This window comes from Molossus molossus, unplaced genomic scaffold, assembly GCF_014108415.1.
Source record: "Molossus molossus isolate mMolMol1 unplaced genomic scaffold, mMolMol1.p scaffold_m16_p_9, whole genome shotgun sequence".
Taxonomy (NCBI): domain Eukaryota; kingdom Metazoa; phylum Chordata; class Mammalia; order Chiroptera; family Molossidae; genus Molossus; species Molossus molossus.
In genome coordinates this window covers 10,674,666-10,796,561 of record NW_023425403.1, presented here as the reverse complement: position 1 = coordinate 10,796,561, position 121,896 = coordinate 10,674,666, and the positions used below count along the sequence as shown (strand labels likewise).

Genomic DNA, 121,896 nt, shown 5'->3' with positions numbered 1-121,896 from the left:
AACAGTCAGACTTTCAGTATATTTGTTTGGCATTTGGTAGTTACGTATTTTAGCCCCACACTCAGTTTGTAGGTTACTTGGAATAATACTAAGAGCTAAAATGCGTCGAGTTGCTAGGTGCCAGGCACTGTTCCTAGCGTTTTGCACAGAGGACCCATTGAATGCTTGCAGGCCTTCAAGCCAAATGCAACCCTGTCCCATGTTGCAGGTGAGGAAATCGAAGCATGCAAATGGTCTGGTCAGTGTTGTGCCAGACAGAGCTGGAGCCGGCAGCCTGGCTGTGGCCGCTGAGCTCTCCACCTCAGCCTTTGGCAGGGAACTTCTGAGAGCGTGGCACTGATTGCTTCTTGGTGCCAGCAGTTCTGCCTAAGCTTCGGTACAGGTGGTTTTGAGTCCTGTCTGAAGGTTTTTCTTCATCCTGGCAGGGCTGAGACCCCCCCCTTCATGGACTTTTTAGTCCAGTTTTATGGATTATCAAAAGTTAAATATGGTTGCTCTCTGTGATGTTTGTGATCCCAGATCCATTAAGGACCAAAACTTGGGTAGGATCCGCTGCTCTGTTTTAGGAGGAGAATAGGTGTAAAGCTGGGTGGCAAACACATGCAGGTTCACGAGCTCCCGTGATGTTCTCGGGGTCGTCCGCTGCGGAGGTAGCGATGGGCAGGGATTGCGGAGGTGCCGGGCAGGCTACCCTGCGTCCTTGACTTGGTTCTCATTTCATTCTCGCGAAACCCTGATGGGCACTGGACACCTGGGCAGGCGGTCAAGGGGGGCCCCAAACAGAGCCCTATCAGGCATGCTTGATATTTGAATGGCAGTTAAAGAAGGAGCTGGCGACGAGAGTTGAGAACTTCCTCCCATGGAGAAAGGTGGGAAACCAAGACTGATCTCCCTGAAGCCAAGAGAGGCAAGTGCTCGAGAAGAGGAGGGGTCAGTCATGTCACAGGTGAAAGTGGAATCAGGTGGGGACAGCAATGGCGGCTGGGTGCAGCCGTGGTGGCCACAGTGCCCCGGCAGAGGAGGGAGACCAGAGCTGTGTGGACCAGCGGAGGCGTGAACTGGGGAGTCGAGAGAAGGGTGGACAGCTCTTTTTTGAAGTTTTAGCATGAAAGAAAGTAGATGAAAGGATGGTACCTGGAGAAAGTTGGGTTGTTGAGAGGGTTGCTTTTGTTTGCTGGTGGTGCCAGTTTTTAAGACAGGAGATAGTAGGTACCAGAGCATAAGGATGAGCCCATGAGAATGGTGGGGGGCGGCGGGGAGAGGGTGCAGGAAAGGGGAAAACTGATGTCTTGAGGGGATGGGAGGGTTGAAATCCCAGGCAGGTGCAGAGTCCACCATCGGGCGCTCCTTCCTCCATCAGTGTGGGGGGACGTAGAGAATGAGGGGCCATGTGAGTAGAGATGTAAGGAGACCATGGGACTGGTGGAAGCATTAGGGAGCCTTGCCTTTCCCCCACGGAAGTATAGGTTCCTGTCATGCACGAGGAAGTGGAGCCTGAGAGCTCAGCTCCGGGTTCCTGGTAAGCGCAGGCTCTGACTCCAGGGCCTCTCCGCGCCCGGGGCGCTGTTGGCGTCCCTTCCTCTCCAAGGTGCGGTGCCTCCTGCCCTGAGCCCGCTGAACGACCACTCACGGAGGCAGGTGCATTCTCTTCATTAGCCAGTTCTCAGGGGCAGCCAAACCCTCCACCGTTTAAGTCACGTCACAAGGTGGAGGACAGTAGGTGCTTCAGACCCTGGATTTCCTTTGTGTGTCTTCATCCAGATCTCCAGCGCTTGTTTTTCATGCCAGCAGGTCCCCAGTTGCTGGGTGCAGCAGGTGGCCTGAGGGCAGAAGGCCTGGCAGCCCCTTGAGAGGTGAAGGTGGTGGGTCTGCTGGAGGAGCAGACTGGAGCGCCGCTCCCATCCCTCAGCCCCCAGCCCCCCCATGTTTCTGCGGAAAGTGGTTGGACACAGAGTCTCACCACGGGGGACACTCCTGAGGTTTCCAGGACAGGGCAGACCCCCCCCCCATCCCCGTCTGCTTCAGTGCTCAGGTTAGCTGGCCTGCAGCTCAGCCCCAGGAGGGACCCATGCCCCACCCAGCTTCCTCTCCCCGTGTCCTGGAGCAGATGCCCACATCTGTGTCCGTGTGGAACTCACTTCTTCACTCAACACGGGTACTTGGAAAATTGACCCTGTTACCCACTATCTGCATATTTAGCATAAAAAGAAATTCCGATTTTCCCTTCTGCCTTTTAACCCCATTGCCCCGAGTTGCTGGGATGGGGGTTCTCGCTGGGCGCGTTCTGCATCCAGCCCTGTTTGCAGGCACAGAGGGATTCTGTTCTTGGCTGGAAATGGGCGGGGCGGGTTTCTTTCACAAACCTATTGTACACACACATTATTAGCCACTCTCTTGTTGAGACTGGTAAATGGGGGTGGTGGTATTTTGGCTGTCAGATTTCTCTAACAGAAATGGCCCTTGCTAACCATTAAGGCTGCTGCATTTCCCCCAAGAACTCTGGTCTGGCTTCCTGCTTTGTATGTGGCTTGTTCGGATTGAAGGGTGAGTCAGGGAAGTGCCAGTGGTGCCCAGCTGCAGGGGTGCTTAGGCACCCAGATCGTGCAGGACACCCGTGAAGTGCAGGTGAAACCGGTTCGCTCACATTCTGCGTCAGGTGACATGTGCAGATGCAGAGGGACTCTTGTCTTTGAGAGCCTTGCTTTCCCACACCCCTGATACTGCCTCCCTCCACCCTGTCAACAGCCCTGCCCCGCCTGGCTGAGCTGTCACTGGGCCCTGACTGGGGGGAAGTTCCCGGGCTGCCCAGCGGGCTTCAGCGACCACAGCTTGCTTGAGTCTTTCTCCTGCCCTCTAGGAACTGTCCACTGCCTTCTGTCCCTTAGTCCTAAGGCCCTATCAGGGTGCAGGCCGTCTCTTGCTGGAACAACTGCACCAGTCTCTTAATTGACCTCCTTGTCTCCTACATTTGTTTCTATTAACTCACTCACTTTTCTTTCTTTCTTTATATGTTTTTATTGATTTTTTAGAGAGAGAGGAGGGGAGAGAGAGAGAAACACTGATGTGAGAGAGATACATTGACCAGCTGCCTCCTGCACGCCCCCTACTGGGGATCGAGCCTGCAACCCAGGCATATGACCTGACCAGGAATTGAACCAGGACCTCTCAGTCCATGGGATGATGCTCAGTCCACTGAGCCACACCTGCTGGGCCAACTCACTCACGTTCCCCCTGCTCTGTAGCAAGAACAATTTTTCTAAGTCCCAAGCCTTGTCTTGTGATACCCAGCTAATCATTCAGAAGTGTCCTCGTGCTCTCAAGTCCAAACCACTAATGTACTTAGAGGAGGGCTTCTCAAACTTATTGTGCCTCCCATCCACCCCAGGGGTCTTAAAATTTGGATTCTGATTCAGTAATTCTGGAACTGGGTCTGAAATGCTGCATTTCCAGTAAGCTTCCAGGTGACGCTGATGCTGCGAGGAACTGGAGGGTCCCTGTTTCTCTCCTAGCCTCATCTTCTGCTGTGTCCCCAACTCTGCTCTAGCCACACTGAGCTTCTAGCTCCCAGAATGCTCCCCGCGCACGCTCACTGCTGGGACTTTGTGCATGCTTTCTCCCAGGAGTACTCTCTTTCCCTGGCCCGGCTGGCTCCTGTTCCTTCATCTGTTATATGATAGATGTCACTTCTAGGAAGTTCTCTGATCCTCCCAGCCCAGGAAACAAAGTGCCCTGGCAGTGGTGTGAGGTGGAGGGGCAGGGTGGTAACAACCTTTCTAGGCTGTGACAAGTTCAAAGGGGAGAGTGCATGAGCCTATGAAGTACAGAGCAGCAGCTGGAGAATGGGGGGGGGGAGCTCTTGCTTCCTAGAGAAGGTTCTAGCAAGGTTTTCTGTGCCACCTGGGGTTAGGGAGGGAAACCTGTCTGACCTGAGCTTGTCTGAAGGGTCCATGTCTGATAGTCCCCCCACTACTCAGTTCTCAGCTGAGCAGAATCACTGAAGTAAGGACAGTAGTTGCCCGGAATTCCGAACAATGTCAGCTTCTCAGCTGTCGGTGTTCTCAGGTGACCCCAAAGTAGTGTCAGAGTGAGCAAGATCATTAGAAGGATGAAAACTTTTTCAGAAAGTTCTTTTCGGCCACAGCTTAAAGTGAGAATCATGGAGACTCATTTCTACTACAGCAATCTTATTCCAGGCCCCCTTCCTTCCTTATTTTCTTAAGAAAACATTTTTTTTTGGAGGGGGGTGCTGTCCTTTCATTGTATTTACTCTACTCATTTGAGTTATGAAATTACTTCCTACGCAGGATGGAAGTCAGCTATTCCTTGGCTAGAGAACTCCTGAATTGTGTTAGAATGTTCCTGCCAATGTCCCTGCACCAGCCTCTCAGCCCTGCAGGGAGCTGGGAATGGAATCTGAGACATGTGACTGCATCAGATGCGGTGCTCAGACCTATTTAGCCATGTGATCTCAGCTTGGGTAGGAGCAGTGCCAGTTCGGTCTGGAAAAAGGAGAACGTTCGTTACAGAATAAATAAGTTTAGCAGTTGCTTAGAGCCAGGGAGCTGACGGAAAGCATGTGACACAGGAAGGCATCTCATGTCACTGCCATTTGCTACAGTGGAAAAACTTTTCTGCCCTTCAACTTTAACAGACACCAAGCAAGACATCCTTTCGGAATTGTATTCCCTCCTTTCTTAAAGGGAAAACCCAAGTGCAGGTCTCCTTCTTCCTTGTCTCACCCTTGCCTGCCTGGGACGCTCTGAGTGTGTTTTGCTGCGTCATAATTACAGATGTTGAGCAGTTGGTCTGTTTAAAACAGATAACAACTTAGTTTCTTCCTGATGAAAACTGCCAATAATCTGTTGGTGCTGTAGAAAGTTAAAAAGGAAAGTTGGAAAACCTGAGAACTATTTTCTTTTTCACATGAGAAAGTCATCCTCTTTTGCTTAAGGGAAACTTACAGGCATGGGTTTGATAAATTAGGGAAGAGGAGGGACAAGAAGGGAAATTAGTTGAGCAAGGGCATTTAAGACATCTAATCTTATTAACTTGAACTGACTTTGAATTAATATTTACACTGTCTGTAAATGAGTAGCTCTGGTCTCCAAACACACGTTCAAATCTCCTGTCCCGTTCTTTATCTGCCCTCTAGTGGACACATGCCGAACAAAAACGCCAACAGAATAGCTGACTAGAAAGAACAGAGGCGCCTAAGAAATGATAAGCCCTTCTGTCTATCTAAGGGCCTCTGTAATCTTGACCTTTTCACTACAGTCCTGTAAGATAAATAAAAATATTCTCATTTATGTTCTTCTTTAAACATCAAACTAATAATTTCAAAATATGGAACTAACAGGTACATTAACCCACTCCACAGGGAAGCTATAATTCCACAAGGAAGGGTTTAGGCTCAATCATTCAGTTTATCCCAAGAATCTAAGTTGGCTTGTAGTTCTTTATATTCTGTATTTGTATTATAAAAAGAAAAGGATTTTTTCATTTTCCAAACATGGAAGTTCAACATGAAGTTAGCACATAATTTAAGCATCCCCTATGTAGATGTCCTCCAGCGTCCTGCAGTCACCTGTTTTCCACTATCTCTGAGCTCCCTCTGTGGTTGCTCACATTGCTTGAGGTGCCCCCCGGGGTCGGGAGCCTACCGCCTCCACTCCTGTGCTTCCAACACCCATCCCGACCACTCTCCCTCACTCTTCACAACCCCCAGAAATATGCCCATGTGAAGCTGAGTGTGGTGGATTAGTTTGGGGGGAAGCCATGGCCAACCTCATATTTTACGATGGTGCCTGTGTAGTGCTGCATTCTTTCCACCACCGTTAACCTTTTATAAATGTTTGCTGGGAGGCATCGATGTGGAGGGTACTTAAGTTCTGTAGGATATAGACATATATCTTATATGTGTATATTAATAAATAATGTATAATATTTTTATGTATACATTAGGAAGCGATTTATTTTATATATATGATAGATATATATCTCCTATTGGTTCTGTTTCTTGGAGAACCCTGACTAATACAGGTAGGCATGTCACCAAAGCTGGTCCAAGTAGAGTAAATCTTAGGCCTTTTCCTGGGATGCTGGAACATAGCTGCTCTTTTTCTCTGAATGGTGGAATTTAGACATGTGACTTAGAATGGCTGTCAGGTGCAAGCTGACATAAATACAGAATCCTAAGATCTAGTGCAGGCGCCTCCACTTACTACCTATGGGACTGCTCCTTAGTTTTCTCGTGTGTATAGGAGGATTATAGTACTGAACACAAAGGGTTATTGAAAGGATTAAATGCCCTAATAGAGACTAAGCACTTAGAACAATAACTGGATCATAGTAAATGCTCAACAAATTCAGATGATGATGATGATGATGATGATGATGATAGAAACTAGCCTAAGGAAAAGGCTGGCATACAGGAAGGGCAAGAAAATGGATTCAGAGCCCTGGTGGCATCACAAACCACCGGATCAAACTGAACTTGACATTTGGATATTTTATGTACAAAGAGCTAGCATTCTGCAATAAGATAGATGTCTTGAATGACCCATTCACGAAAGCTCATTTAGTCCAACTTAATGAAGCCTATGTCCTTTGTGTGCTCACGGAAACCCTGGCAGCACATACTAAGGCCGTATTTCCAGATCAGACCCTGTTGGTTTGAGCAGACAAGGCAAGAACAAGAACCCTGGCTGACTTTTTCTGCATGGCTCCAGTCTTGCTGCTGGTGACCCATCTTGCTCTCTCTGATGCAACAAGGCAAAACAGACCTCTTTTTGTCTTTTCAGACCCACAAGCACAAAAGGTTTGACTACAACCTTTCCCAGAAAAATGAAGCTGCCTATCTACTCTCTTAGGGGTGACAACCTTCATGCTCCAGGAACTCATCAGTGGGGAACTACCGTCAATGCTTCAAAGGTGATTTACTCTCCTATTCATTTGCCCCTGTGATTCTTGGATGGGATGAACAGGCATTTCGCTGAAGAAGAATCAGGAAGGACCTATAAACAATGAAAAGATGACCAACTCAAGGGAAATGCAAATTAAAAAGAATAGAATACTTTCATTCACTAGTTAGGTAAAAATTTGAAAGTCTTAAAAATTCTAAGTATCAACAAGTATATGGAGCTAAGAGGACTTTTATATACTGCTGATGAGGGTATAAATTGTAGTCTACAAAACAATGTGTAAAAATTGGCATTATCATGTATAGCTGAAAATGCCTTTAAATGATGAGGTGATACTATTACTACTGAGTATCCCCTAGAGAAACTCTTAGAGATGTATCCTGCAACACACAAGAATGTTTAGTGCTGCTCTATGGTAATGACAAAAAAGCTGAAAACAACTGCTGCATCCATACCCAGGAGAACAGATAAATAAAATGTATATTTACACTATAGTGCATTCCAAAGAATGAAAATGAATGAACTACAACTTCGTGCATCAATGTGGGTAAATCATAGCTTTGAGTAAGAAAGAGCACTTGTGGAATACATACCAAATATTTATAGGAAGTTTAATAACACAATTAAAACATTATTTAGGGCTATACCAAGCTTGGGAACGATACAGATTTATTTCCTAATCCAGTGGTGAGTATGTGGGCTCTTTTTTTTTTTTTTATGTTTACATTATGTTAGATTCTTCTGTGTGCATGAAATAATGTTAATAATTCTATTGTGGTAAAATACACATAACATAAAAGTTTAGCATTTTAACCACTTAACTGTACAATTCAGGCACTACCTAAGCACACTCATTCACACTGTTACATAGCCACCCATTGCCATCCATCTCCAGAATGTTTTCATCACCCCAAACTGTGGGTTTAACGTCAAATCCAAGAAATCATTGCTAAATCCAGTGTCGGGAAGGTTTTCTGCTAAAAGTTTCATAATTTTAGCTCTTAGGTTTAAGCCGCTGACCCATTTGAATTATTTTTATTAATGGTGTGGTGACGGTCCAGCATCATTGATGAATGAAGAAATACACCAAATTCTTGTCATTGGTTAAGGGCAGCGGACTAGATCAAACCCTGCCTACCGGGCATTGCACGACACCAGGCAACTGCGCACGCGCCTCCGCAGCAGGAGCCTCCACTCTGGGTTTGGATCCGCCTCTTTGTTCCGACGCTCCAGCACTGGGTCCTCCATACCCCGGCTTTGGAGCCTTGAAAATTGGCGCAGGGCGAGGGTAGGAGGGAAAGATCGGCAAATCTTCGGTGTCAGGATCCGAGAGCAACTAGTTGTAAGACGCGGACTCCAGCTCCACTTTTGTATTACACCAAGCCGCGTTTTCCCTCGCGCTCTAGGACGGGGCGGAGCCCTGGGACCGCCGGTAAACAAAACCCGGGGCGGGGCGTGATACGTGCGCGTGCGCTCCTCCTGATTGGCTCTTGGAGCAGCGCGGGGGTTGGCGGGAGATTTGAGGGCTCCGGGTTTGGAGAGCAGTCGCGGCCGGCATGGCCTCTCCGTGGTGGGTGCGGCCCCTGCGAGGCGCCAGGTAAGTTTGCGGTCCTGGGGCGGGGGGGACGCGCGCGCGCTCCGCAGACCGGGTTTTTCTTATTCCGGTCCTGCCTTGGTTTGTGCTTCCGAGGCGTCCTGGCTGGGCCACCCCGTTAGTTCCTCGTTGTCACTGAGGTCCTAGGTTTTCCCGTCTGTAAACTGGGAATAATAATCCCAGCCTCATAGGATTACCGGGAGCCTTAGAGGCCTTGTAGTTTAAACCGCCCGGCGCGCAGGGAACATTGTTAGCTAGTGTCAGCATTACTTTGTGCGGGAGAGTGTAGTCCAACGTAAACTCAGGTCGATTGAAACAAAATATCTAATAAATGCTAAGAAGCTGCTTCTTGCTAGACATTTTATTTTTGCGACGTTTACTCTGCTTAGTAGTCCGTGTTTTTCTTTCCAAATCCTTGCTGCTGTTGTAACTCAAACCACGGACCTTAAAGCTGAACCAAATCTCCGCGGGGTGGGGGGACCACAAAGCTGCCCCTTATTATTCTTTTATTTTTATTTTTATTTTTTGTTACAGATGTTTCTCCTTTTTTTTCCCCATTGACACCCTCCTCACCATCTCCCCCACCCCATCCCCGGCTTTGTTGTCCATGTCCATCGGTTATGCGTACATGCATGTAAGTTCTGTGGTTTATCTCTTGCCTCCCTCCACCACCCCCTCTTCTGAGGGTTGTCAGTCTGTACCCTCCTTCCACATATCTGGGTCTACCGTATTCCTCAGTCTGTTATGTTCATTATATTCCACAAATAAGTGATATCATGTGGTATTTGTCTTTCTCTGCTTAGCTTGTTTTGCTTAGGATAATACTCTCCAGGTCCCTCCATGTCGTCTCAAAGGATAAGAGATCTTTCTTTCTCACAGCTGCATAGTACTCCATTGTGTATATGTACCATAGCTTTTTTATCCATTCGTCTACTGATGGACACTCGGGCTGTTTCCAGGGTCACATGGCAATTCAATTTTTAATTTTTTGAAGTAACACCATAGTGTTTTCCATAGTGGCTGCACCAGTCTGCATTCCCACCAGCAGTGTACTAGAGTCCCCTTTTCTCCACACCCTCGCCAACACTTGTTGTTTGATGATTTGTTGATGGCGGCCATTCTGACAGGTGTGAGGTGATACCTCATTGTTGTTTTAATTTGCATCTCTCTGATGATGTTGAGCATTTCTTCATATGTCTTTTGGCCATTTGTATGTCCTGTTTGGAGAGGTGTCTATTCAGCTCCTCTGCCCATTTTTTAATTGTATTCTTTATATTCCTTTTGTTGAGTTGTATGAGCACTCTATATATTTTGGAAATTAACCCCTTATCTGATGTATCATTGGCAGTGATGCTCTCCCATACAGTGGGTTGCCTTTCTATTCTGGTGGTTGTTTCTTTTGCTGTGCAAAAGCTTTTTAGTTTGATGTAGTCCCATGTGTTCATTTTTTCCTTTGTTTCTGTTGCCTTAGGTGATGTATCAGTGAAAATTCTGCTGTGTATGATATCTGAAATTTTGTTGCCTACAGTTTCTTCTAGGATTTTTATGGATTCACGGGTCACATTTAAGTCTTTTATCCATTTTGAGTTTATTTTTGTGTATGGTGTAAGTTGATGGTCGTTTCATTTTTTTGCATGTAGCTGTCCAATTTTCCCAACACCATTTATTAAAGAGGCTGTCTTTACTCCACTGTATGCTCTTGCCTCCTTTGTCAAATATTAATTGAGCATATTGCCTTGGGTCCATTTCTGGGTTCTCTGTTCTGTTCCACTGGTCTATATGCCTGTTCTTGTGCCAGTACCAGGCTGTTTTGATTACAGTAGCTTTGTAGTATAACCTGATATCTGGTATTGTAATACTTTGTCCTTCTTTTTCAAGATTGCTGTGGCTATTCGGGGTCTGTTTTGGTACCATATGAACTTTTGAAGTATTTGTTCTAGTTCTGTGAAATATGTCATTGGTATTTTGATGGGGATTGCATTGAATCTATAGATTGCTTTGGGTAATATGGACATTTTAATGATGTTAATTCTTCCAATCCATGAACAAGGTATGTTTATATCTTCTTCTATTTCTTTTTTCAATGTCCTGTAGTTTTCTGCAAATAGGTCCTTTACTTCGTTGGTTAAGTTTATCCCTGGGTATCTTAATTTTTTTGACACATGGTAAATGGGACTGTTTTTTAAGTTTCTCTTTTTGTGAGTTCATCATTGGTGTATGAGAATGCCGTCGATTTCTTGATGTTAATTTTGTATCCTGCTACTTTGCCAAATTCATTTATTAAGTCTAGTAGATTTTTGATGGAGTCTTTAGGGTTTTCTATGTATAATATCATGTCATCTGCAAATAATGACAGTCTCACTTCCTCCTTTCCCATTTGGATCCCTTTTATTTTTACTTCATGTCTGATTGCTGTGGCTAAGACTTCCAGTACTATGTTAAATAAGAGTGGCAAAAATGGGCATCCCTGTCTTGTTCCTGTTCTTAGGAGAAATGCTTTTAATTTCTGCCCATTGAGTGTGATGTTGGCTGTAGGTCTTTCATATATGGCCTTTAGTATGTCGAGATATGATCCCTCTGTTGCCACATTGCTGAGCGTTTTTATCAGAAATGGATGCTGGATTTTGTCAAATGCTTTTTCAGCATCTATGGGTATGATCATGTGGTTTTTATTCATTTTATTTATGTGGTGTATCATATTTATTGATTTGCGAATATTGTACCAGCCTTGCATCCTTGGGATGAATCCCACTTGGTCGTGGTGAATACTTTTTTTGATGTTTTGGTGGATCCCATTTGCTAGTATTTTGTTCAGGATTTTGGTGTCTATGTTCATCAGGGATATTGGCCTGTAGTTTTCTTTCTTTGTAGTGTCTTTTTCTGGCTTTGGAATTAGAATTATGCTGGCCTCATAAAACGCGTTTGGAAGTGTTCCTTCTTCTTGAATTTCTTGAAATAGTTTGAGGAGAATGGGTATTAGTTCTTTTTTGAATTTTCAGTAAATCTCCCCCAGGAAGCCATCCGGGCCTGGGCTTTTGTTTGCTGGGAGAGTCTTGATTACATCTTCAATTTCCTTAATTGTTATTGGTCTGTTCAAGTTTACTGTCTCTTCCCGATCCAGTTTTGGGAGACTATGTATTTCTAGAAATTTGTCCATTTTGCTTAGATTGTCAAATTTGTTGCTATATAATTGTTCATAGTAGTTGTTAACGATCTTTTGTATTTCTGTGGTGTCAGTTGTTACTTCTCTTTCATTTCTGATTTTGTATATTTGGGTTCTCTATCTTTGTTTCTTGGTGAGTCTAGCTAAGGGTCCATCAATCTTGTTTATCTTTTCAAAAATAGCAGCTCTTTGTTTCATTGATCCTTTGAATTGTTTTTTTGGTCTCTATGTCATTTATTTCTGCTCTGATCATGACTGTTTCTTTCCTTCTACTTGCTCTGGGGTTTTCTTTTTGTTTGCTTTCTAGTTCTTTAAGTTGTGCGGTTAGATAGTCTATTAGAAATTTTTCTTGTTTCTTGAGGTAGGCCTGTAGTGCTATGAACTTCCCTCTCAGAACTGCTTTCACTGCATCCCATAGATTTTATGTTGTTGTGTGTTCATTTTCATTGGTTTCCAGGAAGTTTTTAATTTCTTCCTTGATCTCCTCGGTAACCCATTCATTGTTTAATAACATGCTATTTAGCCTCCGTGTGTTCAAATGTCTTTGCATGTTCTTGTTGCAATTGATTTCTAGTTTCATGCCATTGTAATCTGAGAAGATGCTTGATATGATTTCAGTCTTCTTGAACTTGTAGAGACTTAGTTTGTGCCCTAACATGTGGTCTATCTTTGAGAATGTCCCATGTGCACTTGAGAAGAATGTGAATTCTGCAGTTTTGGGGTGTAAATCTCTGTAGATATCTCTTAGATCCATTAGGTCTAGTGCTTCATTTAGAGTCTGTTTCATTGCTAATTTTTTGTCTAGAGGATCTATCCAGTGAAGTCAGCGGGGTGTTGAAGTCCCCTGCTATGATTGTATTGCTGTCGATTTCTCCTTTGAAGTCCTCCAAAAGATTTTTAATATATGTTGGTGCTCTTCTATTGGGTACATATATGTTTATCAAGGTTATATCTTCCTGTTGGATAGATCCTTTCAATATTATGTAGTGGCCTTCTCTGTCTCTAGTTATGGCCTTCATTTTGAAATCTATTTTATCATTGCTACCCCAGCTTTTTTTTCCTTTTCGTTTGCTTGGAAGATTTTTTTTCCATCCCTTCACTTTCAGCCTATGTGAGTCTTTTGTTGTGAGGTGGGTCTCTTGTAAACAACATATAGATGAGTCATGCTTTCTTATCCAATCAGCTATTTTGTGTCTTTTTATCAGAGCATCCAGTCCATTTACATTTAAGGTGATTATTGATATGTACTTATTTATTCCCATTTTTGTTTAGTGTGGTTATATTTTTCTTCCTGTTTCTTCTACTAATTACAACAGTCCTTTTAACATTTCTTGCAGTGCTGGTTTGGTGCTAATGTATTCCCTTAGCCTTTTTTTGGTCTGGGAAGCTATTTATTTGACCTTCTATTTTGAATAACAGCCTTGCTGGGTAGAGTAGTCTTAGATTCAGATACTTGTTTTTCATGACCTTGATTACTTCGTGCCATTCCCTTCTGGCCTGTAGTGTTTCTTGTGAGAAGTCAGCTGAGAGCCTTATGAGGGTTTCTTTGTAGGTAACCTGTTGCTTAGCTCTTGCTGCTTATCTCTTGTCTTTAATTGTTGGCATTTTAATTACTATGTGTCTTGGTGTGGGACTGTTTGGGTTTTTCTTACTTGGGGCTCTCTGTGCTTCTTGAACTTGAATGCCTTCTTCCTTCACCAAATTAGGGAAGTTTTCTGTCACTATTTCTTCAAATATGTTCTCTAACCCTTGCTCATTTTCTTCTTCGGGGACTCCCGTGATGTGAATATTATTACATTTCTAGTTGTCTCACAGTTCTCTTAATCTGTCTTTCTGTTTTTTAATTTTTTTTTTTCCTTTTGGTTTTCTGATTGGTTGATTTTTTTTCTACCCTGTCATCTAATTCACTGATCCTGTCCTCGACTTTCTCTACTCTGCTGTTTAGACCTTCCAATGTGTTCTTTATTTCTGATATGTCATTCTTCATTTCTTCTTGGTAGTTTTTAATTTTCAATTGGTTGATTTTCAAAGTTTCTGTCTTTACTCATGGTGTTGATGTCCTTACTCATGCTGTTAAGCTTCCTCAAGATCATGGCTCTGAGTTATAGCTCTGTTAACTTGCTTAACTGCACCTCATTTATCTCATCTTCAGTAGAGGTCTCTTGTTCTTTCATTTGGCATTTATTTCTTTATTTCACCATTTTGGCAATCTCAGTGGGCTTTGGAGCCTGCCAAATTTTCCCTGTGAGTGTTGGTGCTCTGCTGTTTGTGGCTCCCTCTACTGGGTTTGGATGAGTGTGGGAGGACCCATGTTAAACACCACTTTCAAGTCTTACTTTCCTGGGCAGAGATGTACGCCCAGGGAATGGTACAGTTATCCTCTAGCTTTTTGCCTGGAGGCTATTAGTCGCAGTTACTTGAAGAGCCTTGGGTTTTCAGTGGAATGAAAGACTACCTCAGGTGTTCAGTGTAAGGGCATTTCCCGAGGGTGGGGCAGATGGTTGTTAATGAGCCTCAGTTTGCATTTCAGTGGCCAACCTGGTGGCGTTGAATTTCCAAGGGAGGGGCCAATGGCCACTGTCCTGCGTGGCTGTAACTCAGCAAAAGCTCTGAGCGCCCTCCAAATCCCGAGTGTCCCCATACAATTCCAGTCCAGTCCGCCCTCCCTCTGCCGGAGCCCAAGGTGAGTGGCTGTGGCTGTTTTAGCCTCTGTCCTGGCTCTGCACTGGGAGCCGCTTGGGAGTGTAACTCGAAGGCGCTGCTCACAGCTAAGGGCGCTGCTGTCTGTGGGCTCCCAGCCCCCCTCTCACGCCTCAGCCACCCTACCAGGATCGAGTCAGGGTCCCTGGTTATATGGTCCTCACAGGCTGCTTTTCTGTTGCTTTTTGCCGACGATTTGTCTTTATTTTAGTTGTAATTCCAGTTTGGTCCTGGGAGATGGTCTGTGTAGCTTCCATTCACTCCGCTGCCATTTTGGAATCCTCCCCCTTTTGTTTTTCTTAAAAGGGGCACTCTAGAATGAGTTAAGCAACTAAAAACATCTTTTAATAAGGTATAGTTGGTATACGATATTATATTAGTTTCACGTGTACAACATAGTGATTGGACATTTGTGTACTTGGGATGTGATTACCACCATAAGTACAGTAACCTCTTATTTTTATCAAAAAGGGCATGTATTTAAAAATGGGTTGCAGAACTGAGTTCTGATATGTAATTTGTTGATTTTTTGGCAAATGTCCCATTACAGTGTCTGTAGCGCATTTAAAGGTTTGGTCTGTATCTGGTTAGAGGGGTCTCGGCATGCTGTGGTCGTTAAACAAGATCAGACGTTGAGTTCAACCTGGGCTGTGGGAAGACTGCCTGGGGGAGGTGGCATTTGTAGATGTGGGGTGAGGGTGGAAGGCGAGACAAGCAGAGAAGGGAGGTGGAATAAATCAAGACTACATTTCTGTGCCCGGTGGGGAATATCTGAAGACTCCTCCAAATGGAGAAAGGGATTTGAAAAATATATATAGGGTCCTTCAAGGTCAGCTGATCAGAGTTAAACTGGACTTGATAGTCCAGTGGTCAGTGTTTCTCTCATATAACATTTTATTTATATGTAATATATAACATTATTATAGATAACACTTTATGTATTTGTATATAAATATTTTTACCTTTGAGACTCATGACATCTGTTCATCCCTCCTCCCAAAATGCACTAGTGTGCATACATCAACATTTGTACATATGGTTATCCCCTCTCGCTCCTAGCTTAACACTATGTTGACCGGCAATTTTATGCAGTTCTCATGTCACCACTATTTTTTTGTAATTGGGTGTGAAAGTGAAACAATCTAAATAAACTTCAGTATACTTTATTTATACATAATGAATTTAAATGAAACTTTGTACGTATTATATTTTGTACATATTATATATTTTAGTAATTTTTTTGGTGTGGTATACTGTAAAGCAATCACCTTTAGAAATACACATTTTACAGTTCTAGTTGGATTTTTTTTTAATATCAGTGACTATTTTTTCTAAAACGTGGTCTTTAGTTGCCTTTAAAGCCTAAAAGGTGAATCAGTGTAAGGAGCTCTTTTAGAAGTATCAGAAGTGTTAGGTGCTGAGCTGCGCTCATTTGAACCAGCAGATATCCATTCCCCAGCTACTTCAAGAATATAGAATGATGTGCTGTTTTTCGAACTTCGACCCTCAGGGCAAAGAGTCACTAATATAATACGGTCGTCCCTCGTTTATCGCGGCTACTCAGTTCCAGGCTCTAGTGGTCGCACCTGGCGCTGAAGGATTTCTGGGGTGCTTGAGTACATAGGCCTACAGTCCATACGTACAGTAATTTTAATTTTTTTTTTTTTTATCCTCACCCGAGGACATTTTTCCATTTTTTGTTCAGGTAGAGTGGGGGGGAGAGAGAGGAACAGAGAGAGAGAGAGAAACATCAATGCGAAAGGGACACATCGAGTGGCTGCCACCCGCACAACCGACCAGGGCCGGGGACAAACTGCAACCGAGGTACATGCCCTTAGCGGGAACCGAACCCGGGTCTCTCAGGACCGCAGGCCAACGCTCTAACCGCTGAGCCAAACTGGCCAGGGCAGTAATTTTAATTTTAATTGTAATACAGGGGTGTATAATTGACTCAGACAACTGAGCGTGCGCTGTATCATTTTTACTGTATCAACTTTTTAATGACTATTTTTGAAAAAATTGCGATAGAGTGAAGCCGTGAAGTCGAAGCGCGCAGTGGTGAGGGATGGCTGTAATCCTTTATTACCCTGAGTTTCAAAAATTGAAGTAGCTAATGCAAGTACAAACATGAGTTAACTCATGAGTGGTCAACACTCTTAAGGTAAGAAGGAAACAGTAATTTTTTTTTTTTTTTTTTTTACCATAGTGAAGGCTAGAGACAGTGGAAAGAGCTTAGGTTAAGAATTTATGCATCTAGCTTCTAGTTCTTTTTCTGTTACTTGGCTGTGTGACCATTTAACTCTTCTGCACCCCAAAATCATAAATGTCATAAAGTGGTTACCTGTTCTGTCTTCAAGCCTGAGAATCAAATAAAGCAGTGGTTGTCCAGGTGGTGTTCCTTTACCAGCAGCATGGGCAGCACCTGGAACTTGTTAGAGAGGCAGATCTCAGACCCCATCCCAGACTTTCGGAGTCAGACACTCGGGCAGTCAGACACTCGGGCAGTGGGGCCTAGCCAGCCCTCAGGTGATTCTGGTGCTGGAAGCTTGAGAACCACAGCTTTAAACAGTTCTCCAACTTCTTGTTTACTGTGATTAATAGTTACGATGTTTAAATCACAACTAGTACATAACGTGCACATACATAACAAAAGGGTTATGAACATACTGTGCCTAGTGCACTCTTATATTCTCCTGACTAGGCCCTTTACTAGAAAAGAAACACAAGTATTTAGGGCTAAAGCCACACAGCATCTTCACCAGTTTACCATACACATACACACAGAGGAAGCAAATGAGACACAATGTAAACAAGTGTGAACCTGGGCAATGGGTATGCAGAGGTCCGTACACTATTTTTGTCACTTTTCTGGAACTTTGAAATTCTATCAAATAAAAAGTTACTCAAAGAAATACTTGTTCAGACACACTAAACTGAGTTTGCTGTCCCCAACTGGGTGTCTGCATGGCATGTCTTCAAGTCAGGGACTGTGAGTATTGTACCCGAGCACCCCTGTGTCCTGAACAATGCCCAGTGCACAGAAGACCCTCAGTACATATTTACTGACAATACTATTTCCCGCCTTTTTCATTTCTAGTTTTTATTTCATTTACTATTGTTTCATTTTGTTACCTTTCAGGTTGTTGAAGATACCCAGCTTTTTCTGTTTATCCTAATGCCCAGTGGAGGGAGCCAGAAGGGGTGGAAAGAGGGCTGACTCTGGATTTGAAGTGACGCAAATTTTAATAGTTGCTTTGGGCAACTATACATGGGATTGATAAGTACTAGTGTACCTCCCTTTGGCTCTCTTGTATGGAAAAAATCAGTCTTTGCTATTGATTGGGACCTCAGACACAAGGATGGCAGGACTAGGAGCTTTCCATGTTCCTGAGGGGGAGTGGATGCTATTTTATACATAGATGATGTGATTTGACCTGTAAAAAATACAATTAAATTTGTGAGATATGGGTTCTGTTTTCTAAAATGATTTTGCTATAACCTGAATTTCACTGGGTACACACCATCAGTGCAATTAATGAGGAATATAATTTGGAAAGAAAGTGCTTGAAAGGGTTGCAAATTATGGTCTTTTCCCAGTTATTTTTTAAATATTTCCTAATTCTTTTGTGTGGTTTGCTCTTTAATAGTGCAAGATATTCAAAGAACACTGTAGGAAGAACATATTCCATGGAAGATGTAAGTTGTCTTTTTATATTTTAAAGTGATTTTCTCATAATTGACAATACAAATTAACCAAAATTTGGTGGGAGTCTCAGAGTTTCGTCGACTTCAGTAGGAGGGGTAAGTTTCGCAGACTGGGTAAGCTCAGCGTTTGTTGTGGTGACAGTGTATTCCTCTTCCTCCCGCTTTGTCCAGTATAATGGAGGAAATTGTTAACACTGTAAATCTTTTCCTCCGGACCTAGCTTAGTTTTATTTTCATTCAGATAGCTGACATTATTTTAAAAGTGTACAACTTTCGCCCTGGCCAGTTTGGCTCAGCGGTTAGAGCGTCGGCCTGCGGTCTGGAGAGACCCGGGTTCGGTTCCCGCTAAGGGCACGTACTTCGGTTGCAGTTTGTCCCCGGCCCTGGTTGGTCGTGCGGGTGGCAGCCACTCAATGTGTCCCTTCACGTCGATGTTTCTCTCTCTCTCTCCCTCCCACTCTATCTGTACAAAAAATGGAAAAATATCCTCGGGTGAGGATAAAAAAATAAAATAAAACTTTCTGTATGTCGCTATTTTCATTTATAGCCATTTCTCTATATTATTATAGTTTTAAACAATTGTTTATGACTTCACAATATTCCATTTAGTCCACACTGTAGTTTTACTTTAGGATAGAGTCATAGAATAAATCTGTGTTCAAGGCAGGGGCATTTCTTTAACTCTCTTTTTTTTTTTAATCCTCACCTGAGGATATTTTTCTATCTTATCTTCAGATAGAGTGGGAGATAGGGAGGGAGGAAGGGAGGGAGAGAGGGAGGGAGGGGGAAAGAGAGAGAGAGAGAAAACATCAATGTGAGAGGGACACATTGATGTGAGAGGGCCAGTTGCCTCCCACACGACCCCAACCAGGGCCAGGGACGTATTACAGCCAAGGTACATGCCCTTGACCGGAATTGAACCCACGATTCTTTGGTCCGTGGGCCGCTCTTAACTGCTAAGCCAAATTGGCCAGGGCTCTTTAACACTCTTGATAGCCAATTTCAAATTACCTTCCAGGGTTCATCCCTTTGGCATTGGCAGTTCACCTGAAGACATAGGAACAGTGTAGGAGGGTGCCCACTTTCTGTGTGCCAGGTCAGGGAGTCCTCTCTGCTCTCTGTCCCACCCTGGTTGTCTGTCCTGTGTGGTCTCTCCTGCCTGCTGCCCTGATGTCCGCTTTCGGAGGGTGGCTCTTCTGCTGCAGGATGCCCCTGCAGGGTCCCTCAGCTCTGGGCCCCCCTGGCCCCAGGGTGCTTGGGTAGATTTCTCTCAGCTCTCTCCCTGGGTGGCCAAAGTCAGAGTGCCTGGGATGGATTTTTTCAGCTCTCCTGCTCTCTCGTCCTGTGGAAGGCAGTTGTGTCCTGAGGGCCCATTGCCTCTGGAGGATGAAGGTGCTGTCGGTGCCTCTTCCTGGGCATTCCACCCCAAACACCCCGTGAATAATTTTTCAGTGGGGGTCTGTCAGTGGTAAAGTTTTTTTTGCCAGTTTTATTCCATCTTCTTTATATCTTCCAGAACGTCCTCTAGTAATCGCACCTTCCACATTTTCCAGAGCTACTATGGAAGTTTTTTCTCATTTCTCTAGGTTTTGGTCTTTCCTGAGGATTTGGGGTAGCAAACTTCATGGGGCTTATTAGTATATTGAACTGCAAAGCCTGGTCTCTCTGCTTTAATCAGGAATTTCCAACTCTGTGTATCCTCAGAACTGCTGAGGACCTTTCAGACCTGTAGTCGCGTTCTGGGTAGAGTCCCATCGCTTTCCATAGACCAGGAGCTGGCAAACTATGGTCCATGGGCCCAGTCTAGTCTGTCCCCCACTTTTGGATAGCCCTTCAAGCTAAGAATAGTTTTTACGTTTTTAAATAGTTGAAATAAAATTGAAAGAAAAATATCTTAACACGTGAAATGGTATGAAATTCAAATTTCAATGCCCATAGTACAGCTTTACTGCAGCACAGCCATGCCTATTCTTTCTGCACCGTCCCCGTGTGCTCTCACACTGACGCTGAGCTGAGCCTGCTACAGGGACCCTGTGGTCTTCGAAGCCTAATTTGTCAAGATCGCTTCTTTAGGCAGCAGTGATGGCAGGGGTGTCCTTTATAGGAATGTTTGATCAGTTTTGTGACATTCTTGTTTTTTAAAGCCAATTCAATGACTTTGCCTTTGTTCACTTTTAGAAAGCCAGCCAACTGCACAAGCCCATTCACGTGTATGATTTTTCTGATAATTCTGATATCTCAAGCGTGGGCAGGATGAATGAAAATGAGAAAGATGAAGACTCTTATGAATCCTTTGGTTAGTATTTCAGATCTTTATCCTAAAAACTTTAAAGTAGTTTAAGCAACAAAATTAAGGCTAGTTGCTAACAAAAATATAGAAATATCTTCAAATATAAAACTCACTTGTCTGCATATGAATGTGTTCTGGGGAGTTCTTGATAATTTGAATGAACTTTTCTCACTTTTGAGTACACTGGAACTAAGAACTCTATTAAACATTACCAAAGTAGAACTCTTCTAACATTTATTAACAGGCCAGTCTTATGGTGACAGCTATTATAGATACAATGTTTGTAACAAGAATATAAAATATGTTTCTCACTCCATACCACCAGTAAGGGGCTTGAATTAGGGAGAAGAGGGGTAATTTTCCCTTTTCTTAAACACACTGAAGCAAAGGATGCCTCAGGAGACCAGTGAGGAGCCTCACCTGTGTCCAGGGGGAGACGGGCTAGCTCCTGGCTGCCCGACCAGCAGTGTGTCCGAGCGGGGCTGCTTCTGTCCATGCCACTGACCACTCCGGAGGCCAGAAGCAGGCGACACAGAGGGGCCCAATTGCCGCACCTCGAGAACAGCAGTGGTCACACATTTTTGCTGGAATAATTTCTAAGGGAATTTTGAAAACCAAAACTCACATATTTTAAATTTGGTATCAATATTTTTCAGCCTTAATTTTCTGTTAATAAAAGAAAATGCTGTTCATTTTATAAGATGGAAAGTAATCATTACCGGAACACATCTTTTATTATGACTTGATAAAAATGTATTAATTATTTATCTAAAAATCTTTATGTAAAAGATCTGAATCTAAAAGAAATTACATAATTTAAAAAATTAAGATGTAATTCACTTACCCTAAAATTCACCCTTTCAACATGTGTGATTCAGTGGTGGTGTAGTGTAGTCACAAAATTGACAACCATCATTGGGTGGTCACTTCATAAGTTGTATAAATGTCTAATCACAATGTTGTACACCTGAAACGAATATTGTATGTCAACTGTAATTAAAATGTTTTTAAAAACTGTACAACACCATTATCTATTCCAGAACATTTTAATCACCCTACAAAGAAACTTTGTACCTATTAGGAATCATTCTCCACTCCTCCTCCTTCCCAGCCCCTGGCAACCATAAATCTACTTCCTGTCTCTGTGGACTTGCCCATTCATACAAATGCATTTGTACATACTATGTGGTCATTTGTGACTGGCTTCTTTCACTTAGTGCAGTATTTTCAAGCTACACTTAATGTTGTAGTAAGTATCAATCTGCCATTCCTAAAAATGTTTATAGCTCAATAATCTATTGTTTGGCTATACCTCCTTTTGTTTTTCATTCATCATTTAGTCATTTAGTGCCCATACATTGGGCTGTTTTTACTTTTTGGCCATTATGAGTTATTCTGTGAACGTTCATGCACAGGTTTTTGTATGACCTGTTTTCGTTTCTCATGGATATTCCCCTGAGAATGGCATTGCTAAGTCATGTGGTAGTTCTACTTCAGCTTTTTGAGGAGCTTGTTTTACAAAGCAGCTGCTCCACTTGACATTCCCACCAGCAGTGTCTAAGGGCTCCAGTTTCTCCACGTCTTTGCCAATACTTCTTATTATCTGACTCTCTTATTCTAGCCATCCTATTGGGTGTAAGGTGGTACCTCATTGTGTTTGTGCAATAAAATATATAAAACATAAAAATTTACCATTTTTAACCCTTTTTAAGTGTTCGGGTCTATGGCATTAAGTACTTCCACTTTGTTATGTAAACATCGTCACCATCTATCTCCAGAACTTTTTTGTGTCCCCTAACTGAACCTCCATTCCCATTAAACAACATCTCCTCATTCCCCACTCCCCCAGCCCAGCTTTTTGTTTGTATAAATTTGACTACTTTAGGTACCTCATATGAGAGAAATTGTACAGTGTTTGTTCTTTTGTGTGCTTTTTTCCTCGCTCAGCATTATGTCGTCAAGTTTCAGCCACATTATAGCATGAGTTAGTGTGGCTCAGTGGTTGAGCGTTGACCCATGAAACAAGAGGTTGCCAGTTCGATTCCTGGTCAGGACTTGCCCAGGTTGTGGGCCTGATCCCCAGTGGGGGGCATGCAGGAGGCAGACAATCGATGTTCTCTCTCATTGATGTTTCTCTCTCTCCTCCTCCCTTCCTCTCTCTCTCTAAAGTCAATAAAGAAAAAGAAACTACAACTAAAAGCATGTGCTCTCCTTGTCCACGATGGACAAGAGAAGACCTGCCAAGCTTCTGCCTATGAGAGATATAGATATAGATATATTGATGAGAGAGAACATTGATTGGCCACCTCCTGCATGCCCCCCACTGGGAATTAGGCCCACAGCCTGGGCATGTGCCCTGACTGGAAATCGAACTTGAGACCTCTTAGTGCAATGGGTCGATGCTCAACTACTGAGCCACACTGGCCAGGCAAAGGTTAAGTTTTTATGCTAGCCAAAGGCTCTAGCAATGCAGAGTCTAGTAGAGAGGAGGGGAAGTGAGGGAGGACTGGAATCCCTCACAAAGGGCCATTCATTTACAAATATTGAGTGCCCACCCTGAGCTCTGGGCACTTAACTGGGCAGTGGAGTCGTGGTAATATGCCAAGCACGCCAAGCCTTAGAGTTGATGATTAATGCAGTGAGCGTGACACTCCATCAGGGAGAAAAGAGAATGTCAGGCTTCCTATTTATAGTTATCTTTTATCAGAACATTTTCATGCAAGTACTAAAATACAGTTTACAACTGATAAATACCCACTGATTTGTATTTATTAGTGAAATGGTTTAAATTTTTCATTGTTGAGATGTGAGATCAAAAACATTTGGGAAGTAAATTGTGTAATTGATTTTGATTTTGTTAGCCATTTTAAACAAAAATTACTTTGTACTCCATTGTAAAGGAGCAAACTTAAATCTGCCCAGTCAGACTTTAAAGTTGTACTTCTAAAAAATCTTTTGTAGAACCTCCTTTACACAGCACTGCTATATATACTGATGAAGTCGAGCTCTCCAGACACTGCGGATCGTTTCTCCCTTCAACTCCTCCAGGGAAAGACGCAAAAAGAAGGTATGCTTATATTTCAAGCAAGTGTTTATTTCATTCATGGTTCATGGGATTTCTGGGAAGCTTTTAAAGATAGAACCTTATTTTTTAAAATAGATTTAATAAAAACATTTTTAAAAAACTTTTAAAAGATGTCTTGGGTCAAATTAGGTCTTTCCTTAAGAGAACTGGTACATAAAAACTTAATTTTAAAAAAATTGACATGGCCCTGGCTGGTTTGGCTCAGCGGTTAGAGCATCCACCTGCGGTCGAGAGAGACCCGGGTTCGGTTCCCACTAAGGGCGCGTACCTTGGTTGCAGTTTGTCCCCAGCCCTGGTTGGGTTGTGTGGGTGGCAGCCACTCGATGTGTCCCTTTCACGTCGATGTTTCTCTCTGTCTCTCTCCCTCCTAATCTGAACAAAAAATAGAAAAATGTCCTTGGGTGAGGATAAAAAAAAAAAAAAAAATTGACATGACTTATAATAATTAACTATAGGTACAAATATTCAGTTATTAGAAAACAAGTCATGGGGATATAATGTATATCATGGTGAACTAGTTAATAATACTGTGTTGCATAGGCTAAGAGAGTAGATCTTAATTAAAAGTTCTTGTCATAAGAAAAGAATTATGTATGGTGATAGATGTTAACTAAAACTCATTTTGTAATATTTACAAATATGTAATCATTGTACACCGAAACTAATGTTATGTCAGTTATGCCTCAAAAAAAAAAAAAAGTCTAATTTAATAACCAAAAAATATAACTGACACCTGATTATCCTAGAAAACATTGCCTGTGAAGGTGGTTTAACTTTGAAGTAAACCAAGAAGGGAGGGAGTGGTTTTATTAACAGAATTTTAGGTGATTTTCAGAGGTTTCTTGAACTTACAAATTCTCTATCACAAAAGAGATGTTCTGTAGTACCAGGGGGGAGCAGGGGAGACAGGCTGGTAATTACAAAGGAAATACAAAGTCTCTTATATTTCAGATGTGTTGTCCCCAAGGAGCATTGTTTTGAGCTGTGCAGCTTTATATGAAGGCATGGTCAGGGAAAGGAGGTAAAAATGACTCCATAGAGACGGCTGGAGAACAAATTATTTAATGAGAAACTCTTCAGTAACTAGTACTAATTATAACTTACTAGCTAGAGCCAATCCTTGCCTTAAGGACCTCTGTTAGGTAATAGGTCAGTTCTAGTTATTGAATATATTGTGAAAGTAACAAAACTGCGTTTTAAAAATTAATATCCCACTTAGGCAGAAATCTAAATTGGGAAGTCTATCTGAGGTTATCTGCAGGAAGCAAGTTTTATAGGGCTTGTGGAGACTTCAGTTTTTCTGTTACTGAAAATTAATAATAAAAGCCAAACATTTGGAAGAACACACACTTCATTTTAAACAGTAGTGAATATAATTTTTAAGGAGGAAATTTTTTTAAAAGGTAACACATTCACATTGTTTAAAAATATTAAAAGGTTTTTGGCTCATCTCTACCATCACCCAGCTCCTGCACCCACTTCTTCCCTCTCCTCATTATTGATTTCTTACATGTCTTTTCAGACTTCTTTGTGCATATGAAAGTAAGTAAGAATACTTATTTTTAACCTTTCTTATACAGAAAAGGCTGTATACCTTGCTACTTACCTTTTTCACTTACTGCATCTTGGAACTTGTACATATCAGTACATAAGGGCCTCTCTCACTCTTCTCTTCACCTGCAGGTGTCCCCGCCCGTGGGTAGTTGATGTACTCGGTGCTGGCACCAAGTCCTGCAGTCAGTGACCTGTCCACGTGCCAGATTACACACTTCCTGTTTCTCAATAGCACTTTTCATTATGGAAATTCTGGGTCAAATCACGCTTGTGTTAATTTTTATAGTTACCACATTGCCACCACAGTGATATCAAACGTTAATTTTTGCTAAGATGACAGTAGGTCTCAGTCTAGTTCTAATTTGTGTTTTTCTTAAGATGGAGTTGAGAATCTCTTCATATGTTTAAAAGCTCTTGAATTTTCTTTCTGCAAACTATATTCTCTTTCCATTTTTTCCAGTAGATGTTGGTCATTTTCTACTTGATTTCTACGACTTAATTTATATATTAGTGAAATTAACCTTATTTAATAGATTCTTTTTACTAGTTTGTTCATCTGTCTTTTGGCAAACACCTAATGGTGTTTGTTTGTTTTTTTACCACACATTTTTTTTCTTTTTCTATAGATACATTGATACTTGTATCAATTTCTTCTTCTAGGGTTTAGGGATTTTTTTTTTTTTTTTTTTTATCCTCACCCGAGGACATTCTTCCATTTTTTATGTTCAGATAGAGTGGGAGGGAGAGAGAGGAAGAGAGAGAGAAACATCGCCGTGAAAAGGACACATTGAGTGGCTGCCACCCGCACGACCAACCAGGGCCGGGACAAACTACAACCGAGGTTCGTGCTCTTAGCGGGAACCGTACCTGGGTCTCTCTGGACCGCAGGCGGACGCTCTAACCACTGTGAAAAAACCGGCCAGGGCTAGGGTTTAGCGATTTTGATTCATAGGCAATTATTTCCTTTCATAGAACTTTTATGATTTATTTATATTTTGAAGTCTTTGGCCCTGGCCGGTTTGGCTCAGCGGTTGGAGCGTCGGCCTGCAGTACAGAGAGACCCGGGTTCGGTTCCCGCTAAGGGCATGTACCTCGGTTGCAGTTTGTCCCCGGCCCTGGTTGGTCGTGCAGGTGGCAGCCACTCGATGTGTCCCTTCACATCGATGTTTCTCTCTCTCTCTCCCCCTCTCTCTCCCTCCCGCTCTATCTGAACAAAAAATGGAAAAATGTCCTCGGGTAAGGATAAAAAATAAAAAATATATATATTTTGAAGTCTTTGATCCCTTCTATTCTTTTGTAAAGTATAGACCCAACTTTTTTCTTTTTTCTAGTGGCTGCTCAGTTTTCTCAGTACCATTTATCTAATTGTTCTGGTTTGGGATGTCACCTTTCTTATATTCTAAATTCCATGTGCACTTGGGTCTGTTTCTAGAATTTGTTCAGTGTTGGTGGTTTTCTGTCTAGTTGTGCTCCATGGTCTTTGTCCTTACTGATGCTTTGTGATCTATTTGAAGTATCTGGTGGTGCTAGTTGCCCCTCATTGATCTTTACAGTTTTCTTAGCTACCCTTACTTATTTATTTTTTTACATGAACTTTAAGATCAACTTGTTAAAAGCAAAAAAAAAAAAAAAAAAAAATCATTACTGTCTTTATTGGTTTGAATTAAATTTATAAATTAAAAGGAATGGATCTTCTTTGTGTCCTTTAGAGCTGTTTTAACTTTTAGTCATATAGATTTTGTACACTTAAGTTTATTCCAAGGCAACTTATCTATTTTTGGTTTGTATTTGGTGATTATTATAAATGAGGTCTTTTCTAAGATTTTTTTCTTATGTGGTGTGCTTAATTGTATATATAAAAGCAATGAATTTCTTACATTAATATTTTACTATTAGGAATCTTGAATCCAATTTTATAAATTAAATATTTAATGTGTATCAGATAGTATGCTAGATAGTGGAAAATAAAGATGAAGAATAGATTATCCCTAAGGATACATCATTAAGGGTATTATTATTAATAATGAATTATAAATTTTATCAGGATTCGTCTGTTATGAGAATTATGAGTTTTTTACTCATTTTACCTATAGGAATATATTTACTACATTAAACCATCTTTGCTTCTGGGATAAAAAATAACCTATTGGTTCGACCTCCTTGCTGATCTTTAAATTTTTTTTCTTTCTTGTTTTGTTTTTTAATATAGTCTATTGATTTTTTTTTTTTTTTTAGAGAGAGATAAAAGCATGGATCAGTTGCCTCCTGCACGCCCCCTACTGGGGATCGAGCCCACAACCCCGGGCACGTGCCCTGCCTGAGAATGGAACCAGGACTTCTCAGTCCATGGGATGACACTCAGTCCACTGAGCCACACTGGCCCGGCTCTTTTTCTGTTTTGAATAAGTTTTTACTTAATATTTTATTTTGTCCTGCATTTTTAAACTTTGTGTCATTTTGTTTGGGGTGTGTCTCTGGAAAGAAAATTGTGTTGAAGTAATGCTGTTTGGCTTCTTTTTAAAAATGTTTTATTTATATTTTATTTTCATAAGAACACTTAACATGAGATTTATTCTCTTAACAGATCTGTAAGTATACAGTATAGTTTGTAACTATAGGTACAGTGATGTTCAGCAGATCCTTAGAGCTGACTCATCTGGCTTCACTGAAACTTTGTGCTGCTTGGTTAGGAACTCCCAGGTCCCCAGCCCTTGGGAACCACCATTCTATTCTTTGCTTCTGTGAATTTCCCTGTTTTGGATCCCTCAGATAGGTGAAATCATGCAGTATTTATCTTACTGTGACTGGCTTATTTCACTTAGGATCATGTCAGCTTCAAATTCTTTTTTGGTTAATCCTCACCTAAGGATATTTTTCCATTGATTTTTTAGATAGAGTGGAAGGGAAGTGGGGAGAGAGAGAAACATCGATGGGAGAGAGACACATCAATTGGTTACCTCCTGCATGACCCCATTTAGGGCCAAGGATCAAACCTACAACCCAGGTTACATGCCCTTGACTGGGAATCGAACCTGTGACACTTGGATCCGTGGGGCGCTCTACCCACTGAGCAAAACTGGTCAGGGCTCAACTTGCAGTTCTTAAATGTGCATTACCTGAGGGCCTTTGCCTATACCAGTCCCTGCGCCTGGATTGGTCTTCCTGTGTGTATCCATATGGCTTGCTCCTGTGCTTCCTTTAGGTTTCAAGTGTCTCCCTACCACAGCAGTCTAATAATTCATAGGAAATATCACCTTTCTTCATCAATATATTCTTTACTGTTCTTTTTCTTATAGTATTTATCTCTTCCCAACCAATATTTTATGTTCATCTTTAAATTTGTTCATTGTCTCTCCCCAATAGGAGTATCTTTAAAAAAACAAGAATTTGTCCTGTTCACTGTAATTCTTTGGGTGCCTAGTCATGACCCTGGCCCTTGATAGGTACTCAGTGAATATTTGAATTTATTCCTTTTGCAGTGTAATGGTTAAGGTGACTGGGCCTCAGCCCATTATGCTGTTTCCAATCCTTATTCTGCCACTACTAAGTACTTGACCTTGGGCCAGACATTGCCAAAGACATTAACTTCTAGCTCCTTCATCTGGAAAATGGGATAATAATACAACCTGCCTCATATGATTGTTTTAAGATGAATTTATCCTCTCAGGCTTTTAAAACAGGTTGGCATATAGAAAACTTTGAAATGATAGCTTTTTATTACTGATATTTTTTCAACAAGCATTTATTGAGCACTGACTAGGTACCAGGCACTGTGTTAATAATGCAAAGTGCACAAATCCGTCTTCATGGAACTTATGGAACAGTAGATATGAATGAAGAATCATTGACATCACATGGGAAGGGCATGGTGCTCTGAATTGGAGTTAGGTTGGCGAAGGGTGGGGAAAAGAACATTCTATAAGAGGTGAAGAGCAGTGTATGAAGGTGGGTCCCAGTGGCACTGCAGCTGCAGGCTGTTGACCAGCTGTGGGGACGTCTGAGCAGCATACCTCAGGGGCTGTGTGGCCTCCTCTCCTGGTCTCTGCCCTACCGCTACCTTCTCTGTAGCAGTACATTCTGTCTGCAATCTGTTCAAGGTCCTTGAACATGCCGCCTGTTTCACACACCGTGCTTGACATCTACTTTTCCTTCTACCTTAAATACCCTTCCCTTTCTTTCTTTGCCTGGAAAAGTATTTTCAAAAATCAGCTCAAGTGTTAAAACTTATGATGCCTTTCCTAACCCTCAGCTATATATCCTTATCTCCTCTGTCCATTGCTTGCTGAGTCACTACTTTGCATTGACTTTGGTCTTCCCGCTACACAGTGAACCCTTTAAAGAAAGACTCTTGATCTTTAAAGTAACTTTTTTCACTGTACTCTACATTTTGAGGTTGGTGTTAAATGTTTATTGTATTGAATTGTGTGAAAAAAAGGAAAAGGCCTCATCTGTCATCAGAAGTTTAGGGTTACTTACTCCTTTTCAAAGGACAAACGAAGTATTCCCTTTTATTTCACTTAATGATGAGCCTAGTGTGCACAGATTTGCTTTTAGTACAAGTGATAGACCTGGGAGTGGTAACTTGGAAGAGGGTGCAGTTCTCAGACATGAGCACAAAGTGCTTCAGTAAGGAGGCACCTAGCACTTAGCAGTACTGCCAAGGATACGCTGATGTGACCTGGGTGTGGGATGATGTGGGCCACGACCAATAAATCTGGGAAGGCAGCAGCCACACCCATGACAAACGGGAAGTCTCATTAAACTGAGCTTATTTTCCTATTGGGCAAGCAACTCCAAGAGGACATGAATAAAAATGAAATGTGTGCAAGATATTGATGGCTTGTTCTTTGGTACAGTTCAGACACTTCTGAAATTGAAGAAGATGACAACGAGTCTATAAAAATCAGTGCAAAAAAGGTATGTAGGCGTGTTCTCTCTTCTATTTTAAGTTGTAAGATACTTCATTCCTACTTAGATTGGATGTCCGTAGAGTAAATGTTCCATAAAATATTTCATGTCCTGTTTAGATTGGACATAGATGAAAAAGTTCTGTAGTAACATTTTTCATAGAGAAAGAGTATTATGTTTTAGAAGGTACTTTTTATTTTATTTTTATTTTTTTATTTCTTTTTTAATCCTCGCCTGAGGACATTTTTTTGTTTTTTGTTCAGATGGAGTGGGAGGGTGAGAGAGGAAGAGACAGAGAGAGAAACATCGATGTGAAAGGGACACATCGAGTGGTTGCCACCCACACGACCCAACCAGGCCCGGGGACAAAGTGCGACCGAGGTACGTGCCCTTAGCGGGAACCGAACCCGGATCTCTCCAGACCGCAGGCCAATGCTCTAACCACTGAGCAAAACCGGCCAGGGCTAGAAGGTACTTTTTAAATAAAAAGTGAAATATTTTTATATTGGACGTGTTTTTCATTACAGAGGTCTCGTGTCTTTATGTACCTTGTCAGTTTTAACGTGCATATGTTTAGATTGTGATTTACAAAAGCAGAACGATGTAAGTGGGGGTGTTCGTTTGGAGCTTTCTTTAATCTAGGTTTCCTGTCCTATCCACGAATCATGTTGTCATCTCCCTGTTCCCTCTTGAAGTTTAGAAATGAGAAGTGTGGTCCTTATGGTTAGCTACCTTACAAGAAGAATGGTTATCTACTATTACAATAAGAATGATAAGCATTTGTATTTTCTAAACATGTAATGCTGTTTTCTTGACATAGCTAGGAAGAAAGCTCAAGCCAGTTAGTGATGACTCTGAAAGTTGCAGCGAAAGGGATATGATGCTAGAAGATAAACCAGCAGAGAAAGTAAGTCGCCAACAACATGAAGCTACATCATCTTCAGAACTGTCAGAGAAGTCAGCTGGATTTGGCACTCCTAAAAAGATAGGACCTGTTAGTGCCAAATCTGCTATTGAAAAAGAGACCACAGCAGCAGAAAGCCAACTGGTAAGAGAGTGTCTGCCATCCCCTTGGCAAGAAAAAATAAGTTGATTGGAAAATATTTAGGAAGAAAATAAAACATTTTCTCTCTTTCCTACAGTTTAAACATTTTATATTATTTTTTAATTTATTTTACTTTAAAAAAAGTTTTAATTGATATTTAGAGAGAGAGGAAGGGGAAGAGAGAGAGAGAGAGAGAGAAATAATCAATGTGAGTAACATCAGTCAGCTGCCTCTTGCACACCTCCTCCCCCCACAACCATAGCATGTGCCCTAACTGGAATCAAACCAGTAACCTTTTGGTGCATGGGATGACAACCAACCAACTGAGTTACACTGGCCAGTTTTTTAAAGAGACTCTTTATATCTTATTATAAATTATTTTATTATATCTTAGAGTATTTAGAAGGTATGGAGAGGAAGATAAAATATCTTACAATTCTGTCACCCACATTTGGTCTTCAGTTTTTTTTACTGAGCCTTTTTCATCCTAAATGGGACCATGTCTTGTCATTTAGTATTCTAGAATATAGTTTTAATGAATGCATGACATTTCATTCATGATAGTGCCATAGTTTAGTTACTCTCTTACTAGTGAATGGTTGCATTTAAAGAAATATTTAAGTGCTGTCACCCTGGCCAGTTTGGCTCAGTGGTTGAGCATCAGCCTGCAGGCCAGAGAGTCCCGGGTTTGGTTCCTGCTAGGGGCACGTACCACACACACACACACACACACACAAAAAAAAAATCTTTTAAGTGTTGTGATGAATTTCTAGCTAAATGTTTGTGTGCACCCTTGATCATTTAGAAAAAAAATTGCTCTAAGATTCTTGACATAAAATATCTTGATCAAGCTCTTACTATGTCTTCGCCTGCACCTCGATTTTGGCCCATTGACATGGATTTCGGACTTCTGACCTCCACAACTGGTGGAGAATACATTTCCGTTATTTTAAGGCACCAAGTTGTGGTAATTTATTAATAGCAGTTACAAGAAACTAATCCACTCTCCAAGGACATTTTCTTTTAATTATGTTGCTTTTCGGTTTTAGAATTTCCTTTTATTTCTTTTAAGTATAGTTTCTACTGAGATTCCCTATTTGATTATTAAAACCATCATTTCCCTTACTTCTTTGGACATATTCATGATAGCTGCTTTGAAGTATTTATTTCCTAAATTAGATATCCAGGCTATCTAGGGTCAGTTTTGTTTTCTGTCTTAAGTATAGGTCACAATTTTTGTGTAACATTTAATTTTGTAATTTTTTATTTTTCGAAATATGTTTTTTTAATTTTTTAGAGGGAAAGAGAGAAACATCAATCCGTGACCCCTGTACGTACTCTAACTGGAGATCCAAACACGCAACCTGGGCGTGTGCTGTGACCAGGAACCAAACTGGCGACCTTTCAGTGCATGGGAGCTAAATGAGCCACCCCGGCCAGGGCTTTTGTGTAACATTTCAAATCTGGTGCTTTCTAATCGTGTATTGGACATTGTTGTTGATCGTTTGTTGTGACTCTGAATTCTGTTAATTTCTCCTGAATAATGTTGACTTTTATTTTGGTAGACAGCTTGATTATTGGCTGATCATATTGAACTTCTCTAGGCTTGCTTTTATTCTTTGCTCGAGTCAATCTGAAAAGCCTAAGGCATTTTCCAAGCTTCTATATCTCAGTAGGACTCAATCTCTGTTTTAGTTTTCTATTGCTTCATAACAAACTAGCACAAACTGTGTGACTGAAAACAACGTACACTTGTATCTTAGTTTCTGGAGGTCAGAAGTCCAGGCTCACCTTAGTTGGATTCTCTACTCCAGGTTTTACAAGGCTGAAATCTCATCTGAGACTCAGGGCCTCATCTAAGATCATTAAAGTTGTTGGTAGAATTCAGTTTCTTGCTCTTGTAGGCCTGAGGCTCTTATTTTCTCTCTGGTTGAAGCTGGGGGTCACTCTCAGCACCTAGAGGCTGCCCTTTGGTCCTAGTCATGTGGCCCCTATATCCTCAAAGCCAGCCAGAGAATCTCTCCATCCGGCTTCAGCAGTGTCTTATACAATGTGACTTAATCAAGGCAGCTGCTATCCCATGGTGCTCACAGGTGCCACCACACTCAAGCAGAGGAAGTCTTACAAGTCACTGGGGTCATAGAATTCTGTACCACACCCTCAAGGCCCTGCTCCCAGGTGGAGCTGATCAGAGACTGGTTTGGAGTCAGAGGCTGTGTTAGGATGGGTCTTGAGTAGGCCTTAGTCTAGGGTAGTGTTTCTCAATCCTTTTTCATTATTGTCTGCTTTAGAGCCTTTTTAGACATTTTTTCTCCTAATTACTCTCTTCCCTGCCAAAATTAGATTTTAATACCACAAGTATACTGCATATCTGTTTTTGTACTTGGGTTCTTTGGAGGTTTACAGACCACTGTAATATCTAAGTTTTGTTAGCATTCCCCTAAGAATCAGTTATTGCCCTTTTGGGAACAGTAGCGCCCTGTTTGAGATTGCACGCTCTGGGGTATGGTTCCCACCCGTAAATAAGTTGTGGTTTTTCTGCTAGCTCAGCTGGATAACAGGTGTTAACTAGTTTTAATGAGGTTTGTGCATTTCTACATCTAATTTCCCCCAGCATTGCTTATCTTCTGTTACCTGTGATGTTCTTAATCCCTTGACAGCCACTGTCTAGTAAAGTGTGTAGTGTCACTCTGCAGTGTGGAGGACTTGGTCAGACCTTGGGGGGAACCCTCTTCTCTGAACAGCTCTGGTTTCTGCCTCCTGTGTGGACTGGGATTATCATGCTTTGCTGGGATTTAGCTGCTGTGCTGCTGTCTGAACATTGTCCCCAGGTGTGGGCTGGGGGGACATTCATAGGGTTCACTTTCTGAGTTTCCTGGTCGTGTTTTGCCTTTTGTCCAGTGCCAAATAAAATCGCCAACCCCGCCCTGGCTGGATCAGCTCAGCAGTTAGAGCATTGGCCCACGGGCCAGAGAGTCCCGGGTTCAGTCCCACTAAGGGCACATACCTCGGTTGCAGTTTGTCTCCGGCTCTGGTTGGGGTCATGTGGGTAGGAACCAGTCGGTGTGTCTCTCTCTTGCATTGATGTTTCTCTCTCTCTCCTCCCCCCTCTCTCCCTCCCACTCTGTCTGAAGATAAATGCAAAAAAATGTCCTCGGGTGAGGATAAAAAAAAAATTTGCCAACCCCACACTTGATAAGAAGCTGTCACTCCATCTTAACTTGGAAAATAGCCTGATTATCTTAAATAGTAAAAGTTCAACTGCCTCCAAGGCAACCATTGTTAAAAACCAGCAGAAAGGTTGTTTTTGAGGGAGTGAGGGAGACACTTTAATTCTTTTAAGTATTTCCTCATATCACTTCAGATAATTTATAGAATTAATTAATAATACATTAGAAGTAAATCTGAGAAACATAGCTAAAATAGTAACTGACAGTGTTTAATAATACTGTCTTAATCCTTTTAAGAAAAAGAAAGCTGTCCTTGCTTCGGCAGCACATATACTGAAATTGGAACGATCCAGAGAAGATTGGCATGGCCCCCGCGCAAGGATGACACGCAAATTCGTGAAGTGTGTCATATTTTTTATATGCACCCCCATGTTCATAGCAGCACTATTTACAATAGCTAAGATCTGGAAACAGCCCAAATGTCCATCAGTAGACAAATGGATAAAAAAGCTGTGGTACATATACACAATGGAATACTATGCAGCTGTAAGAAAAAAAGATCTCTTATCCTTTGAGACAACATGGAGGGACCTGGAGAGTATTATCCTAAGCGAAACAAGCCAAACAGAAAAAGACAAATATCACATGATCTCACTTATTTGTGGAATATAATGAACATAACAGTCTGAGGAATTGGGGTAGTCCCAGAGATGCGGAAGTGGGGTATAGACTGACAATCCCCAGAAGAGGGGGTGGGGAGGAGATAAACCACAGAACTTATATGCATGTGTGCATGAACAATGGACATGGACAACAAACTGGGGACAGGGTGGGGAGGGTAATGGAGGGGGTATCACTGGGGGAAAAAGGAGAAACATCTGTAACAAAAATAAATAAAAATTAAGAAATTAAAAAAAAAAGAAAAAACAGCATTTGTGGTCTTGCTTCTCAGCAATGTCTTCAGCTGGGCTCAAATAAATTCTTATAAACCGCCCCACCCCCACCAATAAAAGAAAAAGAAAAAGAAAAACTTTTCTTACATAAAATTCTTTATTGTTTCTTTTTTTGTAGAAAACTCAGAAAAAGGAAAGGATGTTTTGTGGCAAAAGAAAGAAATCAAGAAATGAAGCCAGGGACACAGGTACAGAAGAGTGATTTATGCTTTAACAATCATTTGAGAATTTTATTTTAAAATCCTGAATTCCTTTAAAGCAGTTAAAAATACGTGACTTCGGAGTAACTTTTTCCCCCCTAACACCATGAAAAATTTCAACATACAATGGTGAGAGAATTTTACAATATATATTTATATACTCACCACCTAGATTTGATTATTAAAATTTATTATATTTGCTTTGTCACCTGTCCATTAACCCATTTTAATTTTCATCATATAGAATATACTCTTTTCGTGCATCATTTAGTATGTGATCTTTTCTATAAGGTTTCCTCCACTTAGCATAACTTCTCTCAGATTCATCTATGCTATTTTGTATCACTTTTATTGACCCAAAATGTTGAAAAATGTTTCAGAAGAAAACAAAGCATTTTCTCTGTCTTTCAATTTTTTAAAAGGAGAAGTTATATGTTTTTTTTTGTTATAGAAACATTTTAGAACATTTAGAAAGTATGGAAAGTAAGATAAAATCACCCATAATTCTATCACCCCAAAATAACCACCATGTTTTTGTCTGTACTCTTTCATCTTCTTACTGGGCTTCTCTCACCCCAAATGGGATCTATTCTTATCTCAGCATGTCTTACCATATCTTAAGTATTCTATGACACTGTGTCGGAAGATATTTTGTTCAAAAATGGACTGTTGTCAGTCTGTTACTGCATATTACACAGCTGTCTAAATCAGTACTCTGAGTAGTCTTTTTGTTCTAAAGGTGGCCTGTTAGGTAGATTAAAGTTAAGAAAGTGTAGTGAACAAAGAACTCTGTGCCAGCGCTGTTAGGACTGGTAACGAAGGCACAGCAAAGTACCCAAGGCAGCAGCCAGGAGAGCCACCCGACAGCTGTGCAGAGGGACGGTATAGACGGGACTCGGAGACCCTGCACTCGGCTAGAAGTGAGTGTGTCTCCTCCCCTTGCTGCTTCAACTGGAGCTATTGTTAGCAGTTTGGTGGAGTGACTTTTTGTTGTTAATCCTCACCTGAGGGATTTTTTTCCCATTGATTTTTAGAGAGTGGAAGAAGTGAGGGGAGGGGGGAAAGAGACACATAGATTGGTTGCCTCCTGCACACAACCCGACAGGGGCCAGGGATCGAACAACCCAGGTATGTGCCCTTGATCGGGAGTCAAACCCATGAGCCTTCAGTTCGAGGGCTGATGCTCTAACCACTGAGTAACACTAGCCAGATGATTTTTGTAGGCTTGCAGAACCCTGGACTAGAACCAGATTATTAATAATCAGTATATTACATGGGCTTATCTTAATGTTCCAGATATTTCCGACTGTGAACATATTTGGTGTCTAAAAGGAAAGAAAAGCAGTGACATCATGGACTTAGATGTTGTTTTGTCAGCTTTTGAGAAAGCCTTCCCTGAGTATAAGTAAGTGTCGATTTGATGTGTGTACCTAGTAACTTCCCTGGAAGCACCACCTCTGCTTATCCCCCAGATTTTCATTACAGTATTTTCACTATTCAGTTTTACATTTCCATTGTAACTTTTCTTTAATCCTGTGAATTATTTAGTAGTTTGTTTATGTCCAAATATGTGGCTTTTTAATTTATATTTTTGTATTAACCTTCTATTTAAAATGTCATCAAATTCCATGGACCCGTGATACCTATTTTTTTTTTAATATTCAGGTTTTCTTTATGACCTAGCATGTAATCTGTGGGATTCTCTAATTAGTGTTACTGGATCCATGTAGAATCAGTAATTTTTCCTGATAGTTACATCAATTTATGATATTTATAGTTCAAGACTTTTATAAGGACATGATTTTTAAAATTGCTGTCTTGGTTGAACATTTTATCCTTCTTTGTGACTCTCTCCCTTCCTAAAAGTAGACTTTTGTCTTAAAATCAATTTTATCTGATACTAACATAGTATCAATAGATTTCTTTTGCTAGCATTTGCCAGATTTTGGCCTCTTTTTACTTTCTTTTACTTCCAACCTTTGTCTGATCTTAAACTTTTTTTTTTTTTTAACCTCACCCGAGGACATTTTTCCACTTTTTTGTTAAGATAGAGTGGGAGGTAGAAAGAGGAAGAGAGAGCGAGAGAGAGAGAAACATCTATGTGAAAGGGACACATCGAGTGGCTGCCGCCCGCACGACCAACCAGGGCCCGGGACAAACTGCAACCGAGGTACGTGCCCTTAGTGGGAACCGAACCCGGGTCTCTGAACCGCAGGCCGATGCTCTAACCGCTGAGCCAAACCGGCCAGGGCTGATCTTAAACTTTTTTACAATATCTTTTAAAATCAATTGTGAGTCCTGGCCTGTTGGTTTAGTTGGTTAGAGCGCTGTCCCAATATACCAAGGTTCTAGGTTCTCTCCTTGATCAGGGCACAAACAAGAATCAGCCAATTAATGCATAAATAAGTGGAACAACAACTCTATATTTTCTCTTTCTCACTCTTCTTCTCTCTAAAATCAGTACATAAAACAAATAAATTGAATGTGTCTGCATTTGAGTTTCAATTGTTGACTTTAGGCCATTTACATTTTATTGTAATTATCAGTATATTTGAAAGAATGGATTGATAGTTTCTTGATTCTTTAAAAAAGTTATTTTGTTCTAACTTTTGATGTTTTTAATTCTTTCTTGCTTTAAAATAGAATTAATAACTCCCCTCTAATAAGAATAGAACTTTTGCAAGGTCTCTTATCTCTTGATCTTCTCTCTTTCCTCCCATCTCAAACCCCATATGTTTATAATACCTATTTTTTTTAAGTTTTTTATATTTACATCAACGGATCTGGAATTGGTTTATTGTTTTTTAATGGTGTGAAGTAGAGGTCCAGTTTGTTTTTTTCCCAAGTGGATAACCAGTTGTTGTATTATAATTTGTTTATTTTTTTATCCTTATCCAAGGACATGCTTAGAGAGAAGAAGGGCGAGAGGGAGAGGGAGGGAGGAGTAGAGAGTGGGAGAGGGAGAGGGAGGAAGAAAAGGAGAAAGAGAAATATTGATGTGGGGGAGAAACATTGATCAGTTGCCTTTTGTACATGCCCTGACCAGGAATGCAACCAGAAACCTTTTGGTGCACTGGACCACGCTCAACCGCGTCACACTGGCCAGGGCTGATTGGAGGTTTTTGATTACTGATCCAGTCTCTTTACTAGCTTTAGGTTTCTTTAGACTTTATTTCTTTATGATTCATTCTTGGTAGGTTCTAGGTTTCTAGAAACTTAGGCGTTTCTTCGAGGATTCCCAATTTATTGGCATATAATTATTCATAGTAGCCTCTTATGATCCTTTTTATTTCTGTGGAATCAATTACAATTCTCTTTCTTTCTTTCTTTTTTTCTTTTCTTTCCTTTCTTTTCTTTCTTTTCCTCACCCGAGGACATTTTTCCATTTTTTTGTTCAGATAGAGTGCGAGGGAGAGAGAGAGAGAGAAACATCGATGTGAAAGGGACACATCGAGTGGCTGCCACCCACATGACCAACCAGGGCCGGGGACAAACTGCAACTGAGGTACGCGCCCTTAGCTGGGACCAAACCCCGGTCTTTCTGGACCGCAGGCCAATGCTCTAATCGCTGAGCCAAACAGGCCAGGGCCTTTGTTCGTTTCTGATTTTTTTTCCCCAGTCCTCACCCAAGGACCTACTTACTGATTTGAGAGAGAGACATCGAAAGGCCACCTTCCTGTACACACCCCAACCAGTGATTGAACCTCCACAACCTATGCATGTGCCCTGACTGGGAATCAAACCTGCAGCCTTTTGGCATAGGGGATGATACTCCAACCAGCCGAGCCACACTGGTCAGGCTCATTTCTGGCTTTGAGTCTTTTTTCTTAGTCTATCTAAGGATGTGTCCATTTTTTTTATCTTAAAAAACCAACTCTTAGTTTTATTTTTTTCTATTATTTCTGCTGTAATCTTTATTCTCTTCTTCTGCTAACTTTGGGGTTAGCTCTTTTTCTACTTCCTTGAGGTATAAAATTAGGTTTTTGATTTGAGATCTTGTTTAATGTAGGTAGTTAACGCTGTAGCTTCCCTCTTTAGTACTGCCCTTACGGCAGGGTTGGCACGTTTTTGTTTTTGTTTGTGTCTAATTTCCCTTGATACTTGTCTGGAATACTGCAACTTAAGTGGTTTTGGGAATGCTCATAAAGGCTTTTGGGCCTTATGTAGTTGTTAAGTCGGTTTCCCTGTGGGGAATGAAGTCTGGGGCTTCCTCTTAACCTCCTTGCTGATGTCACTAGAAATGCTTTCTTAACACGCATTTCATGATGAGAACTTATACGAAGATCTGTATTGAAAATTGAAGGCCTTCTGTTGGACATTCCTAGCTTCTAAAGAGTTAAAAGGACACTTGATAGTATCCTCTGCCCTGGCAGATGGCAGAGTGTCTGCTGCGCAGTCAGTCACTGTGCGTCTGCCACTTGCCATGAAGCCAGACTGGGAGACTGTACTCTCTTCTCTCTTGTCCCAGGGACCCGAGTCAGTTTCTTTTTGGGGTTGGCTTTGTAGTTTTTGAAGATTGGACAGCTGGCTTTTGGCTGCTTCCTTGTTGGTCAGTCCACAAGTTAATACGATTATTCCTCCAGCTGTTAGCAGGCAGGAAGGTAGGGACTGACGTCTGCTGGTCACTGGATCAGGAGGCAGGAAGACTGGGATTGGCTGTGCTTTTCCACATCACTTGGTATCACCTATGGATGTGGCCCATGTCAGCATGTTTAGCTGACCACATACCAGAGGGTTTAGGGAAAAATATTTCCTGTTCTTTTTCTGTTATTGAGACATTTCCAGTATTTTCTAAGCCTGAGAAAGGGCTGCGAGCTGACCATGCTGTCTTAGATACTCAAAATGCTGTATGTAAAACTGTGTTGATGTGCTAAACAAGTGAAACACACCTTTCACAGTACTTGTTTTCATACCTTGTTTGATCTTTTTTTTAAAAAAAATCTGTTACAGACAAAATGTAGAATCTAAAATTTGCAAGGAAGCGATCAACAAATTTCATTCTAGTATGAAAGAAGAACTCATCAAAATGGTAAGTTCACTGACATAAATTTATTGGTCTAGCTCTTTTTTACTGGTCCTGAGGCAGCATAGTTACTTAGAAGGACTGCATTTGCTGATAATGTGGTAAAGAATTCATTAGAATTATTAGTATTTCACGTTTTAAAATAAATGTAAGATACTGCACGCTTCCAAACATTTAATTTTGGAAAATGCCATGTGAATGCTTTGTTTTGTTTTGTGTAGCTTGCAGAAGTGCAGATGTTGACAGCTCTGAGGCGGAAGAATGCTAAGGTGAGCCGTGTGACTGGAAGCATGTAGTCATGTAGCCAAGTTCAGTGGAGTCTTGGCTCTGGGTTTTATGGCCTTCAGTTTGCATCAGATTTTTATCTTTGCAGTCAGGTTTTTATCTGGTCGATCTTGTGGCTGAGTACTGTTAAAGCATGCTGTGAAGCCCAAAATGGGTAAGCATTGAGTAATGTATATTTACCACTCTTGTGGATACGAAAAAGCAAAGCCTTTCAGAATAAAGAGCTTCCCGTGCTCCAGGTGAAAGGACAGCCTGGGAGAGCACTGTGTTCGGGTCAGGAGACCTCACTTCTTGGCCTTGCTCTGCTACTTGTGTCGTGCCACAGTTTTTTTAAAACTGTTCACCAGCAGCTGTGCAGGGGAAAGCCAGTCGCACTAGGCACTAGGCTCCATCTGTTTACGGTTGACCAGGTGACCCCTGGGTTCTAGCTCTAAACGCGCGTGAACCCAGGAGAGGAGGGAGCAGCTGCCCCTCTGCGTTTATAATAGAAGCGGGTGGAAACACACACGTTTTCCGGCCTGTGAGTACAAGCCTTTGATGTGTTTCCTTTGTTTTAATTGGTCAATTCTGCATTGCTTGTAAGCAAGTGGGAACAGTCTGAATATCCAGCAGTGGAATATCACATAGTCACTTAAAGTGATGGCTAAGATAATAAAGTTTATTATATGGAATGTTCTTTATAATAATGTATCCTGACCCTGCTAACCCATTTCAATATTTTCCAGTATACCTAGATAAAATAGAAATAACTTTATGTCTCAGGAAAGGTCTGGCCACACTTCTTTGAAGTCCTGGTGGTAGCCCTGCTGTTCTTAGAGTTCCCCGTTTTCCTGCAGAGCACATTACCGACGTAATTACACACTGTTTGTATGTAATGTCCATCTTCCCAATTAGACCAAAGTTCCATGATGGATAGAATGGGGTCTGTCTTGTTTCCCGCTGTATTTCCAACCCCTGGCACAGTATACATAGTGTTTGAGCACTTACGAAATTAATTTAACAAAGAAATTATTGTATTACTTAGATGATTTCAGATATTGAAAAGAAGAGGCAGCGTTTGATTGAAGTCCAGGACGAACTGCTCTGGTAAGATATCAAACTCCTCTTTCAGAACTTGCCTGAAAGGATTCTGACATGCCATGTGGGGCTAGGAAAACTCGCTGCTGGGTTGCACTGAAATCCCAGGTTGTCTGAGCTTGGAAGTCCAGTGAAGATAAGTTGTGCTGCAGAGTTGGAGAAGCTTTTAGCAATGGAGAATTCGGCACAGATCTATCTGCCATGAGATCTCTCAGCTCTGGCCTGAGAGGCAGCCTAATCAGGGATTTAATGCATAGACTCTAGCACTAGACTGCCTGGGGTTGGAATCCAGGCTCTGCCACTTACTGGCTTTGCAACCTTGGGCAGATTATTTAACCACCTAGGGCCTCCATTCCTTCACTTGTAAGTTAGCGTAATACCTACACCTCACAGTGTTGTGAAAACGAAGTGAATAAGTACACAGGAAGTGCTGTGTAAGTTTTTGTTAATGTTATTGTTAAACAGGTACCCGGTTGTGGCACTTGTGCAAATCCATTCCCAAGTGTTGGGCACTAAGCCAGTGAGAGAAAGCAGTTTTTCAAAGGTCACACGTTTTTCATCCAGGCACTGGGATAGTTACCCCCTCCCCCACTGGTTTTATTGGACCTTGGAAATGGATAAGATTTAGATAGAAGGGGCAAAAGGAAGGCTTTCTGTCCATGGTTTTGCTGTTGCCTGTCTATTCCTGCCTGAGGCTATAAAATGACCAAGTTATGTTTTAATTCAGCGACTCTCAAAACCGTAAAAATGACTTGATGATTTTTAGGATATATAGGACATATTCTTCTGTGGGCTTCATACTCATTGTGCATCGTTTTTCAGAGTTTTAAATTGAAAATCTAGAATCTTTCACGCATTCATCATTTCAGAGCCAAAGATATCTTAAACCATCCAGTCCACCCCCCACCCCCCGTTTTTTCTAACTTCACTCAGTATACTTACATACGCAGTCTCATACACTGTATGTAGGCTGTTACTATTACATGCCATTTATTTTTAGGAAAACTGATGTTTTTTGTTTTGTTTTAGGTCAGAACCACAGCTGAAACAACTACAAATAAAATATGATGAACTTAAGGAGAAAAAATCTTCCCTTAGGAATGCAGCATATTTCTTATCTAATTTAAAACAGCTTCATCAAGATTATTCAGATATTCAAGAGAGAGAACCAAACGTAAAGGAAACGGTGAGTTCAGTTTTTACTCTCCACTGTGCTTCATAAGCTATGGGCGCGTGCATGCTAGAGTGCCAGGGGCTTGGAGGAAAGAAACGTAGATGCAGCGTAAGTCTCCCAAACAGCATCACTTTAAATCTGGGGGAATTTGTTATATCATCACTTCTTTGGCTACTTAATTAAGGCTAGAGGAATAGAAAAAAATAGTGAAACATGGATTTTACAAAGGTACTTCCACTGCAGAGAACTAAATCCCATGAAGGGAAATGTATCCTTTTCATACAGATTTCAAATGAACAACTCAGCTTTATTATAATTATCAACGTAAGACCACTCGGACATGTTTGAAAGACCAGCCTCTGGTTCTTTGTTCAGCCTTGCTTGTCAGCCGTTGCTTATAGTACAGTATCTTTATCAGAGAAACAAGTCATTATCCCATAAAATGGTAGGTGTAATATTACAAGTTGAGAAACATAAAAGAAATATAATAGGAGCAAGTGTGGTATATTGTTTTAATAAATTTTATAGCTGCTTCTGGATTTTTGCCTCAGACTTTGCTATTATGAGAATCAGCTCAGATTAATAAGAATGTCCAAATTTCAGAAAGAAAATTTATGTATTTGGATCATATATCTTATGATCATACTTGTATTCTTCACTTCTAAATTCAGTTTTAGATTTTTTAATCCTCATTCAAGGATATTATGTTCATTGATTTTTAGGGAGAGAGAAACATCAATGGGTTGCCTTCCTTATGTGCCCCAACTGAGGCACGAACCTGCAACCTAGGTATGTGCCCTGACCGGAAAGGGAACCTACAACCTTTTGGTGTACGGGACAATGCTCCAACCAACTGAGCCACCTGACCAGGGCCAATTTTAAGTTTTTGACAGTGATCTAAGGTTTGTTTATAGATTACAGATCTGGAAATAGAATGTTTTTATATTTTTTCCTATGACAGTGCCCATTCTAATCTAAAGCTCATCATTGGAGTTAGAGATTTAGCTACTGAACTTGGAGAAACTGGTGAAGCTGTGACGCCGTGTGTGAAATACACTGCTGTTTCTCTGGCAGCCCATCCTCTTCGCTTTATCAAGTGTAGCTATTTGGGCATATAGCTTACCTTTTCTCTTACACTAAAAATCTAGTACCAAATGTCCCTTCTTTTCCCTCACCCCTCCCTGACAGCAGGTGCCCCACAGGAGCTTGAACACCTTAGGCTCTCAAATATTTAACTGAATTCCATAGTAATATGGTAGTTTATATTCTAGAAAGAATTCCATTATTAGGTGGGTGGTATAGGCTGACGGATTTTCTGCGCAATTTTCATTTCTAAGAAAACCACATTAAACTACAAACTCTCATAATTATAAAATTCTGTAAGGGGAATTTAGTCCCTTTCCCTTAGATACAGTTTACAACATAAAGTTTGGCTTTGTTAATTATTTTAAAATAAAGAGTTGGGGTGTTGTTTTTTTTCTGCTGCAAGATTTGTATCCTGATTTTGTCTTTAATTATTAAGAAATTTTGATTGGCAACTTTTAAGATATTTAATTGATCCTCCCAATAAATCATTTCTCTAGATGATGGATTTTTTTTCTCATGAACTTTTATGGGCCTGCAGTAAAAGTAAATCTGCCTTATACTTTCTTCTGAAAACAGGATGCGTGAGATCAAGCAGACTTGCTGACGCCCAGTTTGATCTGTATCAGGAATGATGTTTCCAATAATTCACATGCCACAGTTCTTTGAACCAACTGGTCTGGGATGAGGTCAGCTCAAACCTTGCAGAGCAGTTTCCTTGAAACCTTATTTATCAATTATGCAATGGGTTAAAATCAAATGAATGATCCTACTTCAAAAAAAGAGGAGGAATTAGTTAATGGAAAGCTCTATTAAAATTGGCATTTTGTCATAACATGAGCTAGGGAGAACAAACAGGGTTATAAAAGTTCTTGGTATTGTTAATCTGAATGATTTTCCTTCAACAGTATGATTCGTCCAGCCTTCCAGCTCTGTTATTCAAAGCAAGAACCCTTTTAGGAGCTGAAAGCCATCTGCAAAATATCAACCATCAATTGGAGAAGCTCCTTGACCAGAAATGAGACCAGTCTGCGAAAATATGCCTGTGTAAAGATAAGTCCCACGCTCCTGCCCGTTGCCTTCTGAAGCTACTTCTTATGGTTGAAGCAACACTCTCAGATATGTGCAAGAAAGTAAACTTGTCTAGTTGTTCAGGCTGGTGTGTGGCCATGTCACCAGTTTGACTGTATAGTAGTTCTAGAGACCATGATGAACTTTCCTGGTTAGTGTCTTAAGTGACACGTTAAAATGTTGACACCTAATCCTAAGTGGCCACAGACATAAAGACTTTTAACCTATAAATAAATATGCAAAATTAAGCTGATGTGAATACAGACTGACTTTGCTTAATAAGAGATTTCTACTGAATTTAAGTACACTGAAGCTAATTTTCAATAAAATTGGTTTATTTCAGTAAAAACCAAGAATTGGAAAGCAAAATGATAAAACTTAGTTGAATATGAACAGATTTAACAAAAACTTACTAGTATCTAATGTTTGTTATTAAACTTGTCTTCAGGCAAATTATAGCTAGTTTATAGGTATACATAGTTAATTAGCTATTCTTGTAATACTTCTATTATTAGTTCATCAGGAATTTCATCCACTCCACCTTTATAACCAAGACTATTCTCTGCAGCTTCTGCTAATTCAGCATCTTCAGTAGCTTCCAAAAAATTAGTATCGTCAATGCCATTATCCCACTCAGGGTCAGAAAACACACCTTTGGACAGTGTACTAGATGACATATGGGGATTCTCGGTTTCATCATTCATTGTTTCATGTGTTGTAAACTCTTCTTCCTTTAGTTCCAGGGGGGCGGGGATAGACGGAGGTACCAGTTATTCAATCAGAAAAGGATGACTTCACTACAGCAATCTATGTTGAAGGAGGTATTAAGACCAGTGCAACAGATAATCAAATGAATGTGCTACATGACACTGTCTCCAATAGAGTCACCATGGGAATTCATTTGTTGAAATATTACTGCTATTGTAGCCCAGACACTCTAGAAACTCCAAATCTGGAGATGCCTGCAGTTCCGGTGCTACATTCTGTTCAGTAAACACAGAAGACTAGAAAGAGTACAGAGTTTTTTTGGGGATAATCAAGCTGAAGACAAATTGAAAAATATATCTGCTATCTTAACAGACTTATTTCCCTATTTATAAAGTACAAAGTATTTAGAAATCAAGAACATGGGTTGAAAAAAATTGTTATAAAGAAACAGTTTTGAGACAACTGATTATGATTATGGATTGTACATTAGATAACAGTATTGTATCAACATTAAATTTCTGAATTTAATAATTTTACCATAGCTATATAAAAATGTCCTTCTCTAGCTACATGCTTAAATATTAAGAGATGAAGGATTTGATGTTTGCAACCTCCTTTCAATAGATTTTTATGGACTGACTGTCAAATCCTAACACCCCTTGTGATGGTATTTGGAAGTGAAACCTTTGGGGTTTTATTACATCATGAGGGTAGAGCTCTCATGAACAGAGTTAGTGCCCTTATAAAAGAGACCCCAGAATGCTCCTTCCCAACACCTGTGATGTAGAAACAAATGCAATGTAACAGCTGCATCTCTGACCCAGAAAGCTGACTCTCATCAGCCATCAAATCAGCCAATACCTTGATCTTAGATTTCCCAGCCTCCAAAACCGTGAGAAATAAGTTTCTATTGCTTACAAGCCACCTGGTCTATAGTATTCTGTGATAGCAGCCCAAACGAGGAAGATAAGACTCATAAAAAATAATTCGTATGTGCACAGTAGAGGGAGAGAACAAATGTGGCCAAATGTTAACGACTGGCAGATCGAGGTGAAGGGCATATGGGAGAGTTCCTTGTGCCGCATTTCTGTACATTAAGTGTTTAAAAACTAAGATGATCAATGCACTAGAAAAGCAGGCAAGTAACACTGACTGGTAATTTAGTGTAAAATACTTAAACAACAAAAAACAGGTGAAGCAGAAGTGACAAAATGTTCACATTAAAATAAGTGACAGGTACAATAATAGGTATTCATTATACTGTTCTAAGTTTCAAATGATTAAAAAAAACAAGTCATAGCAGCAGTAATACCAAAGTACTTTCAATTTGACATTTTTGAGGTATAATGGATAAGAGAAAAAAACAAAAACCTACAGAAACTACATGCATTAACATACTCCAAATGAACAAGGATGACATTCTTCCTCTTAGAGGCATAGTTAATTTTTTAAAAATTAGTTTGTTCTTGGTCATTTCAGAACACTTTTAACCTATTCATCAAACATTCTGGCTATCAGCTATTTTATATCAAGCTTCTAGAGGACAAGAATGAGATTTCCACATTTCCATTTTGAATGTATGAGTTTTTTCAGGAGACTTAAAAAAAAAAAAATTGGCCCTGGCCGGTTTGGCTCAGCGGTTAGAGTGTCGGCCTGCGGTCCTGAGAGACCCGGGTTCGGTTCCCGCTAAGGGCGCGTACCTTGGTTGCAGTTTGTCCCCGGCCCTGGTCGGTTGTGCGGGTGGCAGCCACTCGATGTGTTCCTTTCACATCGATGTTTCTCTCTCTCTCTCTGTTCCTCTCTCTCCCTCCCACTCTACCTGAACAAAAAATGGAAAAATGTCCTCGGGTGAGGATAAAAAAAAAAAAAAAAAATTGGATAGGTACCAGACCAGTATCTAGAATGTAAACCCAAGCACTAACTTAGCTTATATTGGGTAACTTTTATTCTAACCATGACACTAAAGGACAAGGTCGATGTGTGGGGCGAGGGACCACCACAAAGTCTAGAAGGTAACATGACAAAAGAGTACTTAATAAAAACTTCTTGTAAAATATGAGTAAGATGCCCTGGCCGGTTTGGGTCAGTGGTTAGAAGGGTCGGCCTGCGGTCCAGACAGACCTGGGTTTGGTTCCCGCTAGGGGCGCGTACCTCAGTTGCAGTTTGTCCCTGGCCCTGGTCATGTGGGTGGCAACTACTCGATGTGTCCCTTTCACATTGATGCTTCTCTCTCTCCCTCCCACTCTATCTGAACAAAATATCAAAAAATGTCCTCGGGTGAGGATAAAAAAAATAAAATACGAGTAAGACCACATAGACAAGTGGACCATTACAGGCAATCTATTACATCTGAAAAAAATGCAACTTCATTAATAAATTAAGAAATGTAAAATAAAACAACAAAAAATACCACTTTTTGCCTTCTAGGTTGGTAAACATTAAAAAAATAAAAACAAGCCCTGGCCAGTTTGGCTCAGCGGTTGGAGCGTTGGCCTGCAGACCAAAGGGTGTTGGGTTCCATTCCGGTCAAGGACACATACCTCGGTTGCGGTTCAGTCCCTGGTCGGGGTTGTACAGGGGAGGCAACTAATCAGTGTCTCTTTCCCTCTCTCCCACTCCATCTGAAGATAAATGGGAAAATATCCTCAGGTGAGGATTTTCTTTTTTTAAGTAAAAAGAAGTAATGATGACAAAAATGGAGGGTAACAGGTGCTCTCATAAATTGGAAAGTAAAGAGCAATTTGGTAATATGTATTACTGAAAATGTTCGTTATAGTTTAGGAATAAAAGCCTATAATACAGTATATTTACTATGACTTTAGAAAAGATAATATGTGAGCATGCATGGATACAAATTCTGGAAGATATATACCAAAACATTTACATGTTATATCTGAGTAGTCAAATTATGAGTGAGGATGATTTTCCCCCCTTTTGATTTTTATGTATTTTCTAAGTTTCTACAATGAATCTATATTACTTGGGTAAGGAAAAGTTTTTAAAGGAAAAATGTTGGTTTGGCAATGTGGCAGTATCTACCAAAATTGAAAATGTAAATGTATCCTTTGACATAATTCCACTTCTAAAAAGTCTTCCTACAGATAAAGAAACACAAAGATGGGTATTTTGGTATACTTTATAAAGCAAAACATGAGAAACTTTACGTTTCAGTGACTGGTTAATACATACGGAGCAGTACAAAAGAATGAGGTGTGCTGATATGGGGACAGTCACTACAACTCATTCCTAGGTGAAAACAAAGTACAGACAGTGTGTTTGAAAGCTTTCTGGAGACGTTTAGACACTACTCATAGCTCATTTACACCATGGTATCAAGAACTAATTAGTAAGGGGAGGGAAACTAAAAATTGCACTTACCTCTTTGAGAAGAGATGGGAGACATACTTCGGCAGGTAATGGAAAACCTAAATCAGAAAGATAACAAAACTATTTTACACAGATATCTAATTTTTACTTTGTAGTAAACGTAAAAATGAACAACTCACGGTCAGATTTGAAGTTTTCTGCTTTACATATGGGGTCATGACATTTTTGATACCAAACTTCATTTTTCAGATCAACCAAAATCCTTTGTTAAAAAAAAAAGTTACTTAATAGCCAGACTGGATAGAAATATACATAAATATACATATATGTGTATATACATGTATGTATATACAAACACACACACACACCCCCCAAGCAAAAGAAAACTAGTTGCCAAATATATACAAAATGGATTTAAGGCAAAAGAAATACACTTCCCAAGAAGATACATTAATTCCCACTGTGTACACCCCAAATAAGATAGTTTCAAAATACAGGGTGGGGCCTTGGCCGGTTTGGCTGAGCCTTTAGAGCAGCGGTTCTCAACCTTCCTAATGCCACAACCCTTTAATCCAGTTCCTCTAATCCAGTTCCTCGTATGTGGGCGTATGTGCACGTGAGTGGACCCGCCTGGAGACGGATAGAGGAGCGGTGTCTCGGTTCCTGAGACCATCGGAAATATGTGTTTTCCGATGGTCTTAGGTGACCCCTGTGATGAAAGGGTTATTCGACCCCCAAAGAGGTCGCGACCCACAGGTTGAGAACCTCTGCTCTAGAGCATCAGCCCACAGACCAGAGTCCCAGGTTCAGTTCCCACTAAGGGCATGTACCTCGGTTGTAGTTTGTCCAGGCCCCGGTTGGGGTCGTGTGGGTGGCAGCCACTCAATGTGTCTCTCTCACATGGATGTTTTTCTCTCTCTCTTTCTCCCTCTCTCCCTTCTGCTCTATCTGAAGATAAATGCACAAACAAAATGTCCTCGGGTGAGGATAAAAAAAAAATAAATGCAGGGTGGGGCAAAAGTAGGTTTACAGTTGTTCATATGAAAAAAATACATTAATAAATAATACAAGAATAAGCTTGGTGTTTTGCGTACTCACAACTGTAAATCTACTTTTGCCCTACCCTGTGTGTGAGCAAAACTGACAATTTCTAACATAAATCAAGATTTTAAAAAACATCTTTTGATAAGTGATACAATAAATAATAAGATATAGGAAATTTGAATGATATAATTAAACAATTAACAAATTTGATATAGTCATATATGAATACTTCAAATAATTAAAAGCAGCTCTTACAGAAGAAAAATTGACTGCTAGGTACAATGTGAATCCTATTAAATTTAAAATTATTCATTCATAGAACACATTCTCTGACCACAAACTATTTAGAAATAATAAAAAGCCACTAGAAACCCATAATTAGAAATTAAAAAAACAAAGGGCCAAAATCTGAAAACGTAAAATTCTCGTGAGATTGATTAAAGAATAATAAAGTGGAGACACAAATGTTATTAGAAATTAATTGTAGATGTAACTATAAATGTAGAATAGACTAAAATATAAGAAGATTATGAACTTTTGCCAGTAAAATTGAAAATTTTGGTAAACAAAATGCTAGATATAAAAATACACCTGCCCTGCCCTGGCCAGTTTGGCTCAGCGGTTAGAGCGTTGGCCTGCGGTCCGGAGAGACCCGGGTTCGTTTCCCGCTAAGGGCACGTACCTCGGTTGCAGTTTGTCCCCGGCCCTGGTTGGTCGTGCGGGTGGCAGCTACTCGATGTGTCCCTTTCACATCGATGTTTCTCTCTCTCTCTCTCTCTCTCTCTTCCTCTCTCTCCCTCCCACTCTATCTGTACAAGAAATAGAAAAATGTCCTCGGGTGAGGATAAAAAAAAAAAAAAATACACCTGCCCTGGCCGGTTTGGCTCAGTGGTTAGAGCATTGGCCCGCGGACCAATGAGCCAAAGGTACCTCGGTTTTGGTTTGTCCCTGGCCCTGGTTGGGGTCATGTGGGACGCAACCAGTCAATGTGTCCCTCTCATGTCAATGTTTTTTTCTCTCTCCCTCCCACTCTACCTAAACAAAAGGAAAAATATCCTTGGGTGAGGATTAAAAATATACACACACACACATTTTATTTTTACATATATATATAATATACACACTTGTGTATATATATTTATATATACATACACACACCAAACTAAGCAAACTTTAAAAGTTACAGAAAACCTGAACAATCCCATAACCACTAAAAGTAAATTCTAAATAGTGGAAAATCTTACCACATTTTATAGAAAAGGAAACAAAAATGGCCAATATTCCACATGATAGTTAGACGTGTGCCCAGGAGAGAAAAATGCAGGCAACCCAGTCTAATTGCTTCATGAAATTCCAATAATAGACTTCTAGTAAACCACCAATGCTGCGGTCCCCGGATCTGCACCAGAGAGTCCCACGGCAATGTAGGATATTTACGTTTTTCTAGGGAAGCAGTGATACTTGGTATCAGTCAAGCATCCTGCAAACAGCACGCAGTTCACAGCTTCAGTGTTACATCACCCTTCATTCCTTTCACTGATGTCCTGTCTTTGTAGAGCTGGGGTTTTGGTGGTGGCTGTGATAAAAAGTACCCTAAACATCAATGTGGAATGAGACATAATGGTGGGGGTGGCAGTGTCCAATCTGATGCCAACGTTTAAGAGGTTATGCAATGCTCAAAAGGACACACATTCCACTAACAAATGGCTGTTACAAATTTATGAAGGGCCAAAAGCTACAAACTTCATTATAAATAAATTAGTCATGGGGCTATAAAATATAGCACAGACTATGGTTAATAATAATGTATTACATATTTGAAAGTTGCAAAAAGTAAATCTTAAAAGATCTCATCATTAGCTACATACAGTGGCAGATGTTTAAACTAGACTTACTGTGGTGATCATCCCGCTATGTATACAAATAATGAATCATCCATCTGAAATTAATGTTATATGTCAATTGCACATCAAAAATAAATAAGTCCTTTCAATTGATGAATATTGTTTTTTCAAAGAGCTACTAAATTGTTAGGACAAAAATTTTAAGCTGTTTGGAACTATTTCATGAACAGAACTTATTTCTTTTGGCCTCAGAGCAATGTGAAAAAACTATGAGTCTAAGGGCACCACAAACTAAGTCTAGGAACCTCTGGACCAATGCTGTTCGCTAGGCAGAGAGTCCTTATCCACAGAATGTTCTTTGCAAGATGCTTCTGATTTCTGCATATAGTAAATAAACCTAGAGCCTATGGACGAATGAGGCACGGTTCCCTGGAAATGTCACACATGCTATAGAACAATGAGTATAAAATGCAGAAGTTTCATAACCTCCATGCTCCCTGCTATATGGGGTGACTGCCCACTTCTGCCTCAGCTTTCAACCTGAGTCAGAGCATCAGTGTAGGAGGGACCCGGGAGTCGGGCCAGGTGTCCCCGGCCTCAGTCTGTTTCACCTGTGCTTTTGAGTCCTTGTATCTTTCAGTCAAGCTTGACAGTGGGTAAGAATCTCAGATTCATGAGTGTGGTTTAACAATCCAATCCTTAAATTCACTAGTAATCAAGGAAATTCAGATGAAACTACAATATCATTTTACACTCACCAGATTAGTCAACCAAATATTTTAAACCTAACAACACTAAAATGTTGGTGAGAATGTGGAGCCGTAGGAAATTTGAAAACATTGCTGGTGGGAGTATAAATTAGCATGGCCATTAAGGAAAATGATTATTACCTAGTGAAATTAAATACATGCATATTCTATGACAGCAACTCTATTTTTAGATACATATTTTGAGCAACTCATGTGTACCAGGAAATATATATAAGAATATTTGTAGCTTCATTATTCATAATAGCAAACCGAATGTCCATAGTAGGGCAAATAATCTGGAGTATTTATATAATGGCATACTGTACAATAATGAAAAATAAACAACAGCTACATGTAGTCTGGATGAACCTCCCTTAATACAGTGTTGACCCTAAAAAGCAAGTCAAAGGATGCAATTTATATAACCTTAAAAATCATGTAAAATGAAATGAAATACTGTTTGGGGATACAAATACATACAGAAAAAAAAAAAAAAAAAAAAACATGTTTAAAAGCAAAGGAAAGACTACCACAAAATTCAGGATAATGGCTATTGTCTCTGAGGTCCAGCAAGTTGCTTCTGAGGTTTCGTCACCCCTTACAGTGGGCAGATATGACAAGTGGTCATTTTAGTGTTAGTCTGTAAAAAGTACATGTACATGATATCCATGCCTTTACATGTATATTTCACAGTTAAGAAAAAGATTACATACTACAACCTGGTAATTCTTCAGAAAGAAATATATTGCAACCTGACAATTTCAAAAAGTTAAAAGATGGTCATCATATGATAATTTTCTGGTAAATTTAATGTATAGAAAAAGACTAGAAAGATATACCAAAATCATAACCATAGTTATCACTGGTTCTGGGACTATGGGTGATATTTCCCTTTGTGTTTTTCTATGTTACTGTGTTGTATATTGAGCATACAGTTTTTGAAACCGTTTTTGTTTTGTTTTTATCCTCACCCGAGGACATTTTCCCATTTTTTTTGTTCAGATAGAGTGGGAGGGAGAGAGAGGAACAGAGAGAGAGAAACATCGATGTGAAAGGGACACATCGAGTGGCTGCCACCCGCACGACCAACCAGGGCCAGGGACAAACTGCAACCGAGGTACATGCCCTTAGCGGGAACCGAACCCAGGTCTCTCTGGACCACAGGCTGACTCTCTAACCGCTGAGCCAAACCAGCCAGGTGCTTGAAACTGTTTTAACTGAATTAATCTACTTATACAAGTATGGTACTGAATCATGCTACCCAGCATGCTCTCTGGCTTTTCAGCAGAAGCTGTGTGATCATTTTCACATGTGTAGCCCATGATATACAGAAGTCTCAGCTTTGACATGAACCAAACAGCAAAATTTCTTATATAACATAACTATTGGATTTCTTTCTATCTGTATTCTAACCACATCCTTTTTATTATTTAAAATTCTGTTTCTGATTTTACTTCATCCTTGACTACTGCTTCTTTTGCCAGAGGCAAAAAACACACAAAACAAAACTAAAACAGGGCCTGGTGTATACAGCAAGCATTCAATACCATTCTGTGTCTTGAGTATCTTAACATAACCTTAATGCCAACTCTTTACACTGAGTGGTTTCCTGCTAGTGCAAATTTTCTCCATTTCTGTCTAGATTCCATATGGTGTCAAGGGCCAATGGCAATACAAGAGACACACTTCCATCACTGTTCCTTCATCTGTCTACTGTCTCATTTCTTTTAGCCCCACTGAATTCTACCTTAGTCTTTTCAAGATTATACTATCTACAGGATTATTTTACCAAATAAAGTACAAATAAAGATGACAGGTGCTGGATGGAAGGTAATAATTAAAATCTTCAAATTAAATATAACATAGACTAAATACTAATATAAATTGAATTATAACTATTGAAACAATCATTTTTATATTCTCAACTTTAAAAATTATAAATATTAAACAATATTCGCTAAATACATAGAATTTATTAATAAACAGTATAACTTACATGATATTATTACTCTTGTGGGCTCTTCCAATGTTGCCACACCAACGATATTTACAAATGTCATAAACCAATAATTCTTCTGGAAAAAAGTAGTTCCAACGCCGAATTCCTAAAATGCAAATAATGTTTCTTGTTGTTGTTGTTTTTTTTTTATCCTCACCTGAGGACATTTTTCTATTTTTTGTTCAGGTGGAGTGGGAGGGGGAGAGAGGAAGAGAGAGAGAAACATCGATGTGAAGAGACACATCGAGTGGCTGCCACCCGCACGACCAACCAGGGCCGGGGACAAACTGCAACCGAGGTACGCGCCCTTAGCGGGAACCGAACCCGGGTCTCTCGGGACCGCAGGCCGACGCGCTAACCGCTGAGCCAAACCGGCCAGGGCGCAAATAATGTTTCTAAAGGCATTATTACTCTATTCTATAACAGCTAATAAATAATAAGATTATCTTTACCTCCTTTAATGCCATTTTTATTCACCAAAGAAAGAACAAATTGATCAATTTCAGGGTAGGGTGAACCCTGAAAACCTTCAATGTTTCCTACTGCAACAGAGAGAAAAAATAATTATAAATTATTATAAATTACAATGGCTCAAAGTTGAGAAGTTTAATTTTGATTTAAGTTGTTTAATACAGTTATGGGTTACCTCCACCCCCCCTTTCTTCCCCTCCCCCCCTTTTCCACAATATTCCTTGTAGTCGGTTATGGATTCTTATTATCCTACAAGGAAGCAGGTAAAATTCAAACCTCTCAATTAAGTCAAATGTCAAGTAATTATTACAAAAAGCATTTATAATCATATCAATTGCTTTCTTCATCTTGATAAAAAAGAGACAGCCACTTATATCCAGGAACTGGCCTAGTACTATGAGGTTAGCCTGAGTGTTGCTACAAGCTGTCCAGGTACTCACAGCTCAGCCCTGTGTTCTGCTAATCATAGACTATTTCACAGAACTTCAATATTGGTAAGGCCATTCTGTGGCCATGATGACTCAAGACAAAACCAGGAACACTGTAATCATGTCTGAACACAGACAAAATGAATGAACATTTTCCAAGCCACAAAAATTAGCAAATACCCCCTTATCTAATATAACTGCTGTTTCTTTAGTCTCCTTGTAGTCTGCCTTCTAAGTAAGAGTTACCAAGATATCCAATTACAGAACTGTCCCTGATGGCATCCAATTCAAAACAATGCCACACTTTCTTGGACCCTCCTCAGAAGCACCTAACTCAAGCCTGAATCCTAACACCCTTTTACTGAGATGTCCCATGGTTCCCTATGGTACGCATTCTCCATTATTGCGACCAATAATAAACTTGGCTTACTCAACACAGGTATGTTCTCTGGTGGTCTTTAGCTGTGGGGCACTGACAATTCAGTTATATTTTGTATCTGAGAATCTACTGGAATAATTTATTATTTTTTTTCTTTATCCTTACCCGAGGACACTTTTGCATTTATCTTCAGATAGAGCGGGAGGGAGAGAGGGAGGAAGAGAGAGAGACACCCATGTGAGAGAGACACATAGAGTGGTGGCCACCCACACGACCCCAACTGGGGCCGGGGACAAACTGCAACCAAGGTATGTGCCCTTAGCAGGAACCGAACCCAGGTCTCTCTGGTCTGTGGGCCAACACTCTAACCGCTGAGCCAAACCGGCCAGGGCTCGACTGGAATAATTTAGAATAATATATTTACAGTCTCACTGTTTGAAAACAGAATAACCTACTTTTCTAAAAATAAAGCCTATATTTCACTTACAAAAGTGAAATACAGCCCTGGCTGGTTTGGCTCAGCAGTTAGAGCATGGGCCCGCAGACCAGAGAGTCCCGGGTTCGATTCCCGCTAAGGGCATGTACTTCAGTTGCAGTTTGTCCCCAGCCCCGGTTGGGGTCGTGTGGGTGGCAACCACTCGATGTGTCTCTCTCACATGGGTGTTTCTCTCTCTTCCTACCTCTCTCCCTCCGGCTCTATCTGAAGAGATAAATGCAAGAATGTCCTCGGGTGAGGATTTAAAAAAAAAAAAAGTGAAATACACATGATTGGAGAAAATTTGGAAAATATATTCAAGCAGAAATAAGAGAAACTCCAAATCAGTCTAGAAATAACTGTTAATCAGGAGAAAATAAACGTATAATAGGTTATTCATATTTTTAATAAACTTATGATCATACCTCAACATTATAACTTGAGTCTTTTTTCTCTTATCATAAATGGACATCTATATTATATAGGCTTTATAAATTTTAATTAAATGACTACAGAGAATTTTTTATCCTCAACCGAGGACATTTTTCCTTTTTTTTTTTTTGTTCAGATAGAGTGGGAGGGAGGGAGAGGGAGAGAGAGAAACATCACGTGAAAGGGACACATGAGTGGCTGCCACTCGCACGACCCAACCAGGGCCAGGGACAAACTGCAACCAAGGTACATGCCCTTAGCAGGAACCGAACCCAGGTCTCTCTGGACCGCAGGCCAACGCTCTAACCGCTGAGCCAAACTGGCCAGGGCAACTACAGAGAATTTTATGTTATGTAACCAATCCCATTTTGTTGTACGCTTAGATTTTCAGTTTCTCACTATTACAAATAATGATGCCCAAGATAAGTATGTAAAAATGTTCACTGAAGAGTTTATGTGTGAAATCTTAGAAAAAGAACTTATGTTCTTCAGTATAGGAATGAAGAATATATACAGTTCATGAAAATCTGTGCAGCCATTAAAAGAACAAGATACTCGCCCTGGCTGGTTTGGCTCAGCGGTTAGAGCGTCGGCCTGCGGTACAGAGAGACCCGGGTTCGGTTCCCGCTAAGGGTACGTATCTCGGTTGCAGTTTGTCCCCGGCCCTGGTTGGTTGTGCGGGTGGCAGCCACTTGATGTGTCCCTTCACATCGATGTTTCTCTCTCTCTCTCTTCCTCTCTCTCCTTCCCGCTCTGTCTGAACAAAAAATGCAAAAATGTCCTCGGGTGAGGATTAAAAAAAAAACAAAAACAAGATACTCCACATTACTGGAAATACAGGGAAAAAACTCTCCTAGTTAAACAGGAAACTATTATCAGTAGTTACCCACCTTTGTGGACAGAGGAATGAAGAGAACTCTTGGTTTAAATGTGTGTTTATTTTATACAATTAATTTTTTTTTCAAAAATGCTATAAAATGAAAATTAGTGACTACGTTGTTGTTTTTTTTAATCCTCACCCGAGAACAAACATTTTTCATTTTTTGTTCAGAGAGAGTGGGAGAGAGGGAGGGAGAGGAAGAGAGAGAGAGAGAGAAAAATCGACGTGAAAGGGACACATCGAGTGGTTGCCACCTGCATGACCCAACCAGGGCTGGGGACAAACTACAACCGAGGTATATGCCCTTAGCGGGAACCGAACCCAGGTCTCTCGGGACCGCAGGCCAACGCTCTAACCACTGAGTCAAACCAGCCAGGGCTGAATACGTTTTTTAAGATCTCTTTTTAAATTTTTTTTTTTTTCATTTTGGATAGAAACCTAGTCGTTTTAGAAGGTCAGTAGATATGAATACTTACGATTTAAGATTTTAAAGGCAAAATAGACTTAACATCCTTAAATTTTCATGGAAAATGACTTCGGTAAAATTACCTGAAGTGCTGGTATCAGAATGCCCAGCCTGTTTCTGTTTCTTCTCAGATGTGTCACATCTAAGAACTTGTAGAGTGTCTGAGAATCTGAAGAAAGTATGTTCAAGAAACACAATAATATTAGAATTAAAGAGACCTAACTACAGAATGGAAACAGACTCAAATAATTCCATATTAAAATCCTTTGTTCAATAGCTGCTGTTCTAGGACATTTATGCCAGTTGCCTATAAAAGCACCAATCCTACCCATATAAAAAGAGTACTTTGCTGATCCTTTGAAATACTTTCCTCAACTACAGAATCAGAGGACTCCAGGACTGCTGAGGCTGTGGGATGAAGTGTAATTCTAGTCCCCAAACATACAGAGTCTTTGAAATTTTTGTTACAGTGACTGTAAAAGTGTGAATAATAGGAAGAAAAAAGAAGGAAAAGTATGAGAGCAACAGGAAAAATGGATTAAAATTAACTGTGATAAAAGACGTACTTATAACCTTAAAGAATTTCGTCTTTAATTTCAAGAAGAAAAATACCCGGTATTTACTTGGATACACAAAAGACAATGAAGGTAACCCTATTCAGTAGAACTCTACCTTTCTGTGAAGTTAATATTGAAACTACAAAAGAAATGGGATTTGGTAATCAGAAGATTACCTGGACTTCAGGCTGTGTTATGGGTTAACTGTGTTGCTTTTCTTATTCTTCTCAGAAACTACTACCACCACTAACAACCTTTACTGAGCAGATACTATATGCCAGGCACTACTGTAAGTATTTTACAAGTAGTTTTAACTTATTTAATCCAAACAACTCCCTAAGACAGACGTAAATATTATTTCCATTTTAAAGGTAAGGAAACGAAGACTTTGACATCATTTCTGAGACAGTTATGAAAGAACTCAAATAGTCCAGACGTATATGAAGAAAAACACCCCATCTTCCCACCCTTCTCGGAACCACTGTTAATTAACATCCAGACACAATTTCCCCAACAGTAAAATGTTTTAAATATCTCTGTTAAAAATTCATTTCTATGGAGTTTCTCTTTAAGATTATATCTAGGGAAGGCAAAGAAGGAGCGAGTTAACAAGGTAACTTAGTGTGACCCTAAAGTTTTGGACTAAAATAATTGCTAGCCTAGAATCAAGAATAAAGACTAGTATTTCTGTTGAAAGATGTCTTTCACACTTTTTAAAAATGACCAAAACATGTAAACCAAATTTTCAATGAAGAACTAAAAACAAATTAGAGTATATCAATAATATAGAAAATTATATAGTTGTTAAAAGTTTTATTTACAATTAACTGCTGGCAAATTATGAACTTGGCAAATATTCATGATAGGTTGAGCAGATATAACAAGTGACATACCATATAATCTCAAGAATTATTTTTTGAATGAAGGAGTTACATAAATTATATATATGTGCATATATGGAAAAATGAAATGTTAATAATTATACTTCTAAATTTAGTAAGACTAATTTTTTTCTTCATAGAAATGTTAGTCATTTTAGAAAGACTGGAAAAATACATGAAATATAATTATAAAAGGACATAAGGGGAATACTGAGTGGGTAGAAAATAAATTTTACTATTATGTTTCAGTTAACAGACAAAACAGTGACCTAGAATTTTTTTTTTTTTTTGATCCTCGCCCGAGGACATTTCTCCATTTTTTGTTCAGATAGAGTGGGAGGGAGAGAGAGGAAGAGAGAGAAACATCGACGTGAAAGGGACACATTGAGTGGCTGCCACCTGCATGACCAACCAAGGCCAGGGACAAACTACAACTGAGGTACGTGTCCTTAGTGCGAACCTAACCCGGGTCTCTGGACCACAGGCGGACACTCCAACCGCTGAGCCAAACTGGCCTGGGCGTGACCTAGCATTTTTAAGAACTGACTTTATTTTAAGGTACAATGTATTTATACAATTTATACTTCAGTGCTGTGCAATGCCATTCACTGCTTAATTTTTATGAATATACAATATTTTAATTCTGATACTACATACCTGACATTGCTGACCAAAGAAGAGAGGAAGTATTGCTTTTCTTCAGAAATGTTCTTTGACTGTGTAAGAGAAAATTTGTTATCTTCGGCGACCTCCAAAACCACAAGCTTTCCTCTTTTTGATGATTTATACAGCCGAAAGTTTCTATTTCTTGTATAAACGCCTATATCAAAAATTAATAACAAAATAAATGTATGTTTTGTTTTTACAGTAAGCAAATTATTAATTCAATTTGTATAGCATTTTTAGAAGAAACAATTGTTCTGATTCAGTTGGCAGCACAGAAAGATCCTGAACTCACCCTTTCCCTGGATCCAGTGGACCTACAGCTCTAGAGAAACATGGCTGCCCTGGCCGGTTTGGCTCAGCGGTTGGAGCGTCAGCCTGCAGTCCAGAGAGACCCGGGTTCGGTTCCCGCTAAGGGCGTGTACCATGGTTGCAGTTTGTCCCTGGCCCTGGTTGGGTCGTGTGGGTGGCAGCCACTCAGTGTGTCCCTTTCACGTTGATGTTTCTCTCTCTCTCCCTCCCACTCTATCTGAACAAAATATCGAGAACAAAAAAATGTCCTTAGGTGAGGATAAAAAAAACAAAAAAACATTTCTTATGGGAAAAAACCTAGAAATCTGGTGGAAAGTCCCCTTCAGAGAGAAAAATGAAAGGAAACCACATCAAATCAGGTAGGAAAGGCTGAGACTTACTGTAAACCCCAGCCCTGGCATGGCAACCCATATCTGGAGAGAAATGGAAGCCTGAGCTTCTCCTGGGGAACCCCAACTTTTAAGACCAGCAACTGAGAGAGAAAACCTCCAAAACATCTGGTTTGTAAGACCCACTGGCTCACACCCATGAAACCCGTGGGCTGTGGTAAACTGAGGCATGCTCTTAGAGGGCTCACATGCAGACTCGCCACCCAGGCCCCACACAGAAGCAGCCCTTGACAAAGCACAGACCCACTTGCCAATTCTAAAGTGATGGTCCGCGGGGCAGGGGACTGCTGAGAGACTCTGAGGGTGGAGGCTGGTGCACACGTCGTCCTGCGATCCCTCTGCCTTGTAGAGCCGACAGGGGCCTTTTCCCTTCCCAACATGCACCTGTTCCATGTTCTCACCCTTTGCCTTGCGAAAGCCACTGGGCACCACCTTTTCTTCCTTGTTCCCTTTTCTTTCTTCATCGGGTACCATCAGTGTACTCTGTCTCACTCGCCAGGGGGCCATTTCTGCTCTCTGTTGTGTGCCAGAACACCTCTGTCTACCAGAGGGGTGCTTCTGCACGTCTGGTGCCCCAATTCGCCACTCAGGAGGCACCCCTTGATTGCCTTGCGTTCCTGGGTCCCACAGGACTGGAACGATTGGAGAGGCAGCTCTTGGCAGGTTACCACCCCCAGGGCACCGCACTGACAGCGGACAAGCGCACCCACAGCTTCTCTATGAGAGGCTGAGCTGCTGGCCTCACCCTTAGTGACAGGCTTCAGGTTTGACACACACCCCGAGGCTCCAGAGCTGCTCCGGGAACGGAAGCCAGGGCACACTATGTTTGCACTCCCGTCTAGCTCACTACAGCTCAGTATGTCCCAGAAAGGACTCCTGCTCGGGAAACACCCAGTTGCCTGGCTCTGATGGCCAGTGGGGCTTACACTTCCAACCCCATGGCCAGGACCGTCTGTATTTGCATTCTTTAAAAGCTGCAGGCATTTTCCAGAGATTCTTGAATGTTAGTCCAACTTGGAGAGGGCATTTTACTCATAACACATAGGTTTCTTCAGACCCAAGCCAGTACATTGCACCTATCTGACTTCATTTCCATTATGGCACTTGTTTGCTAGGGGCGCTAGAAAGTAACAGCAGGACACTGCCCTGCCCTGGCCTGATTGGCATGATAATCTTGCCTATGATTTAAGCCTCCTCTCCCTCAACCAGTAGACACCGGAGCTCAAGGAGTCGCTTTAACAGTCAGTGGCAAACGTGGAGCTTTTACTGTTTCTCAGCTCAACTCACAAGCTACACAGCAACATGAAAACGAGCTCAGTCTCCCGAACCGAAGCTGGCTGCACTGAGTCCTGCCTGGCCTGAGGCCCAGCCAGGCCGAAGCCCTGCTGCCAGTGCTTCCGAGGCCAGAGGCGAGCAGGGCACCAGCTGGAGCAAGTCGGGAGGCTCAGAGCTCGTCAGTGAGGAAAACACCAGCCTTACTTTGCCACGCAAGAGTTCTAGTTTTCTCCTGAGTCCGTTTCTAAACCCACTTCACCTCGTTGAACCTCTCGGCAGTGTCAGAGTGCTGGTCCAGCTCTCCGCTGCCAGGACTCCCTGGCTCGAACCCTTGGCCACTGCAGAGCAGCAGCCACCGCAAGCATTCCTTCTGCAGCCCAGGCCAGCCGGCGCTGATGTCCCCAGGGACCTCTGTGAGCAGTCTCCACAGTACACAACGACAGTCTCAGCTGTCCGTGCTACTTACCCAGATCTACAAAAAGATGCTTTTTTCCTGTGGTGTCCTTCACAATTAAGAATGAAAGGTCAGGACTGCTCCGCTCTGCTGCTCCCAGCCTCTCCGGGGCACCTGAGTCCAGCATCTGGCTCTCACGCAGCTCGTCTGCGGGCATTCTGCTGAAGGGGGTTCCTTGTTCACCAGGGGCTTCAGAAAAATGGGAGAACCCGTGGCCTGTTGTCTCGGGAATCCCACCATCGTCTTTGTCATCTTCACTGGCAAGTAAATGAATAGCAGGCTCCAAAATTTTTCTCACAAAATTACCTAAGGGAAAAAAATATGATTAATCTAATTCTTTTTCACAGACTATAATTTATGATCTAGGCACAAATCTACACATGACAATTTTATACAGCAAGGCTGCTTTTTTTATTTTTGGTTTTACAACTGAGTTGTTATTACGAGTTGTACATGCCTCTCCTGTTCCTTCCCCTGTGCAATCTGGAACTTTCCTGGTTGCCTGCATGGACGTGCCCCAGTTCACCTGGTCTGTCAGGACTCGGTGCAGATACCATCGTCCGAGAAGCCATTTCTGTCGAACCCTAAGACTTATAAACCAGCTTACAGGGGTCTGCCAAGGGAAAGTTAATCTGAGATGTGTCCATGTTGCTAATATGTAAGTAAGCCTAATATACTGTCACCAAAATCCTTAACTTGTATTAATATAAATTGAGTATCTTCACAGTCAATGATTCAAAAATGAAAGGTTTTTTGTTTGTTTTTTCTGTTTCAAAAATAATGAAATCTTGTCAAAAAAAGAGTGAAGGGTCTGTGTGAGTAAGAGGTGCTGCCAAGGTAACGCACAGAAACCCCTCAGGAGTCTTGGCCACACTCTCCTGAGTCAGGACGTCAGCACATTTCCCTGGAGCTTCTTCTCCCCCCTTTACCTGCCACAGCAGGCCGTGGGGATGCTCACAGCCCCCTTCAACTGATGCTCCTCCCGCCTCCCCTATAACTGGCCACGAGATGGATCGTGGCCTAGAACTAAAGTCTGGAGCTGCAGCAATTAAATTCATTCAGTGTATTTCTTTTTTTTTTTTTAATCCTCACCCGAGGATATTTTTCCATTTTTTGTACAGATAGAGTGGGAGGGAGAGAGAGGAAGGGAGAGAGAGAGAGAAACATCGACGTGAAGGGACACATCGAGTGGCTGCCACCCGCACGACCAACCAGGGCCGGGGACAAACTGCAACCGAAGTACGTGCCCTTAGCGGGAACCGAACCCGGCTCTCCCCGGACCGCAGGCTGACGCTCTAACCGCTGAGCCAAACTGGCCAGGGCCATTCAGTGTATTTCAACGTTAGTCTAGGAGCTCTAAATATTAACAGTCCTGCCTTTACCAAGAATAGATAGTATGACAAGCTGGAACTTCTTTAAATGGTCATATATTTACAATACCATAAAATCAAGTAATTCGGTAAAGTTGCTTCATGTAAACAATACTAGTGAAATACAATACTATAAAAAACTAACTTTAATCTTTAAAACTGGCACAGTCTAGGTTTGTCACTTTATTTACAAGATAGCTGGAACCCTTAAGTCATAAGCCATACATGCTCTAAATTAAAAACTCTTTCTCCAAATCAGACTTAATTACTTCCCTACTCAGATAAACAAACCCACTGTCTCATAAAGTACTAAACACCAAAATGAAAGCAAAGCCTTTCATCTTTGCAATGACACACACACATCGTTGTTTCTGGAATGAGGGAGGTTGGGTAGATACTGTGTGAAAAGAAATCATGATATATCAAAGGACAACAGAGCAATGCACACACAAACTGGTAACGTAATTTTCCTGGAAGTGTGGAACTACATCTCGATAGAAGGCAGAGAGAGAAGTGAAGCCCCGGCTGCAGAACCAGGTGTGAGGTCGTGCTAAGGAGGCCATGCAGGCCTTTGACCTTTGGCAGGTAGTTAACGGCCAGGATACGACAGTGTAACTGCCATAAGTACTAATACTGGCCCCTAGTAAATTACTCTGCTTTCTACTTCCCTTCCCCAATATTATCACCCTCACCTCATCATTAATACAGGGACAATTTTATTGGCTGGGACTAACTCAAAAGAATGTATCAGTCATAGAAATTTCAGGTCCTGTGGCAAGCAGGCAAAAGTATGTTCGGCAAATCCATTTCATACATTTTGCTAACACACTGTGAGCTGTTACATTTAGCCTAATTTCCCTTTTCTGAAAGGTTAGCAAAATGAACTAGAAATGTCACCGAGACACACAGCTAAGGCGGGAACTGAGGAGAAAATCTGGGCCACTCTATAACCCTGCGCCTCTGGTCCGGCAGCCCTCAGCTCAGAGGAAAGCACCCCGAAAGGCATCGCACTGATCGGTAGGTCTCACTCCAGCTGCACTAACTCCCACTACACAAACGCCTCTCTCTACGCTTTTGCTTATGCTGTTCTAACAGTAAAGCCTTTCTTACCTTTGTCCACAGGATGAAATCTGATTGTACGCCCAGCTTGCACCTGCTGTCAGAAGATATATGTAGTAGAGACTGCTAATTGTTTTCACATCTCTATTCTCCCCTTCTTCCCTAGCAACAAATCTCCATTTTTAGCCTTGTTAGGTAGGAGTCACAGAGCTAACTATGAAGAGTACACAGGAATCAAAGAAATACCTTGCTTAGGACTCTGCCTCCAACCCCGACAGCAGAGCCCACTTGATGGTCAGTCATCCATTCAACAAATATTTATTAAATGCCTGCTTGTATTTGTTATTGCTGCTTCTGCTATTGTCACACTATTAATATTATCCATAAAGATATTACATAATAAGCTCTAAAAATACAATAGTGAATAATAGTCGCTGCCCTAAAGAAATACTAAGTCGAAGAGACAAAAACAAAAAACACCAGGAAATGTCCTCAGGAAGTGGTGGCTGCTGATACAACAAACTCCAGGCTGTCCCTGCAACTCAGAGGAAATGCCGACCCAAGTCTTGGTTCCATGAATGGCTTCTCAGAGGATGGTATCTGCACTCAGTCTCATCAGACCAGACAAACCGAAGGCATGTCCATTCAGACAGCAGCATCAAACACTGCAAAGGCCCCAGGACTAGAGGAAACGTGGCCGTGGTGGGAGCTAAGTAAAGGATGGGGGCAAGGAGGGGGGGAGATGAGATGAGGCTACAGCCCAGTGGCCTCACTGTGCAAACTGAGATCTTTCTCCTGAAGGCAATGCATTATCCTTGAAGGGCCTGAGGCACACTAGTGGTATAATCAGATCACTCTAGCCAGCTGCCTAAATAAGTACAGTACATCTTATTAAGGCATCTAGAGGTCAAAGATGACACCATTTCTAGTTGGGTAATGGGTGGATGGTGAGACCACTCACTGACATCCATACCACAGGAGAAACAGCAAGTTTTAGGGGAAAGGTGAGGAGTTTAGTCTAGAATATGTTGAGTTTGAAGTTGACTTATGGGTCTGGTGTCAACAATCATCTTGACTGAAGATAAAAGTTTTGAGAGCTATCAACAATGGATGGTAACTGGAGCCATGACAATAGATGACCATCAAGGTCACAGGCTGAGTAAACAGAACAAGAAGAATGGAATCTACAATTACTAATACCTAAGGGATGAAAAAAGACCAGAGAAGCAATGCACAGCTAAGCTAACAGAAAACGGAGATGATAATGCATTAGTGACTATGTTCATGTCTTCCACCCTACGTACCCTTGAAATTGTCAGACTTGTAGTTATGAAATGGATCACCTATTACTTGCACTTCAGTGAACTGTCTGCTGTTTGAACTTAGGAATACCTGCTATACTCCCGCTTGATAAACTCTCAGGATTTTGACTTATAGTTAGACCTCAGTGTTTGGTGTTCCCACTCTGCCTACTTCTTCCCCTTTGGACTGACTTCATTTTATACCTGGGACTCTAAATTTCCAATCCTGAAACAAATACTCTGGTCACAGTTTCAGGCTTATACCTCTAGATTTCCTCCCAACCCTAAGGATTGGTCTGGAACAATAACCAAGACTTCCTGGATGTAACCTGGAAACCAAGCCCCAGTTCTCATGGACTAAAAGCTAAGGCTGAAGCGAAGGTCAGAAATCCAGATCTGAGGTATCATAGGTAAGACTTGAATTAGGCCTCTCATGTATTAACCAGAAAACTTCTGAAATGAATCTTGTGGAGCAGAAACCAGTACCGGGGAACAAATGGCCATCCCAGTATCTATACTAAAAGGCACTAATACCAAGAATATCCTAGGTAGGCTAATGTATCAAAACTGTTTCTAGAATAGGAAGATAGGTCTAGATTTAAAGGCAAATCCTAAAAACGTGAAAAATCACCTTTCATTTTTTTTAGGATAGGTTAACACCCATAAAACCTGAGAAATATTTATAAAATGTGGGGGGGGGGGGAATATAAGCGTTTACTATAACTCCATGACTGTTTAAAAAACAGTATACTTACCAACATGAATGTTATCTTGAAATGCCACCCCATGGAGTTGAAATATTAAATGGCGGCTAAATTTTTCATCAGTGCTAGAATCTAAGTTGAGAACATATTCGGCTGAACAATTAACCCTGTATAACTCTTGAAGTGCTTTACAAACATGCTAAAACACAAGTAAAACATAAATATTTTAAAATTTGTTTAAAATTTTTTCCATGAGCAACATTCAAATATCTTGGTACAAGTATAACTCATTTTTTATTATTTTATTTTACTGTTTTTTTTGTTTTTATCCTCACTCGAGGATATTTTCCATTTTTTGTTCAGAGAGTGGGAGGGAGAGAGAGGAAGAGAGACAGAAACATCAATGTGAAAGGGACACATCAAGTGGTTGCCACCCATACGACCAAACCAGGGCCAGGGCCAAACTGCAACCGAGGTACGTGCCCTTAGCAGGAACCGAACCCGAGTCTCCCTGGACCACAGGCCGGCGCTCTAACCACTAAGCCAAACCGGCCAGGGCTATTTTACTCATTTTTTATTTTGATTTACTATCAGAATATTTATTATACAATTTTACCAAATTATTTATGTATTGAATTAAATATATTTAAGTTATATGTGTTTATATTTCAAAAGTCATAGGCTCTCAGAATTAAAGTCCTCTTAGAAGTTGAACTATTTAACTTATACATTAATCTCCTCTAAAATCACAATATTTCTTTTTAAGCATCTCTTTAAATATCACCTAGGAGTTAAAAAGTCACTAATCCTGTTGTTTATAATATTTTCAGAAAATTCCTCAAGCATATTGAGCCCAAATCTACCTGCAAGAATATAGCGCCTGGGGCCATAGGACACTGGCATCAAAGGCAGGTCTGCATCCTAGCCCGGCAATGAGCTTGGGATAGGAGCACAAGATTTGGGGTCAGAAAGGTCTAGGTTTGAGTTCTGGTTTTGCCACTTAACAGCTCTGTGACTTTGGTCAAGTGCAAACATTACATTCCTCAACTATAAAATGGGATAATATTAGGACCTAACTTCGGGATTGTTGTAAGGAGGGAAAGAGAAAATGAGGGTAGAGTTGGCACAGTGCATGGCCTTAGCTGTGCAGCTACCACACAAGTCACTTCTCCTGAAGCCTCAGTCTTCTCTCTGCAAAACGAAGTTACCAAAACATGCAAGGTTAAAATGTCTGTAAACTGCCAAGCACCTAAATATCTAATAGTCAGGCAACAGATTGTATTTATTAATGTTGTTTTGGCATTATTATAGCACCCCCGTGCTCTCTGATCCTATTCTCTTTCAGTAAATTCTCACTTTCTCAGAGAAGTCTTCCCCATCTACATAAAATTCCCTCTGAAACCTCTACCTCTGTAGTACGTGCACAGCTACAATTTTATGTTAACTTGTGTGATTACTCTGACATCCATTTTCTCTACATTACAAAGGCTATACCTCACTATCTGTTCTCTCCTGCTACTATAGATTATTATTAGCTAGATATAAGGCCACCTGGAATAAAGACCACATTTTCCAGACTCCCTTGCCTAAGATGTGGCCATGTAACTAAGTTCTGGCCAGTGGGATGTGAGCAGAAGGAAGGCAAGTAAGTGTGCCACTTTTCATTATACCCTTAAAGGCAAGGAGCAAGCTGCCCCTTCCCCATTTTCTACAGACTAGAATGAGGACACGTGGTAGTGAGCCATCTTGAACAATGTACAGAAAGGTAACATCTTAAGAATAGCAAAGCAAAACAAGTCTAGCCCCTAATACAATGGAGCCTCATCCAGATATTACATGAGAAATAAATTTATATCTTGTTTAAGCTACTTTAATGTTAGGTCTTTATTATGGCAGCTAAAGCTATCCTAGTTTATTATCCTCCATTAGACTACTGTTAGACTACTGCTGACTCTCAGCCTGCCAGGGGGTCGTTGCAACACAATGAACTACAAGCAGACACTGCTTGGAGTGAGGGGGAGCACTGCAAGGGAGCAAATGCTCCAGATGGATGCAGCCCAATTTATTTGCAAAGTGGTTCCCTAGGTTACATGGTATTTCAAGTAATTAAGTCCTTGAGATCCTGTCTCTGCTGACCTTACTGCCAACCCCGGCATACTTCCTGTCTCTGTTTTCAGGGGAGACACATAACAAATACACTCATGGTGGGGCACATCACCCACTGGCGCTCTCAGGGTGACCTTCTGAACCCAATTCACGCATACCTTATCTATTTGCATGTATACTTTACACTCAGGGTGGCAGTTCCAACCCTTTATCACACATACCTTATCTATTCACATGCATACTTTGATCCCTGGCTGGCCAGGCCACGAGAATGCATATCTCAAGCTTACATTTTGTTCATCCACCAAACCCCAACCCTACAACTACAAATCCTATGAAGGCAGAAGTCATGTCTCTTTGAGCTGACCACTGTATTCCTGGTGCCTAGGTACAGTGACACTTCATCAAGGCTGAACATTTTTTGATAAATGTGGAGCTGTACCAAATAAATGTAATAACTCAGTTGCTAATAAAAGTAATCATAGTGCCCTGGCCAGTTTGGCTCAGCGGCCCTGGTTGGTCGTGTGGGTGGCAGCCACTCGATATGTCCCTTTCACGCCGATGTTTCTCTCTCTCTTCCTCTCTCTCCCTCCCATTCTATCTGAACAAAAAATGGAAAAGTGTCCTCGGGTGAGGATTAAAAAAAAAAAAAAGTAATCATAGTCTCCAAAACTTTAAGTAAAATTTAAGTTATTTAAATACAAAGGTTTGGGGATCTGTGAACCAAGGACTGTGGAGGAGGACCAAATATATATGAGATATATACTTTTGGTTATCTGAATGATCAAGTATATTTTTTTATGAATCACAGTATCGCATGGTATAAGATAAAATAATAATGTAAGAATAAACTCTATGTTTCATGTACTCACAACCGTAAATCTATTTTTATCCCCCCCCCATTTAAGTTGTAAAATTCAGAAGTTAAAAATATGATTATTTGAACAATGCTACCTCTCAACATAGTTTTATAAAATGCTTTAACATCAGAATTCATAGCAGTTGGGGGAAGGGGCATTCTGAAATTTGTCAGTTAAGTCACTGACTCAAAGGGCATTATATATTATCACTAGTAATTATTAACTAGTTACTTAGTAACCAACCATCAGTTAATATATGAGCTAACCTATACCTCCTCAGAGACTAAAAAGGAAATGTACTTATTGCACTGTATATTTGTTACAAACAAAGTAACCAACAATTCAAATTAATTTCAATATAATCATTTATGGAGGTTATATTAAATAAAATAATCCTAATGACTTCTGCCATTTAAACATGTTAAATAAAAATGGTATATAATTTTAAACTCATATTTCTCCAATTCTTTCCAACTTTTGCTGATGTAGAAGATAAGTTGTTCAAGACTAATTTTGATAAGATTATATAAAGACCCCTAGCCGGTTTGGCTCAGCAGTTAGAGCTTCTGCCTGCAGTCCAGAGAGACCCAGGTTCAGTTCCCACTAAGGGCACATACCTTGGTTGCAATTTGTCCTCGGCCCTGGTTGGTCGTGCGGGTGGCAACCATTCGATGTGTCCCTTTCACGTCGATGTTTCTCTCTCTCTCTCTCCCCCTCCCACTCTATCTGAACAAAAAATGGAAAAATGTCCTCAGGTGAGGATAAAAAAAAAAAAATTATATAAAGAATCAGGAAGAAAAACACCTACATGATCTTTGCCATGCCAGTGTTTATTAATCTGTGTTACAAATAGGATTTGTACTGGTGCTGATTCCATTAGGAACATTTCTAGTTTCTAACACAATGTGATACTTCTTTGTTAACAGTATCACCATATTAAAGTGCCAATGAAAATCTCTGATCACACAGAGCCCAATAATGAATCCTACCTTAGATAGAAGTGTATCATAAACCAGAAAAAAGTCAGTATCTATGAATTATTAAAAACATAATTAAAGTTAAAAATTAAGCACAATTTATCAACTACAATAAAATAAGCACTTGCTTTGGCAGCACTTATACTAAAACTATAATAAAATAAGACATTTAAATTTATTTTTAAGGGTCCAATGGCTATTTTAAGAAAAACATAATTTTTTGTTGTTATTGTTTTTTGGGGGAAGGGACTTATGTATATTTCTTCTGTATCAAAGCCAGGAGGAAACTAACATAATATGATTTTTTAAAAAACAATACTTGCATATATTTTTCAAATAAATTAAAAATAAAACATGTAAAGATCCAACATAATCAGCAGGTATTTTTTACCAACTCCCAAACCTGGTACTTCCAAAAGTCACCTCATTCACATAATAAAAAACACTTCCATAACTCTCAACACTAGGAAATTCCAAAGGTTTAGGAATCTGTGAACCAAGGACTGTGGATGAGGACCAAATATATATGAGAAATATATTTTGGTTATCTGAATGATCAAATTATATGTGTGTGTGTGTGTGTGTGTGTGCATATATATATATCACAATAGCATGATACAAGATAAAATCATTTCCAAAATTTCTGCCAGCTCAAAAATTCAGGTACTATTTTTATCAAAACTTTCTTAATATTCACCACAATACCCAATTTTTACAGTAAAAGTTACTTTGCGTAATCTTTATCAGAGTCAGCTACTTATAAAGTTAAGTCAGAGAATTAATTAAAAAACAGAAAATTCCTCAACTGCCATCTTTCTTAAAGCTTCTTTTTTTTTTTACTGGATATAGTGATACTACAAAATATATGAACATAATCTAAACCTTCCTCCTTTCTAGAAGTTTACTCAGAGAAGCAATATAAAGAGATACATGTCCAAAGGAAGAGTCTCAAGAAACAGGAGAATCATAGGACGTATATATTACATATGCTAGATTCACATAATGAATGAAAGAAAGACAAATACCTGAGTCTGTAATTTACCTCAATGAGTGATGCAACCATCTTTTTTCCATCAGCTCCTGGATTGGCAAGTTTGTTAAATTCCAAATCAAAATAGAGCTTGCAAACAGCTTTTTCAGGAATGACTTCATAGCAGTGTAAGAGATTTTTTCTGAATTGAATAGTTCATGATTGTTAGGTTTATATCTTATACCTTTGAAATCACAGAACTTGATCTTATGTCTCAAGATACCTTATTAACTGTTATTAGTTACATATAACTATGACACAATGAAAACATGATGAAGTGAACAACTACTCATCATACAAGATGTTAACAATCATATTCTATAACATTGTTTTACTGGAAAATATGGTCAACTTCATACTGCTATTTATTCGCAGATGATTTTGATATTGTGTAACACTTCCCTATTTGTTTCTGGTGTCACCATGAAGCAAATTTTGTTTAAGAAGTTTCTTGCTCAAATTGGGATCCCAGACTTACATATTCTTGGGATTCCTTAAATTTTTTTTATCCTCACCCGAGGGCATGTTTGCATTTACCTTCAGATAGAGCAGGAGGGAGAGAGAGAGAAACATCGATGAGAGAGATACACATCGAGTGGTCACAACCCACACAACCCCAACCAGGGCCGGGGACAAACTGCAACTGAGGTACGTGCCCTTAGCAGAAACCGAACAGGGGACTCTCTGGTCGGCGGGCCGACATGCTAACTGCTGAGCCAGACCAGCCAGGGCGATTGCTTAAATTTTGTAATGAGATTTTTAAATTTACATCTTTTCATTAAGAAAATAGTATTTTGGAAATTATTTAAAAACATATTCAGAATCACCTAACTTGAATGAGCTTTCAATGCTCATGTTTGCGGTTCCATTGTTGCTGGCATCCAGAAGCATGACCTTCACAGAGGTTAGTAGGAATATGTGTTAGCTTGATAAGTAAATGATAACCCGTGCTAAGTGAAGTCTGGATGGCTCCCCACACAAATAGAAGGTTTGTAGTTATTAGAACAAGGAAAAGTGATGAGGGAACTGTGTCATCATGGGGCACAGGTAATACAGAACCTCAAAACACACACACACACAGTTTTTTTTTCTCCCAACACCTGTTGAGATGATTCACTGGGTGAATTCACCAGGTGACAAGGAAGCTTCAGAATTCAATTCTAACAGTAAAGGGATAGTAACTAATTATGTGATTGAGAACTATCAAAGCCAATTCAGTTTGAATTCATTTCACAAACATTAACATATGAGGGGAATGTAACTTTAATGTGATGTCTTTTACAAACTACTTACCGGGATTTATAATAAAACCAAAGCTGAACATAGGTTGTTACAAGGTAAATACGTTGTCCATCTCCCACTTCGCATTCCAAAGCAAATACATGAACATCCTTTATAAAATTTTTTAAAATTCAAAAAATTAATAAAATGAAAATCTAAAATCAACTGTAGCTATAAAATGTTCATAAAGAATTTTACTATTCAAATTATCAAACACTGGAATTTGAACATTTATATTAAAAACAAGAAAAATAATCACTAGGTCTATGCCAATCAAAATCTAGTTATTTGTATTTATTTATTTTTATTCACTCAAGCAATACATGTTCAATGCAGAAATGATTAGAACATTCGAATTAAAAAGAAAAAAATCAGTTTTCAATTAGTCATTTGACTTCCTATTATAATTTTATTTGCTAATTTATGAAATTCAACTTATTGTTTTAAAACCATCTAAACATTATAAATGATTTGTGATAAAATTTAAAAATTCTACAGTACATATAAAAACATGTGGGAACCATTTTTTTTTTTTTAATCCTTACCTGAGGACATTTTTCCATTTTTTGTTCAGATAGAGTGGGAGGGAGAGAGAAGAAGAGAGAGAGAGAAACATTGATGTGAAAGGGACACATCAAGTGGTTGCCACCGCACGACCAGGCCAGGGCCAGGGCCAAACTGCAACTGAGGTACGTGCCCTTAGCGGGAACTGAACACCCCCCCCCCCATCTCTCTGGACCTCAGGCTGATGCTCAAACCGATGGGCCAAACCGGCCAGGGTAGGAACCAGTTTTTTTAAATGGAATATTTTTAAGTCAATCTTAAAAGCTTAAAGGAAGTTTTAAAAAGTTTAACTTAAACAAGCAACTATAAATTGTCTTTTCTATAAGAAAGCAATCATTTCAAAGTTATTTGCTGTGGCACTTGTTATAATTGTTTCTGTCTGCTGCCATAAAGAATTCTTCCAGCACTGGCCAGTTTTGGTCAGTGGTTAGTACGTCGGCCCACGGACCAGAGAGTCCCAGGTTCGGTTACTGCTAAGGGCATGTACCTTGGTTGCGGTTTGTCCCTAGCCCCGGTTGGGGTCATGTGGATGGCAACCAGTCGATGACTCTCTCTCACATCAATGTTTCTCCCTCTCTCTCCCTCCCACTTTATCTGAAGATAAATGCAAAAATGTCCTCAAGTGAGGATAAAAAAAAAAAGTTTCTTCCAATAAAGGAATACTCAAGTTCTTCTGTTCCCACTTAACTAAAGGTAGCTGTTGAATGAGAAATCATAGGAGGACTACATTGCCTGACCCTATTAAAAATCTTCTTGAGATAAATTTTACAGAATGTTGATTGTTTAAGTCCAACAGACACTCCTCTATATACTTTTTAATTCAAGATCAAAGGAATCTGCCAGTATTTTAATTTTTAATATCTGAATTTGGTTTACACAGGATGAGCATTAAAAGTGTTTCTTATATTTCCCAAACTGTTCTGATAAGATCTGAGTGAGCTTCTCCTTACTAGGCAAAGAAGGGGCCTTTTGCTAAAAAACTTTTAGCATTGAGTTTTTATATAGCATCAATGATCAGAACCACAATATATTTATGCTATATTTCATATATATATCTTTTCATTATATAGTTCTCACACAGTCAAAAATTGACTCCCCAAAAACAACTACTGTTGACCAGAAGTCTTACCAATAACAAAAACAGTCGATTAAATATGTACACCTTGCTTTATTGCACTTCAGATGTGTGTTTTACAAGTTGAAGGCAAGACCCTACACCAGCAAAAATATATGACTACAAGCTGAGACACTCAACTGCATGGTTTAGAACCAAACCTGTAATATCTGAAATATGCCTGTATTATATACTGTATTCTTACAATAACGCTAGCAAAAAGAAAATATTATTAGGAAAACTATATAGATGAGAAAATACATTTACAGTATACATTGAAAAAAATCCAGGAACAGGTGAACCCACACAATTCAAATCTGTTTGTTGTTCAAGGGTCAACTGTACTTCTTTATTGTCCCCACAATGCCCCTAAAACAAATGGTGTACAACACACATCTGATTTGGGTTATTTTTTAGCACCACACCCTTTGGGAGGCTAGCATGTAGCAAGCACTTCTTCCTACTTGCCCAATGTGTTGGAAATTGTTAAGATAAATCCATTCTATGACTCTAAGCACAAAAGAAGAAATAGTAGAAAGATAAATACATGTGTGCTTTGGCACTATGATTTAAATTCTAGAGCATATTAAATCTAAGCTATAATATTTGAGACATTTTTATTTCCTATTGTTTAAATTCAATTCTCCTTTCCCTAATTTTGTCCTTAAAAATCTCATACTCCACTCATTCATTTCCTTGTATTTCTGTGAGTAGTTTTAGTTTTACTCTTTTTTTTTTTTTTAAGATTTTATGTATTTATTTATTTATTTCTAATCCTCATCTGAGGATATCTGCCACTTCAGATGGGGGGGGGGGGCTTGGGGAAACATCGATGTGAGAGAGACACATCAATTGGCTGCCTCCTGCAGGGCCCCAATCTGCGCCTGGGACCTACCTGCAATTAAGGTATGTGCCCTTGATCGGAATAGGACCGAAGATTCGATTGGTCTGAGGGCTGACGCTCTAACCACTGAGTTAAACCAGCCAGGGCTAGTTTTACTCTTAAAAACTCAGTCATTCTATTGCTTTTGAGTCCATAAGCATGGTCACTCTTCCTCTAAGCACTAATTCATTTAAATGTCATTACAATTTTAAAAAACGAATTGGCACTGGATATGCCATTCTGTTTTCATTATCAATATAAACAAAGTGGCTAATGAGTCATAGGGATATTTTTCTTCAATCAAGTGATATTAAGATTGCAATTAAATTCTTTTGATAGATATATGGCCTGAAATAAAGACAAACAGTAGATTTTTAAAAGAAATCTTAAGTTTCAGTAGCTCTAAAAAAGTAGAAGATGGAAAAAATTACCTCTTTACAGCTTTTAACAAAATTAAAAGCTTGAGTTTGCCGAGAAAATAGTTTCCAAATAGAGGGTGGTTCTTCTACCTTTGACAGCCGGGGTCTGTACACTGAGGACAAGGGTTTCCTTTCGTAACTGGATGCTCGTTCTTCAATCTGCTTCAGCTTTGCTTCCCATTTTCTCTTCATTGGTTCAGAAGTATGGGGAAACGAGACCCCATCCCAGGAAGATTTCTATCAATTACTGCTAAAACACATAAACAAGGACATCAGTGTCTTTTTTTAGAATATATCTTGTTTGGTAAAACTCAAAATGCATGTCCTAGTCTGCTTTCTATTTTATATTTTGCATGAAGTTTTCATGGAAACGAGAACAGTGCTGGTTATCAGAAACCTTTAGATCCTGGCTCTTTCCATCTAGTAGTGCTATGGCTTTGGACAAGTTAATGAAGCTCCCTGAATCTTACTCAGCTGAAAAACAGGAATCAGTATCTTTTTTGAATACTTTATGTAGTTACCTTGAGGATAAATATGAAAGGCATAGGAAACTGTTTTGTAAGGTACAAGACCTCACGTAGATGTGTTTTTATATCATTATGGTTTTTATAATAACCAATTTATTGCATCAAGTGCTATCCAGCTGGAGCTACTACCTTGGCCATTATTCTTGTGCTATTATTTGTTAGTGTAGAGTTCATTTCTAGGCTCCACTGGCAGTTCTTAGCTCCTTTTTCCTCTGTTTCTGTTCATTGTTCTCATTTCTCAATACAGTTGTTAGTTGGGGAGGATAACTCAGTGTATGAATGTGAATGACAATATTGGCTAGTTTTGCTTTGGGATGTCTACAGTAACCATAAGTATGATTTTAAAAAGGAATAAATAGCCCTGGCCAGTTTGGCTAAGTGGTTAGAGCATCGGCCTGCAGTCCGGAAAGACCCGGGTTCGATTCCCGCTAAGGGCGCATACCTCGGTTGCAGTTCGTCCCTGGCCCTGGTTGGTTGTGTGGGTGGCAGCCACTCTATGTGTCCCTTTAGCGTCGATGTTTCTCTCTCTCTCTCTTCCTCTCTCTCCCTCCCACCCTATCTGAACAAAGAATGGAAAAATGTCCAGGATAAATAAATAAATAAATAAACTAAAAAGGAATAAATAAGTCTTTACTTATGTATGTTAATTTAACGACTATATTTTGTGATAAGTCGATGTGAATGACTGTATTTTAACTCGTGTTTACTAATGACATTTGTTTTTGTTTGCATACAATGGTTTCACATTCGGAATCAGTATCTACGCCAAGGTAGCCAAGGTAAGGAAGCCAGGCAATACTTTTTCAGTTTGGGATCATGGTTTACTTACAAAGGAAAAGAGATAGGTTTTTGAGAAGGGGTATGCGTGTGGGGGAGGGGTCCATTGTAGATTTTTTTAAAAAGGCCACAAATTCTTTGTCATTCCTCTCAAGAGATGCCATCTAAGCCCATTCCCACACTGACTCTGGGCTTGGCCACATGATTTGCTTTGGCCATGTCACATTAACAAATGTAAAGCAAACAGAGGTTTAATAAGTGCTTTTGCACTGGACTTGGCTATCTCGGAGTTCTTCCTTGAGATCGTCTTGATACAACTCTAGCCTCAGAGAGGATAAAAGGCCATTTGGAGGAGAACCAAGGTACCCCAGCTAACAGCCAGCACCAACTATCAGATTATGTGAGTTAAGCCATTTTGGATTATCCAACTATCATCAGAATTCAATACATGAGATCAGGTAAGACCTGCCAAAGAATTGCCCAGTCAACCCACAGAACTGTAAGAAAAAATCTGTTGTTGCTTTTTAAAGCCAGTAAGTTTTGCCTGGTTATACAGAAATAGATAACTGATATAGTTTCCCTCTTCATAGTAGCATCTATGTCATAATTTATCTATGTAGAAAATAGGTATATTAGTTTTTTTGTGTTTTGTTTTTAATCCTCACCCGAGGATATTTTTTCCATTTTTTATACAGATAGAGTGGGAGGGAGAGAGAAGAAGGGAGAGAGAGTGAGAAACATCGACGTGAAGGGACACATCGAGTGGCTGCCATCCGCACGACCAACCAGGGCCGGGGACAAACTGCAACCGAAGTATGTGCCCTTAGCGGGAACCGAACCCGGGTCTCTCCGGACCGCAGGCTGACGCTCTAACCGCTGAGCCAAACTGGCCAGGGCGGTATATTAGTTTTTATGTGAAATAATAATATATACTAAAGTATTTGATGATAAAATGCCTATTTACCTTTGGCAATGTCTTTCCAGTACTGGTACTTACCAAGTTGATAAATATTCTCTTGAATTTTAGCAGAAAACTCTGAGACAACACCAACTCACTGGCAAATAATATACTGTTTCCCTGAAAGAAAAAAAAAAGGATCACCCTGAAGGATTAAAAGGGTAGGAATGTCATGACATAGTTAAAAAACAAAACAAAACATAACATATTATCCGCTGTGGCAGGTTTGGCTCAGTGCTTAGAGCGTCAGACCTCGGACCAGAGAGACCTGGGTTCGGTTCCCACTAAGGGCATGTACCTTGGTTGCAGTTTGTCCTCAGCCCCAGCTGGGGTAGTATGGGTGGGAACCAGTCGATGTGTCTCTCTCACATCAATGTTTCTCTCTCTCTCTCTCTCTCTCTTCCTACCTCCCTCCCTCCCACTCTATCTGAAGATAAATGCAAAAAATGTCCTTGGGTGAAGATAAAAACAAACAAACAAACATATTATCCATAGATTCCAAATCTGACTTCAAACATAACAGACCTAAGAGAGATTCTTCTCCCAAAGTTACAGCTAATTCACATGAAAATTATGTTATAAACCAAGAAACAGAAATATAATTCTAAAGGTATCAACATAAATTTCATAACAGGTATGGCTGGCAAAAGAATGTAATTTCACTGAATTGAAGAGATGGGGCAATTTTTAATAAAACTGGTTTAATTTTTCAATACAAAGTGATACGGCTCCTTATTGCTAGATTCTGAGTATTCAGTTCACTTTTATCTGCTTCACATACAGATAAAAATTCTGTACATTTAGACAACCTAATTGAGAAACTGACTTTTCTTCTATGAAATTTAACTTTGAATAAAGCCCACTGATTACTAAATAAAGAAAATAAACACAGAATGCAATCCAATGTGAATTATAACTGACTAGGAATAACCATGTGGATGTTCACACTTAGTGACACAGACATCAGGAAAATGTTTCTGATTTTTAAAAAATATTGGTATGATCATGGGACTGTGTCATTCTTAAAAGACATGAAGTCACAGTGAAAAACCAGTTTAGCACTTACTGGACTAAGAAAACCATGACTGTCAACAGAGAAAAAAGAGAAGTTCAATATATGTTATGCCCTCATGTTCTGTGCACAGTTTGAAAATTATAACAGCTGGTTGAGAGCTAGGAGACAACTGGAGCTTGGACTATTCCAGCAAGAGGGCTGAAGGACAAAAGCAAAGGCAATGGAGAACAGGAATGCATCTGGTTTTGGACTATCGTATTCCTCATTCCTACCCTTTGGGAGAACCATTTCAGAAACACTTGGAATTCCTGGTGGGGAAAGAGTTCTGTTTTTCTTTTATATAATTGTATAGCAAAACCCCTTTTCACATAGGGACTATAACTATTTTTGTTACAGTTTCCACATTCCAAAGAAAAATATCTGTTGTATTTTAAAATAGTCGTCTTTAAGAGTTCTATTATTTGTTTCTAAACATTGCACCAGAACTTTTATTTACCCATGTTTGATACCAATTTTACAACTAAAGGTGGTCAGGCTAGAAAAAAGGCTAGCTTACTCTAAAAGGATGAGAGTAACTGTAGTGGGAGAAGGGGCAGTGGGGAGGGGGTGGAGAGATGCCTCAGATGGATAAGCTCAACAGCCCTGTTTCCCTGTTTATGCCTAGCTATGGCACTTGATGGCCTGGTACCCAGAAACAGCTGGACTAGGGGGCACATGCTTCATGAATACTGGCTTCTAGGGAAATCCGAAGCCTGCTTTGTCATGGTTCTCCCTAGCCCGGTTTTCTGGGTTTCTTTGTTTTTTTGTTTGTCTAATAGCAAGTCAATTTTTATTCCCCAACTCCCAAATTTTCCTCCCTGCCCCGAGAACAAATACATCAGTATTTTGTGTCTTCTGGCATATATGTATGTTTTAGTTCCAGTATTTAGTAATGTTCTGGTATTGGTAATGTTTTCTTAATATAATCCTTTTACGGCCTCTTGGAATACATTTGTGCTGTTTCTCCCACTGCTAAACTATTCAAAATAAAGAATTTGATTAGAATTCACTTATAGTAATATTATTATATAAGTTTCCTTTCCAGATGAATCACACTTTAAGAAATTAAGTAAAACTAACTCATTGAATTTTGTTTTTCTCCCCACTTTAGTCGCTTTGCCTGTCTGGGCTTGAACAGAAGTAACTCCTCTTTAAGTTTCCCAAAGTCTCCTAAAAGGGATAAGACATATAGTGCTTTCCCAATTCTCCCTTTCCACTATCCCCACAGGATCTCCCATGTAAATCCCAAACTCTGCCGAACTAATCCCTCTTAAACCCATTTCCATAACTGCATAGGGCCACTCATTAATCAGAGCATCACTCGGTTCACACTTTGGTTTACCACAAGAAGTCCGAACTCTCTCTAGAATGTGTTCTAACCCTAAACCAGTTACCCCGTTTATGTCTTGCTGCCCAGCCTTCTAGCCAAATTAATAACGACCACTCCCTGCACCTGGCCCCAGTGGGGCTCGCCTGGCACGCCCTACTTGCTTTTGCTTTTCCTTTTCCTAATTTTTTCCCCTCACCGACCACAAGTTCTGCCACCAGTGTGACCCCCTTTAAAGACTGGGTGGGGATTGGAATTCCCACCTCCAGGGGTTGTTGAAAGAATAAAACAAGAAAATGTGTGAAAATGTCAGAGCACAGAACAAGCACTCAAGAAATGGTAGCCATACATATAACGATGTATATTTATGTACGAAACATAGGCCCTGGTTTACGCCCGAACAAGCAATAAGCGTGTTGGGGGCCTGCAGAATATCATGAACCCCTTGGCATAGGATCCTGAAGTTCCTTGTCAGTCGCTGGTCCATTCTTCAGCGAAAACAATTCAGAGCCTGCATCAAGGACTGAAAGCGCTCGAGACCCAAACAGGCGAGGAGCCAGGGGGCGGCTAAGGCTCTGGACTTAGGTCGCCCGAGGCGAAGCAGAGGCGGCGGAGCGGGTCGCGGCCCGCTCCCTCCCTTCCGGAGTTCAGACAGGGCGTCAGGCCCGCCCCGGACTCCCTTCCCTCTGCCCTGGCGCCCGACGCGGCCTTCGGGTCCCCCCCGTTTACCTCCAGAACCCCGCTCCCGGGGCGGAAGGCTCTGCGTCCCTCGGGGCTGGCGGGACCCTGACCCAGAATCTCGCTTTCAATCTGCGCGCGGAGGCGGAGCGCGGCGGGAGCGCGGGGAGCGCGGGGACCAATGAGAGGGCGGCGGGGGCGGGGCGCGCCGGGGCCGCGGGACGTGTCAGCAGCGGGGCCGAGGGGCGGGGCCAGCCAGGATCTGGAGGCTTAAGTCGGGGCTGCCCAGACCGAGCTGCGGCGGAGCGGGGCGCGGGTTGGCTTCCGTGTGGAGGCTGTGCGGTGAGTACTGCCCTCGCCCCTTCTCGCCGCGGGGCCGTCAGTCCTGGGCCAGCTCCCTCCACCCTCCCCAGCCCCGCGCCCGCCGCTGGGACCGTCCGGGCCTGCAGCTGCCCCGGGGCGATGGAGGAGACGGACGCGGTGCGGGCAGCGGGTCTTTTGTTTTGCCACGACGAGGGGTGCGAGGGGCACGAAGCCCGCGGAGCGCGAGTCCGGGCTTGGGGTGGGGGTGGGGCGGGAGGCCGGGCTGGGGGTGTGGAGGCGGGACCGCGGAGACCTGGCTGGAGCTGCGAGCCTGGGAGGACCGGAGGCCGGGCCGGGAGCGTCCAGCCGGTGATGAGGAGTGGAGGGAGGGCGGGAGGCCGGCCGGGGCGCCGAGGCCGGGTAGCAGGAGGCTGGACCCGGGTCCGGAGCCCGGTGAAGGGCGCAGGAGGCCGAGCCGCCGAGGCCGGCTGCGGGGGGCTCTTGGGACCAGGGGCTGAGCTTTGGATCGGGAGAGCTGCAAGGGGAAACAATGCCTGGAGGGCAGGAGGTAGGTATGGGGCTGTGTTTGGGCTGGCCCTTGGGGCTCATCCTCCCATTATTTGTCGACGGTTGGTTTCCTTCAGTTTACTGTGTGACTCAGTTTTCCAGAGAAGTAATTTGAAGTACTCAACTCCAATTCCTTTTCAGACCCTGAGAATCCTTCCAGCCTATTCCCGTGACTGTATCCAAGGAGCTGCTTTGAAATCCCCCTAGGCCATATTGAATAAGTGTCTTTCTCACCCTTGCCACTCAGTTTTCATTGTGCTTGTTGTAAAGGCAGCTGGTTCTTTCCTTGTGACACCCACGCCAACAAGCCAGGAACCAACCTTCTCAACTGTTTCTCCCAGCTCCTTCTCCACTTAGCCACCAAGCCACCTTGACCTCCTAAATGTCCACTTCTTTCCATCACTGACTTAAGCCACCCTGGGCTCTCACCTGGTTACAGGTCTCCACACTTTTAGATTCTCTGCGTCTCACCCATCTATTCTTTAGAGCACAGGCTGAAGGATCTTTACAAAATAAAAACATAAAAAGCTGTTCTTTTGCCCTTATGATAAATCCAGTCCCTTATTATGCTTAACAAAGCCAAGCCCAGGTTGGCTCCTTGGTCCCTTCCCCTGCCTCATCTTTTATTTGTAGCACCTTTTCACTTTGTACATAGCCACAGGGATCTTAATACCCAATACCCGTTCTCTTCCTGAAACACTCTTGTGTTCCCTCTCTCCCTCCATCAAATCACATCCGCTTGAGGAACCCCTACTTATGTTTCTGTTCTCACTAAACATTTCAAAGTTAATTTTTCCTATCACGTGTCCCTTTTTTGTATGTGTCAGTTCCTAAGAAGAAAAAGTCATATCCTTTGCAGTTGCTTGTTTACTGTCTTCCCTATTAGCTTGTAAGTAAATTCTATGAGAGACTATATTTATCTTGTTATCTTCTTGTTCTTGACTGTCTTTCCCCATATGTAGGGCCTGGCGCAAGTGAATACCCACAACTACAGATGTATGCTTTTTAATAACTATGCCCTATCCAGAACAAACAAAACTGTTTCAGGATTACTTAGTAACTTTTAATGAAAAGATGTGGATTAGAAGGGAACGGTAGCCGTGAAATACGGAGTTGCTGTAACAGTGTGAATGTGCATGATATTAATAGGTACTAAGCAAGTGGTTAGACCAGCCTGTATCAAAGTGTGCTCAGCCAGTGTTCGTACATGATTTCTAAGACTGAAATGTAAAAGTTACATCATTCCTATCCTAGCCTGATGTTTGAGCTTTGGTTTTGCTTTGCTCTTTTGCAAAAGAATGCTGTTGAAAGTTATAATGTGTTTTAATGAATGAATAGTTTATTAGAGTTTGGCAATAAAACCTGTTCACAGTAAAAAAGAGATGAGCACTGTACCTAACTAAATCAGATTTGCTTTTGCTTTGCTGAAAAAAGGCTTTTGCCTCCTGCCTTTTTTTTTTTTTTTTTTTTTTTAATCCTCACCCGAGGACATTTCCATTTTTTGTACAGATAGAGTGGGAGGGAGAGAGAGGAAGAGAGAGAGAGAAACATCGATGTGAAAGGGACACATCGAGTGGCTGCCTCCTGCACGACCCAACCAGGGCCGGGGACAAACTGCAACCGAGGTACATGCTCTTAGCGGGAACTGAACCCAGGTCTCTCTGGACCGCAGGCCGATGCTCTAACCACTGAGCCAAACCGGCCAGGGCACCTCCTTCCATTTTAAAAGACTATGTCTTATCTGATATAGACATTTACAATGCTTCTTTGTGGTTTTGTTTTCAAACCCGATTTAACACATTATCCTACTGCTTCACCCCCTTTCTAATGCTAGAAAGCAGTCTTTATTTTCACGAATGGCATTAAATCGATTCTGGTGCTTAGTATTATAAGATAGTTTTTAAAGCTCTACCTCAAAGATGGGAAGCACTGGTATTTGTGGGCCTAGGAAAGATGTGGGAATTCTTAGACTGTTAGATGACTGTTTTGTATACATTTAACACATACAAATGTAATGGAGGGGAATAGGTCCTCTGTAGTCAGAGGACTGAGGCCAAGTCCCCAGGGCTACATTTCCTCGTTCATCCATAAATTAGGCATAAGTTATATTCATACCTCATGAGGTTGTTGTGAGTATAAAATGAGATATCTGGGACAATGCTTAGTAAATCTCTATGTAGTGTTGTTATTTCTCTGCCTATTTTGTTCTTGCCTTCAAATTGCTAATGGAGCTTCTGAATTAGGGTAGAGTAAGAATATTATCTGATACAAATTTGACCCTGTCTGGCCTTTGCTTTGTTGAACTACTTTTGAATACTAGTCAGCATTGGTGTGAGTCCCATAGAGAGATAGGATCTTTGTCTCTTCCATTACTTGATACGCTTACGGTTTACTAACGTACTTTGCACACTGTTGGTGTTCAGTAAATTGTCGTGGGACAAATGAATCAATACTACTAACACTAACTTTTCTGTTTCAGATCTTCTCTAGCAGGCAGGATTTATTTAATCTGGTGGTTATACACCTAAATCTGCTTCTACAGAGGAGTGGTTCTCAGTGGGAGGGAGGAGACCTTCCAGGTTATCTGTGGGTTTTGTAAAAGGTATCCAGGATCCTTCACTCTGCCTGTATATCATAAATCATGTTTAGATCTGCAAGGACTTTCCCATTTCTCCTTTTGTCCCCCCAAAGATAATATCTTAGGACCTCAAGTGAGGGGAAGACAGACCCCTTGCAAGGCTTATGGCTTTGAAGTGGGGAGCACTCCGATCTGTCTTTTTGGTTTTTGTTTGTATGGTACAACTGAGCTTAATATTGTTGTATTTAATTCTATTTGCCCATAGTGTATTTTCATCTTAATTACAAAATAAATATCAAAAGATCCTCTTTGCCAGGGTCAGTGACAGTGTCCAGTTTTGGTGCTTCTTATAAGTCCCTAAAGAAGTTCAGAGACCAGATGGGGAAATGATTTCAATAAAATCTCTCACACGTTATAGCTGAAACTTTATCCAAACTACTGTGAAAGTTATGTTCTTTCTGTTTCACTTTGCTAAATCTGAAATGTGACTGCTTTTGAGACTTTGTCCTCTCTGACAGGTAATACAATCCTGATGTTTTTCAAGTCCTTTGGCTGAGGTGTGGTCTTCCAAAAGTCATACTGGAAAGGCTTTGCTTTCCTGGAGAGGCAAATCGAGATTTGAAAATATGTCTTAATGACTTACAGTGACCTCTTAACCTGAAGTGAGTTATTTTACTTTTAGACGCAAATTACCCAAAGGCATCAGAAACTCCATAACCATAATTTCTGTTTTCTTCGTTAATTAGAGTAAAGCTACTTTATACTATTGCCATGTCTCTGCAGTCAGTTTCTATCATGTTATTTGTGGTCTTTGTCTCATCTTAATTAGAGCGTCTAGGTTATGGATTTTTGTTTCCTTCCCTGAAAATGTCTGTAGTATTACCCTTTATACATATCACGAAGCTGTGGAGAAGAGTGGGAGTCTGCCCCGGTTTGCATTCTGGCTCTGCCACTTAAAGGTTACTTAACTGCTCTAAGCCTCAGTTGACCGAACTATAAAGTGGGGATCATTATGCCTCAGCATGGTTAGAAGGACTAACCAGAAATATATAATTAATTAATATAGACATAAAAGTTCCTTCCACCTGAGTCTTACCCGTGTGAGCGAGCAGTGAGAGGAGCTGTTGCTACACAGCACTTTGTGCACAACACTCAAGTCACATGTGCACTGTGATTTGGGGGCCTTTTCTTTGGCTGGCCACTTTTTAAGATATTCATGGAGATGATTCAAAGGTGAGCAGCATTAGTTCTTTTTTTCCTTTTTTTTTTTCTTAATCCTCACCTGAGGTTATTTTTCCACTTATTTTTAGATTGGGAGGGAAGGAGAGGGAGAGAGAGAAACACATCGATTGGTTGCCTCCCACACAACCCCAACTGGGGCCGGGGACCAAACCTGCAACCCAGGTACCATGTGCCCTTGACCAGGACTCGAACCTGCGGCCCTTCTGTGCAAGAGCCAATGCTCTAACTCTCTGTCCAAACTATTCATTTCGATACCAGGGTTTTGTTTGTTTTTCAAAATTGTAATACTTTATAACTTAATGTCAGAATTTCAATTTTAATCATTTTTATTTCTGGTTGCCTCCCTCATGACTCGACCAGGGACAGGGATGAACTGCAACCGAGGTACCTGCCCTTGCCCAGAATTGAACCCGTGACTCATTGGTCTGTGGGCTGATGCTCTAACTGCCGAGCCAAACTGGCCAGGGCTTATTGCACTGATTTTTGAAGATCTGACTCTTGTAGCTTCAATGCTAAATGTTAAAAAGATCTAGGAACTGGAGAAGATTCTAAGACTCAAGTTCTGGTTGATATCTCATTTCAGTTGGTATACTTAGAACTTCTCCGGGACCTAATATATGCTTTGAAATTTTGTTTATTATAATCAGCACCCTGAATTGATGGAAATAATTACATACATCAGTACAGTAAGAAAGAAAGAGTGTTGTCATTTCTGTGCCAAGATATATTTTTTTAAACCCCTATTGTATATTTTCCTATTTATGTTTCGTCAAATGAAAATGTTCTAAGAACTTAAACTCCTGTTATCATTGAGGGCATTAAATTTTCCCCTGAGGGATAATTTTTTATCCTTCTAAGATGAGATCACTGTCCCCTGAACAACTTGTGTACAGTCAGGCATTAGCTAATGGACGTGAGGTAATGCTAAGTCTGACACTCAGTCCTGCAGGAAGCAAAGCTCTGCTCCCAAGAGTGGAGTTAGTGCTTTTGTGTGGGAAAAGCAGGTGGTGACAGAGAGCAAATGTGCACATGTCTGATTTGGTGAGCATTTCATTTAGCATTATACAAATTTGTAATAATATGTGAAGGTCGACTGATACTGTTGCAATGTATACTTTTTGGATACTAATGATGAAGGAACAAAATACATCATAGTATTTGTTCTTGAGAAATCCTTATCAAATAATAAGACCCTGTTTTAAATCCTATTCTGAAAGAATTCATGTGGTTTTTATTTTATTTTAGACACCAACTACCTTACTGAAACAAAACTGTCTCATCTCCAATATCAGACAGTAGAGCTAGAATACCCTATAAAATCAGGTAATCCTTGAGATTCCTGTAGGCAGTGCTCAGCCCTACACTGAAATTATATCTAGTCATTTCTTTTGCCCATTTCCAAGTCTTGGACAATTTTCCCTGACAGTCCCCACTATACTTATGACCTTAAGCCAGTGGTCTAATGTTCTCTTCTGAGTTGAACTCTGGGCAAGATTTGAAATAATGGAACACTCCTTGAAAGACTTCTGCATGCTTCGGTGCCCCACGTTCACCTGTTCACCTGAACCCCACCCCCCCCATGTATACACTACCTCTCTTTAGTCTCTTGCGAGCCCCTCTTCCTCAGTAATCCTCTAAATACCAATGTGCCCCAGTGTTTCTCCAGCCCTGATCTTTCCCTGAGTTCCAGCCTCAGCCATCTCTATCCTCTGTTCAGCTGGAGTGCAAACTACCATCATCACTTGCCAGAACTGTTCCAGAAAGCTTTTCATTGGCCTGTGTGCTTCTACAGTTGATTCTCCTCTGCTCAGCAGCCAGCGTTCTCTCTTTAAGCATGCTGTCTCTCCCCTGCTTAAAACACTCCAGTGGTTTCTCCTAGCAATTAGGATAGATTCAAAGCTTCTCTTGGCTCCAAAGGTCCTGTGTGATCATACCTTTCCTACTTAATCTCCATTCGCACCTTCCCTTCCTTTATGGTGCACTAGCTGAACTGGCCTTTCTGCACCACGAATACACCAGACTCTCAGGACCTGTGTACTTGCTGTCCCTCTCCCAGCAAGGACATCCCCTGTTGGTAGCCTTCATGTCATTGAGATCGATCTCCATGTAAATGTCACCTTAGAGATGGCTTCCCCACCCACTGTAGCTAAAGTAGTTCACATTCGTAGCCTCTCTTATTTTACCCTATTTTATTTTCTTCATAGCCCCTATCATCTTATTATCAATCTGTAATTATTCTTCCTCAATTAAAAAAGAAAGAGAAATTGGGAGAGAAATGGGCTGCATTACAGCAACCTTTATCAGCACAGGGGAAGCAGAGGGAGGGGTGGCAGCCTGGTGTGAAAATGTCCATGTATGTGCCCGGCTGGTGTGGCTCAGCGGTTGAGCATTGACCCATACAAGCACCAAGAGGTCGCCGGTTCGATTCCCGATCTGGGCAGATGCCCAGGTTGTGGGACCAGTCTCCAGTTCTCTCTCATCGATATTTCTCTCTCTCCCTCTCTCATCCTCTCTGTCTCTAAAAATCAATAAAGAAAAAAAAATGTCCATATGTATTAATTTGGAGAAATAATCTTTGGAATAATTAATATAATTCAGTGATCTTATAGTGACTGATTTTTACTACTATTTTTTTATATTGTAGTTAATAAAAGTATCCATGGAGAACTCTGAAAACTCAGTGGATTCAAAGTCCATTAAAAACTTGGAAATGTGAGTATTTCAATGGAATCCTTCTATAATGAGAGAAAGACAGTTGCAGAACAACAAACTTTAAGGAGTGGGGAAGCGGGAAGATACGGGCTTGGGAGCCAGAGGGACCCTGTGGCTCTCTGCCTCAGCAGCTGCGTGGCTTTGCCATGTCAACCCAGCCCTCTGAGTCTCATCTTAAAGACTCCTCGGAACTGTGGGTAAGATCGAGGGAAAGACCAGACCCATTGCCTGGGCGCTACTCAGAAACCCTGTGCCGGCCGCAGGAGGACCTCACGGGAGAGGCAGGCTCAAAGCCTCGGTGCTTCTGCAGCTTCCCAAATTGCTCTGCGGGATGAGAGGTTTCACGTTTGTGGGAGTGTTTTTGGCCTTCTGTTTATTTATGAGTTTTAAGACTAAAATGAAGTGCCAGTTCTGTCTGGGGAAGAATTACCTACTTAGAGATTATCTTTTACCCTTTATTTTCTCATTCTTTCGGTTTGGAATATTCTGTGTATTAATGCTTCCAAAAACCAGCAGATAGAGAAAGGAAAAGGGGAAATGCAAACACTCTTAATTTAATTCATGTCTGTTATTGGGGTCTCTTGTGATTCCAGGTTTACTGACAGCATGTATTATTATTCTGGACCATTCAGGAAATTACAGACTAATTCTAGTACTAAGTAATAGTATTACAGCAATACTATTAACAATAAGAATTTAGCTGTGATTGTTTGGCAAAGGAATTTTCCTAGAAATTAAACTTTGAAATACAATCTCATTTTAGAAGAGTTTTTTGGTTTTTTTTTATTGAAAACCCATTCAAAATTATTTATACATTTTCATATCATATAGAACATACCTTAATAGCAAATTGCATGGGAGCCCAAAATAGTTTTAGGTCCATTTTGATCTTATGATAAATTATCATCATGTTCCTAAGCTTTTTGAGTCTCCTCTGTATCAGGCATGGCCCCTCCCAGTCTAGCTATTTTATTATTGCTGGTAGAGGAGCACCTACCTTTTAAGGGGGCAGCAGGAGGTGGTGGGGAATTACAGTTCTGTGATCCATTATCTGGATGACCTTCACCAAGTCACTCAGCTTGCAGAGTTTTGTTTTTGTTTTTGCATTTATCTTCAGAGCGAGAGGGAGAGAGGAAGGAAGAGAGAGAGAAACATCAGTGTGAGAGAGACACATGGACTGGTTGCCACCCACACAACCCCAACCGGGGCCGGGGACAAACTGCAACTGAAGTACGGGCCCTTAGCAGAACTGAACCTGGGACTCCCTGGTCCGCGGGCCGACACTCTAACTGCTGAGCAAATCCGGCCAGGGCAGCTTGCAGAGTTTTAATTTTTTTATGTAAAATGTGAGGATCTTCACCTTTAGTTAAATAAAATAGTTTGTTTCTGACATGGACTTTGTTAATTTACAATTTACTATTCTAATCTCTTTCCAACAATTTTTTTAGAATTGTGTATATGTGAAATGCTCTCAGATAAAGTGCATGAGTACATGGACCGTAGATACGGATGATTGTCTGTTCCTAGATCTGTTATTTCCTGATCCTTCCTGATCCCTGGGCTACATCCAGGGCCAGGCTTGCACTCACTTTATTTTGGTTAAGTGTAATCACACCTATTTGTTGAGATATTGCTCTGGGCTACTTTCACCAGCAGAATGGCTGGCACTGTGTGGAGCAACCCTGAAATACTTAGTATTTGGCCCTTTTGAGGGAAAGCTTACTGCCCCAGGTCTAGATAACAGAGGTGTTTGGATAAGTGACCTTCAGACAGATATTTTTAATTTTTTACAATAATGATTCTATGTGTTAATAGATTATTTGTTTGTTAAGCTTATAGGTTTTAAGGAACAATTTAAGAATTGTGATATTGTCTTGAATCATATTTGCCTTTTATTGGTTTCCTATCACTTCAGGATAATTTTTAGGATCTTACTCTTACCTTGGAAGATAAACTATTCCACAAAGTTAAAAGAAATTTTTTAAGTGTATAACGTATTTGATGAAATTTTAGTAAAATTTAGAGGAAAACAAAGTATAGAGATTAAAAGCCTGCACTGTGAAGGCCAACACATACTTTCAGTCTTGGCTCTGATACTGTATCTGCATGACCTTCCGCACGTTACTTAGCCTCATGGTCATTTCCTTATCTGTGAAATGTATTCTATAAATGTTAACTGTTCTTACATGTTACAAAGTTGTATTAATGAGAACAGCAGCATTGGTCATGACTACCTTTGTAAACTGTTGTTTGATTTCCAAACAGAAAGCCCTTACCTGGCAGCAAATCGATGGACTCTGGAATATCTTTGGACGATAGTTACAAAATGGATTTTCCTCAAATGGGTGTATGTATAATAATCAATAATAAGAACTTTGATAAAAAGACTGGTATGTATCATAACATAATTTTTAATTCTTCAAATATTTGTACCGTTTATATTTGTATAATATAAAAAATAGTGTTGCTGTTATTAAGCTAGGACACAGACTAGCCATGAAGTAGAGATAGAGCAGGACTCTACAGGTTCTACAGTACAGATGAACTCTTTGTTAATCTTCAACCCATCATCAAAACTTCTCCCTCTTCCATCAGCTAGGCTCCTATCTGAACGTTGGCCTCTCTGCCCTGACTTCTATAATCCTTGCTTCTTTATCCTTCTGCCCTTTCTTTTATGCTAATGAAAGGATCACAAGTAGTAAGTAGTAGTATTTTTCCTTTCTAGGAACTACAAGGTACCTTGCAGGTACTGTCTCATCTAATTTTTACAGCAACCCCGAAAAGTAACCACGCTTAGATACTGAAAGGTTAAACTCCCTGCAGAGTCCCACAGGTAAATTGGTGGCAGAGCTAATTTACCTGTTTCCTCAGCCTTAGTGTGCCTGCTGCGTGGCCAGCTCTCAGCCCACCTGTTGTCCCTTGATTCCTGTGTCTCCATGTGCTCTATTGGCTTTTCCCTCTTCCCTGCGAAGGTGACAGACTCCCAGCTTAACGAGACCTTTCTTTTACCCTGCTTCTTAAGCTTTGATCTGATTTTTGTCTCCTTCCCTAAATTTTGAAAAGTTGTACTTTAGGCTTGCCGTCTTCACTTCCTTCCAACCCTCTTTAACCCTCTTTCCCATTTTCCGCCGCTAACACTGTGCTGCAACTCCCTCCAGGTTCACCACACAGGACCACCAAGTCCCATCTCAGCCGCTCGACTGTGTGCCATTTGAATCTAATAATACCTTTCAGAATTTTTTTTAGAGAATATAAAAACAAAATTCTTCCTAATTCTAAAAAGCTAATTAACATCATGATGTATTGCTTGATTTTTTTCTTTGACGTTTCTTTCAAAGATTAATTTTATTCATCATATATAAGCAATGTTGTACCCTGCTGGTTCCACTTAATGTAATATAAACATTTTTTGTGTGTAGCAGATATAATTTTTGTATCTGTTATTTTTATATATTACACACTCTAAATATACATTTCACTTGATTTGCATAATTAACCATAAGAATGAACATTTTGGCTATTTTCCCAATTTTTTCATCTTTAAATTGATGCTCTGGTAATTCTTTGAATTGGCATATTAATCATACTAGAATTATTATTATTATTATTGGTTAATCCTTACCTGAGAATTTTTTTCATTAAGTTTTAGAGGGGGAGAGAGAGAGAAATATCAATGTGAGAGGGACTCGTCGATTGGTTGCCTCCTGCATGACTCCAACAGGGCTGGGTTCAAACCTGCGACCCAGGTACATGCCCTTGATCGGGAATCGAACCCTCTATCCTTTGGTCCAAGGGCCAATGCTCTAACTGCTGAGCCAAACCGGCCAGGACACTAGAATTAATTTTTATTTAAAGAATATAGACATTTATTCTTTTTTCTATTTATGTATCTTAAATTTACTCAATTCTAAGATGTGTTCCCCCAACACTTGAGCATTTTCAGTCTGAGTGCCTGGTGCAGTCATACTGTTCTCCGTGGGGAAGGTGCTGTAAAGGAGTGATCAAAGCCCAGGACTCTGAGTAGAGGTCTGACACCAGCTCTGTCGCTTTGGACAAGTCCCTGAACCCCTGTGTGCTCCGTGTCCTACATCTGTACAGATGAAGCCAGTCACAGTAACTGTCGCATGGTGGCTGGAGAGATAAAGACCACCCATAGCAGAATGCCGATGAACAGTGTTAATTGGTAGTGGTTTGCATTTGTTTGTTTGTTTTGTTTGTTTTTTCCTGAAAAGACATTGCCAAAGTAGTGATGTATCTTAAAATTGTAGGGAACTTTGTAAAGTCAAAGAAATACAGTTCCTCTGTGTGTGTGAGATGTTCGAGAGATACATAACTTTTTTTAAACAAAAGTAGGATTCTATTGTTTTCTAATCTTTTCTTAAAAATTACCATTTCCCATGGCAAAATTTTGTCTACAGAAATTTTAATGGCAACATAGTATTCCATTATATAAACAAATCATAGTTTATTTAACCAAACTTCTCTAGACTTTTTGTCACTGTGATAAGAATAATTGAATTTTCTTAGCATTTGAAAGGAGAGATTTATTGTGAATTGTGTGAATCATTGACTAGTTCATTTCATTTCAGAGCAGTTGATGTTTTTTAAAAAATACAATCAAAAGTAATTCTTTCTATCCGAAGGAATGACATCTCGGTTCGGTACAGATGTGGATGCAGCAAGGCTCAGGGAAACGTTCTTGAACTTGAAGTACGAAGTTAGGAACCAGAATGATCTTACCCGTGAACAAATTGTAGAATTGATGTGCAGTGGTAAGAAATAATAAAAGAATGAACTTCATTTTGTAGTTTTGTCCAAGGACTATTTTATTGTCCAAGGTCTAGCTGTAATCATACACATTATAAAGCATAAGAATTGTAGAACTGTACTGTACATAATCCTACTCCATATCTCTTATATACGTAAGATAAAAGTTAGTCATGTCCAAACAAAATAGATCCAGAAACGTGGAAGTAGGGAACAGACTGACAGAGGGGGGCGGGGCGCAGGAAGAGTTAAACCAAAGAACTTACATGCAGGTGTGCGTGGCCAGTGGCCACAAACAGGAGTGTGGGGAAGGCAGGTACGGAGGGGAGGGGAGTGGAGAGGAGGGTGGCAATGGGGGAAAAAAGGAGGACATCTGTAATACTTAACAGCAATAAAGATTTTAAAAGAAGTTAGTCATACCAACTCTCTGAGATGGTTTGAGGTATGTTTCTCCCCAAGTTGGGTTTAGATGATGTCTTAGTTTTGTTCTCTGGTTTCTTCATCTTATCCCTATAGAGTGTATAGGAAATTGTTGAGTAAAGTGTGTTGGTTTTTTGTTTATTTGTTTCCCTTATTTGTAAATGTTTTTCTAGTCGCTAAAGAAGATCATAGCAAAAGGAGCAGTTTTATTTGTGTGCTTTTAAGCCATGGCGACGAAGGAATAATTTTTGGAACAAATGGACCTATTGACCTGAAAAAATTAACAGTTTTTTTCAGAGGGGATAATTGTAGAAGTCTGGCTGGAAAACCCAAACTTTTCATTATTCAGGTAATACATAACTGAGCAACTTGGTTATTGAGGATATATTGGGGATTAATTCACTCAATTGTGGATTATCCAAAGGATTTTTTTCCTGAAGCTAACTGAACTATTGTTACTTTTTTATTCATTTTAACTACCGCTAGGAGACACAGAATACATTTTAATTCTATACTTGCATCAAAAAGATTCTACATAATTAACATCAACTTTACATAGCCTTTACATTTCTTAGAATTCATAAATGGCCCAGCAGGTATGGCTCAGTGGTTGAGCATCATCCCATGCACCAGGAGGTCTCCGGTTCCATTCCCGGTCAGGGCTCATGCCCAGGTTCTGGGCCCGATCCCCGGTGGGGGGCATGTAGGAGGCAGCCAGTCAATGTTCTCTCTCACCAATGTTTTTGTCTCTCCCTTTCCCTTCCTCTCTCTCCAAAGTCAGTAAAGAGAAATAAATAAATAAATATTTGTTTTCTTATCTCCAGGCATGCCGAGGTACGGAACTGGACTGTGGTATTGAGACTGACAGCAATGTTGATGATGACATGGCATGTCAGAAAATACCAGTGGAGGCAGACTTCTTGTATGCGTATTCTACTGCACCTGGTAAGGAAGTCCTAAATCATGAATGTTATATGTAGGTTTTAAGCAATGGAGCGTATCTTCCAAAGGCTGTGAAAATTTTGATATTCAATAAAAAAATAGCTAACTTGTCTATATTTTAGGGTACCTTAACCACAGAGAGGTCTCAAAAAGTGTTTTTTAGCTAAGTTTGGCTAGAAAATATGCATATATAAGAAAGCAACTTACACAGAGTCCCTCTTAAACTTAATATCAGATAGGATACTATATTGTAATGTAGGCCAACTCAGAGCTTAGCCCATTTCTTGGAATAGGGGAGAGGTATATTTTTCAGGAAATCTTTGGAAGATGGAAAATAAAGATAAATATGAATAGTACATCAGAGGGTAGAAGGGAAATGAGGGAAAGAAATTAAGTGATGCATGACTAGGTTATTAGCCTCCACTTCTTTGTGTTTGTGTTGCACACATAATCATGTAAGACTGAGCATGCAACTATTATACAACTAAGACTGTCACAAAGTTTGGAAATAGAGGATGAATGTATTTTTTAACAGTGTTACATTTTTAAATATGCTCAATATGATATTTCTTTAACCTCCAGGCATCTTTCCAAGTAAAGTATTTCTCAATTAAAAGTAATGGATCCAATAGCTAATCTGAAAAAAGTACAATAAATGCAATGTTTTCCCCCTGGGGACCCTAATACTCTGTAATGTGTTTATTATACTTTATTTGATGCCCTGTAGACAAATTTAGAACACTCAAACATGTGTGCATACAAAAGCAATTTATTTCTTGGATAAACCAATAATGTGATTGTAACACCATGCTCCTTATAACGACCCTTTTACTTCTTCATCCTCGTGTTCACCAGTTCTCCCCTGTGGGAGGGAAGCCCAGAAAGTGGAACTCTGAGCAATTCAGTGGTTAAGTTCATCCACATCTTTTTTTTCTTTGTCAGAAGTAGCAGAGAGTACCACACATTTGTGGTTTTGTGGTTTTCTTCCCCCAGCATCATTTCCCTGAAACCAAACGTGTCATTTATTATTTTTTTCTTTTTATGGCTAATAACACCTATGGAAGTTTTTGCTTGTTTTATCTTTAAGGTTATGTAGTAATTTAGAATCACATATCCATGGTATTTTGGTTATATTTTGCCTTGTAGGTTACTATTCCTGGCGAAATTCAAAGGATGGATCCTGGTTCATCCAGTCACTTTGTGCTATGCTGAAACAGTACGCTGACAAGCTTGAGCTTATGCACATTCTTACTCGGGTTAACCGAAAGGTAGCAACAGAATTTGAGTCCTTTTCCTTTGACTCCACTTTTCATGCAAAGAAACAGATTCCATGTATTGTGTCTATGCTCACAAAAGAACTGTACTTTTATCACTAAAGAAATGTATGGTTTCTTTCAGTTTGTATGCCAAGCGAGGAAAGGGCATTGATACTGTATTTTTCCCTCGTTAATCTAATCTGGTGCTCCATTTGGGTACTCTGAAACAAGCCTCTTTTATAGCAGTAGGACTACTGGCAGGCTACCTCAAACTCAGAATCCGGTAGCTGGAATTGAACTTGATTAGGAATAAATACATGATAGTGGTACAGTTGTGAGAAGAACTGATTGTAAATTAGCAGCTGTCATAACCAGCAAGTTGTAGTGATGTCGTACTATGAATTTCAAGTAATTATGGAAAAAGTTAAACATTACAGTAATTAATTTTTGTGATATTGCCCTATCCTAGAATTTAGGGAGCCTTGTGCACGGTGCAAGGCATGAATACCTTGATATTAGAATTGGTATTTGGAGATAAATTAGCTGTGTTTTTGGATAATTTATCTGGACATATGATTTTGTGATGGTTGTCCTGAGCATGTATTTGTTGTAAAGAATCCTGTTTAATATTGAAAAATAAACTAAATATTTTACTTGAAAGAATGAGCAATCTAAGTTGACACTTTTAAGACTGAAAGCGTCATTACTACAGGGAGACAGAGTTAGAACCAGAAGGTACTCACATGGCTCATCCAGCAGCAGGTGTGTCCTGTGTCCCTGTGCGATCTGAAGGGCTGGTAGGTAAAAACCTCAAACTTGATCAAACCGATAGCATCATGAATTGAAGAAATTCCCTGGGACCATACTGAAATACAACTTATATCATAAGCACTGCAATGTAAGGAAGAAAGAGTAAATCAGTCAGCTGAGCACTTTGTAATTACAAGGTGGTTTGGGCGTGAGCTGAGACACAGCGGGTCCGTGTGCTGAAGGCAGAAGCAGGAACTCCGGCTCCAGCAAAGCCCTGCTGCTTTCTTCACGCGGACGGTGTGCATGGAGGTGGCTCCTAGGCAGGAGTCTCCGAGAAGGTGAACCAGTCGGAAACTTCGGAAATGGAAACTTTCCAAAGGTGATGAGAGCCACAATAAAAACCATAGTACCCTTTGTAGGAACATTTTTTAGCCTGTTCTTTTCTGCTGAAATTTATGATCAAAGGAAAATGATCCTGTTATAATTATATGCTGTTCTCTGAAATGAAAGGATCATAACGCACAAGACCGGAGAAGTCGTCCAGTCTTCCCCACTTCGGTACACGGGGAAACTGAAGGTCGCAGAGAAACAGCCCAGCCCAGCCAGGGAGGCCGGGCTCTAGCCTCGCACTCGGAGGTGATGCGCCGGCCGTGTCACGTGTCCTAGTTTTCATTCTGTTTCACGGGAACTTTCTTTTGCTCAAAGAAACTTGCCTTTATAAATGACAGCTATTTTTTTTTTTTTTTTACTTTCTGTAACTTTTTCTAAGTAAATGAAGCATGTAAAATTATCCTAAAGTGTATTTCTGTATGATGATTTTTTTTAAAGATTTCTTATGAATTTCCATTTCAAAATATAAGTTCTAACAAAGTTACCAACATGTTCAAGTGTCTTTGTTGTTTCCATTATTGTGTTACTAATTGAAGTTAAACTTTTTTAACTAATAGCTTAAATTGGAAGGGCCAAAGAAGATTCAACAGGACCTGATAGTCACGTATTTTTAGACAGTGGCAAATGACCTAGTAAAATAAGCAGGTCTCTCTTCCTCCCGCCCTCTCCACAAAGCCCTGCTCCTAAATCGCCTGTGAGGCCAAGAAGGATACTAGGTTTGTAGATGTCACAATACCTGAATATAACCATATAACCTTATTTTCTGTTGTTGGCTTTGTGGAAAGATAGCAGTAGAAAGGATATTGCTGAGATGAAACATTTTCCACCACATAAAGTTTAAATATGGCTAATTGGGGTGGGGGGGAGTGTAGAACTAGGGGAGTATGTAAGAAACCAGTTGGTGCTCACTGATGACCGCCTCTGGGAGACGGTGTGGTGGGAAGACGGCCCCTTTTGTTTTATGCACATACTTAGGAAAGGAATATAAGAACGTATGAATGTGGTTTTAAATTTCTTCCAATATTTCTATACTAGATAATATTTTTAAGTCAGAAAATTTAAAACTCTGATTGGGAGGGAATAGTAGATTCCTGTTTCCAAGGAGTAGAGGGTGGCATGAATAACTTTTAAGACTCTTTCAAGCTATAGTTCTGTAATGTGTTGAAAAAAATCAAGCCCATTCTACTCTCTACTATTAAGAAGTCTCAGATATTAAAAATAAAAAGTCCAACAACTTGGCCTTGCCATTTTGGCTCAGCGGTTAGAGCATTGGCCCACGGACCAAAGAGTCACAGGTTCGATTCCGGTCAAGGTTGCGGTTCATTCCCAGCCCTGGTTGGGTCGTGGGGGAGGCAACCAGTCGATGTGTCCTTCTCACATTAATATTTCTCCCTCTCCTTCTCACCCTCCCTCCCACTCTTATTTGATGATAAATGTGAAAATATCCTCAAGTGAGGATTTAAAAAAAAAGAGCACTGGCCAATATGACTCAGCTGTAAGAGTGTCACCTGAGGACCAGAGTCCCAGGTTTGATTCCGGCCAAGGGCACGTACCTCATCTGCGATTCATCCTCCGCCCCAGTTGGGGTCTTTTGGGTGGCAACCAATCGATGTGTCCCTCTCACATTGATGTTTTTTTCTCTCTCTTTTCCTCCCTCTCCCCTCCAGCTCTGTCTGAAGATTAATGTAAAAAAAATCCTCAGGTGAGGATTAAAAAAAAAGACCAACTCAATAGAAAAATGGACCAGAACATGAACAGACAGTTTACAAAGAAAGACCCTTACACTTAGATAAAGAGCTTAATCTCCTTCCTAATAGAAATGCAAATCAAACTCAGGTATCATCTGTCATCTGTCAGATTGACAAACATCCTATACTTTGATAACATTCTGTGGGCAGGTCTACAGCGGATGTATTTTCCCATTGGTGGGACTGCAGAGCACTAATTCCCTGGGGAGGAGAACCTGGCAACGCCTATCAAACGATTTACTCTTTGAAGTAACAATCTGACTTCTCGGAATCCAAAGTGCCCATACATCTGTACACGTGAAATGTGTGATGCGTAATTATTCACAACGTTTAAATGGTAAAAAAAAAAAAAAAAATGGCAGCAATCCAACTGTTGAGACAGGTGAAATACACTGGCGCACCCACACAGTGGAACAGGATTCTCCATAAAACAGAATGAGCAGATCCTCCTCAGCTGAAAAGGAGTGATCTCGAGTGCGAACGGTGAAGTGGGAACGGATGAAACAACACTATACAGTATGCTCTGCTCTGTCAAAAGGGAGTGGGGGGGGGGGTAAGGATATGCATTTGCATAAAGAAACACCAGAAGGATAAAAAATAATGCAAATGGATGGGGACAGGGATGGAAGTAAGGTTTCTCATGCTTGCTTTTCTATATCATTCTGATTTTTTAAGACCATATCGGTGTATTATCTGTCTTCAGAAATGGAATTAAACGAGGATCAGGGAATGGCACAAAACTCTCTCAGTAAGAACATGGGGCAGTGCACAGGTAGGAGTGGAGAGGCGTCAGTTTCCAACAGTCATGTTATGGGATTTTGTTTAGCTTGTTTGTTCTCTGCTTTACCTCGACCTCTATGTAGGCTATTCGTTGAGAAATCACAACTTGCTTCAGAACTGGGAGCTCAGTTGCTTAGAGCATTGTCCCCATACACGAAGATTGCGAGTTTAATACCCAGTCAGGGCACATAGAAGAAGCAACAATAACTGGACCAATGATCTCTCTCTCTCTCAATAATAATAACAAAAAAGAACATCAGTATCATCTTTAGTTATTTTAGAGAGAGATAGAAACACCAATGAGAGAGAACATCAATTGGCCACCTCCTGCATGCCCCCCACTGGAGATTTGGCCCACAACCTGGGCATGCGCCCTGACCGGGAATCAAACTGGTGACCTCTTAGTGCATGGGTCGACGCTCAACCACTGAGCCACACCAGCTGGGCTCAGTATCACCCACCCACCCGTCATCCTTAAATAGGGCAAAAATACAAAGTCAGTCAAGTGTGGCTGTGTGGAGGGAGTCAATGTTAATCAGCTTAACAATAACCCACAACCTTCGGACCCGCTGCCTTGTATCACCTTTTAAGTTGAAGTAGCAAACTAGAGTTATCTGTTCCCATTAGTTTCTTAATTCACTCTCTGAGTGTTCCGTCCTTATCCTTTGCAGCATGACTGTAATGACGGGCAGGCCCACAAGTATCCACAAAGGAATCTTCCTGCACAGAATCTCTACCGTCTGATACACTGATGACATGAAGAACTGAGGAGCTGGCATGTTTAGGAATGTTCCAAAAAAGCAAGTGTATCCCTTTTACGAAGATGTTTTTGCCAAATTTAAACTTGGTACAGCAGCTATTAAGTAGCATGTTGGAGCTGAAAGAATCCACTATCTGATGTACCCTCTCTGTTTTTAGGTGACTTAAATGTAAACTCAGGGACCTAATAGCCCTTACACGCTTCCTTTAGAGGGGAGTGTGCTTGGCCAAGGTGTTGAAAGCAAATTCATTGATTTTACCAAAATAATTCCAAACACTCATTTCTGCCTGGCAAGTGTAAGGAGCATTGGGGAGGCCATGGTGGCGGGGGGAGCCAGCAAGAGGGAGGGGAGATGAGGTGGCGGGGAGGGTGCAGGGCCTTGCAGATGCAAGGAGATACCTGGAGGTTCCACCTGGGGAGAGAGGACAGAAAGGAAGGAGACTGAGGACTGCCCAAGTCAAAGGTCAGAACCAGAAGAGTCAAGAGTGAGAAAGCCAGGGAAGAAACCGTACAGAGGCAATGGCCAGCTGTAACAAACCACTGAAAATTCAGAGAAAAATGAACAATTTAAATATGCAACGGGCCTGGGCCGGTTTGGCCCTCGGACCAAAGGGTCGAGGTTCAGTTTCTGGTCAAGGGCGTGTACCTGGGTTGCAGGTTTGATCCCTGGCCTCTTTCGTGGTCTTGTGGGAGGCAGCCAATCAATGTGTCTCATCTCTCTCTCCCTTCCTCCACCCCCTTCCACTCTAAAAATTAATGGAAAAATATCCTCAGGTGACGATTAACAAAAATAAAATAAATATGCATTGGGTTTGTGACAGGAGGTTATAGGTGACCCTGAAAAGGGGTTTCTGTGCAAATATTGAGGCAGAAATTGGCTTAGAGGGGATTGATACATTAGTGGAAAGTGAAGCAATGAAAATAACAAATTGTACAGGAAACTTGACAAATTGGAGAGGGGGAAGTAGCCAGAGGGGGAAGTGAGTTTTGACATGTTTGTGACTTTTGTTTGTTTTGTTATATTCTGAGAAAGATTTGAGCTTGTTTAAATGCTGATGGCGAGGTTTGCAAATACAGCGTAGGGTTCCTAAGAATAAGAGAGCAGGGTGAATCTGAGCGTAATTGTGGGGAACAGGAAAGGAGACAGTAGTTTGGGGAGAGTCGGGGTGGAGTATGAGGCTGGGTGCCCATGAAGTGACCTTTGCAGTGTTTTTGTGGCACGAAGTTCCCTTGTAGTTTCGGTGTTTTCTATCAAGTAGACAAGGACTCTGCTCAAACTTCAAAGATGATAGTGCGGCCAAGGGTGTTGAACAGATTCAAAAAGAGTCTGGAAGCTTTGCTAGAAATAAATGAGAGAGATTTAGTCAAGGGTCTTGTAGTTTTCAAACTGGGAACACAGGGAGGCAGAAAACCCAGAAGTGTCCCAAAGAAGAAAACAAAGTTGAAAGTTCTCAGAGTAAGAAGTACATTCTTGAGGACGGTCGGTCTCTGCAGCCTTAGTCCTAGGCTTGGACCCGACGACGTTCAGTCAGACGTCAGGCAAAGCCTCCGTGCAAAAATAAGAACTGGGTTCAGATCGCTTCTGGACTGGTGAGCCCAGAAGATGGGGGTCAGGAGGTCTGATCACCTCCTGGTGGTCTGAATAATGGATGTCAGGTGTACACGTGAGTCCTTCCTGTGGTAAGTCAGGTAGCCTGGATATGCGAGTCCTTCGGGGGGTAATTCGAGGCGTGCCTGGAGGTCCCTATGTGCATCCAGGCCATGACACAGGGTAGTTTAAGTTTTCAGGCTGGTTAGAAAAAAATGGAGTCCTTCCTCATACCTCAACCTTCATAATGTTAACAATTTTAGCGCTGGTTAAAATAACTCCATTTATAGAGTCCCCGTCTTCACTCATTCTTCAAGGTTGGAAGAGCAGGGGGGATTTGCAACAATCATTGTCAAGAGTGGGAGAGTCTGTTGATCAGAGAAGGTTAGCAAGAGTGTTGGGCGGTGTTCGAGGCCCAGTGGGACCAGTACCAGCCTCACCTGATGAGACTTGGGCCGTGAGAAGCAGCAATGACTGGAAATGGCATGGAATTGTCTCTGAGCAGAACCGTTTTTAACTAGAAGTTTTCCTTGTGCGTCATTCCCATGTCATTATTATTAGTGATTTGCCATAACTTTCCATAGATAAAATGAAAAGTCCAATTTAAGTCTTTTTCTTTCCAGATTTATCTGACTTTTCAGTTGATCCTGAGCAAGAGAAAAAGGAGAAGTTGATGCGGGAGCCCATTGCCGAGACAAATAGGAAATAAGAGATACAGACTCGAATCAAGTGCACTAAGCATGTGGGCGTTAGGAATGGGGATCTTTGGCTCCCGGGCTCAATTAGGCCACTAATAGTGGAGTGATCTTGGCCAAATGACAATTTCTTCTTTCCTGGTGTCTCCATTTGTCAAGTCAGAGGATTTCTAGGGACTGTCAGTGCTCACATTGTATATTAAAGCAAAGGTCACTTAGCATGTCTAGAGAATGAACACAGCTCTCCATCTTGTTGGGCTGTAGCTTCCCAAACTGTGGCATGCACCCTAGTCACCATGTTAAAAATGAAAATTTTTACCAGGGCCCCATGCTCAGCGATTCTGCCTCAGTCAGTCGAGGATGGGGCCCAGGAATCTTCGTGTTTCACAAGCACGTCCCATGCTTCCCATGAGTTTGTTCCAGGACCACACCTGGAGAACACTGATGAGGGCCAGTTCAGTCGTCCTCTGTCTGACCCATGAACCGAGGAGAGGAAGCCTTGGCCAACAGCTTTCTGCTCTTTCTTCCCTCAACTAGGCTTGGACTTGGAACTTGCTGCTCCCTTTCTCTCCTACTCTCAGGATGCATATCCGAGATCCGTGACTAGGAAATCATCTCAGTACCTGTGGGCAGCATACAGAGGTCGCATTCTCAGTAGCTGGAGGTAGGAATGCCTTAATATGCACCTGTGGGGACAGGTAACGTGTGGCACATTGTGGCATTAGGATATCTGCGGGACAGAGAGCGCAAAGGGTCTGAGATGGTAAGAGACGCTTTCTCCGGGCAGAACAGTGCTCGTAAGGACAGTATCTGCTCAGGGTGTGGCATCAGGAGTGTTTGCTATGCTTCTGGAGAACACGTCAATGTAGCAAGAAGAAAAAGCACCTGGCCGGTTTTCAAGTGAATCAAGAGCTGCCCTCGGGCATCTACCAAGAGTTACTCACCCCATGTTAAGGCCAGGCCCTCACTGGGAGTCCTTGAGTGACACTGAAAGGGGGGGCTGATCTGCTTCTTCCCTCCCCCCTCTCCCTGCCACTAAGTCAGAGTCCTTTGATTTGGGCAAGGGGGGTGACCTGGTGAGGAGAGTATCAGAGTGAGTCACTGGTGTGGGCCTCAGAGAAGGGGCCGGCCCCACTCCCCAGCCCCTCGGACTTGGATTCTGCAAATTAGAAGGGACGGGTACCGTTTCCTGCTTGGAAGGCTGAAAGGGGAGCTCTGGTGGTACCCTCTCCATCACGGCAGCTGTAGGAAAGGCCACACGGTCAGTGGGCCTGAGGCCTTCGCTCCAGAACAAGCATGTACCAAGCGTATCCGCAGGGGTGTTAGGAGCAGCCCCGGAAAAGCTGAGTAATGCTGACTTAGCTTGGCCTGGAACCTTTTTCATCTATGGGAAGTAGAATCATTTCTACTTGTTACGCTATTGAGTCATCCAGGTTTCTTTTGCTTTCTTTTTGGACAGATAAATAGGTACAGTTGAGGCTGACTGAAGGTTACCTAGGATATATACATATTAAGGTTCATATACTTTAAAATGGGCAAAAGCTTTGGAAAACTTGAAGGCCTAGAAAGAAAAAGTATAAATGAACAATAGGACCTGGAAATACTGCAGAAAACTCACTTAGAAGCTTGTTAGATAGTATCAGACATGGATATGTTACAGAACGTCGATGTTTCTCTCTCTCTCTCTCTCTCTCTCTCTCTCTCTCTCTCTCCCCTTCTCCCTCTCTACCACTCTCTCCCTCCCATTCTATCTGAACAAATAAGGGAAAAATGTTCTTGGGTGAGGATTGAAAAAAAGAAAGAAAATATATGTCCACCAAAAGTTGTATACATGAATGTTCACAGTATCTTTATTCATAATGACCAGAAATGGAAACAACACAGTGTCCATCAAGAAGAGAGTGAATACACAAATTGAGGTGAAGTTGTACAATGAAATAGCAGTCACCAATAAAAAGGTGACTTTTAGCCCGGCCAGTGTGCCTTAGAGGATTGAGCATCCTCCCATGGACTGAGGAATCCCGGTTCGATTCTGGGTCAGGGCACACACCTGGATTGTGGGCTCAAGTCCCAGTAGAGGGCGTGCAGGAGGCAACCGAGCGATGTTTCTCACTCACATTGATGCTTCTCTCTCTAAAAAAAATCAGTAAAAGCCCAGCTGGTGTGGCTCAGTGGTTGAGTGTCGACCCATGCACCAAGAGGTCGCCAGTTCGATTCCCGGTCAGGACATATGCTCAGATCCCCAGTGGGGGGCAACCGGGAGGCAACCAATCGATGTTCTGTCTCATCAGTGTTTCTATCTCTCTCTTCCTCTCTTTTCCTCTATCTCTAAATTCAATAAAGAACAAAAATTGTTAAAAATAAATAAATAAATAAATAAATTAGGGGGTGGGGTGGGCGAATGGGGAGAGGGTGTCAGTGGGGAAAAAAGGAGAAACATCTGTAACAAAAATAAATAATTTAAAAGATCAAAAATAAATAAATAAGTAAAATAAATAAAAAAATATTTTTTTAAAAGGTGACTTTTACACAAATTACTGATGCATACAACACAGATGAACCGTAGAAGAATCTTTCTGAGTAAAAGAAGCCAGATGCAAGAGTACATCCTATATGATTTTATTAAAAATTTTAAAAAAAATTTTTATTGTTGAAAGTGTTACAGATGTCCCTCCTTTTTATCCCCATTGACACCCTCCTCCCCACTTCTATCACCCCCCACCTTCACTGCACTATTGTATATGTCCATTGGTTGTGCAGATATGCATATAAGTTATTTGATTTATCTCTTCCCAACACCCCCACCCCTCATTCCTTCCCTCTGAAATTTGTCAATCTGTTACCTACTTCCATGTAAGTGAGATCATATGATACTTGTCTTTCTCTGACTGGCTTATTTTGCTTAACGTAATACTCTCCAGGTCCCCCCATGTTGCCTCGAAGGGTAAGAGATCTTTCTTTTTTACAGCTGCATAGTATTCCATTGTGTAAATGTACCACGACTTTTTTATCCACTCACCTACTGATGGGCACTTGGGCTGTTTCCAGATCTTAGCAATTGTAAATAGTGCTGCTATGAACGTAGGTGCATATATTCTTTCTGATTGGTGTTTCAGGCTTCTTAGGGTATATTCCTAGAAGTAGGATCATTGGGTCAAATGGCAGTTCTGTTTTTAAGTTTTTGAGGAAACACTCTATTGTTTTCCTTAGTGGCCTATGTGGTTCCATTTAAATAAAGGATTAGAACAGGCAAAAATGAAGCTATAGTGAGAGATATCATATCAGCACTTGCCTGGGGTAGGAATTAGAGAGCTCTATCCACCACAAAGGAGCACAAAAAAGATTTGGCAGAGTAGTGAGAATATTTTATATCTAGATGGTAGTGATGGCTACACAGGTGTATACGTTTGTCAAAACTTACCAGACTATAATCTTAAAATGAATGTTTTTAATTGTATGTAAAATATTCATTATTGTATGAATATTAAACCAAATAAAGTTCATTTTTAAGACATATTCCAAGTGCAGGGTTTCCTTTGGAGAAAACTCTTATCTAGACCACTCTGTGTATCTCTAGAAACATCTGAAATTTATGCTCTGCTTCTCAATTCCAGTGGAATTCCTATTTAATTGATATAAAAATACTACAGGGACTGCCCTAGCCAGTGTGGCTCAGTTGATTGGGCATGGTCCTGTGCACCAAAGGGTTGCTGGTTCAATTCCCAGTCAGGACACATGCCCAGGTTGGGGGCTCGATCCCCAGCTAGGATCATGCAAGAAGCAGCCAGTCGATGTTTTACTCTCACATCGATGTTTCTCCCCCCAACCCCCCACTTCTTCTCAATAGTAAAAAAATCTTTAAAATAATACAGTAGGGACCAAGATGGGGTAGATGTACTTCCCGCTACTCTTCCTTCCAAGTATAGCTAGGAAGCTTGGACATTATGAAGTAAACATATGAAGACCTTGAAAGTAGATGGAGGAAGGGAGACTGGGAGCAAACTCAGAATCAGCAGTGATGTGACAGTGGGTCCCTTGAGTTTTCTTTTGGCCTCATGTATCCTGGATCCGATACTGAAGAGGCCTGCGACCCAAAAACAATGGGCACAGTCCAAAAATATAAAGGTTCCAACAAAGCCTACTCTCTAGCCAGAGGACCGGGAAAGCGGCAGCCTAGCAAGACAGAGCTTAGAGACAACCACCCGACTCCAGCTAAACGCCTGGGGACTAGGCCCACCCTGACCTGGTCGGCAAAGGCACCTCGAACAGCACAGCTTGCTCTTCCTCGAGTGAGTATGGTTTCTTCTGTAAAATAGTAATAATAATAATGATAATAGACTGTTAACATTTCCAGTGGCGCTGACTATGCTTTGGGGTAATTCATGACTAATGGTGATTATAAGACTATCAGGGTGCTTCACTTCTGGAGGAGCTACTATTTCCAAATGGTTCTTACATTACTGTCTTCTGTGACTATTATATTTATATCTCTAACACAAACCTTTGCTATTCCTCGTTCTCAGAGTGGACTCTTGAATTAAAATAATAATAATAATAATAATGATAACCAGTCTTCTATGACAACCATAAATTAAGGGGGGAAATACTTAGCAAGCGGTCAATGTGACTTTGTACCCAATTATCTTTGGCACTCCTTAGATGGTCACTTGGTATTGTGAAAGGATGTACTTCCACTTGCTAATGATTTAACTCATGGCCCAGCTAACAGGAACAAAGAAAGAATTTTAAGAACAATTACACATGATGACATGTTCCACAATTTTACCAGTGTAGCTCAACAGCACTGTAAGAATTACTCTATTTTTCAGGCCCACATTATGAGAAAAACTTTAGAGACAAAGAAAGCAGCTCATCCTTCTCCTTGAAGGATATTTATTTATAATTATTCAAACTTAGTCTATTCAAAATAAAATGTGACCCTTATAAATGCATGCTTTAATAATAATTACCTGTTCAGAATGGGTAGAAGCAACTCGTATGCAAATATCTGTGAGCAAATGTTATAAGACTTTATTCCAATGTTTGAAATAACCTTGCCCCTGAAGAGTAAATGCGCTCTTTATTTATTTATTTTTTTATCCTCACCCAAGGATATTTTTCCATTTTTTGTACAGATAGAGTTGGAGGGAGAGAGAGGAAGGGAGAGAGAGAGAGAAACATCGATGTGAAGGGACACATCGAGTGGCTGCCACCCGCACGACCAACCAGGGCCGGGGACAAACTGCAACCGAGGTACGTGCCCTTAGCGGGAACCGAACCCGGGTCTCTCCGGACCGCAGGGCGATGCACTAACCGCTGAGCCAAACTGGCCAGGGCTAAATGCGCTCTTAGGGGATGGTGTGACACCAACAATGTCCCCATGACCCCTAGCATCTAGCCCCAAAGGAATAGTAAAATATAGAATGGCATTTTGAAAAAGAACCTTGCCACAGTATGTGTTAAAACTGGCCCTGCCCACAGCTCTTATGAACATAAAATCTGTAGCTTATAAAAGACGGGCACTCTCCCTACATAAAATATATTAATTTGGAGAACTTTGAGTCTTCTGGGCACTTCCGGCAGAATATACATGACGTAGTATTGTGTTGGATTATAACAATACATAAGAGATGTGGCATTTCATTCACAAGTAAGGGGGGCTCTACCAACTGATCTGGATTGTTCATGAAATAACATTGGGTTCATCAGTTGTCACACTGCTTAAACCTCGCTGGAAGGGTTTTGTCAGGCCTCACTACCTCATATGGCTGTCAATCACTGAATCCTTCTATCTTAAACTCCCACCTCCCATAATGAGCGATCCCACTCATTTGATAACTTCTTGCTGTTAATGTCTCTCTTTCTCCCTAGATAGAGAGGCTACCAACCCACTCTCCACCAAATTCCAGATCAGTAGTGGCATCATGATGTGTCCCAGGGACTATCCAAGGACAAAGAACAGGCCTGCTACTCTAAGCTAGGCCTGCCAAGGAGCAAAATTTAACCTGTATTCCTATGTTGTTCAACCATCTTCCTGAACCCTAAGTAAGTTCATCCCCATACAATTGGAGCACATCAAGAAAATCTACAAGGAAACATTTTTCAACCTACCTGTTGTCAACAAGAAGTCAGGTCTAGTGACCACAACAAGGACCTGCAGCACACGACAGCGAACACACACTCTGTGATGTTTGCTGTTTTGCTGCTCGGCCCCACCCCACTTTCCAGTCTGGTCAGTGAGTCACCACCGGGAGGTAAAGGGGGTTCACCCTCAAAGACTAAGGCTGACCCTGCCTAGATGCCATATCTTGACCTAGTTACTGTCACTGTGGTCTTGTTTACAGGAACTAAAAGATACCAGTTTATTCCTTTAGTTGTCACATTGATATACAAAATATTTAAATGCTTCTAAATGGACAATCTATTCTCAGGTGCCACAAGGCACTAAGGGAAAGTCCCCATAATACAAGTGCCTTTCACCTGAGATGCGATGTGTGACAGTTAAGCAGCTAAAGGTTAAAAAACAAAGCTCCCCAAGTGTCATGGGTAACGCACTAGTCTGACTTCACACAGTCATACTCTCCCTTTCCAACTCGGTGGAAAAACAAAGATAACTAGCAACTGAGAGATTGGTGTGACTACTGGCCACTGAGGAATCTGTGTTGTTAGACACCCACACTTAATCCTATCGGAGCCGACATGAAAAACCCACCCAAACATTTGTAGAGTGTCATGCCAGTTTCTAAATAAGAGTTACAGCTGGACACAAATACTAATACTGAGTAATACAGCATGCTGCAGAAACAGAACTCTTAAAAGAATGTATTCTGAACTTTCTCACCTGGATACTAACAAAGTATCATCTTCCTATTTACTGCATATGTGTCCGGAGGGGTGAAAGGCATTTTCCTATATTAATGATAGTTAGTTCTAGGTTGCGGTGTTGGGAATGGTTCTTTACCATCTTTTTGTCCTTTGCTATATTGGTTGATTTTTTTTTTTTATATCAGTATTGTTTAAAATAACAGCAAAGTCATAAATATAAGTAATTAAATTAAAACCTATAAATCAATGAGTCCAACGTGTAAAGTTTTTATTGGCATTTCAAGTTAGATTTTGGAAGAGTATCTCACAGAAAGTAGATGTGCTCAATTTATGGTAACTCTGCCTTTGCCTGTGGTGTAGTTTAAGCAATTTGCTTTGTAAAGGGATGCAAATCCAACCAGATTTTAAATATATATAAATGCTTATTCGCTGATTTAATGAAAATGAGACAGTCAGCTCCTCTTTCTCCTTTCATATGTCTTGGATGTTCTTGGCTCTTATCTCTTGGTGCTATTTGGAACTATTATACTTAGCCATGGGAATGCTGCTCGTGGAAAATAATCTTAGGACCATATACAAATAAAATAGTCTCTCTTCTCTTTCTATTGCAGAAAGGCAGGAAACTCTCCTGAATTGTAGAGTTAGTTCTGATAAATTTGGAAATTGAAAGTATTCACAATGGTACTAATTAATCTTGTTTTAATTTTGGCTTAACTATGGAGTCTTTGAAGCTACGCAGACTTCAAAGATTGTTGCTGTGTTCCATGAAGTATAACCAATAGCCCCTACAATTCTGCAATTCGAATTGGTTGTCTGACTTAATCTGTTGCCCTGTTTAATCATATTTAATATTGGCCTAAATATCAGTGAGATTTTGTAGTTAATCTAAGAAGAAACTTCACCTTCATTTATCAACATGATTTATACGCAAGGGTATAATAAATCTCCCAGCTCTTTTTAAAGATGTCCCCATCATAGACTACATAGAAAACAGTATCTCTGTAGCAGATGGGGGTCAACAGACAACAGTGTTTGTGGCCAGAGATGAATGGCTCAGGGGCTCTCACACCCAGGCCCCAATGAGCCTCCTCCTGATGGCTGAGAGCATTGGCCATCTCTACATATCTATAAGACGTGGTGCCCCGAACACAGGTCAGGGTGCTCTGCTTTATTTACATGAGGAGCTGACTCTACCTCATTTTCATTAAATCAGTGAATAAGCATTTATATATATATTTAAAATCTGGTTGGATTTGCATCCCTTTACAAAGCAAATTGCTTAAACTACACCACAGGCAAAGGCAGAGTTACCATAAATTGAGCACATCTACTTTCTGTGAGATACTCTTCCAAAATCTAACTTGAAATGCCAATAAAAACTTTACACGTTGGACTCATTGATTTATAGGTTTTAATTTAATTACTTATATTTATGACTTTGCTGTTATTTTAAACAATACTGATATAAAAAAAAATCAACCAATATAGCAAAGGACAAAGAAAATGGTAAAGAACCATTCCCAACACCGCAACCTAGAACTATCATTAATATAGGAAAATGCCATGCACCCCTCCGGACACATGTGCAGTAAATAGGAAGATGGAAAGACACTTCATGAAAAAATAGGTAGAATAAATAATTCTGAATAAATGGGATCACTATACTGCTAATGTTGATCAAAAATTTTACATTTGCATTTATTTGAGTTTTGAAGTTCTCCCGTTTTGTGCATACACATTTAATATCTCTGTCTTCTTAGTGGATTTAAAAAAAAAAACCATTATATAATGTTCCTCTTATTTATTTTCATTTTTTCTCTGAAGTCTACTTTATCTGTTATCATATAACCACCCTTGCTTTTATTAGTATTAATGTTAGCACGATATATCTTTCTCCGTGCTTACTCTTTCAACCTACTTGTGTTGTGTTTGAAGTGAGTTTCTTGTAGACAGCTTACAGTTGGGTCATGTTTCCTTTTCTTCTTTTTAAAATCTCAAGGATGTTCTGTACTGAAAACTTACTTCCATTTAGGTCCTTTTACTCTCCCTTCTTTTAAAATATAATTGTTTCAAGTATTTCCTCCACTTACATTGAGCAGATATTGATATAATTTTTGCTTCGGTCGTCAATTATGATTTCAGAAATTCATGAGAAGAAAGTTTATTATATGTACCCCTATTTTATTGTTCTTTTCTTTTTCAATTTCCAAGCCTCCTTTTGTTATCATTTTCTTTCTATTTAGAGAACTTCTAGGACTGCTAGTAACACATTTTCTTAGTTTTCTCTCGTCTGAGGATGTCTGTATTTCCCCTTTCTTCCTAAACGATAGCTACTCTGGACACAGAATTCACCGTTGCCTATTCTTTTCTTTCAGTACTTGCAGAATATTGTGCCACTTCCTGCTAATCTCCATGGTTTTGGGTGAGTAATCTGCTGTTATTTGAATTGGTGTTTCCTGTAGATAATACACTGCTTCTCTGATTACTTTAAAGATTTTTTTTTTTTACCTTTAGTTTTTAGAAGTTTGATTATAATGTCTCTTGGCATGGATTTCTTTGATTTAGCATTCATTTGTTGGTTTATGTGTTTAACAAAATGTAGTAAGTTTTCCGTCATTATTTCTTCACATGCTTTTTCAGCTCATCTGTCTCTGTTCCTGGGACACCAATGATACAAATATTATAACTTTTGTTATTGTTTCACAGGTCCCTGAGGTGCTGTTCATTTTTTTAAATCCATTATTTCTTTGTTGTTCAAGATAAATTATTCCTATTCACCATCTTACATTGACTGCCTTTATCGCATGTCATTTCCATTCTACTTGTAAGCCCATCCATCAAGTTTTTAAATTTTTAGTTGTTGTATTTTGCTTAAATGTAACATTAAAAAAAAAAGAACTGATATAAAAGTAAATCAATGCTGATCTTTACATGAATTATTTTTTCACTCCAAGACAAGATACTACTGTCCCTCAGTTCCCTACTCTTTAATATGGTCCCTATTAGCAGGACTATTTAGAAATTATGGTAGGTTTTAGAGAGACTCTTGTTTTTTAGCATGTCAAACATACTAAAGTGACCACATATTTCACATTAAAAGTAATTTTCCTATAAAAATATTTGAAAGAATTTATTTTTTATTTTATTTTATTTATTTTTTATCCTCACACGAGGACATTTTTCCATTTTTTGTTCAGATAGAGTGGGAGGGAGAGAGAGGAAGAGAGAAAGAAAAACATCGATATGAAAGGGACACATCGAGTGGCCGCCACCCACGCGACCAACCAGGGCCGGGGACAAACTGCAACCGAGGTACGTGCCCTTAGTGGGAACCATCCTGGGTCTCTCTGGACCGCAGGCTGATGCTCTTACCGCTCAGCCAAACCGGCCAGGGCTATTTGAAGGAATTTAATAACACAGCATTGAATTTTTAATTTTTTTTTTTTTCATTTTCAAACTAGAGCAAACATTCTTGGAGGTCCTTATGGTTTTGTGGTTTTAGACTCTACATCTGTAGTACCCAATGGCTGCAGACTCATTTTATTTTTTTAAGAGAGTGGGTTTGACACCTGGCAGAGACTTGCCAAAGCTCTCTTTCTCTTTCATTAGTCATTGTCTTCTTCTGAAGTTTATATCCTGACATTATACCCTTTTTCACATTTTGTTAATTCGGGGGAATTTTGCTGTTTTTCTTAGGATAGTTTATGTCATTAGATATTGAGGGAGGTAGATCCAGCGATCCAACTTCCTTCAGTCATTTTCATCCAAACGTGTAATATTTTCTTAAAAAATAAAAACTATCATTTTTGGTCCTTTCTTAGTGATATTTGTCTAAATTAAGACATTGTTAGCTTTTAGTGTGTCTGGCTTTCCTTGGTTGTCACTTACTTAGGTAATATTTTCCCTTAAATTATTAATTAAACCTTAATAAATTAAATTAATCCTAAATTTTGGCCTAATTTAGTGTCAATTATTTTTTTAAATGGCTCGAAATTGCTTTCATCCTTTTAACCAAAGTCACCCAAATCTAAAGCATTTTTCCTTTTGTTTGTCTACTAAGGATGAATATATTTGTTTACTTTTTACTGAAATGTGTTAATATATTTAAATCAATGCGTATAGCCTCTTTCCCATCTTTCAAATATTTTACACGACAAAGACACCCAAAGCTCAGATCCCTAGGTTTCTTTTTTTTTTTTACAATGTTAGTTTTATCTGTTTGCTTTATCACCATACTTTCAACCATTCTCTATTTAATTTGTAATTTGACATACCTTAAAATTTTGCCCCTTCTATTGATTTGTCCTTACAATCCTATAATTTCCAAGTTATTTTTTTCTTCTCAGATATCTCTGATATTTGATGCTGTTAATAATTAGTGTAGCCCTGACTGATTTGGCTCAGCAGTTAGAGAGTTGGACCAAAGAGTCGCCGGTTTGATTCTGATCAAGGGCATGTACCTTGGCTGCGGTTTGATTCCTGGTCTCTCCCCCTCCCACTCTATCTGAAGATAAATGGAAAAATATCTTTGGGTGAGGATTCAAAAATAATAGTAATAATAATTAGTGTAAAAATCCATTTGTTGCTTCTACACTGATATTGTAAAAATAAGAAAGTGATGATGTTAATAGGTATTTTTTAAAATGTGACTGATAGGAAAGTATTTTGTTGTTTATTTTGTTTTGTCTTCAAAGCCTTTCACAAACTAGATGTAAAGGTTTGTAAAAGATAGGCAAAATTATCTGGTGAAAGCTGCATCCTGTGACCTCAGGCATGGGCGAGTGGGTTTGATAAATACTTCATACTTCTTGGGGTGTTTGCATCTTAAAAGAGGAAGCTGTAGAGGCAGCTATGGAAGGTTTATTTTAGATGTCAGGGGAGGGAAAAGAGTATCCCTATATTCCTTTATTTATATTTTATTGAACCACCATTGTCTAGGGGAGAATATGAAAAGGAAGAGACCTTATACTGCTTATGGTAGTGCCCACGATATTGAATACAGTGATTTGCTGATTGTTCACTCCAGGGCTAGAACCATGAATTCCTCCAGCCAAAGGCCCTCTAGTACTGATCTTTTCATCCCACGGGCCTAGAACGGTGTCTGGCACACAGTTCATTTCAATCAGTGCTTGCTGAATAGTACTTGGAATATTTAAAACATTTTTCATGTTTTCATATCTGGAGGTTAAAAGTTGATTTTCCAGTGCTCATACACAAAGGGTGTTTGTTAATAACATAACTGTAGGGATGACATTCTAATGTCTAACAAGGAGGACCAACCCTACGGGGTATTGCAGCATCGATCATAATGAGGGTCCGTGGTCTGTCCTCATGTCTGGGTTTCCTAGATGCACTAACGCACTGCTCCTCCTGCGTGTGCCTCTCACCTCCACCACTAGGGGTCAGCACAGATGACGAAATCCACTCCAGGAGTTTACACCTTGCAGGATCCCTCCACACCAGTGCAGTTTATGGTAAAAAAATAATTAAAAAATTAAAAAAAAGAGCCCTTGTTTGTTGAAAACATTACTAAGTAGCCACCATTCGGGGTTTTAGGATTACTTTTCCCAAATCTATAGAAAACCCACTCCGTTGTCTAAGCTATCCTCCTACCACAGAGTCTCACCTGCCGAGTGAGCGGTTATTCTAAGGCTCCTTCCAGCTCTAAGATCAACGTTCCCAGCTGGACCCCTTCTCTGCCACCCACCCCAATTTTAGTTTTCAAAGTGTGCAGATTCCGGTCAGGAGTGGCTGAAGCCTCGGGGCGGAATCTCGTGCCAGGAAAAGGACTCCATGACCCTAATCAGGCCTGTCATAGCATGGCGACACCATTTTCTTTTCTTTCTTCCTTTTTAAAATTGGCCTTTCTCTTTTGCTCTTCTGCCTGCTTCAACTCTCAAAAACTTACCCAGAAATTAAACCCAGGGAAGCTCAATGAGCCAAGGTAAACCGGCCCAAGAGTAGCAGGCTCCCTCCCCTAGGGGCCAAAGTCTGGGCACCGGGGTCTGCTCTCAGAGCCTGGCAGTAACCACTGGTGCAGAAGGAGGTGGTTCCAGAGGCCAGTAGTAGCCCAGCCCAGAGGGGCTTTCTGTAGTGGGCACACTCAGAGCCAGGCTGTGTAAGAAGTGGTGCCCGGTGGCCTCGTCGAAGAGTTCCTCCTACAGGGGTCCAGGACCCAGGAGCCCTGAGCCCTGCAGGAGGCCAGGCCTAAGGCCCTGGCTTCAGACATGGTGCCCAGGAGACAGTGGCCTGTGGCCTGACCATGGCTATAGATGGTCTGTGACTATTTTCTGAAGCTTAAATCTGGAAAACGGTCTGATTAGAAGAACGCATTTCTGAATCTCATGCCAAACATTTAAAATGGAGACTCTCTAGGAAAATCTGGTTTACACAACCCTCAGCCAATGGTCAGCTGTAAAAAGGGGCTATTTGCAATTTTTCTTGCCCACTGTAATCTTTAATGTCAAAATTAGTAACAGTTTTCGCTTTGGGTCTGTTTCCCTTCCTTGCTCATTTTCCACAAGCAGCTTCCTCCATCCTGCCTCCCAGCAGGCCACAGTCAGTTCAGGAAAATGTAACCATTAAAGTGAGGTTTCATAAAAGGAATTTAGACATTAAAATAGGAGCAAAGGGACTATCCTCTCAAATTCAAAAACAGACCGACCAAAAACCTCTTTAATAGGAATTTAGGTTATAATACAAATAAATGTGTGGAGAATACTTTCTTGAACAATGAAGGATGCCCGTGAGACCGGGCCAGTGGTATGGTTGGACCTGGCAGGGGCTGGTCCAGTGCCCTCCCAGATTTGTCCCTGTTCTTTCGAGAACGCCCAGGAGCAGAGCCAGGACTTGGGTGTGGGTGGTTCACTTGGGGAGTGATTCCAGGAGGCAAGAGTGAGACAGCAGGGAGCGTGAGCCCGGGAAGGAGGAAGGGCCAAGGTCAGGGGTACTGGTGAGGCTGCCGCTGTGAGCAGTGGGCTGTTTCTACCAGGCTCGTAAGGGAAACTCAGGGAAGCTTTCCAGGGTCGCCTACAGGAAACAGCAGTGGGCTTGAGCATGGACCCATCCGCTCCTGTTTCGTGGGGCGAGGCCCCCCTTGAGGCAGTTCACTTCCAGGTATTTCTGGGCCGCATTTGTGTGTGTGGGGGTGTAGAGGGGGCCGTGAGAATCCTACAGTGTTGGAGATGCCCCAGGGCAGAAGGTTAGCGGAGCTAGAACATGGGGTAGGATGTTGGCAGCACAAGGAAAGTCTGCACTTCCGTGGACCTGTCCCCTGTGGCCCAGACTGAAATGAAAGGTGGGCGCAGAGGACATCATGCACCTCGGGCTGAGCAGCTGGCCTGGGCAAGAGGACCCCTGCCTGGACCCTGTGCTTCAGAAAGCACTTCTCTGGTCTTCCCCTGACTGTTCCTTCCCCTGACTGTTCCTTCCCCCGGCTGTACCTTCCCCCGGCTGTACCTCCCCCTGGCTGTACCGCCCCCTGATTGTACCTTCCCCTGATTGTATCTTCCCCCGGCTGTACTTTCCCCCAGCTGTACCTTCCCCCGGCTGTTCCTTCCCCCGGCTGTACTTTCCCCCAGCTGTACCTTCCCCCGGCTGTTCCTTCCCCCGGCTGTACCTTCCTCCGGCTGTACCTTCCCCCGGCTGTACCTTCCCCCGGCTGTTCCTTCCCCCGGCTGTACCTTCCCCCGGCTGTACCTCCCCCCGGCTGTACCTTCCCCCGGCTGTACCTTCCCCGGGCTGTACCTTCCCCCGGCTGTACCTTCCCCTGGCTGTACCTTCCCCTGGCTGTACCTTCCCCTGACTGTACCCTGAACCCTCTGTTTTGGAGGGTACTCACAACCCTGTCCAAAAGGCCCTGAGCCTGCATGGCCTCTTCCTTGGGTTCATCTTCAAAGGGCAGGCTGTGCTTTCTAAAAGGGTACACAGGTGCTGCCGTCTGGAGTAGGTGAGGATGTGTGGACAGAGTCTGAATGCGGCCCAGGGAGTCCATACAAAAGGGGGCAAGGCCCCTGGGGTGAGCAGCAGAGCTGGGGTAAGAGGGAGGGGTGTTGGCCCAGTGTCGGGGGCCAGCTTTCCTCTAAGACCACGTTATTGTACCAAGGAGTCTGAGAATTTTAAATTCAACCACAGCCTTGTAAAGTTAGGGGAATAGAAAAAGAAATAATTAACAATTTCTTAGCATGATTTAGAACTCGTGATTGTTTAGACATAAGGCAGGTGTGGGCGGGATGGCATTTCCCACCATGTCCCATTTTTGTCACCTTGAACCAAGAAAAAGGAACCCTGCACAGTTGGCCTTGCATACGTGAATCTGTTTATAGAATCCCCAGGTTCATTAGCTTTTGTGATGACTCATGCTTGTTACTAAAATAAATTTCGTATTACCTTTAAAATCCAGGGATATTATCTAGGTCAGCAATTAGAAGGTACCTGATTCAACATTTCTGTGAACCAAAGAGTATGAGTGACTAAAAGCAGGAAGATGATTACCCGGGGGTTACATCTCAGGTCACTTGTGCAGTGTTTCCCGTGGACTCGGGGCCTGTGAGCACCAGAGCGACGCCTCCTCCGGACGCGGGAATGTGGGGAGCAAAGCAGGAGAAACGAGCCCTGTTGTAGGCAAAGAAGAATCTCACAAGAAGAGAAGAGAATTCAGAAGGAAAAAAAAAAGGTGGTCAGTGGGGTTAAAATGGGGACCACAGAAATTAAATGGCAAAGGGGAAGAACCAATTTAGTAATAAAATATATATATCCGGTGCCCTTGACCGGAATTGAACCCGTGACTCTGGTCCGTGGGCCAACGCTCTACCACTGAGCCAAACCGGCCAGAGCCATAAGGTGATTCATAAAAGAAATAAAGGGGTAAATATTCCTAGTCATTCCTTGTTTTATTTGATTTTTTATTTCTTTTAGTTTTTAGTTTTTATTATGGAGAACTTCAAGAGTATATAAGTTTAGACGAAACAATCACGTACCCTCATGTCCCCTCACCCACACCAACAATGATCATCATCTGGTCTTTATTATAAACTGTAAAAAATGGTGCCCTGAGCAAGTCTCTAGAATCAGGACAGTCTCTGAGGCAGTTTCCTGGTGATCAGGGGCTCACCACCTGCGGCCACCACCACACCAGGGACTCCAATGATGTCACAGTAATGCTTGCACCCGGTGAGACAAAGCTGGACTTCCAGAACCTGTCAAACAGATTTAAAGAGTGCTTTCTTGCCCGGCCAGTGTGGCTCAGTGGTTGAGCATCGACCCTGCACCAAGAGGTCACCGGTTTGATTCCTGGTCAGGACTCATGCCCAGGTCGTGGGCCCGATCCCCGGTGGGGGACATACAGGAGGCGGCCAATCGGTGTTCTCTCTCATCGATGTTTCTATCTCTCTCTCTCCCTCTCCCTTCCTCTCTCTCTCTAAAATCAATAAAGAAAAAATATTTAACAAAAAGAGATGCTTTCTTGTTTCCTGTCTTGATCGTTCACATTTGTAGCTTCCCGTCAACACTGCACACGGGCTTTGGTCAGGGGTGAATAAACCGGGGTGGGTTCTGGCCTTGAAGTCCCTGGGAGGAAGCAGGGTCCCAACAAGACAGAGAGGTGGCAGGTGTTCCCCCAGTTCAAAGTACCACACAGCAGAGCACCTGAGGTACACAGCCCCTCACTCCCTCCTCCTTCAGTCCGACCCCATGCACAGGCCTTTGCAGCTGGGCTGCTCAGCCTCTTGGAGTCACAACTCCTGGGTCAGGCAGTTGGCGCCATACCTTAATTCTTGTCTGTTCAGTGCTTGCTATTGTTAGATGCTACGTATTGTGTTAAGTATGCTAATTTTCATAATTGCCCTTTGAGTTCATTTCTATCATTATTACCTTTGAATTAGGTTATAATATTATCACCATTTTACAGCTGGGGAAACTGAGGCTTGTAGAAGCTAAGTAGTTTCTTGTAAGTCAAATGGGCTGTAAGTGGCAGAACTGGAATTTGAAGCCAGGTCTTGCTGACTCCAAAGACCCATTTTCTCTCTGGAGGAATAGAAACAAGAAGAGAGGTTCTGCAGGGTGACCCCACTGTCCTGACACTCTTGTATGTGTCCAATATCACTGTGTGTTGGTCTATCTTGACCCAGGATAGATTAGAGCTGAATGGTTTTAAAACTCCTACCTGAAACAGTCAGAATATACAAAGGAATTAGTTCCAATCAAGTAAGTTGACCCATATTTTCTCGTATTGTCACTGATACTTGAATAGTTATCAGGTACTTTCACATTCATGATCTCACTCGCTTCTTTGGAAATGAAACAGGTTTACTGTACTTCCTGAAGTCAACATAGAGATATAAAAAGACAAAGCACATACAAGATAATGGTCCTTGAAGGTGCTTCTACATTGAAAGTTTTTGGTCAAACCTACATCAAGTTCTTTTCTGATAAACTTAGACCTCTCTATGGCTCAGACAGGCCCGAAGGCTGCTGTTCAGTGGTGTGCTGCAGCTGACTTATACTTCAGAAGGTGTGTACATCCCTTCCCAAGTCTTCATTCAGCGAAGTCCCGTCCACTGGCCCTGACAGACTACATGTTTACACCACGTGTATTCGTCTCCAAGTGCTGCTTCAACAAGGTACCACAAAGAACCATAACTGAGACTTAATCAATTACTATTTTACATAGTTATTGGTTATTTATTATGTAATATTAATTATTTTCTTAACCAATATAACAATGGAACTAATTGATGTTATCAAGATAATATCAATGATATAAATGTACTATATTCTGTTACAGTTCTGGAGGCTAGAAGTCTGGAATCAAGGTGTTAACAGGGCTGATTTTGGATAGAATTCTTTCTTGTCTCTTCCTAGCTTCCGGCAGTGGCCATAGGTCCTTGGCATTCCTTGGCTTGTCGATGCACCATTCCAATCTCCTCCCCTGTGGTCACTGCATTCTCCCTGGGTGTCTCCGTCTTTTCTCCTAATCCAGCAATATTGGATTAAGTGCCAACTCCATTCCAGTATGAGTTAATCCTAACTAATTACATATACAATGACCTTATTTCCAAATAAGGTCTCATTCTGAGATACCAAGGGTTATATTTCGTGTGTGTGTAGGGGGGGGATTTCAATCCATAACACTGTTGAAATCAGCAAACATTAAAAACAAGGACTTTTTTTTTTTGAAGAGTTAGTTTTCAGCATATCAGTATGTTGGTCTATCACATGAAATCAGGAGAGAGCCACTTACCTCAAATGGTGCTTTTCCATGGGTGTTTTTCACTGGAAATTTTCTCATACTGTACTCCAAACAGATGGCATCCACCCTGCCAGAGTAGGAACGAAAGGTGGTTGGGATTTGCCAGCCATTTCTTAGCACTTTAAAAGTTTCTTATATGTATTTCCATTATTTAAAATTTTTTAAAAATACAGAAGAGTAGAAAGAGAAGTTAAAATAAATCACTCAGTCATAGCTTCATCATTCAAAGAGAACTATCATTAGTTCTTGATACATTTTCTTCAAAATCTTTTTTGGAATTTTATTTTTGCTGTTTATATTTCTGCTTTTGTAACTAATCTATTTAAATGCTGCCCTCCTCATACCTTTTACTTTATAAATTTTAAGAATTATGAGTACTAATACATGAAGACGACATTCCAGTTATAAAAATCACACAAGATTAAGCAAAATCTGCCTTGACCACACCCTACCCAATCCCAATCCTCTCTCTGGAGGTAGACACTGTCACTAGTCTTAAGTAGATTCTTCCAGACCTTTAAAAATGCATTTTATGTATACATATTTTTGTTCATATAAGTGAAAAATATTTCTCCTTAAACATAAACATGTAATATGTATTTT

General features: G+C 40.9%; 4 protein-coding genes, 2 long non-coding RNA genes and 1 other non-coding gene across 26 annotated transcripts; 5 read left to right on the top strand and 2 right to left on the bottom strand.

Moving 5' to 3' along the window:
- Positions 1 to 6,570: 6,570 nt before the first annotated feature.
- LOC118622309 (40S ribosomal protein S29-like) lies at positions 6,571 to 6,748 on the bottom strand. Its single transcript, XM_036249745.1, has one exon. The coding sequence runs from the start codon at positions 6,746 to 6,748 to the stop codon at positions 6,578 to 6,580; it is 171 nt and encodes a 56-aa protein (XP_036105638.1). The 3' UTR covers positions 6,571 to 6,577.
- A 52-nt stretch (positions 6,749 to 6,800) lies between these two features.
- On the top strand, positions 6,801 to 45,267 carry CENPU (centromere protein U). 5 transcript variants are annotated; one of them, XM_036249743.1, is made up of 14 exons: positions 16,406 to 16,538; positions 17,517 to 17,658; positions 18,025 to 18,073; positions 20,261 to 20,378; positions 23,334 to 23,439; positions 29,868 to 29,928; positions 30,740 to 30,967; positions 35,206 to 35,275; positions 36,584 to 36,692; positions 40,238 to 40,316; positions 40,532 to 40,579; positions 41,620 to 41,681; positions 42,702 to 42,858; positions 44,838 to 45,266. In XM_036249743.1, the coding sequence occupies exons 3-14, from the start codon at positions 18,065 to 18,067 to the stop codon at positions 44,949 to 44,951; spliced, it is 1,161 nt and encodes a 386-aa protein (XP_036105636.1). In that variant the 5' UTR covers positions 16,406 to 16,538; positions 17,517 to 17,658; positions 18,025 to 18,064; the 3' UTR covers positions 44,952 to 45,266. The 5 variants fall into 5 exon arrangements, with proteins under 5 accessions (XP_036105633.1, XP_036105637.1, XP_036105634.1 ...); XM_036249740.1 differs by lacking the exons at positions 16,406 to 16,538; positions 17,517 to 17,658 and adding an exon at positions 6,801 to 6,930; XM_036249741.1 differs by lacking the exons at positions 16,406 to 16,538; positions 17,517 to 17,658 and adding an exon at positions 8,462 to 8,517.
- PRIMPOL (primase and DNA directed polymerase) lies at positions 20,793 to 78,791 on the bottom strand. Of its 9 annotated transcripts, XR_004958039.1 has the most exons (15): positions 78,703 to 78,791; positions 76,414 to 76,651; positions 73,434 to 73,531; positions 72,153 to 72,282; positions 67,219 to 67,366; positions 62,746 to 63,039; positions 60,298 to 60,460; positions 58,286 to 58,371; positions 55,124 to 55,213; positions 54,669 to 54,777; positions 49,215 to 49,297; positions 49,087 to 49,133; positions 45,653 to 45,731; positions 21,217 to 21,339; positions 20,793 to 20,968 (listed from the first exon to the last, which is right to left on the bottom strand). XR_004958039.1 is itself a non-coding variant. In XM_036249732.1 (13 exons), the coding sequence occupies exons 2-13, from the start codon at positions 76,591 to 76,593 to the stop codon at positions 45,489 to 45,491; spliced, it is 1,671 nt and encodes a 556-aa protein (XP_036105625.1). In that variant the 5' UTR covers positions 76,594 to 76,651; positions 78,703 to 78,791; the 3' UTR covers positions 45,474 to 45,488. The 9 variants fall into 9 exon arrangements, 8 of the variants coding, with proteins under 8 accessions (XP_036105625.1, XP_036105627.1, XP_036105626.1 ...); XM_036249732.1 differs by lacking the exons at positions 20,793 to 20,968; positions 21,217 to 21,339 and having other exon boundaries at positions 45,474 to 45,731; XM_036249734.1 differs by lacking the exons at positions 20,793 to 20,968; positions 21,217 to 21,339 and having other exon boundaries at positions 45,474 to 45,731; positions 55,124 to 55,210.
- Positions 34,444 to 34,550, top strand: LOC118623163. Its single transcript, XR_004958246.1, has one exon. It is a non-coding gene; the product is annotated as a U6 spliceosomal RNA (small nuclear RNA).
- On the top strand, positions 58,587 to 71,915 carry LOC118622310. Of its 3 annotated transcripts, none has more exons than XR_004958042.1 (8): positions 58,587 to 58,849; positions 58,991 to 59,048; positions 64,974 to 65,120; positions 65,226 to 65,456; positions 66,753 to 66,873; positions 67,998 to 68,079; positions 68,692 to 68,812; positions 71,904 to 71,915. It is a non-coding gene; the product is annotated as an uncharacterized LOC118622310 (long non-coding RNA). The 3 variants fall into 3 exon arrangements; XR_004958041.1 differs by having other exon boundaries at positions 66,714 to 66,873; XR_004958043.1 differs by lacking the exon at positions 66,753 to 66,873.
- A 3,199-nt stretch (positions 78,792 to 81,990) lies between the features above and the next one.
- On the top strand, positions 81,991 to 100,944 carry CASP3 (caspase 3). Of its 6 annotated transcripts, none has more exons than XM_036250150.1 (8): positions 81,991 to 82,064; positions 89,057 to 89,124; positions 91,390 to 91,514; positions 93,768 to 93,896; positions 94,485 to 94,660; positions 95,136 to 95,256; positions 96,400 to 96,521; positions 97,770 to 98,023. In XM_036250150.1, the coding sequence occupies exons 2-8, from the start codon at positions 89,072 to 89,074 to the stop codon at positions 97,923 to 97,925; spliced, it is 882 nt and encodes a 293-aa protein (XP_036106043.1). In that variant the 5' UTR covers positions 81,991 to 82,064; positions 89,057 to 89,071; the 3' UTR covers positions 97,926 to 98,023. The 6 variants fall into 6 exon arrangements, with proteins under 6 accessions (XP_036106043.1, XP_036106042.1, XP_036106045.1 ...); XM_036250149.1 differs by lacking the exon at positions 81,991 to 82,064 and adding an exon at positions 85,694 to 85,832; XM_036250152.1 differs by lacking the exons at positions 81,991 to 82,064; positions 97,770 to 98,023 and adding an exon at positions 100,849 to 100,944.
- Positions 100,945 to 103,746: 2,802 nt separating this feature from the next.
- On the top strand, positions 103,747 to 112,468 carry LOC118622707. Its single transcript, XR_004958114.1, has 4 exons — positions 103,747 to 103,884; positions 107,370 to 107,509; positions 109,092 to 109,265; positions 112,421 to 112,468. It is a non-coding gene; the product is annotated as an uncharacterized LOC118622707 (long non-coding RNA).
- The last annotated feature ends 9,428 nt before the right edge of the window (positions 112,469 to 121,896 follow it).

Bases quoted from the DNA above. Each gene is read 5' to 3' on its own strand.
- CASP3 (XM_036250150.1), top strand. From the start codon at position 89,072: ATGGAGAACTCTGAAAACTCAGTGGATTCAAAGTCCATTAAAAACTTG. The intron at 89,125-91,389 runs GTGAGTATTTCA...ATTTCCAAACAG, and splicing joins TCCATTAAAAACTTGGAAAT to AAAGCCCTTACCTGGCAGCA. The intron at 95,257-96,399 runs GTAAGGAAGTCC...TTTGCCTTGTAG, and splicing joins TGCGTATTCTACTGCACCTG to GTTACTATTCCTGGCGAAAT.
- LOC118622309 (XM_036249745.1), bottom strand. From the start codon at position 6,748: ATGGGTCACCAGCAGCAAGACTGGAGCCATGCAGAAAAAGTCAGCCAG.
- CENPU (XM_036249740.1), top strand. From the start codon at position 6,884: ATGCTCCAGGAACTCATCAGTGGGGAACTACCGTCAATGCTTCAAAG. The intron at 23,440-29,867 runs GTATGCTTATAT...TCTTTGGTACAG, and splicing joins GGGAAAGACGCAAAAAGAAG to TTCAGACACTTCTGAAATTG. The intron at 40,580-41,619 runs GTGAGCCGTGTG...TGTATTACTTAG, and splicing joins TGAGGCGGAAGAATGCTAAG to ATGATTTCAGATATTGAAAA.
- PRIMPOL (XM_036249732.1), bottom strand. From the start codon at position 76,593: ATGAAGAGAAAATGGGAAGCAAAGCTGAAGCAGATTGAAGAACGAGCA. The intron at 73,532-76,413 runs GTAATTTTTTCC...AATTTTATAAAG, and splicing joins TTGTTAAAAGCTGTAAAGAG to GATGTTCATGTATTTGCTTT. The intron at 67,367-72,152 runs GTAAATTACAGA...CTTGTGTTTTAG, and splicing joins TGGTTGCATCACTCATTGAG to CATGTTTGTAAAGCACTTCA.